Here is a 118,927-nt window from a genome sequence, read left to right on the forward strand (position 1 = left end):
CAAATTAAAACCAGAAAGCTCAAGTGTTCTCAAAGCATCTCAGCTGACCACAGCCCATGCAATTAGTTCCAAGACGTGAAGAAGCTACTTCATTAAAAACCTGACTTAATTTCAACAGTATCTCAAGACACGCAGATGCCAGACCATATGTATTTATCAAACCATTACTTAAAAGCCCTTCCCCAAAACACTTTTGGTGAATGCTTTCTCTCAACTGATTCTACAGGTGGGAGCCGACTTTCAATTTTCAACAGCAATGAAGAGTTTAACAGCACAACTACCCACATCAGAAAATGAACCCCAGCAGTTCTCCTTCAAAGCATTTGCCTTCTTAAAAATCAGATTTAGTGTAATACATCATTTGAAAATATTACATAAATATATCTGCCATCCTTTTGATGTGTAGTATGGGTTTATTTTATCTACTTCAGGAAAAAAAAAAAGAAAATATAGCAGCTATTTGCCAAGTGTGTATATCAGTTTGCCATTCACCAGCTCTCAGCAGAACGTCCACACTCACTAACAGGAACCAGCGGTACCAAAGCTCACGCACTGCAAAGTGAGCATTTCTGCTTCTTCTCAAACTCCATGAAAGCATTCTGCATACCTTCTCCCCCTGGCAAGTGAGCCCCTGGCGATGAAAGGCAAGCCATCCACATTTTTGTGTACGTGGCAGTTTGGGGTTAGTCATTTGCAATACTCGGAGTACTGCACGTAATTGTAAACACTTCCACAACCCAGCTTTGTGCTCGAGCCCACAGCACAAGTCATCACGTATTTAACACTTCCACAGTACCAGAGCAGAAAATTGCATAAGCAAGTTCAGCATTGAAATCACTGCAGGATTAACTAGGAAAAATAAAAGTTAAAAACCATAAATACCTTTAATTACAAGGCTAGTAAGGCAAGTTAGGAAAAAAACAAAAAACAGATTTTGCTTTAGGTGTAAAAGTTGCCTTCAAATACGGAAGTCACTGTGATAGGAAGCACAAGGTCTCAATGGTGAGCTACTAACACTATGGACCTATGCTGTGTTCACTACTAAATTGCTATTTTATACTTTAAAAACTTCATTCACCACCTAGAGAACAATCTGGGGATAGTTCTCTTCTACTAGAAAGCATACTGCTGTCACAGAGGCTCTGCTAGAATTAAGAGACCGGTTTTAAATAAAAACCCTGGCAGTTCTGTATCTGCACTGGAAGCACAAATGGATTATTTTCAACCATGGGTGACCTCAATACACACAAGTTGCACGTAGCAAGAGCCAGAAACGCTTAGCTCCCACTTCAGCACCCAAAAAAAGCTGGCAGGTTAGCAGTAGCAAGCAGCTCCTATTCAAGTGTTTAAGCAGGAAGCACTGGATGCTGAGCTTCTCACATTCTGCCTTGATGACAGGTGTATTTATGCCCGAGAGTAGGAGATTTGCACTGACATGAAGTGTTTCAAAGGTGACTGAATAGTTAGAATCTTCGGATACATGAGAGCTACAGAAAAATAAAGAGACCATTGATTTAAGGAGTGAGCACTCGAAGGATCCAAAAGTTTTTGTTTGAAATAGTGAATTAAATAAAAACTAGATGCCGTTCCAGCACCCAAATAAAATCCTGCTTTTTTAAGATAGCTGTATAGAACTCCATCATTAAGAATTTGCTTTGGAAACAGAGAAATGATCTATAGCATGGCCTTCAGTTAGAACTGATTTCCACCACAGAAATATAGTATAGTAGCGTGTTGAATACCTTCATGCTGATTGTATTAGAGCAAAACTTTAAATTTCTTTCAGTGGGAACAACTTCACATCCAGCATCCTCCAGAACACGCAGGTCTTCCAGACATCCTTGTTTAGGCCTAATAAATTTGATCCAAGAGCAAACATTATTAGGAAGTGTTTTGTACCAGAAACTTAAATTCATAAACAGCTATCATGTATAGATTCCCTATAGAGATTTCTGCTTTTCAGCAAAACCTCCTAACAAGGACTCATTAATATGCTTATCCTTTTGGGAAGAACATGGTTCTTATTTCATCATTTAAGAGACAGCAGCCAGCTACACCAGGTATATGCAAATTATGCAGTAGAGAATTTTTTTTTTTTACTTAAACTCCACCCCTTCTCCCCCCCACCATACAATATGATAAATCTGCACTTTGAGCCGACTTTAAATACAGAATGAACCAGTAATTATCTTGTAAGTGAACCAATGCTAGTTTGTATTCTTCCCTGAATAACACTTTTTTTTTCTGCAGAGGAGGAAAAAGAACTGCTACAGAAACACTGCAACATTCAAACCCTTTAAAACAAAAGGTAGATTATTTAATGCATTAACGATGTTAATCTGAAGATAAATAAATCCACAACAGACTTTTAAGTTTCTTTTGAGATTTCCTTTTTCTTTGCAGAGAATATTTCTGAAATTATACAGTACTGAGAGGGTGTTCTTTTATTTTCTCAATGTCCAGGTGAAAAGCAAAGCTCAGTTCTCTCTGCTCTCTTCATGGAACTCCTCAATGCCCTATTTCAGGCGTGATTCTCTTAAGCTTTTACTTGAAAGCGGAGTGGTGAGCAACATTAATTTCAGGAATAACTGGATGGTTTGGTCCCTGAGTCATCTTCTTGAGAGCCCATACTCTGGAAGAGAAAGAGTTATTTCTTTAGAAACAGGTCTGAAGATTTACCTTTGAGACAGACATTTCTTTGAAGTTAACAGGTATGGAAATTAAGTGGATATGAAATAACATGCACTTCTTTTATTTTAAACATGATGTTTATGCACATTACATTGATGTGTAACTGTTAACACTATGAATACCAACATTCAGTGCAACACACTCACTGCACTCAATTTGTTACAAACTCTTACAAAACGCTAGATCAATTACCTTCTGCACAAACTGAGGGTTCACAGTGATCTCTTGATCCATGGCTTTCAGTCGTTCATCAAGCTCTATACATTTCAGCATCTTAAAAAAAAAAAGACAGCAACATACTAAGCTGACTACTTTGCCCAGCTTGTACAAGATCTCCAAGATATTTCATGGCTGTGCTACACAGAACCAGTAACATTTGCCATCACAAAAGTTCAGTGTGAAAATCTTCTCTGCCCTCATCTCCCCAGCGAAGTGTCATACCGTTTTTTAATCCCTTATTTTGAACCATGTATTCCCAACAATCCTATTTAAGGTCATGGGCTGACAGCCCCATGAGGGTCAACCATCTCAACCTAGAGGCAGGTTATTAACAGCCAGCAGAAGCGATCCTTGAAGTCTGAACCTAAATACCATCTTTCTAATCCAGTCAGTTCGAGGAACTTCACACCACCAACATTAAGCAGTCCTTCTACTAAAATGTCTTAAGGCGTACAGAAGATAACAGGAAAGTCACTGACAGTAATTGGCTATCAACCTAAAACCTTTAAATACTGGTACTGTAAAATGGTAATGATTCATAGCTCTCAATCTCTACGTGTAAGTTACCTACACTGACATCTCCCAGCAGCTTTGTAATTACAGACTATGGTTCTTCAGTAGAAATTCCAAAAGTATTAATATCGTAAAGATTTACCTCCTGATCAATGTTATGAAGCATAGCTGGATTGTTATATTTTTCAGGATTATCGTGGAAACAGACCATACCATCTTTCTGATTAATACTTGCAAAGATTTCACCATCTTCTATCTGAAATAAGAGAGGGTTTAATATCAGGTATCAGTAAGAACAGAATTTCAGATAACTACACCTTGACTCCTTGTGGAATCATCTTTAACTTATCTGCTTTTTATTTCTTAACAACCTCCTGAATACAAAATGATGCACGCCTTATTTTGGGCAGAGAACATCTGACTTTTCTGAGAACAGCCTAAACACCACAACAGACAGACAGTATTTCCTTCAACCTGATAAAGCACAATTCTTCAGCCATTCAGAACGTGCACTGCCAAACCAGATACTTTAAAAGGCTTTCATTGGATCATTTTTTAAATCAGTACAGTTCTGTCAAGTAGCAAGCCTTACCATGTGGAGGACGTATTTTTCTGCTTCTTGGGGCCCCGACAACTGCACTCGACTTGCCATGTCTTGTAATGACAATGTTAAAAACGTCTGAAATTTAGAAAGTACCAAACCATTGAAACTAGATGGAAGAAACTCAGTTCTTACTGCAAAGATAATCTGTTATACTGTACACGTATGCAGACCAAACTGATGGAGTCATTATTCCACTTCTGCAATCCCTCCCGCCCCCGAGTTGTGACCATATCCAACCTCTTCCTCCACCTTTAAACATAAATAAGGTGACTGCCCATGCCTTGAATTTCCTTCAAGAGACGCGTGTAGTGCATTAATTCTGAATTCTCTACTGAAACTAACATCGTTTCACCTTGCCAAAAAATAACTTTGCCCTGATCATCTTTAAGGATTAATCCGATCTCTTCAGCTGAAGGAGCACATCACTACACTGTTTCTGGATTTCCTGTTACTTCAGACACTTCCAAAAGCTGTCCCATTCACTCGTTCTTATCTAATGAAGTAAGATGTGAAGTTCAGGTTTCCTATTTTTGAAAAAGATGGAGGTCATGGGCAGTAGTGCTTACAACTCTTTTTTAACTACGTATTAAATTCTTACAGACTAAGCTCCCCTCATTTACAGTAGAAAAACCACCGACTTAGATCAGGGTATTGCCAGAGGTTTCCATATGGTTTGGAAGCTCCAGTATAAGAAGGAAGCAGATAAGCAGATATATACCTGTAATTTAGATTAAAGAGCCTTCCAGAGCAGTATCCAAAGCCCTCTGATAGACAGATGTATTGAACCGTCTTTTAAATAATGCATAAACAGCCAACAGAACTGGTTTTCTGTATAAAGCATCTTAAAGCCTCGATGCTACTTCACAGACATGAATCTGCTTTAGTTATTTCATTGTGACATTATTATATTATCATTTTGCTCTCATTTGAATAAGATACACTCTTTAAGGAAAACTAAATCGCTCAATTTCTCAGCAAAATAAACAAAAAAACACGTATCTTACCTTGGTTAGCCTCTGAATATTCTTTTTGTAGAGAGATGACAAGCATTGCTTAACCAGCCCCATATTGTTATCCCTTGTGAATGTTTCACTGTGTTTGTTCACCAGACTTCGAAGCTCCGAGGGTTTATTGGTTGAATAAACTTGCGCTAATTCATGATAAGCATTGCTAAGGGGCTGCAATTAGAAAAATGAGAACTCTTCTTAAAGAACATGGTGTTCAACCGGTCTTACAAATTCTATTCACTGCTTCAACATAAGTCAAACAGATATAAAAGTAAATTTAAGTAAGCTCAAGTGCCTCTCAAAATACAGGTGATGCCCATACAAGTCTTCAGGGCAACAACAGATCCTCATACACTCAATCTGTTTTAGTGCAGTGTAGACCTAGCATGCATCATTCAAGGACCTGTGTATGACTTGTCAACTCTAGTTAAGCAGAGCATGAAAAAGAACATTAGTTGACCATCAGATGAAGTATGCTGAACTTAAGATTAGTAGAGTATCAACTATTCACTACTGACCCATTATATTTGTTCTAACCTCTAAGACACTGTCATCCTCGATCCCAGTGAATCCCAGCACGGACAATACAGAACCAGAGGGTGAAGACAGGTACACCTAAATTACTTTAAAATGGCAATTGTTTGACCTTGCATATTGAAGCTAGAAGATTTGGGGATTTTTATTTATTTATTTTCAATTTTGGTCATAAAACAACAAATTCAAACTTTTAAAAGCACATTATTTAGCTAGGACCACAACTGTTTTGACAGCATTTTTGTCTTCTATCCTACACCTATCGGAATGCTTAGTGACTCCAAACTTGAGCCTTTCTGGAAGGTTTAATTCATTACTATAAAGCTGGTGTTTTGGAATAAAAAATTTTACATTTTTTATTTCAGCTGTATGAAGTTGCAGGTTGAACCTTTTTACAACAGTGGCACTGCACATTGAAAGCCACGTAAAACCTGAATCATCTTTGAGTTCTAAAGTAAAAGGTCAGTCAGGGGATGTGTAGTATCAGCAAAGAGAGTACGGATAATTGAGATATGTATTGGATAACTGAGAGTATGGATAACAGAGTCCTGTTCAACCCTACAGCGTGTAAGAGATGTAAAAGTTGCCAGACAATCTTTAGCCATTGTAGACTAGAAAGAAAACAAGAAATTGTACTCTAGCACATTGTGCATTTTGCATGATCTGTAACATTAAACACTACCATCGAATGAGGACAGAAAAATTCTTGCCAACGTGGTTTACAAATTCACCTGCTGTTCTATTATTTGACTGTTTTTGCAAGACTTACCTTAATGAATCTACCAACTATTTGGGAAGTATATTTTGGTAGCTGTTGAACTTTGCCAAGTAGTATCAAAGAAACTAGAATATACTTTTTATATGATTCCAACATAATATGACTGACTGCCATGGCTGGAGTAGTTATTGCCTAAGCGAGAGAAAAAGAAATAAATCAAGTTTAATATACTTACTGGTAGACAGCAGTAGTTATTGTATTAACCATAGCTCAATTCAAAGCTGCATGCAGGAAGGATAGAATGATATATTAAATTCACCTTTGAGTTTTAAAGCTTATCTAACTTCAGTCAAAGGTAATTATCAAAAATGTCCTAAATAAAGTAGTTTGTGTAGAGCTTACTTAAAACACATCAAGTTACAGTGATGCCTGCCTTGCTGCGATACATAAAATCAAATTGAAACTTCTTTGCTTGGGATGCATCTAAACTTGCACTATAGATCACCTGTAGCTACATGTTACAATAAATGATTATACAGTTCCTGTGGAAGCTGGATTTATACTGTAAATTAGTATTTTATTTTATAATTTGAAAAAGGATTTCATAAATATATTACATCATTCCATCTCATATTTAAGCACACTGAAAGAGGCTTGTAGAATAGGGAGAAGGGATTTTGGTTTACTCCAATGCTGTTACTCAACAACTCACCCTTGTCTACAGAAGAAACTGATGCAAAATAACAAAATGCTGAACATTTGACTTTTTTTTTTCCACTGAGTTTTCCCAATTTTGTTATTTTCTTTCACAGAGAAAGTAAAGCAGCAAATACTGTAATAGGCTTGAAGTACAGCTTCCATCATAAAATTAACAAAAGTCTTAGGAAGCAAAACCACTGAGCTTATTTTTCTTTAAAAATACATAATTCTGAGTATCAGCTTTTAAACTGTCTCTATGCCAGCAGTAATAAGCAGCCATCTGAAAAATATTTAGAGTGAGATAAATTTAACATCAACCTTTGAGTTGCATAGTTTTATGGTGTAAGAGTTACTCGGCTGTAAGCGACCTTCTTAAAAGAAAACATTTCTAAAGTCACTTTGTTTGCTACTTTACTTTGTACACTAAAGGGTACCACTTAAGCCAAACCCTTCATGAAACAGCTAATAAAATAAAAACTAACCCAGATCATTTTTTATGTACAGCTGTGATGCACACACATGCAAAAGCAGAGCCAATGTGAATGATGAACAGCAGGATAGATCTACTAACAGAACTGTATCCTAAAGGTTAAGAACAAAAATAATCAGGGCATGCTCGTACTTTATACTAGTACACAGCTTTCTTTTCTACCCTTCATGATAATTCAAAGATAACATGTTAACCTGGTGCTATTACACGTGCCATTTTTGCCTTCTAATTCATCACAATTCAGACTTACCCTTTCAATTTAAAGTTACCTGTTCATAAAAGTAGAGTGCTCTTTCAAAGTTCTTTAGCCCAGTGTATATCATCCCACCATAGTAGTAGTAACATAAAAAGTGCTTTGCATCATATGCCCCATTCTCTTTACAAATATCCATCATGTCCACATCTAGATACGGAAGGGCAGGTTTAAAGCATTTTGCTAACAAACAGAGCTATAAGAAAACAGACCAAGTTTTCATAAATTAGCCATTGCAAATTCTCATCAGGAAGAAGTTAAAAACTACTAAATGAACTTAGTTTCAATAAATCGCACTCCTCCAAGAGCTAAGAAGCAGTGCATGTCAGTAATGGTATAATACAGATTATTCACTGTAAGGTGGCATTTGAAAAAACATTAACACTGATCACAAACTGTTATAAGTTATTTGAAACCTAAAAAAAACTAGACCGACAAAGCTGCTTGCAACTCCAGGCCTTCCACTACTGTGCTGGCAGCACTAAAGATTGCACTGAACATTCCCATCCAACTCTAAATCCCAGGAGCCAAGAACGAGACAGAAGTGCATATCCAGGCCAAAGACACCGAGACAAACATGCCTTTTGTCAAACTTGAGCAAACAGTATCTGGCCATTGCACTCACACTGCCTAAAAGAAGCTGTGCATGACTTTCAGCCCAGAGAGAAAGACTTTCAGAAGTCATGAACAAAACCAAAGAGCTGGGGGCACGCACTGAACATTTAAAACAAGGAGAAAGGTGTTTTGTTTCAGTATATCACATTATTGACTACTGGAAAAGATGAAAAAACCCGCAAACACCCAAACCCACAACTAAAAGCTATTTTTACATTGCAATATGTGCATACGCATTTCCTCAAAGGGTTACAGGCATTCTACAAGCTTTTACTCTCAGAATAAGCCCTTATGTTCCCCTTACCTGGCAGAGATCTGCATGTATTGAGGTCAGCTGGTTTGTGTTCATCTGCATCTTGTCTATGGCTTGTCTGAGAATGCTAATTCCTCGCAGGGGCTGTCAGAAATTACATCTCTTTCAGATAATTTCTCATAGATGGCAGCACATTGGATCTTATGTTGACACTTACAAATGAAAAATAACACTAATTGACAGGTTCCATTAAGTAGTAGTTAACTTGAGGTTCCCTTTTTGTAGGATACTGCAGTCTCTCAGAAAATAAAATTAGTCTTGGCCACACAACTTCTGATAAACTAAGTAACGTCATCAATTCTTCTCCACAAAGACAATCTCGTTGGGAATACATTCATTTGCATTGATAACAAAGCCTTTTCTTGACCCCACAGCACTACCTAAATTCCCACTGAATAAAGAAAGGCAGGGCTCTCACTTTATTTCACTTAGACCACATTTGATCTCCACTTTCATTTCAAGCTAGATTTCACTCAAAATGCCCTCAAAAAGTCAGTATCTTGGCCTTAAAACAAGCGTCCCTAACATTTTAAGGCATTTTGGTAAGAATGTTATATAACAGTGGTGAGAATAACACTGAAGCTAGTATCACTGACTCACCAGTGCTAATAATTTTTGCAGCTCTCTCCTACTCACGCATACATTGTCTGAAGAACACCCTTGGTACTAGTGATTTCCTGGCTCGTGCGTGAGAGCATGTTTCTAGGCAACTCTCCCCAAACTTTTAACATAAGTTTTCCTTAAAGAAATTTTAAAATCTCACTTTAGGTTCATTACCTCTCAGTAGACTTAACACATCAGGAGCTGCACAAAAATATTTAGCATTAAGTGAGTAATGCCCCTTTTAAGAACTTGGTTATGTGGGTAACTTAGTTGTACTAGATGATGCTTGCTCACCTGTTTTCTCTCCACAAGGGCATTTGTTAACTGGTGGCACAGGCCAGCAACTAAACACAGCAAAAACCAAACAAACAGGAAAAAAAGTCAGTGAAACAAGAAAATTAGTAAAGCCAAACTATACCAAAATATATAAGCTTTGAGGTTTTATAGAAAACTCTTTAACTTACAAGTGTCTGTTGCATATCTAATGTGTTCCCCATTGCAAGTGCTGATAAAAAGCTGCACCTGTGAGAATAACGTTTCGAAGTCAGGGATGCTGGGCATAGAAAACTTCACAAACCTAAAACAAGACAAAAGAAAAGTTTAACATTTAAAGCTTTTTGTTTATTAGTCTCCAAATGTTCAGCGCTGTCTCTGCAGATGCACGTAGCTGCTTGCAAGCAAACCCAAAGTGTTTATGACAGATGGCATACGATTTCCCCCGGAGCTGCACAATTCTCAAATGTACCCTTTCAGTGCATACTCCTATTAGGAATCTAGTGTGAATTACAATTTTGAACAAACCATGGCAAACAAAGACCATTTCACCTGGTACAGTGACTACAATCATAATAGAAACAGTAGCTAACAATCAATTTGAATACTAAACCACACAACTTCTCCGGACACTTCACCTATCCTGCAGCCACCTCCTGCTTGAATGTGCTACAGCTTTCTTAACCATTACATTATTAGACTTCTATCTCCTGATAAGAGCTCCTTCTCTTCCCTTTCAGTTTCTCTCCATCTCTGCTGGTTCCTTAGCACCCTGCGGGCTCCAGACTCGCACACTGCTTCTCCTGTAAGACGAGTTATGATTACGCTCATCTGCATGCAATGAGAACTCTAGCTATGCACCCTAGAAATGTCACCAAAAAACAAACAAACCTATTTAATGCTGTTGGAAGGCGTCCAACCCTGCCCTTACTTGAGTTGCTCTGCACTATAACAGGCAGTTCAAGCCTACCTAGATCATGAACTGCCATTCCCCACCAGGGTTACGACCGTCCTTTCCTGTCTCTTCACAAAGTCTTACTTTGCGAGTTTCCCATGCCAGTTTCAACCAGGAACACTTTCCTATATGCTTCACTGATCATCTCTTCAAATAATACATCGTACATCTTCTTTCTTACAGTTACTTTCCTTTCTTCACCTCGGATGCCCTGATTTTTGTGAACTCAAGAACACATTTTTACGAAATGCTAATGAAGTTAATATTAAGTTTAGTATCTCTACGCAAAACAGTCATTTTGCTTCAAAGGGGTAACAGAACGAGTACGTGATTTCTGATCTGCCCTTTAAAAGAGCATTTTAAAATATACCTGCAGACACTTCACTTGTATTTAGGTACAACTGGGAATGACAGTTTGAACTTCACGGCCAAACCTCAGAAAAACAGAACAAAACAAAACACCACCAAAACAAAACCAAACCCCCTCAGTATCAGCAAGGCAATCCAAATAGTATCTTAAACTACAGGCAGCAGCAAGACCCTCAGTGCTGCCTGCAGACAAGTACCAAGAACGATGATAAGAACCCCTGTGTCACTAGGGAAGAAAACCAAAAAACCACGTTGCTTAATGCTCACAGCTTGGCTTACAAATGTCCCGGCAACCAAATTTTAGAAGCCAGGTCTGTATCTTTTTGTTGAACAGGTAGGGAGAAATCCTTACACAGCCATAAGCAAGAGAAATAGACACAGCCTTAAGGAAAACAAACCTTCCACGTCACCTTTTGGCAGTGATGGCATTTTACAGGCTCCATTTTTTTTTCCTATCAAAAACACAAACTGCTGTGACATTTCTTCTAATAAAATGTACATGACCAAAGGAAACTCAGCTCCATGCTAAGAAACGCAGATTGGAAGTATTTATGTCTAGAGGAAAAACGTTTGGTTGGCAATTCAACGTGTTGTCAGAGTTTTGGTACCAGAATAGTTAATAAAAAGGAAGCAACACTTACAAGACAGCAAGAACTCCTAGCGAGTGTTCCTGCACATCCAGGGCACCAAGCACTGTATCCAGGTGGGAGAGGTTTTTTGCTAGCAGTTCTCCACTTTTATTGATCAGCTCACAAAGCTGGGTCATTTGCCCTGAAATACAAAACATCCTTGTCAGACTCCGGTTAGGAAAACACTCATGCATTCCCCTGTTTCATCACACCTTGCTTCCCTCTGTAATCTGAGGAAAAGGCAGCATCACCCAGAGAATTTACCTTTCTGCAGTATGACAAGCACAAGTTTTCAACAAGCGAGGTACCTACGCACAGTAAGTTTTTCCTAAGGTGACAGCGAATTTTCTGGCTCCTGGCACTGCAAAGCGGGGACCTCCCTCTGGCATTATGATGAACTGCTTTCAGAATCTTTTTTCTTTTTTTTTTTTTCCTTCGGAACTACCAGAATTAGAACTAGGTCTTTCTGAGGCACGGTACTGTCTCAGTGCTCAACCCTTGCAGATTGGAGAGAAAAAGCAGAAGTTCTTTCGCCCTTACTAAAGTCTTCATAAACAGAAATAGTGCCCCCATTCATAAAGATTAACACTATTCTCAAATCCCTAGCCTTTTCCTTTGAAAAAATGAAACCTGGGAAGCCTTCGCAATAAAATGTTAATTTTGAAGGAACAGAGGGATCAAAAGGTCTAATGTAGGCCCAGAGCCCGGGAACCCCATAAGCCCACCCCAAAAACAGCCCTCTACATACAAAAAACTCCAGGTGTCAGCATGGAAAGAAACAGGGCTTATAAAACTCCGTGATTTGGTAACGCTACCGAAGCGCTGCAAAACCTTACTTCTGATGCCCTCCTTAACAGAGGAATCCTGCTGCCATCAGCTCGCACCCCCTCTCCCCCTTCCCCCCCCCAAAAAAAAATCACAACCGACCAGCCCCACAGGAGGCCTGACTACACGTCCCTTTATGCCATCTCCTGTGCAGCTGCACGCTGACAGCCAAGGACCAGCACCACCACGAGTACACGTGCTTCTCCTGGAGGCTCACGTGAGCTCCAGCAGCCTGTGGTGCCTGGGTTTACTTTTTGACAGAGAGCATCTACCTGGCTAGTAATTCCATAACAAACGGCTTCCCCTTCAGCCTTCTGCACCTACAAAACCTTATAACAGAAAGTCCCCCAGCTACGCTGAATGCATACAAAGAGCTGTCACCTTCTTCTGTCTGTTACACGCTTGCGTCTTGCGGGTACAAACTGTCTCTTGCACCTGCTATCCCCAGTAAAAGCACTGCGCATTTAATAAGTCAAACCAAAGTATGAGAGAATTTGAGCTCCACCCAAAAGTAACTGCCAGAGAGAAAGCCTGAGGCCACAGAGGGAAGCATCAGTTTTTGATCACTCCCAGGGGATGAAGACCCAACGCGGAGAACACGTTTCAGGGAGCATCAGCACAAGGAGTAGGGAACACCGTGCCCAAGCGCAGGCAAAGTTTGGCAACGAATCTGAGAAGGTCTAAGCGGGGCTACTGAAATGTTCTGTGGGTATTTGGTTCTGGGAACTCTGAGGCTCTCTCAGCCCTGCTCTCACCCTCTCCCACACTAATCCTCAGCGACGCAGACCTTCGGAGCCTCAGAAACGGGAGGACGCGGGACTGCCCTGCCCGTGCCCCCTTTCCCTCCAGGATCCAGCACCCCCAAAGCCCTCAGAGGCGCCCCCCCGGCCCCATGCTCCCCGGTACGGCCTCTCCGAGCCCCCCACTCGCCACAATCACCGGGAAGCCCCGGGGGGGGGGGGGGGGGGGGCACAGCTCATCCCTCCCTAACCCCCCAACCCCCGTCCCCTCCCAGCAGCCCCTCAGAGCCCTCCCGGCGCCTCCCCAGCGGGCGACCGAGGCACAACCGTGACAGGGCCAGGCCCGGGCCCGCCCCCAACCGGCGGAACAGGGCCCGGGGAGGGGGGGGAGGGATGAGGCTCCGCCGGCCGCCACCGCCCCCTCGCGTCGCGTCCCCTCCCCGAGGCCGGTGGGACCCGGTGGGGCCCGCGGGGGCCCGGTGGCCGCGGTCACCTTGGGCCGAGAGCTGCCGCACGCTGTTGACGAACTGCTCCAGCGCCGACGCCATCTTGGCGGCTGGCGGCGCGGCCGCGCGCGCTGCGGGCGGGGCGGGGCCGCCGGTGAGGGGGGGGGGGGGGGGGGGGGGGGGGGAGGAGGAAGATGGAGCGGAGGTGACGCCTCTCCCAGCCAATCGGGTGCCGCCGCGGGCCCCCCGCCCCGCCCGCCGGTGCCGCGCGTCATTTCCGCCGCCTGGGGAGCGGGGGAACCGCTCCCCCCCGCCCGCCGCGGTTGCCGGGGTAACCGGCGGCAGGCCGGAAGCGCCGCCCCCCGGGAGCGAGAGGCCATCTTAGCGCGAGAAGCCGTGACTCAGCAGGGCCGCGGGGTGACGTCACGGTGGCGTCACGATGGCGTCACGCGTGGGGCCTGGGGCTGCTTCAGGGCCCTCCCCTGGGCCTGGACGTGGAAAGCTTTTGCCTGTCGTGAAAGGTGTCTGCGTTCTGTTACTGCACTGTCAGAGAAATAAAGCATGAAGTCCCGTTCCTTGCACTGAATCACAGAATCACCACAGAATCATCACAGAATCATCTCAATTATCACAATTATCACAGAATTATCACAGAATCAAGGTTTTTAAAAGATCTCCAAGATCATCTGGTCCAACCATCCCCCTACCACCAATGTCACCCGCTAAGTCATGTCCCTAAGCACCACGTCCAACCTCTCCTTGAACACCCCCAGGGACGGTGCTGGTTCCTGTGAAGTAAGAATACAGCCTTGAAACTTCACATTTTCCCTCCCAAACTCACATTTATTTTACTGTTAGATGCACCCTGGCTGTCAGGAATTCTGTTCCTGCATTCACTCTCACTTTCAGTATTCACTCCCTGACCTTCACCAAGCCACTTGCTCTCCACAACCCGTTTGCCCTTGACGTGAAACAAGAACAACATACTCCATGGAAAACATTCTGGAACCGAAAGATTAAATATTCTGGATCCGCTAAGTCGTGTCGTTGCTGGCAGCCAAACTCTCTTCCTCCCCAGCTCAGCGGTTGCCTAATGCTGTTAGTCACACTCTCGATGCCTCCCGGCTCTTTAGCAGCTTAAATCCCCAAAGTGCTTTTTGGACCATGGTGATGTCTGGTCCTGTGTCAGAATATTCAGCCCTTTACGCATGCTGTTTCTGTCAGCACTTGGTCGTGACACCTCGAGTCCCTGTCTCCATGGCCACTTTTGTAAATGTTTCCCATCACTGAAGAGTTCTGGGTCCACTGAAGAGCTCTGGGTCCATCTTGTAAACCTCCACACCGCGTGTGTGGACAGAGCTGTCAGATCCAGCGAGGTTTCTGGGCAAACTCTCACCGCTCCCCACGACTTGCTAAAAGGGTGCTATATTTTATACTGCATCTTTGCAGCATAAATCCCCCCGTGGCTTCCACCTGCACCCCTATCACCTCCGTGCACCCCAAGACGTCCACCACACCCGCTGCAGCTACGGACGGACCGGGTGGCAAAGGGGAGGCAGCGGTGGGGGTCTGTAAAGGATTCCAGCCCTGCCTTCACCCCCGGGGACCCCCTTGGGACCCGGTGCCCCGGCGGGGGTCCCCAGCACCCCGGCATCGGGCTCAAGCCCCGGAGCTGTGCCGGGGGCTGCGGGGAAGGCGAGGGAGAGGCCGGGGGAGGCTTAAAGCGGCTCGGAGGCGCGGCCGAGCCCAGCTCCGCAGGGCGCTTGTGCAGCTTTAAGGCGGTGCCGCCGCTCTCCGGGCTCGGCCAGGCACCGGGAAGAGGAACTGGGCTTTTGCACTGCCGGGTCGGGGACGTCCCAGCGCCGGGACCCGGCCCGCGGCTCCCGGGAGCCCCCCCGGCCCCAGACCCGCAGCCGCCTGCTCGGTGCTTGCTGCAAGGGAGGGGATGGGGCGGGGAGGCCCCGGGGCGAGGACGAGCCCCTGCACCCCCTCCGCATCCCCTCCGCACCCCCCTGGCACCCCCTCGCACCCCCTTTGCTCCCCCTCGCATCCCCCCAGCTCTTCCCTATTGCATCTGCCAGGGGACCTGCTTGCAAGGTCTGCTTGCTTGCAGGTTGCGTGCTTGAAATAAAAGTCCCCCCTCTTTCCCCCCCCAGACCCCCCCCCCGCTGTCCGAGCCTCCCTTCCCACCATGATTTTGCTGAGCAGCATCTTGCACCTCCGCCCCCCCCGGCGCTGCGGCCCCTTGGCAGGGCTGGGCAGGGGGCCCGGCCCCGCAGCGGGGTCCCGCAGGGCGCTGCGGGTGCTGGTGGACATGGACGGGGTGCTGGCCGACTTCGAGGGAGGCTTCCTCAAGAAGTTCAGGGCCAGGTACCCCGACAAGCCCTACATTGCCCTGGAGGACCGGAGGGGTTTCTGGGTGTCGGAGCAATACGGGCGCCTGGGACCCGAGCTGAGCGTGAGTCTCTGCATCCCCCGGCTCCGCGCGCGGCTCGTGTTCGCTCTGCGCCCTGCTGCTGCTCCCAGAGCTCCGGCACGAGGCACCCGCTGGCCCCTGGCTTGTGGGTGCAGTGCTCGGAGGGTGGTGGGTGCTGGCCGGAGCTCCCACCCGAATGCAGGCGCAGGTCTGCACGCAGCAGAGCTTCCAGTGGTGCATCTTATCCCAGAAATTCAGCATTTTTAATGCACGTCTGTCTCCTTTCCCTGCATGCATGGATGGAGATGCAAGGAAAGGAGATCTTTCAGAACATCTGTTTGTTTATAAAAGAAGCAAAGTCGCTTAGCTGGATTGTTCTAGCTCTGATTTGGCCATGCTTCATGGGTTGGTTCTATCCCTAGATGGATTTATTTAGTTCCTCAACAGCAATGTACGCGGTGGGACGCAGCAGAGGAGTTGAGAGCTAACCATGCAATTGATGCTTCATGTGAGAGCTTACTGAAAATTAAAAAGAACCTAAGCCCTCACAAGTCTGAAAAATATTGTGATATGTTTTAGTAATTAAAGCCTAGAAGCAGGAGCTCTTTCTGTGTTGTACTTTATCTTTCAACAAAGGACTCAGTGCTGCAGAAAGTCGGTTTCTGCTTCTGCAGGTTTACCATCTCACTTGGAGGTCTGTGGTCTTATCTGAGGCTTGTAATCGCACCAGTTGAAAGGAGTCGCAGCAGATAAAATACTCTTCTTTAGTGGCACAGAGGCTATAAGGAAGGGAGCATGCGTAATGTCCAGGGCTTCCCACTGGCAAAGTCCTTGGTGGCTCGAAGAGCTGAAGGAATGACGTGTCCCTGCTAGCCGGGATTGATGAAAGGGGAATGGAGAACATCCTCCATGCAATAAGGCAGATGCTAAAAGTTGGATGGGGTAATGCATGATACCTTTTTTTTTTTTTCCTGGATGTTAACTACTTTGGGTGTGTTAAATGAACTCATCTTGCTTCAGCCATGGTAAAAACCCCAAAACCTTGGGCTGAACAAGTAAAACTTCTGCAGACCAGCCTCAGGGCAGCCCTGCTTTCAGCCTTGCTTTCAGACCAGGGATAAGGAGCGTAGAAGCTGCTCGGTGGCTGTGGGCACATGGGACATTCCAGTTCCCCTGGTCAAAGAGCACTATCGATCTGCCGAGGAGGCTGGAAAGCAGGACCAGAAGAGTCCAAGCAAATGGAGGACAGCAGCTCAGTAACACAGAGAGCCTGCGAGGATGGGGACTTCTGGATGAGTGGGGAAATCGCTCACAGAGAGAGCTGAGAAGAACATTGAGGTTCACAAGCGGGGTCTGTCCTGTTTGGCACAGGGTGGGATTTCCAGCCTGGGGAATTTTTTTCTCCCTCCTGCCACAGAGAGTTATTCTGGCTCTTTGAGCTAAGCAGGTCTTTTCCTCAAGATGAGCTTAGTTCTTCCCCCATCGAGCTTGATTGCAAAACGCTTTTTGACATAAGTGGAAGCAGAATAGCTACGGAAGTCGTTGCTGTAAGAAAACACTTGAGCACCGTTTGAAGTGCTTTGCTGCATCAGGCCACGTTTCTTAGCTGTCTCTTGTGCAACTACATTCAGTACCTTAGAAATAAAACATCATTGCCCACCGATCTAAGGCAGAGCAACTGGAGTCTGCCTGGCCCTTTGGCAAACTAGTAGGGTGGCTGCTCTTTTCATGCTACCAGGAGGCATTTCTGCTGGCTCTCTTGCACACAATCGGTGCGTTTCTTTTTGAACAGGCATTAAGATGTGTATGAAGAAGTCTTTTTTTTTTTTTTTTTCCTCTGAGCTACTGGTGTTTTCTGCCCCTCAGGCAAAGGAGTGCAATAGTGGGTCTGTTTGGGACAACCTTTTAAGTTAGGTGTGCCTGATCTCACATTACCTGGGATTTTTTGGAGAACTACATGGGTTCGATTCCAGCATGTCGCGTTTAATGCTCTGTGCACAAATATGTAATGGGTTGCCCGTTCTCTTCCCCCAGTGCAGATGTAGTAAGGGCAAAAGATGGTGGGATAGTGTAGATTCCCACTTGTCAGGCAGGATGAGTCTATCTGGCCTGTCCAACCTGTCTGGTTTTGGCTATGAGCTTATTTAAGCACCATGTAAATGCTGCTGAGGCTGCTCTCTCCTACCCTGATGCTCTGCAGGCTCCTCCTTAACTTTGCAATGCAAGGAGGCCAGGAGGGATTGAAAGTTCCTTTGTCCCTATTCCTCCACCCCAAATAAAGCAGCAGAGATGCTCAAAATCAAGGTCAATCCTTCAGGGCAGGGCTCCCACCAAAACCTCCCAGCTGTGGCTGCAGCTGCTTGGCTGCGTTGCAACACCGGGCCACGGCTGCTTCCTCTGTCCACATCCATGTTGCAACGCTCCCAAGCTCTCCTCCCCAAGGGCCCCGTGTCTGCGCAAAATAATTGCTTTTCTTGGTGACTGAGAAGCCATTACCTGTTTGAGGGAGAACAGGGAAGCACAGGAGCTCCGAATGCTGTTCCTTAGAGCTGTGCTGGGACCATTGCAGGCAGCCCCTGGACTCTGTCCTCGTCCCAAGGCTTTGCCCCCTGTGGTCTCTCTTTGCTCAGCTCTCCCTTAGCACCAGAGCAGTGCACCCGGGCTGCAGACCTGGATATTATGTGTTTCAAACCCTTGCCTGGAGTTTCTTGCTCCGTTTGCCCGGGCATCCCCAAGGAAGATTGTCAGCGTTCATCCTGACATATATTTCATCCTATATTACATTGTCTCCTATGAGAGCAGCCCGGCTGCTATTTTAAGTGATCTGATAGAGATAAATAGGGCAGAGAGCGTCTTGAGCTGAACTGCATCACATTGCAGCAGGGGTACCAGGCCACTTCAGCTGGATCCACATGGAAGTTCCCCTCTGGCCACGGACCCGAGGTTTCGTTCGGTTCTGGACAGCCTCTAGAAGAAGGCCCTGTGCAGTAACCGCTCTCTTTCCCCTCACAGGAGAAAGCCATCAGCATCTGGGAATCAAAGAACTTCTTCATCGAGCTGGACCCGCTCCCCGGTGCTGTGGAAGCTGTGAAGCAAATGGCAAATTTGGCAGAGTGAGTAGAAACTTTCCTGTGGTGTTTGGGGACGGACGGGGGAGCAGCAGTGGTGTGCAGGCTGATTTGCCTCCTGGCAGAAGTGCTCAATACAGTGTCAGTACTGAAAATGCCGACCAGCCCGCCGTGCACGGGAGGAAAAAGGGGATTTTGACCCTGAGGGTGGTCACCAAGAGAATCAGCCCCGTGCATCCCCTTCCCTTCAGCTCTCTGCTCCCAGCGAGAGTGGCAAAAAGGAGAACGTGCCTGTGGGTGGGATCCTGTGCGAGGGGGAGCTAACAGCTTGTCACCGTTTCTCTCGTGGCAGCACCGACGTGTTCATCTGCACAAGCCCTATCAAGAAGTACCGCTACTGCCCTTACGAGAAGGTGAGCAGGTCTGAAACCCGGTTCCCCCTCCTGTACCGTGCTGCCCAGTGAAGCCCTCACGTGCCTTGGTCTGCCCAGCTGTAAACCAGCAGCAACATTTCCCCGCCCCACCAGGAATGCTGTTCCCAAGCATCTTCTCGGCCCTCGGCCGAGCTCTGCCACTTGCATGCACGTGGTCTTAATATTTAATCGTGATGCCAGAAGCTGCCTGGGTTTAAAAGAGCTTGTTCTCCAGCAGCATCTGAACCCTTCCCGCTAACAAACCAATTCGGCGGGGTGTCACAGCTCGTGTCGGCAGTGGGGCCGTGCAGTGCCAGGCTGCTGCCACACCTGCAGCCTGCCTCCTCTCACTGCTCCCCCTCGCCTTGCAGTACGCCTGGGTGGAGAAGCACTTTGGCCCCGAGTTTCTCGAGCAGATTGTTCTGACGCGAGATAAGACGGTGGTTTCTGCTGACCTGCTTATAGACGACAGGCCTGACATAACAGGTAAGGGCGCTGTGGGGTGGCAGAAGTGACTGTGTACGGCCCCAAGGGGCAGATGGCATTGGGGGTGATGGATGCTGGTCCCTGTCCGGCTGATGAAGCTCTTGTCAGGGGGTTGTGTCCACATTTGTGAGCAAGATCAAGCTCTGTGCCTCGCAGAGGAGGAATTGGGTGAGCTGACCTCTCTCCTTGCTTTGCAGGGGCCGAGCTGAACCCCAGCTGGGAGCATGTGCTCTTCACAGCCTGCCACAACAGGCACCTGCAGCTGAAGCCCCCCAGCCGCCGGCTGCAGTCCTGGACTGACGACTGGAGGGCCATTCTGGACAGCAAACGGCTGCCGCCCGGCCGGGCCGCCTAAAAACCAGCCTCCCGTGGCCGCTTGGGGCTGCGGCCACCCGCTCGTCGCCCTGCGGAGTCCTGCTGAAGGCTGACACCACGGACAGACAGACAGATGCCGTCCCTAGTGTGGAGAGGAAGAGGAGGGGGAGATGAAGCACCAAGGACCCCAGGAGTGGATCTCAGCCCAGCCAGGGGCATTTACTGCCACATCTGCACCCCCAGCATCACTGTCCTCCTCCGGCATGGCATGGAGTGGCTCTCTGTCCCTCTGGGGCACGGTCACACCCGTGGTGGAGTTGTCCTCCGGCTGGCATGAAGGATCCCCATCCACCCTCGTCCCTGAGGAGCTGCTGCAGCTACGCACAGAGGGGCTTTAGAGCTGCTTTGGGAAGAAGGGAGCAGATGTTTCTTTACACAAGAGGTGCAAGAAACCATGCGGGCTGGCAGAGGTGAGGGGGGTTCTTTACCCTGTCCGAAGGCTTTTCCTCCTTCCCCAGCTCTGGGCACTCACCTCCCAAATTTCTGGGGCTCTTCTCCCACTGCCCATCACTCAGGCCGCTCACCCTGGGCATTGCTCATGCAGCAAGCAGGCAGAGCAGTGCTGGCAGAAGCCCTTTTTGGAAGCCCAGCAGCTTCTGCAGGAGCTCCCGTCTCACCCTCAAGCCAGTGATCTGATGGATTTCAAAGCCAGGGAGGTCTGCACAATGCTGGCTGCACGGTCCGTGCCCCATCTCTCTCCTCATCGTGCCCAAAATCAGCTCGCCAGGAGAGCTCTGGGTGTGCGTCCACCCAGAGGTGGATCCTTCTGGGGATGGATCCTTCCATGCAGAAAGCCTTGGGTGGTGCAAACCACCAGGCTCAGGCAGCGGGACCGTCGATGCTGCCGAGCTGATTGCCTGATTGTCTGGTTTCACCTCGGGGATGCCGGCCGGGGCTGCGAGTGGCCAGCTGGAACAACGGGCACTGAAAAGGGAGCTCTCGGAGCAAGCGGCAGCTCCGGGAGGGACACGTTTAAGAAGAGCTGTGCCTCTTCTTTCCCTGCCTGGCTGGTTCCCACCTCCCTGAGTCTGCACCAGCCCCTGAACTGCACCACAAAGCAGCCGCTGCTGCTTCTCCTGCTGGCCCTGGAGAGGAGATGTCCTTGTCCTGGGGAAGCACTGCACTGGGTGTCCCCAGGCAGAGCCCCGGGGACGTGCAGGGTGCGGCACGGCCATCACTGCAGCTCTCTCAGGGGTGATTCGGGGTATCCAGCAGCACTGCCCACCCCATTTGGGATCGCACCACTATCCCCTGCTGACCTGGACCAAGGACTTGCTGACCACGGGGGTAAAATTCCCCGCTGGGATGTGTGGCATGGGTCAGCCACCCCGTGTGCTGCTCATCAAGCCTTTGGCTTCCCTCTCCTCTCTTCTTTTGGCCCCATCAGCAAAAAAAACAATGTGAGCTGAAAGCCACGCAGCCAACGAACAGCACATTTCAGCAGCAGCAGTTGCCCCACCACGTCTGGGACTCAGAGGGGCTCTCGAAGTCGGTGCTTCTGAATCCGTGCCTTCCCCAGCTGCTGTGGGGCCAGGGGTGAAGCCCGAATTGCCTCAGCTCTTTCTGAAAGCTGCCCCGTCTCTTGGGATGGGGAGGTTGTGTAAAGACCGTGTGGTCCGGGAGTGACGTACCGCAAGGATTTAACTTTTTTTTTTTTTTTATCCTATTTAAACCACTTTGTGCTTCTCCGGGTGCGTGTTTGGGCTGTGTCTGCAGTGCCAGCCACCTGAGGAGCAGCTCTCCGTCCAAGAGCAGCCCTGGCCGGGGCTTTGCACGCAGGGAGCAGGGACAGCGGGTGAGCGCAGGCAGCTGCTGCGGCTGCTGAGCATCACACGTGGCATTGCATGGGCTCCAAGTTCGGCTTGTCCCTCGTGGCACCATTTAAACAAGAGCTGCCCAAGCTCCCCGGGGCCCTTTCCTCGAGCTGAAACTGGAGCAGGCACGTTGCTACGGCTGCCCCAAACCCCACATCTTTTCCCAAAGCTGGGGCGGACCCAGGGGATGCAGCTTTCCAGGTGCAGATCTTTCCCCCTTGGTGCGTTGTGTGATGCCAGAGAGACCAGATGGATTCACACCAAATATACTTGAAAGCAGGGCAGGAGTTTGTCCCTGTATGAGACTCTGCCTGGATGCACAGAAATCCCGCATGGTTGCCGTCCTGTTGGGGCCATGACACGACTTTCCATCACCCAGTGGAGTGGTCCTTTTAGTGCTCGAGCCATTCTGCAGCCAGCTGGGATGCACAGAGCTTTTATTTTTAAACGCACATCTATAAAACAGAGGCTGGCGAGGAGCACTGCAATAAACACCGGGGTTTATTGGCATCCAGCTTCCCAGAAACAGAGTTTGGGCTTTGCAGTTTCCCACCTGTGGCTCTGCCGTCTGCGTGGGGGTGCTGGGGGGGTTTTGCACCTGGGGCTGGGGAGTCCTTGGGGCCAGAAAGCCTGAAACCAGCCCTGCCAGCACAGCAGTGCCATTACACAGAGTCCCCGTGGGCAGAACGAGAACCAAGGGGCAGTTTTAGTGCTGGGAGGGATGCTCCAGGCAGGGAATGGCCTCCTGTGCCCTCCTCCAGGATCAGCGTGGCACAGAGGAAACAAGCACTGACGCTGGGACGAAGCATGGGAATTGTTGTTCTTTTCCCTGTTGTTGTTGTTCCAGTTGTTCTCATTTTTTTGTTTGTTTGTGTTTTTTTCCTGGCAGTAGCTCACTGCCACGTCCAGCTTTAAGGACAGCTTGAATTTCCTCTTCCAGCTCAGACCACTGCATTCGATGGTTGCAAGAACTCCTTAATTTAGCCAGTTCACCGGTAAGCCCAATCCTGCCACAGCTCGGACCCTGCCTAGATGCCACGGCAAGGAAAAATGTGGTACAGCTCGTGCCCGGGATGTGCATTTCTGAGCCCGAGCCCCGATGCTGGGGGTCCGCAGGGAGGATGGGGCATTCACAGCAGGGCTGGGCTGTGTGTTTCCGTGCTCTGCTACGACATCCGTGAGCTGGAGAGGAAATCCTGCTGGAGCTCAGGCACAGCGCGTGTCCCTGGCACTCTCAGGGTTAACCAAAGAGCGTAGATTTGGGGCTTTTCCTCTCTGTTTGGGCTACAAAGAGATGCATGTTCCCATTGCCACGCTGCAAAGGAGACGCACAATAAACTTTTCTGTGCCACAGGCTCAGCCTCTCTCTGCGGGGCGGTGGGCTCCGGGGGTGCAGCTGCCTTTGGGGACCGGGGGCACCCGTGGGCTCTGGTGGGACAGGGGTGCCCAGGGGCACCCATGGGCTCCCGGCCAGCTCGGGCAGCACAGCCCTGACCAGGTATGCACCCCCCAAATGCCACCATGGTCCCAAAAATGTGCCCGGGGGGTGGTTAGGGGAACAAGCACCTCTCTGCCCTTGTGGCTGCGTTTTGGGGCTGCCTGCATGGCGGTGGCACTGGGGACATGTTCCCCGGCAAGGGATGGAGCGAGGTGCAGGGACCTGCAAGCGGCACCTCCCCTGAGCAGGGGGGAGCTGCAGCCCCCTGCCCAGGAGCCTTCGTGCCCTCCCCGCAGGCAGGGGCTGCACCAGAGCCACCCCCACACCCCCAGGAGGTGAATGTGGCCCCGGGACAGAGCAGCACAGGGACGAAAGGATGTCAAAAGCAACGACAGCACCTCGAACATCTAAGCACTGGGGGCTGAACTGGGGCATCACCCAAAATCTGAGGGAATTTCGGCTGGTCCCGGAGCCTGGGCGCAGGGTGTGGGTTCAGGCACCCCCTGTAAGGACGTCACCCCCATTCCAGCCCGTTTCGGCACACTGTGGTCCTGCTTGCAGGACCTGGCAAGGGCACAGCAAGCGATGCTCTCGTCTGCATTATTCCTTAGCTCGCTCTCACGTTGGCCGATGCCCGAAGAACTCGAAGCGGGGGCTGCGGGGCCGGGGTCAGCCCAGCCGTGCCGCGCAGGGGCCAGCCCTGACGCAAGGGCTGCGGGTGGTGTGGGACAAAGCCAGGGCAGGGGACGGAGGGAGGCTGAGTCACCCGAATAACGCAGGCAGGGAGCGAGCGGAGCCAGCGATGGCTCAGCCCCCGGCGGCAGCCGGACGGGGCTTTGCACCTGCAGGGCTGCTGCGCTCCATTTCGGCGTGCGGAGAGGAGCAGGATGGTGCCCGGCATCGCCGCTCGAAGCCAGGGCCTGGAGGCCAGCAGCTGGCATGCGGGACAGGGATCCACGGGATGCAGGAGAAATATCCACTAGAGGGGACTGTGCGATCGCGTGTGGGAGCGCGCAGCCGCCAGGCAGGCCTCGGAGCGGGATCGGGCTCCTCCATGCAGCCCCCTGCTCGTGCCACCCCTGCGGCCCAGCCCTGCAGCCCCCCAGCTGTGGGGAAGGGCCGCGGCAGCCCTTTTGTGCCCTTTTGGCAGCTCGCCCCAGGCCACCCGGGGCGCACGGGGTGCCCAGAAAGGCGCCTGCAGCTGCAGATGTGGGGGAAATGTGCCGACCCCGATGGGCAGCCAAGCCTCCCCACGGCCGCTTGCTCGCTCCCCGCAAGGATGGGGGAGAGATTGGAAGGGTAAAAGCTTAAAAAGCCTGTGGGTCAGAAGAATTGGGGATCTATAGAGTCCATATGGAAAATATCCCTGGAAAAAATTCGTGCTGTGGCCCCTGGCATCCTTCATCGTTGCCGTTCTCCTCCCGCTCCGTGCCTCCCTGCTCAGCTCTGCCCCACTTCCCCCCAGGCCCCTGGCTCTCCCAGGGCTGAGACTTCATCCGAAATCCCACAAAGGGCCGTTACTTCGCTTTTCCTCCCACTCGTCCCAAAACCGGAGCCTGTTTCGGGGGGCAGAGCTGTGGGTGGTGAGGGCTGGGGGAAGCAGGGAGCTTTCTGACAGATTCCTCTCGCCCCCCAGCACCAGGATGCGGTTTCCCTCCTGGCAGGATTTATGGGCTTTGCCTCTCTTTGTACACAAGGACTCGAGTGATGCATTCTCTGGAGAGGAATAAAGCTTCCTGCACCCAGCAGCGCGGGGAGGGCAGATCAGAGCCCGCAGCAATGGCTGCAGCAGCCTGCCCGCGTCCTTCCCGCGGCCATCCTCCTGGCAAAGGCCCCACAAAACGTTTGTGCCTGCACTAACAAACACCCCGTGGAACAGGCTGTGTTGGATGGGAGCCTCCAGCCCTCCTTCCCTCCCTGGGGCTGGGACCCTTGGCTGCCTCCTGCCTCGCTCGCCGTCCCCACCGGCCACCAAACCTGCCGCCAGTGTCCCATGAGAGGCTTTCCCCCGGAGCCCACGGTCCTGGAGCACGTTGAGGCACCGGAGCACCGTGTCCCACCGCTTTCCCCACCAAGACAGGGCACGGGGCTGGGCTCCAGCATCCCTGGCTCATCCCACCCGTGTTCCTGGTGGCTGAAAGGGGTTCAGAAGTGCCCGAGCATTTAGGGTTGTGCGTTCCCAAGGAGCCATGAGCACTTTTGCATCTCTCCCCTCACCTTTGCAGCCCTGCTGGTGACCCCACACCCAGCAAACCCCGGGCACTCAGCTGCTTGCTGCACCGCCCAGCTTTGCAGCGCATCCATCCAACCCGCCGCACGTGCCAGGCAGAGCGTTCCCGGTACAACTCCTGCCCTCGACACGCAGCATTATTTCCCCAAAACCCAGGAGAGCAGCGGCTCGCCACAGCCTGCCCCCCCCGGCAGACCGAGCCGGATTTGTCCTGCTCGGCGGTGGCTGCTTCGTTACCAACTAGCTAATTCTTGCTTCTGCTTCTCTTCAGGCATTTGCAGGAGGGAGGGGAGAACAAAACAGCCCTCGGGGTGAAGTTACCTTATTAATTAACGAGGCTGAGAGCTTTGCAGATATTGCGCGGAAGAAGAGAAAAATCAGGAAAACTGGGCAAAACCAGAAAGGCTCGGGTTCAATTGTCAGACCAATTAACCTAGATCCGTGCCCTCCCTCTGGATGAATAGCTCATTATTATGTAATTGCTTAGGCCCAGCTCCGGGTGGAGGGAAATTAAATTCAGACACTTAACGAGGCAACCCGGTGTGGAGATGGGATGCGGGGGCTGCCCAGGGAAGCCAAAAAAAAAAAGCGAAGCAAGGGCGAGCTGGGACTGGAGAAGTCCGTGGTATCCGGACCATTTGCACCGTCGTGGGTCCAAAATGTGGCTGGGCTGGGATGATTTGGAAAGGCCTGGTGATGGTGTCGAAGGATAATTCCACGTGGGCTTTTTGGTGATGGAAGAGAGCAGGAGGAGGAGGAGAAACAAGCAGGAGGCTCCTGCAGGCTCCTGCACAAGCACGAAGGACATTCGTGCACTTGGGGCTTTGCACCATTGCTGTGGGTGTTTTAACTGCCCCAATCTGGGTGCCTACATGGCCCGTGAGCCCAGTGACCCCAATGAGTGGCTCTGGGTTTTTGAAAATGTTTTTTTTTTGGGCCAGGATAGATTGTGGGGAGTGGGCAGGAGGCTGTGGTTTAGCCAAGCACTCAAGCATCTGCGTAATTGCACTAGCCCTGCTCAGCTCAGCAAGGGGTTTAGGCAAGATAATTGGTGTGCTCGGTCAGGGACAAGGTGCCTTGAGAGCTCTTTTGTCTGAAGAAGGAAAAAAAAAATCCTTGTGAGCCTTATCTGTGACCCTTTTCTCCTTGCCCTGTGTTAGGACTCCTCTGCTTAGAGAGGAGGAAAAACTCCCCCATTAGTGGCTTTCAAATCTATACCTAATAAAAAAGCCACTAACCCCAACAAGTCACTGAGAAAACTGGCTGGTGCCACAGCAGAGCAGGCTTTTCCATCTGCAGGGCTGGTGAGTTTGTATGCAGTGGGAAATTTAAATGCACCGTATGTGAGAAACCTGCAGGCTTCAATATTAGCTCGAGAACAGATAAATGTGCTTTTCTTCCACTCTTGCTAGCTTTAAACTCCCTCATTTCCAGCCCCTCGGCTCAACCCCAAGCGTAGCCCCCATCCTTAGACAAAAGCACCTTGCAGCATGCGTCACAGGGGTACAGCTTGCTGTGGAACACAAAACAGGTATCATTAAAGAAAAAGGCACCGGACACCCTAAATTAATCAATTTTAGCTTTTCCAAGTGCCAGGCATCCTGGCTGCCGTTCCCAGCAGCCCAGCCACTGGCTTCCCTGTGAGCAGCTCCACTTCACTGGCCAGGAAAACAGAGCAGAGCCCCGGGAGTGTCGGAGCCCTTCTCGGGAGCAGAGCTCCATCCCTTCCTTCCCCAGCTCCATCCCTTCCTTCCCCAGCTCCAGCCCTTTCCCAGCTCCTCAGCTTCCTTCGCCCTTAAGCCCGTTCCTGGCAGCTGCTGTGGCTCTTGCTGAGAGAGTTGTGCATCCCGAGACGCCCAAGCTGCCACAGGGCGAACAGAGGCTGGCAAAGGGCGAGAGGAGCCCAAACCGCCCCAGGCTGGCAAACCGCAGAGGCTCCAGCCACACAATGAGTCTTTTGGGAAGCCACAAGCGTTCTGGCTGCTCCGTGAGCCTTTCTTGGCATCCCAGGCACTGCTGCCCTGTGTTTCCAAGCCTGTGCCCAGGGCATGACGCGCAGCTACCAGCACCCTTTGGTGCATCGCTCTCCCAAGCAGCTCCTGGTCCCGAGGGGCTGAAACAGGCCTGAAACAGGCTCAGGATTTTCCTGCAAGCGCCCCAGGATTACATTAAAGAGGATTTAAGCAGATGATCACTTCTCTGCTCTTCCTAGTTGGGAAAATGGGAACCATCGCACCGCGCTGTCCACCAGAGGTAATTAATGTTTGTGAAGCTCTGGAAACTGCTGCATGCACACTGAGTGCTATCAGCACGATTATTGCTGTGCTATTTGTTCCTGCTCCCGTGTTTTCTCTTCCTTGTTCCAAAGGGATTCTCCTCCTCCCTGTGCAGATGTATCAGTGCTGGGAAGAAGAATCAGTGCTTCCAGGTCGGGCATGGCTCTGGCTCTGACTCAGACCCCAGTTTGCCAGCAAAACCCTCTGGCCATGCCAGCACCGTGGGGCTGGGGCTGCCAGCTCCAGGGCAGGAGGAGCGGGGTGGGAGATCGGCATCGTCGTGCCCAGCCACGGGTGAGCTGGTCCTCGTGTCTGCGAAGCCTCCGAGCTCCAGAGGCCTTTGTCCTGCTCAGTGTTTTCAGTGATCTGAGATCCTTTGCTCCATTAACCTCCCCAGGCAGGGCCTTTCTGAACATCCCCACCAACACCTTGTTGATACCAGGTTGGTTTGAAGTGGCAGCTTGCGGCTCAGGTTGGAAAGAAGCTGCCCAGGAGAAAAAAAATGGGGCAGGAACCAAATTGGGGAAGGTGCTGAGCCGGGCACCAGATGTGCTGAAGGGGGGCAGCATCTGAGCTATGCTACGGTGGGGCACCGAGGGCACTTTTGCTGCAGTCGCCTGCACAAACAGCGGAATAACTGGGCTTCAGAGGGGAGGTTTGGCCTTGCACCATCCTTTTTTCCCCCCATAGCAAATGCTCGAGATGAAATGAGACTGAGAAAACTTTTGGGGTGGATGCAGGCAGAGGCTGAGCTGCCGCAGGTAGCCCCGACCCCGGGCCAGAGCGCGTTTGTTTTGCTGAGGTTGTTTGGGCCAAACAACGAGTAGCAGAAACAAACACCTACAGCAAGCGTGCGATAAACATTTTCTGCGTGGTTTGAATTATCTGTGACTTTTGACCCCAGATTAAATGTAGTGTGTAACTGGTGGTTATGCATTGAGTCACCCGAGCAGGCTAATCGCAGGAACCCCCTGTTCTCCAAACAGCCTGCACCCCGCGGGTGCCGACTGCCGGCCGCTCACGTTTTCTATCCGAGGCACCCTGTGGGTTTTGCATCATCCTTTTAATTCAGTACTTACAAAGCATTTTTTTGTCCAGCCGGTATCTCGAGCTCAGAACAAAACAAACCCAGCAGCGCCGTAAGCAGGCAGCCCAAGGCAGCCAGATTCCCCATGAAGTTTTGCCTTGATGCTCAGCCGCTCTGTGACTGCTCCAGTGTCTCGTAAAGGGCTGGGCTCACGCTGCAGCGTTTTGCTCAGCAGGAAAGGTCTCTCCTCTCCATCAGCAATTCTCCTGAAGCGCGAAGAAATAGCCTTTTGACTTCTAGCTCTGCGTGTAATTTGGGTGAAAATGAGCATCGGGCTCGGAAAATGTTAGTGGGAGGTGGTGGGCAGGGAGATGGGCTCGCCATGGGGATGCTGCACAGTCCTGATATCCCCTGGCCATGCAGAAGGACTCGGCACAGCTTCCCCGAATGTGGGGCAGAGCAGGGTGAGGGTCAGAGAATTATAGAATCAGAGAATCACAGAATATCCCGAGGTGGAAGGGACCCACAAGGATCATTGAGTCCATCTCCTGGCTCCACACAGGTTGACCCAAAAATACGGACCATACTACTGAGTGCCACCCGGCACCAGGGTAACCTCAGGCTGTGGGGACAGATGCTGGTTCATTTCAGCAGGAATAAATCACAACTAAACCAACCTCTTTCCTCCTGCAGCAGCTCACTGGGCGGTAAAAGCCCAGTGGGAAGAGCGTGACCCCGGCGCAGGCTGGCCGTGCGTCCCACCGCACTCCCGCAGAGCTGCCCCAGAGGCGTTTCAGCACCAAAGGCTCTTTGTATCGGAGGCCAGCCTCTGTCCCCGACTGTCCCAGGAGGGATGCTGGTGACGCGGGAGGCGGGGGACGCCTCTGCCCCAGGTTCGAGAGGGGACAGCCCTGTCCCAGCTGCCCAGGGGATGGTGGTCCCCAGCGGTCCCCCAGCCAGAGCCAGGTTTGGGGTGACCCCGGTGTCCCAGCACCCTAGCTATCCCCAGCTCCTTGCTGGTTGGAACTGGTGCGGGTATTGGTGCTGAGCTTTCACTTGCTCGGCCAAGGTGGTTCTGCAAGAATACAGAAACGGCTGGAGGGGAAAATCCACGGCTTGGTAAACAGAGCTGAGCAAGGCAGACCTCTCACCCGGGAGGGCAGGGAGGAGGGAAGGGAGCGTGGAGCCGCCCGGGGGCACCCAGGGCTGGATTTCAACACGCAGCAGAAGACAAGGCACTTCTGTTGGGTTGTCTGGGTCCCGAACCTCCCCGCTGCTCCCCGGTGCGGGGGCGGCTGTTTGGTCTGGCCCCAGAGCCCCGCGCTGATAAGCAGGAGCTGAGGAGGAAGCGAGAGGTGGCTGAGTGCTGGGGGGAATGTGTTGGGGTGTGGGGGGCATCCGGGGATGCTTCCCTGTACCCCCAAGCGGGGGAGGGTGATGGTGCAGGGAGCAGAGGTGCCCAGGGCTGTGCAGAAGCACGTTTGGGGTTTATCGGACACCCCAGGGCTGTGCCACGTGGCTGGGAAACGGGGCAGGGGGTGCCAGGAGGGGTGATGGCCCCACGGCCCCATCACCCACACAGAGCTGCCTCTGCTGTGGTATAAGCCCATGTCCCAACTGGCTCCGCTCCGATGGGCTTCCCCCATCGCCTGCACCCACCCATTTCCCTCCCATGCAGCTTCCAGGCATTTTTCGGGTGTCCCAGGCCCTGGATACTCAGTAGCCCCTTATATCCATGGCTCCTCTGCTTTGTTTTAGTGCTCAGCTTCTTTCCCTGAGCACGACACCAGCTCACCCCGTGCTGCCTTCTGCTCACCCGCTGTTCTCCCAGCGGTGCCATCTCCTTCCGCACCCATCCTGGACAGGAGAAGAGGAGCAAAGCTCTCCCAAGACACCAAACCAGAGGCAAATATTTGCGCTTTATCAACTCATACTTGTTCCTCCCGATGAGGGATCAAACATTTGCACCTTGTGGCCCACCCTATGGATACCACCTCGGTCCCCAGGGGACATCTGTCTGCCCCCAGGGTTTTGCTCCCCGTGCTGGGTAGGGTCAGGCCGGGACAGCCGTGCTGTTGGGTCCCTGCCGGCCACGACGGCTCCGTCCCGCTCCACCTCCAGCATAAATCACGTCTGGCCGTAAATCCCCGCCAGCCTTCAGGGACCCGTCCCCGGGGAGGGCCAGGGGTCAGCCGTCAGGCAGCGAAAACAAAGACCTTGTTTTTGGCTGGCGGGGCTGTGATCCGGAGACACAAACAAGAGCTGGCCCTGCGGCACCTCGCTGCGGCACCAAGCCCTCCGGGCCCCGCGGGGCTGGGGCGCAAAGCCTCAGCTTTCGGACGGATCAGGTCCCTGACCTGCCTTGGCACAAGGCACAAGGGACATGGGACAAGGCGTGAGGGACGAGGGGCTCAGCACAAAGCTGGCCAAACACCACGGGACCCACGAATGGCCTCACATCGGCTTCAGTGCCGTGGCACAGACAATACACTTGATTTTCCGAGCGAGCTCCTGAAGTCCCCGCTGCTGAGGTTACCTGGGAGCCTTGCTTTCCTTTTGAACCCCGTGCTTCCCTATCGAGACAGCTGCAGAAAGCCTGAGCCTGTGCTGGCTGCTAGGAATTTGCCTCTCACCAGGATTAATCAGCCCCTGCATATCGCAGGGCAGCTCGAGCGGCTCCCGGGCGTTATCAGTGCCCGCAGCGCTGCTGGGAAGTGCCGGCCAGAGCTCGGCGCAGACGGTGGCTCCCAAACACGGGGACGTGGCAGGGTTCAGGTGATTTCTCATCAGTGGTCGGCTCCACAACCTCCTACGGGAAGGCAGCGGGTTGTTTTCCTACCTGTGGGTGTGGGAGGTTGATAAGGAGGCGGCCGGGAAGCAGCGAGCCGCCTGGGGCTCCTTGGGGCAGGCGGTGGGTGACGGTCAGGTATCCACTGGCTATGGGGGGATGGAGGGATTTGCCTTCTCTTCTTAGAAATACCCCTTTCCATACCAGAGGAAAAAATTCCCCTGTCATCTGTCTGCTGCCCGCCTTGTGGCCACGGTACCCAGCAGTAAACTGGTGCCAGTCCTGTGCTCCCCAGGGACATCATCCAAATTTTGGTGCTTCAGGGCTGCACTGTCCCTAATTCCTGTGACTTGAAGGGCCTCAGGTCCCTGGATAACCCCATTTCCCAGCCCTCTTTTTCCCCGTGTGACGATCATAAGCTGCCAGCCCACCGCCCTCCTCTCCCTGGCTGCATCCCCAAGGTTCAGGGACTGCTCGGAGGGGGGGCACGAGCAAGGTTTGAGGGGTGAGACAAGGCGGGGACCGCATTCCTTGCACGCTGGTGTTCCAGCTGAGTGCCCCCTGATGCCAGGGGCAGCGGGCACGTGTCCCACCAGGCAGCGGCACGGCCGAACTCGCTGAACTCCCCGGGCACGTGAGCCGCGGCCGGAGCTGCCGGCGCTTCCCCCGAAGGCTGTCCCATGGTGGGACCCATTCGGCCCTGCCGCCGGCTGAGATAGGGGAGAGCCTGTCTGCAGCCCTGAGCTGGAGCTCTGCCGCCGAAGGACAAAATGGGGCCGGGACAAGGGTGCAGCGAGGCCGCCCGCTGCGCACGGGGTGCAGCATCACAGCCCCCCCCCCCGGCGGCAGCCGGGCCGCTGCGATGTCCTGGGAACATCCCGAAGGTCCCGTTCCAGCTCCTGAACTGAAAACAAAAGTGCGGCTTGTTCCCGGCCTGTTTTCAAAGCCAGGAAGGTCGGGGCCGCCAGAGCCCTGCCAGGCGCGGTGGCATTGCTGGCTCCGACGCCACTCGGCGTGCATGGGGAGCAGCGCGGGGACCGGCACGTGCCACAGCCCAGGTGTGCTGGGGACACACACGTGGGAACACTTCACCTGCCCCCAAATGCAGCCAGCTCAGGGCGGTGCATGGCAGTGAAGCACCAAGTACCTGGAGGGGCCGGTGCTGCTGACATCCAGGGCTTTCTGCTGGGGTGGGCAGGGGATGAATGCATCAGGTCCATAGGGCAGGAACAGCTCATGGCCCTGCTGTCGGCACATCGGGCTCTGAAACATCCCCTCGGCCCTGTGCCGGGTGCCTGTGTGTGTTGTCACCTGCTCAGCGGAGATTATTAGCAGAGAAAATCGTTGGGCACGGAGACAGGAGCTCAAGGGACAAGGCAGCGACTCTGTCACCTGGAAATCAATCCCAGACATCCGCCCTGGCTCAGCTTCCTCGAGCGCCGCTCGATGTGCCCGTGCCCTCTGTCCTCTCTGCCGGATTCAACCTGGAACAGCCAGAAGGAGAGCAGGGCTGCGCGTGCAAAGCTGTTCACACATCCCGATATCATCAGGGACAGTTCTGCCGTGGACCCCGTGCCTCTCCCTGCCTGCCGTGCCGGGACCACCCTACCCAACTGCCCCAAACCGTCCCTGCGAGCACCCTGCATCCCCAAGGCAGCTTTGCATTCCTGCTGACTCAAGCCGAGAGCGCACTGACATTCGTTTTGACCTTTTGAATCACAAGGATGTTCTGTCCTTCCCAGCCAAGTACAGCCTGGCCACCCCGTGGGTGGATTATAGTGTATATACAGCGGCTGTAAGTACGGATCTGGCACCGGGGAAGCGTGCACGCGCGTGGGCTCGTCTGCCTTCATGTGCATGGGTGCAGCGGTGCTGGGATGAGCATGAGGAGCATCCTCAGTGCCCAGCTTCCCTCCTGGGGTGCCAGGGTGGATGTGGCACAGGGTAGGAAGGAGGGAACGGTGGCAGGAGAGACACCAAGTGGCTGGCTTGGCAGGGGAGCCACAGATGAGCCCTCGAGCAGCCACCCCCTTGCTGCCAGCTCCAAAGGCTGCTCCCAGCTCCCTGAATTTTCCGTCTTCCAGCTAAATTGTGCCTTTTTTTTGAGAGAACATCAAGAACCACAATTAGGATGCAATGTGCAATTAGCCCTAGTGGCTATCAGGGACAGTGCTCTCCCTCCCGGCTCCCCAAAATCCAGCTCTGGGCAGGAGGCTGTTTCAGTACAAGATGTACCCCGACCCCAAAAGCTGGGAGCGGGAGCGAGCTGATAGGAAGGCAGCACACTGCAATTCCCAGAGGTGTTAAATATGGTCACCGACAGAACAGATCGATGGGGCTAAATGAGCATCTTCCTCTCTCGAGCATGGCCCCTGCACACACAAAATCCTATTATGTAGGACAGCAGCCAGGCAATGACCGGGGCCGAGAGCAGGGTGCAGGTTGTACGGCTCATATGGGGCTGGGGGAGCCATCCCCATCACTCTGTCCCTATAAACCCCTTCCCCTTGCCCCAAGCCCCGCTGGAGGCCAGGCTCTGCCACGTGGCTGGCTCCAGCCCAGGCTGTCCCGGCCTGGATCCAGCCACCTTGCAGCCCCATGGCGCCGGGAAGGCTGGCGGCTTTGTGCTCCCAGCCCGGATGCCCTGCTTATCTCTCCCTTCTCTTAGCCTGACACATTTTTTCCTCTCTCTCCTTGCCTAACCAGTCCATAGGACTCTTATCTCAAGCCGTGAACCACCCTTTCCCAAGGCATTTTCAGCAGCATCCTTTGCAAACCCATTTCCAGGGGGTTGTGCATGGCATTAGGGGCTCAAGTGACAACCTGGCAGGAAAGCCTTTTTGCTTTTATGCCACGCTGATGTCTCCAAACCCCTTCCTGAAGCCAAGGCAGGGTGTAAAACAACCCCCTTCTCCTGGCAAATGCTTCCAGGCTTCTCAGGCTTCCTGCAGTTGGCCCTGCCTGGGAGGTGGCTGGTGCCCAGGTCCTGCAGAGCACTTGATGGTGAAGAAACCAATGCCCATTTGGGGTTTCTGCCCTGCAGCTGGTCTGTCTGATGCCCAGGGGGAAGGGGGCTGCTTGCCCCATCCCAGGTGCATGCACATCCATGTGTGTTCACGTATCCCCAGCCCTCTGCATCCCACAGGGTCGCTGTGGTGTCTGGGTGAGGGAAGGGCACTTTGGAGACACGAATCCCCGGGGATTTGGCTGTATTTCATTAAAACGCTGGAAATCCCACATTTGCATGCCCTCGTGTCCAGGCTGCCCTTTGGAAACCATCCCTGGCCCATGCCTTGCTCCGAACCATGCCAGCAATGCAGCGCTCAGCGGGGGCTGCTTGGTGCTGCAGCTTGGTTCAGGGCAGCCAGAGCCAGCCTGATTCAGCCTCTGCTGGCTCAGAGGAGCTGCTTTCCACCCCAGAAATAGCGGCTCGGATGATGCTCTCTGCAGCTGGGGATGACGATGCAAAAACTCGTTATCCAGCAGGAACAATTAGAGCAATTATCCATGCAGGCGCTGCACGATGCCGGAACGGGCCGGCCGGCGGCCAGCTCCCGAGCGCAATCCCCGTGGGGCAGGGGAGCAGTGCCCAGCCCTGCCAGGAGGAAGAGCACACCAAGCAGGAGCACCACGAGAGCCTCCTGCAACACCAGGAGGGGCCATTCTGCATGGGAAGGACAGCCAGGACAAGGGAATTGGTTGTCTGGAAGCCGAATGTCACTCTCTGATGACATTTGTTTGTATTCGGATTAAGGACGGAACAGAAGGTGGTGCTAGGGACCAAGCTGCCTCGCGTGGTGCTCCTGCCTCCCTCCTTGCCAGGCTCCATCATGGGAGAAGTGGGGCTGGGCTCAGCTTTTTCTATTTATCTATTTAGAAATGGGCAGCAGCCGGGGCTGGATCGAGCCCTGGGTACCTGATGGGCACCAACCCCAGCGGCAGCTGCCGAGCAGGGCTGCAGGGCACATTCCTCTGGGGGCAGAAATCAGACTTCTGGCTGAGAAATGCCCATGGGGAAAACGCGTAAAAGGGCGATTTCTCAAATTTCTCAATTCAGAACAAGGAAGGCTTTTTGTTTTTCCCCTTGACATTGTTTAAAAACCTCGTTTCACTGCTGCTAGAAGTAATCCCTGCTCCCTGCCGGCTGCTTGGAGCCAAAATCCCAAACCAATCCCAGGCAGATAAACAACCCCTCCCTGAATAAATCAGAGTGCAGCCAGGCTGGAAGGAAAGCATTAGGGCAGGTTTGGATGTGGCTGGGTACTGGATCACCGGCCGATGCCCAAGGAGTGGCTGGGGAGAGGGGGTGGGAGCTGGAGGAATGTGGGGAGCGAGCTCTGGGGGAATGCGGGGCATTTTCCATTGAAAACTTTATCTCTGGCAAGCGTGCCACCACATCCTGGGCTTGTTTGTCCTGCAAGAGCAGCGAACTTCGCAGGAAAATATAGTTACCTGGTCAGCAAAGCCTGATAGGCTTTGTTTATTAGCGGCTAAATATTAAACCCTCGGCAAACAGGGCTGGGTGATACCCCTCGGGGCCGGGAGTGGGGCTGGGGCTGTGGGGCCACAATACGGTGCTCCACAGGCTGCCAGCCCTGGGTAGCAGCAGGAGGAAGCCTCCCCAAAATGCTGCTCTCAGCACGGCCTCAGAAATGTACCTTTCTCCAGGCAAGGAAAAGGAGCAAGCAAGGTTGTATAAAGATTAAAAGGTTTCTTGCTATGGATGGGGACTTCTCCATCACTGAACCTCCCGGTGCCTTGATTTGCACAGGCAGCGTGTCTCCAACCACGCCAGTGCTGCCCCAGAAACCCACTGCTCCGGCACATCAAACTGCGTCCTTCAAGGCTGCCTGATTCATCTCGCCGAGCCTCTGTAAAATTTGTTTTCAGTAATCAGGCCAGTGATACCAAAACGGTATTTGCAACTGAAGCAAAGGACGGGCCTAAATCTTACATGGTGTCTCTGCAGCAGTGCCAAAACAAAGTCCAAACAAACCCATTTCCTCCCCCCATGTTTTAGGTAACCAAAGAGCAGCATTTTGATCTGCTCAGACTCTTCATGGAATGGCTTTTCCTGCCGCGCTTGAAGGGAACCTGACAAACACATCAACAAAGCCTGACCCACTTTAGCAGAACAAGAACGACACCAAGAAAGGGAGCAGGGATTTCAATCAAGTCCTTAATGCAGTCCTATTAGCACGTCCCTGCTACACAGATCCGGATAAATTGATCCTGACAAGTCTTTTCTCCGAACAGGGCAAGAATTAAAACCTGCACCATGCCAGTGCAGGGCAGTGCTGCCCTGGGACCCACATATCCACGTACACAGGGACGCACACATATATACTGTCCCTCTCCAGCTCCTTTCCAAAGCACGGTGTGTGCAGCTGGGGTGTCAGGAAGCAATCCTTGCCCACGCTGGGTGCTGGGCGCTGCTGCAGGCTCTCGCAGTGTTGCTTCGAGGCTCTGATTGCATGTCGAGAGCTCCAAACGCCGCCGCCTCACGTGTTTGGCGGCACGTGTTTTGCGGCTAACTCATTGTTTGCAAATAACAGCAAGGACACTGCTGAGTCAAGCACGCTGCGGGCGATACCAGCAGGGGCCCAGAGCTGATTTTGCCCAGTGGTACTGGGCACTTTCCTCTTTAGGGGTGGGTTTGACACCCCCAACTCACACTCCAAGTTCTGCGGGGTGAGTTTTGCCCCTTTGCACTTAGTGAAAATTGAGGGTGGGAGGCAGCAAAGCTCAGAGCTGCCTGCACCAGGAGATGGGCCGGGCTGGGGGCTGCGGCCGGTCTGGCTGTGTGTTTTCCTGGATCCATGTTTCTGCGTAGCTGACCTTGTGCAAGAAGCTCTCCGCGCTCTCCTTGCCCACGCGCTGGCTTGGATACCTCCCCCGGGGGGGACTGCAGCCCCGGCAGGCCCCCGCGTTTGCTCAGCGGTGGCGTGGCATCAGCGAACATCACGAGATCGCCGGACACTCCCCGCGCCCTTGGCTCGTCCCCCTTCTCCCCCCCGAATTTTGGTGCACTCAAGCTCTGGCCTTCACGGCCGGGTCAATGCCCTGCGGCTCTGACATCCAACCCGGAGCCACAACCAGCTGGGCTAAGCCTCCTCTGCCTCAAATTTTCCCCACACGCTGGGTTTCCTTGGATGAGGAGGCCACTCTCCTCGAGGGTGGCATCTCCTGGGCCATGGGACGATGGCCTTCTCCCCAGGGCAGCCCCAGGATGGGACATTGCCGAGTTCCCCTGGCAGTGGGTGGCTCTGGTGCTTCAGATGTGTTCGGATGACGCTCAGCTTATGGCCCCCTCATTCCTGGCAGCGTCCCTCAAAGAACCAGGGACACCAGGGCCTGAAATGGGCCCAAATTTCCACCTGATCAAAATTAGGGGGATGCTGGCCAGGAGTTTCTGCAGGCTCGCAGCCACAACCCAGCAAAAAGGGCTAATGTTCTTGTGCTGCTGACCACAGCCACGGGCTGCTTGCCCAGAGGCCGACAGGAGCTGTAACTTCTTATTCTTATCGCCCCGTGCCAGGTGGCCACAACCCTGACAGCACCTCCCTGACTTTGCGCTACAGACTTATCCCACCACAGCAGCTTGGCAGGCCTTTAAATAGAAAATTCGGGTCGACAATGTGGTACCGGGGCAGGATGGAGAGATAAAGTTTGACACAATGATAGCCACGTAGTAAAAAATGATAACAGAGCTGGTGGCGATCGCACTGCGAGCTCCAGATGGACGGCAGAGAGAGAGGGGCCTGGTGAAATGCCAGACCATCCTCATAAAAATGTCAGGTCATTGTAAGGAAACATTGGTGAGAGGCACGGAGCTGCATGGTGCTCTGTTAAATAGCCGGTGGTAAAACTCCCCCAAATTACCTTTGGAAGCAGGCATGAGATGCAATTTGTATAGAAATGACAGGAAAAAAAGAATAATATTAGCATTGCAAAGAAACAGGCAATAAGAGGCTCCAGACAGGCTTTATTTGATCAGCTGTTTTTTAGGATAACAGGTTAACCAAATGTTTGGGCAAGCAATGAGCTTATGTGATAGCTTCAAGATGTGAGAGATCAGATGGTCTGGAGACATCTGCACATTTCAGAACCTGGATGTCCGGCAAGTAAATTATACAAAGAGCACAATCTACATACTGATAAAAAACAGGAAAATCATTTGCAGTTTGGGTTTATTACTAAATCTAAGGGGGAAGTTATTCTTTTCATTCAATGCTAAGAATCTTTGTTCATGCTTTAGCTGCCTCACTAGGAATTTTCAGAGGTTGCTCACTCAAACCTTTCGGCTGAGGATCTGAAAGTGGGTGAAAACCAGACTGAAAATTAGGAAGATCTGCAGAGCAGTGAGAGCTCCATGAGAGAACAGCGGGAGGGCCACACACAGCCCTTCCAGCTGAGATGGAGACCCTGGCAGGATTTTAAAGTGATGTGGAGGGTGAAGATCATGTTGAGGGTGATGTCTACCTATTAGGAACTGCACTACAAGGATGTAACCCAGGCCATCGAAGAGTCACCCTGTGGGGACAAGGGTCTCACAGCCTGGAGCTCTGCAAGGGCAGGTGAAGATTAGGGCTGAGGTCCCCGCAGTCCTCTCCAGGGCTGTGGACACACCAGTCATGGTAGAGGCAAGAGGTTGACACTCAAATTGTGACCACACAGTCTCATCTGATCAATTCACCAGCATGTTTGGTAATGGAGGAGCCAGTGGCACCACTTCCTCACTGCAAAACATCTTCTTTCTCCCCTGAACTTGCCATGAGACATGACAAGTCCCAAAGGATGGGAATGGGTCACCTGGAGGAGCTGGAGGAGCTGTTCCCATGAGAAAGGGAAGGTGCGAGGCAGGGACAGGGCTGAATGCCACCGAGATAAAGCTGCATGTTCCAGCTGCTGTGGGAACACGTGAACCAAAATGGGAACTGAATGGCACAAAGAAATGCTGATTGACAGCGCTGTAGTTGTGTTTGAATGGTATCTGCATGTTGTCACCTACCCTAATGACTGCCTGACTCACCCATCAGAGGCAGGCACCCAGCAGCCTAGCAATTAACCACACTCCTCAATAAAGTCAAGGGGAGAGTTAAACTCAGCACGGTACAGAAGAAAACGACCCCTGTGAGGCCGAATTGAATCTCGCTTTAGAAAAGCCCATAAAACAACGTGCAGAAACGAACCTCTCTGCTCAGCCCCACGCAAAGGACGCAGCATCCCGTACCTCCTGCCTGGCTCAGTCAAGGACCATAAATCCCACCAGCCTTCCCACAGGGATCTGCTCAGCAGGTCCTGGGCTCCCCGGGGCTCCTCGCACATTCCAGCACCGGTGCCCAAGCTGGGATCTATTCCTGACAGTAGGAACAAAGTGAACAATTGCATCTGCTATATTTAGAGCAAGCAGTCAATACTCCACGTGTACAAATGGTTACCAGCATTCTCATTTGATATATAAATAGCCCCTGTTTGCTTTTCAAAAGAAATTGCTTTAAAAAAATAGAAAATTGCCTTCCCAGTCATCCTCAGCCTGTAACTAACTGATGAGCATGGAGGCCTATTTCAAATGAAAAATTATGTATTTTCTCAAAGCCAGTCCAGGAAGCAAAACTCGTGATTATGGCTGGCATTATTATTGCTGCAAACCTGTGTATTGATAGAGTGGTTTAAACATGGCAGCAGCAGTTTGCTGAAGCAAACTCGGAGGACCGTGGTACTGAGGGGCACCATCCCCGACCTCCTGGCTTCCAGGCAGGGCACCCTCTCCAACCACCTCCTTCACCTGCAGGTCAGGCATGTGAGAACCTCATTTCTTTCCCCTCTCCCAGCTTCACTCAGGTCCCAGCCTTGGCACCAGATTTCTGTCTCTGTCCCTCCAGATTCCTCCAGTTTTAAGTCCCAGCTCTCTGCCAACGTTTTTCTTTCCCTCCAGCAGATATACCCAGTGCTTCTTCCCTCACACAGAAAGCCAGCTCATGTGTAGGCATCTATCTGTAAGGTGTTACAAAACAGCTCGTCAGCCACCTCGATGCATTGTCCTCAGTTAGGTTAAAGTTAAACTAAGGACAGCAGTTAATGAAAAAACACGGCAGAAAGCTGAGATCTTATGGACACAACCAAACCCTGCTGGGGTAGAAGAGTGCAATGGTTACTCATTTAACACAGAATAACACAATTCCTCCCGCAAGGATCAGCGGGAAAGGCAGGGATGCACACAGGCTGGGGACACCCCCGATCTGCTGAGGGGCTGTGAGCTGTCCCTGGGGGGTGATCAGTGTGGACTGCGGGGTGTAGCGCTGGGAGAACAGACCCAGACCCTGGCATAGGTTGGGTATTAGGAAGAACTTCTTTACCGAAAGTGTTGTTAGGCATCGGAATGGGCTGCCCAGGGAAGTGGTTGAGTCACCACCCCTGGAAGTCTTTAAATGATGTTTAGATGTTGAGCTTAGCGATACGGTTTAGTGGAGGACTTGCTAGTGTTAGGTCAGAGGTTGGACTATGTAAGCTGCTGTCATTCTGTGACTAGGTGATCTTGGAGGGCTCTTCCAACCTAGGTGATTTTGTGACTCTGCGACAGGCCCGGATCCAGGCTTGGGCACGGGGCCTTGGTGCAAGCCCCAGCGCACGGCCCCAGGCTCAAACCCAGGCCCTGGCGCAGACCCCAGGCTTCGGCCCCAGGCCCCGGCCCCCGGCCCAACTCCAGCCCCAGCCTCCAGCCCCGGCCCCAGGCCCCAGCCGAGCCCGAGCCCCAGCGCAGGCCCGAGCCCCGGCCCATCCCCGGCCGAGCTCCGCCCCGTGCCGTCACTGCGCGGCGCCGCGGCCGCGGGCTGGGGGCCGCCATGGCCTCGGGGGGCGCCGCCGCCCGGGCCCCCGCCGAGGAGCCGCCATCGGCCGAGGCCCCCGCCGAGCAGAAGCCGCCGCCGCCTCCGCCGCCGCCGGCGCAGGAGGAGTTCTCCTTCCTGCCGCTCGTCCACGACATCATCAAATGGTAACGGCGGCCTCCGAGCCTCGGCACGGGCCTCCCCGAGCTTCCCCGGGTTGCCTGCGGGGCGCCGGGCCGGGAGTGCCCCGGGTGGGGAGCGGGGCAGCGGGGTGCCCCCCTGCAGGGATCCTCCTCAGCCTCCCCCCACCCCACCCCCCAGCGTCTCCCCTGCCCTCTGCCTCCTGGCTGGGGCTCTGGGAAGGGTGGCAGGAGCTGGCACAGCCCCAAGCTCCGAGGCACACCCCTACCCGGGCGCTGTTTGGGTCACCGAGGTGGTGCCCAGGTGCACTGCCCGGCGCCAACACCCAGGAGCAGGAGCAGTGCACTCGTGCTGGGTTATTGCTCTGCATAGCCCCGCTGTTTGGCTGATAATGGCCTCAGAAAGTACAGGCAGTCCCGGAGCAGCAGCGCAGTCCGTTCCTGGGGTGTTGTAAAAAACAGGATGGCTTCTGCAGCGTTACGGGTTGAATCGTTCTCTTCCTGGTTCGAGATCGGTGCTTTAGGGGTAAAGGCGTTTGCAAAAGGATCCTGAAAACTGGGGTGGTTTTGGCCTAGGGTAGCCCCATCAGAGATGAGTTCCCAGCAGGACCATGGCACTGCTGTGAACATCCATCCAGGGCCCTCTCTGTGCTCTCACTGGGGCATGGAAAGCACACGTTCCCCTGTTACCAGCTATGGGACCAACTGCCCTTTCCCTGCATGCTTATATGGGGACTGAGGCTGGTTTGTTTCCTGCTGGTGTTTCACTTGTACCAAACCTATCTGAGTGCTGAGAGAGGCTCACCCATAACGACTGCACCGTGAGAGCCGTGGCAAGGAAAGACAAAACCCCCTGCCACACCAGTCCAGATGCAGGGCAGGCGTGAGAACACAAACCCCGGCCTCAGTTTCCCCACTGTGCTGCAGCTCCCCGAGGCTGACCCTGCCTGATCTGTCCAGACCACAGCGGGGAGGTTGAGCCCATTGCCAGCTGCATCCGTGTGCATAAGCAAAGCGGGCAGGAGCCCTGGGCAGAGACCTCCCAGCCTGCTATTTGTCACCGAGCAGGTCGTGGCGACCTGCAGGTGACAGTTCCCAGGATATCCTGTGCCCTGTCCTGCTGAGCCGCCCACTCCCACTACCCCGCTACCTCCACCAGGCTGGCACCTGGCTTTTCCTGGGCGGTGTGAGCAGATACAGCTGTGCTGAGCGGTGCTGCAGGCGCGTAGGGCCGCAGAGCCGAGCGGTGGGATGTGTCGCCTCATGTCCCTGACAGATGGCAGACGTATTATCCTTTAACACTGCCACTAGACTCAGAGCCCAGCCCTGCTGTTTTGACACTGACTCAGCCCTGAAGACACCTCATCACCAAGGTGACTCGGTGTTCAGGAGCGATGATGTATCGTGTAAATTTGCTTACACTCAAGGCCACGTGCTCTTTCCTGTCGTTTGGGTCCCCGAGAAAGTTTTCCCAAGCAGGGCTTGCTGTTATTTTCACCCTTGTACAGACAAATGGCATTGCTTGTGAGGGCCCAGCGCATGGCTCTACCACTAATCGGTTGTGCTGGTGTAACCAGGAGCCCCAGGCGGGATGTGGTGGAGTGATACCAGCGAAGGAATGCTGGGGAAGCCTGTGAGGGGTTTAAAGAGCTCTGTCCTTTAAGGGAGGTCCTAAATGTGCTCCTTCAGCACAGGCTGTGGCTGGACATTGCGTTTAATCCTGGGTTATTGCAGGTGGCTGAATCTCTGCTCTTCCTCTCACCTCTGTCCATGCCCTCAAAGAGAGAGTCGCTTCAGTGTCTTGATCCAGCAGGGAAATCACCCAAAAATTAAAAAAAAAAACAAAGACAAAAACTGAAATAATTATTCCTTGGATCAACCACCTGGACAGACAACCGTCCGTTCTCTAGGTGTAGGTAAGGGAATAAGCCTCGGAGAGTCCTGGACGGCTCTTTTAAAGCCACCCTGCAGCTATCATGGATTAAAGGCAGTGTCAACCCATCCTTCCTCAGACGTGCAACGTGTATGTGTGCCTGTATTTTTCCACTGCCGACCTGACCGTAAATGCCTGCATAATGGGGATACATTATCGTACCAGCTGCAGTTTTATTTAGAAGAGAGTAATGAATATTTTGTTCCGACAGGCTTTTGAAATGAACAGGACCATCTGGTTAAAAGTTTTGCTCTCAGCCATGTCACGATTCCCCAAAGTCATAATCAAGAACCTCTCAGCCCTGGTCATGCCAAGGAGGTTTATTTTTAGGGCTGGCTATTGAACGGGCTCCCAGATTTCAAAGGCCGTTAGAATCCCGCTTTCACTATTAGCAGGCGCCCTGGAAGCGGAGACTTGCTTTCGCCTGGAATCGTAAAACTTCTCGCTGCTGCTAACAAAGCTGAGGCAGATACTAATGAGGGTTTGAGGGCAGACGCTGCCTCAGACAACACTGATCCTTGAAAAGCACAGAGCTGGCTGCAGAAGCAATTGTGCTGCTCTTAAAAAATAAGCTGTCACTTCTCTTTTATTAGGTATACATCCCCAGAGAGTCGTTCTAAAGCTCCAAAGTACCATTTTCTCTGCCATTGGACACTCTCTGATACTTTGGGGAACAATTTCCATTTTCTGCTGTCAAGCTGTTTGACTGCATTGATTTTTTGGATTACTTCAGCAACAGGTCACAGGCGAGCCTGAGATCTTTTTTCATAGGTGCCTACACACAACACACATGCATAATCTTACTGTCCCTAAAGAGAGATACCGAAAAAAAAAAAGAGTGAGAATTTAGCCTATTTTTTGGTAATGTTTTAAAGCTCTAAACCAGCTCCTGACCAGTGGAATGGGACCTAAGGTAACTGCATTGTGTGCTGGAAATTACCAGGAAAACAGTTTGTCTCAGAGGCTACCCAGTCCGTTTATCTATCTGTGGTTATTTTATCGGCAGAGGTGAATTAGGTGTGTGTAGCTGGATACCAGGAGCAAAAGTTTCCCAGTGAATTCCAGTTTAAGCCTTGATTACACTGGAAATGGCAGTCCCCACATCGGGCTGAAGGCACCTTTCCAACAGCAGGCATGAATAGTGTCTCTGTTTTCTCTCCTCTGCAGCATGGACAAGGACAGCCAGGATGTTCACCAGGTGCTGAATGAACTCAAGAACAAGTTCCAGGAGATGAGGAAGCTGATCAGCTCCATGCCCGGCATCAGCGTCAGCCCGGAGCAGCAGCAGCAGCAGCTGCAGAACCTGCGGGAGCAGGTCCGGACCAAAAACGAACTGCTGCAGAAGTACAAGAGCCTTTGCATGTTTGAAATCCCCAAGGAGTAGGAAGGGAGCAGCTCTGCTCGCAGGGTCAGGGGTACTTCTCCTGGCTGAACAGAGAGAAAAAGGTGTCGGAAGTTTACTTTTCTTTCTTACGTGCATTTTTTGTCACATTGCTCTGAAGTCGTGTCTGTGGATCACAGGCATGTGACAGCGAACCAGAACAGTTCTTGTGTGCCTCACATAGGATGATTACGGCGGTGTCTTCGCGTTGATCTGCTGTAGGACTGTGTGCATTTATATATGCATCTCTGGTTTTTCTCTCCATGTGTGAGTTTGTTTTTTTTTTCATTCAAGCAAGCAGGGGGCATTGTGTTTTCTCCTCACTAAAGGTCAAAATACCTGCTGGTTAAGTCGAAAAGGAAAAAGGGGGCATTTTCTGCATTTTTTTTCGCTTCCGAATGGACAAAAGCGGCCAAACATCAAAAGGGAGCATAAGAGGGAAGCACAAGCTGTTTGGCCCTGCTGCTGGAAAGGGTCTCTGGGGCACTTTGCAGTTTGTGTGTATAAAAGAGGAATGATTGCTCTCAGTTAGTTTTGTATGTCCCTCTCTGTTTTTAAACAAGTGGTGGTTGTGTCTGAGATGAGTCAAGTAAAGATTTAGAAACTCCAAACTGCCCCCGTTGTGTATTCACTGAGCGCATGTGGGCTGAGCAGGGGTAGGACTTGGGCGGTACAGAGGAAGTGCGTAGCCTGGGCCCAGCTCCTCTCTCTTAACATCACTTTTTTGGAAGGGGGGTGACTTGGGAAAGCAAAACGGGCTGCCAGGGGAGTGGATTTCAGCGTGCTTTGCGTGTGTTGATCCCCCACATCTGCTTGGGAGAGCACAGCTTGTAGGCAGTACGCTGGGCATCTTACTCCTGAAACAGAAGAAGGGAAAGCAGAATCAAACCAGCAGGTGTAAATGACAACAGCTTTTAGTTGCTCCGTAAGTGACAGAAGTCAGGCTCAACAGGATGGGGCAGTTCTGTATCTTAAGTGCTCCAGGGGCTTCCCACAAGTGCAAATATTCGAGTGGCTTGAACATTTGCCAGTGGCTCGTGGAAAGCTCTCGAATGCGGTATTGTGTTCAGATGGATCCCAGAACTCCCTGTCCTCTGTCCTCCCGCTGCTAGCGGTTACGGTGTCGGGTGACAACCTGGTAAGCAGCACGGCATCTCAACCGACTAACAAATATGTGACGGAACCTTTAATCTCATGGTTCTCCGAGTTACGCTGAAAGAAGGTGCGCGTCAGCAGTGGGGGAGTGAAAAACCAACCAGGGAAGTACAGTATCTGTTGAGAACCAGCATCTGAGGGCCGGTAGCATTCGTGTCCTCAAAAGAAGAGAAGCAAGATCTGTTTGGGTACGATTTTGCTTCCCTAAGCCAAGAGGCAGGTAATTATGCTTGCTGGGAGCTGGGATGGTTGCAACTCACCTGTAGCCTAGAGATTGCTCTGTCCCCACTGGAGTTGCTGTACTAGTAATTTCTTTGGGACGGTGCCAGCGTGTAAACTCTGGGCAAAGTAGAACACCAAGATAAACAAAGCACAATGTACACGCTTTTTATTACCGAAATTACCTTTCTTCCAGCCGTTGCCTGTCCCAGTTCAATAAATTCTTGTGTCCCATGCCTGGACGGAGGTTTCCCTTCTTTTGCCAGTTGCTGTTCCTGAGAAAAAGGGCGTATGAAGAGCTGGAAGAAACAAAGTGTTTTCCAAAGAAATGTCTGGCGCTTAATACAGGAACAAGTTAACTCTGTTAACTCGAATCCAAGTTTTAGACCAAACTGAAGAGGTTTTGTTTGCAATCTCACTCACCCACCTTACTTTTATGGCTTCAGTAGAATTTTTCCTCATTAAAATGTATTAAATGTAAGTCTGTTCTGCAACTTGAGGGCGGAATGGGGTTGCTGAAAATGATCTGAAACAGAAACAGTCTGCTTCTGAGAACCTGAAGCCGGCGAGAGCTCCTCTTCAAAGAGCTTTCACCTTATCCTTTCACTTCCAGCAATGGTTGCTGTGACTTATTATTACCAAGAGATTAAAAACCATCAGATGCAAAGGTGACCTTTCAAGCAAAGTACTTCCTTTACTCATGTTGCAAAATAAAAACAATATCCTGGACGGGGCGCAAATGAATCAGTCTCTGTTGACATCATTAAAGTGTGTTTATTTAACCGGGAAAAGGCATGAAACACAATAAGCTCTTTATAATTAAATGATGTCATTTTCCTTGGTTTCTGCAGTGAATGACATGCCAATGCCCGGTGTGTCATGAAGTTGACAGGATCGCAAATCAGCGTTACCCAGTGAAGTGAGGAAAGAGTTCTGGCTCAGTGACCTGCTTGAGTAACAGCTTGCGTGGCCCCTCGTTACCCTGTGTGGCAAGAAACCGGCTGCTTTCAGAGACAGAAACCTTTGCACTGGGAGTCGGGGAAAATGGTGTAATAAAGGGATTGAGTTGAGAGGCGACTTTTAGCACCTCGGAGCTGGGCTCGGGTCTCGGTTTGACAGGATTTGGTTTTGCTTTGGGGACTGGCAAAGAGAAAAAAGCAGACCCACAAGTGTCATTTGAAAAAGATTTTTTTTTTTATTTTGTAGAAAAAATAAAACATCAAGTTTCACCCATGGTAGAAACACTTGATTTTTTGTTCATGTCAGTGACAAGCAATACCTACATAAAGTGCCTATTATGTTCTCATTAAAAAAACCCTTCCCACTCCCCCCGCCCCCCAAATCTTGCAAATCAGACAAGACAAATGTAAACAAGAGTCAGTTTTTGGTCCATTGGGGCTGTAACTCTGCAATGTCTTTGCAACAGCTTAGGAGTGTCTTCTGCACGTGTCTTGCAAACACAGACAAACACACGACACAGAGCCAGAGTCCGTGCACAGCTTCTCAAGTAATAACGAAACAAAACAAAAACAAACCCAAAGCCCCAAGTGGATTCTCACAGGTCTCTGCCCTCCCTCCTGAGAGCGATGCCCTGGCCCAAGGCTGGGTGTTTTGGGAGGGAAAGAAACACGAGGTCTGCGCCCTCTGGGCTCATCCTCCCTCCTCGCCACCCATCCGCCCTTTCTCCGTCTCTCTTCCCCAGAGGAGGCTGCTCCTGGCACCCCCCTCCTGCCCTCCAAATCCTCCCCAGCCGCATCCCCCTCTCCCAAAATGTGCCCCGGGGGTGGGAGCCGAGGAAAGCCGACCCACGGGAGGAGGGAGGCTGGGGAAGAAGCAAGTCCCTCTGCCCGGGTGGGTGCCTGCCCACCCTCCTGCCTGTCCAAAGTCACTTCAGAACCGAGCCTCTTTCCCCCTCCCTGCCTTCCTTCCTTCTTTCCTTCCTTCCTCCGCGTCTGCGGGGGCTCCTAGCTGATCACGCAGCGGTCCTTCTCCTTGCCGTGCCCGCCGCCGATGGCTTTCTCCCGGATGTACATGAGGTCGCTGTGGACGCTGGGCCGGCGGGCGAAGGGAGCCACGATGCCGTACGCCTCCTCCGCGCCGCCCCGGCCGCCCTCTTTGAGCAGCTTTTTGCCTTTCAGCGCCTTCTTGTGCAGGATGTCGCAGTACTGGACCGAGACCTTGCGGTGCAGGTCGGGGCTCATCTCGCTGGGCAGCTTGGCCATGGCGAAGAGCGCCTGGAACATCTGGTCCAGGCTGCTGTTCTTCTTGGCCGAGATCTCAAAGTAGGCGCATTTCTTGGGGTCTCCCCCCACCAGCTGCTCGATCTCCCGGGGCTGCACCTCCCGGTAAAAGTCCCGGTCGCCCTTGTTGCCGCAGATGACCAGGGGCACCTCTATGTTCTCCTTGGTTTTGTTCTTCAGGCATGACTTGGTCTCCAGGATTTGCTGCTTCAGGCGCTGCACCTCCTCAAAGGAGTCCCGGTTGTCCAGGCTGAACACGAGGATGAACACGTCGCCTGGGGACAAAGCGGGGACGTGAGATGGTTGCGGGGACGGGGACACACACGGAGACCCCCCTGGGAAAGCCATACAGAGACCGGGGAGGGACGGACCGGGCAGCACCCCCTTTGCACCAAACCAAGTTACCCGCTCCGTGCACGCACAAAATCCCACCTCCCTCCTCCCGGGGCTGGAAAACCCATCTCCAAAGCGAGCAATAAACCCCCAAATCCACCGAGAACCTCCCCCCCCCCCCATTTCCTCCCGGCGCTCCCCAGCCAAGTACCTGTGAGGATGGAGAGGCGGCGCATGGCTGGGAAGGGGTGGTTGCCTGACGTGTCCAGGATGTCGAGCTGGTAGACCTCGCCGCGGATGCTGTAGAACTTGCGGTGGAAGTCCTCGATGGTGGGGGTGTACTGCTCCTCGAAGCGGCCGGTGAGGAAGCGCGAGACGATGGCCGTCTTGCCCACCTTGGAGGAGCCCAGGATGACCATGCGGTAGCAGTTCTTGGCGGGGATGCTCAGCTCGGCCTCGCTGGGACACATCTTCTTGATCATCGCTGCCAGTTTCATCGAAGCCGGCGAAGGCGCGGCTGGCGCCGAGAGGACGACGAGGAAGAGGAGGAGGAGGAGGAGGAAGGCGAAGGGGCGCCCGGCTGCTCAGCACCTCTCCCCCTGGCAGGAAAGGGCCGCTGTGAGCTCCGCACGGGCTCCGCCGCCGCGTTATATGGAGGTGGCAGCGACCGCCCCTCGGCGCGTCACGGCCCGGGGCGGCGGCGGCTGAGTCAGCGCCGGCCCCGTCCCCCCCTCCCCGTCCCCCCCCCCCTCCCCGCTCCCGGTGCTGCCCCGGCCGGGATGCTGCGGGAGCCGGGGAGCCGCATCCCGACCCCCCCGTCCCCTTCCCCGGGTCCTGTGCAGCAGATGGAGCCTCCCTCCTACCCCCCCCCCCCCCCCCCCCCACGCAGCGCGGGGCGAATCCCAAAGGGATCTCAAAGTCCCGCTGGGATTGGGGCACTTTTGGGGTGCGGGGGGAGCGGGGTGGTGGTGGCCCGCCGGGGGCTGCAGCCCCGGGAAGGAGGGCTTTGGGTCGGGCTTTGTGGGGAAACCCCAATCCGAACCCAGCCCCAGCCCGACCCCGGCCCCAACACGACCCATCCTCATCCCCAGCCCTACCCCAGCCCCTGCCCCATTCCCAAGATGACCCCAGTCCCAGCCCCATTCCGACCCCAGCCCCATCCTGACCCCAGCCCCATCACCAGCCCTAACAGAGCCTCAGCCCCAGCCCCAGCCCGAACCCAACCCCAGCCCCAACACAGCCCCATCCCTACCCCATCCCCATCTCCAACCCCAAGAAGACTCCATCCCCATCCTGCCCCCATCCCCATCCCCGTCCCTACCCCATTCCCATCCCTACCCCATTCCCATCCCTACCCCATTCCCATCCCTATCCCATTCCCATCTCCATCCCGACCCCATCTCCATCCCGACCCCATCCCCATCCCGACCCCATCCCCATCCCCACCCCATCCCATCCCCACCCCATCCCCATCCCCACCCCATCCCATCCCCACCCCAGCCCCAGCCCCAGCCGCCTGCAGCCCCGGCTGCCCCCACTAGAGCGCGGCCGAGGGCCCCGCCGCCGGCCCGGGCAGCGCAGGCGGCTGCAGCCGGGCAGGGCCGGGGCTGCTGGGCCCGGGGCACGGCCGGGGAGGGGAGGAAAGGATGCTGGCAGGGGGGCGAGGGTGGGCTTGGGGAGGCCGGGGCTCGCTGGAGCCCCACTGCTGCGCGGTGAGCTCGGCGCGATGGATGAACGGGAGATGGGACGCAGGGGAAGCCGAGCTGTCAGCAAGCTGACGAGAAACTTCGACTCAAAGCACCTCTGAGGACCCAGGAGTTAAAAAAAAAAAAAAAAAAAAAAAAGTTGATGCTTAAGCATGGTTCGGAATAGCAGGGACCTCACCTACAACACTGCAAGGGACCTCGGGGTAGAAGACGGGGATTTATGGGGCACGGGGCGTTTCACCAGCACTGCTTCGGAAAAGGATGCTGCTGAGCTTGCCGGCTCCTCTGAGGGTGTTCTCACACCTGGACGTTGATTTTAGCACTCCAGAGAAATGCAGGGGAGCTGCAGGTGCCCGTGGGGTGGGAGGGAGGAGCAGGTACAGCCCCTGGCAGCCCCACCGCCGCCGGCCCCGCAGCAGAAGCCGCAAGGAGACGTCGGGGAGGGAGAGCGGGACGGGTTCTCGTGCTTATCGATCTGTGTGTGAGACAGCACAGAGGCTTAACAGCCGCTTCTAAAGCACAAATGTATCACCCCCAAATAACAAAAAGATCATTTAATTGAAGCAGTTGAAGGAAAACAACGGGAGGAATAGGAAGTACGTACCTCTGGGGGACAGACAAATCAAATACCTTGATTGGAGTTTATTGTTAACCGTACAACTATTAATAGTGCTAGGAGTCAGTAAAAATAGCCTGCTCAAACCTCCTCTTAGGTTAGCAGGCTTCAGCAAATGGAAAATCCATTTGCTTGCTCCAAAAGGCTCTGTGGAGACAGCAGAGGGGCGGCTGCCCGGGCTGGGGCAGGGGGCACGAAGGGGGCTGCTCAGTGGGGACCCCCAGGTGCAAGGAATGGGACCCTGGGGCTGGATGGGCCCCGCAGGGCTTCATCCATCAGCAGAGGACGTGGGCACCATCCGCACCACCGGAGGCTCCTGCAGAGTAACGCAGAGCCCGAGGAGACGAGCATTACGAAGCATTAGTCTCCGTCCCCCAGGATCATCTCGAAATTTGTCTGCTGCTGGAAGCGGAGCACATTTGCCAGGAGCCCGCTGCCTTTGATGGATGATAACGGAGCCAGCTCGCTGCAAGGCAGAGCCTTCCCACGGCTCTGCCTGTTAAAAATCACCACCTATTTCTGACCTGACTGCAAATAGCCTGAGCCCTACGCAGGGGCAGGTAAAACAGCATTTCCCCCCACAGCTGCTGTACAACCTACACGGTTTGACCCCGCCGCTTGTGGGGTGCCTGCTTCTTGCCTGCTTCTGCAGGATGCAGGATGCTCTCTGCTTGCTCACGCGGCTGCTCAGTACAGCCAGAGCCTGGGGCAGGCTGCTGAGCACGAAACCCAGCGATCACAGGCACCTTTTCTGGAACTGAACATCTTCAGCACCGATCAATCCCTAGCTTCTTGCTGTTTCTTTTTTTGCACCCACCCGTGTTCTCCAGCTGCCTGCCGATGAACAAAACCCGCCCGACAGCCACGAGCAAGTCACCGAGGAGAGGAAATTCCCCGAAAGTCGCACAAACATCCCAGCGACAGAACATGCAGCTCCCCAGGGCCCCTCTCGCACAGACTGTGCAAGCAGGAAAATAGAGTTCAGGGCAGCGCCAGCCTCTGCAGACATGTAGGAAGCAAAATGTACCAGAAAGCATGAGCATGCATTGCGCAGCCAAGCCCAGGAAGAGGTGACCTGGAGGGATGCTCGGGAAAGAACAATTACATCAGCACATGGAGCTGGGGGTGGCCTCACCCCAGGGCTGTGCTGGCCTCGGCTCGTGGCTGGATCCTCGGGGTCCACGGGAGGAAAGAGCCCAGAACAGGACAGCCCGTTTGTGCCTTTCCCCGGCACATCCAGCACCCCAGACCCCTCCTGGGCTGCAGAGCAGAGCAGATCTGACATGAGCTCCTTATCTCTGCCAGCAGGACTCCCAATGTCTCCACCAGGGCTTTGCACCCCCCGGCCCAGCGCTCCTGGCTCCCAAATTCCTGCTTTCCCCTCCCAGGACAGGGACCTGTTCCTCAGAGCGGGACCATCTCCCTGTTTTCCCAGCTCCCTGGCCTGCAGCTCGCTCGGAAATAACCGCCGTGGGCTGAGCACTTCCCAGCAGCTGCAGGAGACCAGCGGGGCCGTGCGGGGCTCCAGCTCCTGCCCTGCTGCTCCCCTGGGACGGAGCGAGGAGGCGGGGGGAGCAGCTGGGGAGGGAAGGGAAGGGAGGGCTTTGCTCTCGCTTTTGCTTGTCCCCCTGGGGAAAAGCATCTGATTAAATCGACGCAGAATCCAGGGTTGCTATTAATTCCCTATATTATTAGCTTGTCTCATTTTATTAAATCTCCTTTAAGGCTTCTCAAAAGCAGCCCGTAATTCACAATGTACAATTTTTCCCAGATGAGGTGGGCAGAGGTGGGCCGCTCTGTCGCAGGGCGCCGGGTGCTGCTTTCGTTTGTTTCCTTCCCCCACCCCCTGCTTCTTTCGCCATGGCTTTCATGGCTCTCAATTCCTTTTTTGGGGGATTTGATTAACAGAGAAATAGAAAGCTGGAGACACGTCTCCAATCCCCAGTTCCTTCCGTCACCTGGGCGAGAGCTCTGTGGGAGGCACGGCCGCACGCCACAGCCTCGTGTGCACGGGGCAGCTTTGGCTGTGCCGCGTTCCCCTGACCGTCTGCATCGCTCCCCTTCTCCCATCCTTTAATTTTTGCCCTCGGGAATCGTGTCTGGTTACGGTTATCAGCCCTGCTTCCTGACGTTGCTGGAAAGCCACCCAGGAGGGATTTTGTGCGACAAACTCACCAAAACCCACGGCTGCAGCTTGACACCAGGATCTCGGTGTGGATCTGAAGGTGCCAGGGCTTAGAGAGAAATGCCACCGGTAACTGGACCCAGGCAGCTACAGGCCTGGAATATAGGGCACGGGGGAGATGGGGGCTCGATGACCCCAGTGGATGCGTCGCTACAGATTTCGGGGGGGTTCCCATGGGAATTGCAGCAGCTGCCAGGGCACTGGGGCAAAAATAAAAGGCCTTCGGAAGAGAGCGGAGCCTGAGAGGTGGCAGCGGTCGGAGATGGGCTCGAGCTGGCAGAGGGACGTGCAGCTGGTGCGGTGGGCACAGAGCCCGCAGGTTTTCGGTGTCCTGGTCCCACGCTTGCCCCCGCTGCCCCAAAACCCACCGGGGGTCACTTCTGTCCCAGCTGCAGGCAGGGATGGAGCGGGCGCAGCCGGGTTCAGCCCGGGGCAGGCGAGCAGCTGAGCCCCAACGAGCCGCCCTGGGTAAACAACTGTCCCGCGAACAAAAAGCGGCATGGAAAAAGAAGCACATTCCTCTGCTTTCCTTTTTGCTTTTGGAAATAAGACCCCAGGATGATGCTCACAGCTTGGACAGCTCCGCAGGCTGTCCCAGGGCAGCTTTTTGGTGTGCTAATTAAAGAAAACAGACTCGCAACTTGTCCTCTGGCACAGGGAGGGAGCTGCGTGCGTAAAGCCCCCCCGGTGGAGGTAGGATGGGGCAGGGGCAATCTGGACGCTGTTAACAGCCCGGGAAGGGTGATGTGAGGGGCAGGGTGATGGTGTGCGAGGGCTGCTGCTGCTCCATGCTGTGGGGTCATCCCTGAAGCCTTGAAACACGCCCTGGGATCGGAGGGACCCGAGGGGATCCCAAGAGCTCCCTGCATGGCTCCTGCTGCCGCGAGGCGCCCGCGCGGCTTGGTGGGCCCTGCTCCCACCAGGGTTTTGTTCAGCATCCAGCACTGGCGGTTTTACACCTGGAGTGAGTTTCCATGAGGGCTCTTTACCCGTTGCATTTCTACTTTGGGACAGTCTAAAGCCCAGGGCTGCTTTCCCTGTGCAGCGGAGATAGGGGAGCCTGGTTTATTCCTTCCCCTGTAAGGACACAGCTCATCGTGTCCCCTTCTCTGCACTAGGGGTCCCCGAGGGAGCAGTCAGTGCCCAAACGGCTCCTGCAAGCCCCGCACCGCTGGGCATTCCTGTGCCCAAACCTCAGCTTTGCTTCAGCACCAAATCCCAACCCGTTTGCTGGTGCCAGACAAACCCACGTCCCCCTCCTGTTGAACAGCTCAGCCTCCGCGTCAGGAATCGGTGCAGGAGCACCCTCCCAGAGCCCCCATTTCCCCCGTCCCCTCCCTCTCCGCCCAAACAGCACGACTGCAGACTCAGCAAGCCCCAAGGGGCCGGGCCTGGCAGGACCCCGCAGGGATCGTGACTTCTCCTGCAGCCCCGTGCATCCTGCCAGCTCTGCTGATGCGAGAAGCGCTGCCCGGGTTGCGACGTGTGTTTATTTTCTGTTACTGGCTGACGGTGTTTGTTCTCCGCGTACGGGCCGATGGCCTTTCCTCCCCCAGGTGAAGGAAGTGCAGCTTCGCTGGACGAAAGCAAACACGGGGTAGGGGGGGGGTCACTGCAGAGCGCGGGGCTTTTGGGGCTGCGTCCCTGGCTCTGCCTCTCCCCAGCACCCAGCCGGTGCCGCGGCTGCCTTCAAGGAGAGGACGGCAGGATGCGGCCCCCACGTGCAGCCCAGCGGCCCTGGGCAGAGCATCCCCACAGCGTGGAGCTGGCCCTGGTCCCCCCAAAATATCACATGCAGTTTTATGCCCTCAACAGGACGTGCAAATGCTCACACACGGGTGAAATACATGCGAGGGAGGCATGCAGGGGGCAACGCGGGGAAAAATACCCCGGTGATGTGTGCCGGTGGCACAGCAGCTGCCGGGTCTCTGCTGCCGAAAGGTGACCGGGGGCTGGACGCGGTGACCTGGCTGTCCCTGCCAGGCTGAAGTTGTCATTTAACCAATTTCTCCTTTTTCCCAGTGTTTGCGCTGGAGAAACGTACCGAGCACAGAGGGATGTGTTATCTGCCGCATCTGCGCACAGCCTCGCGCGCTGCTTTGCCCAAGGCTACAAACAAACCCCGCTGCCAAGCTCAAACAACCCAGCGAGCCCCGCGCCGCGTTTCCAAGACACGAGGATTTGGGAACGATCCCGGGCCCACCTTCGCAGGGACCCCGCGTGGTGTTACGGTGCTCCTCTGGAGCCGGGGGGACGACCTGCCCCTGCCGGCACCGGGGCTGCAGCACGGCTTGTCCTTGGGGTCAGGGAGCCCCGGCCAGCGGGGCCATGCCCTGAGGAGCTGGGAGGATGCCTGCAGTCCCGAGGTGCTGGGATGCACGGCCGGGCTGCCCTGGATCTGTCCCTGCCATGCACAAGAACCGCTCTCAGCGCTTTGTCCCTGCGCTGCTCACAAAGGGCCATCGCAGCACATAAATAACCCCGGAGTTGTGGTTTTTTTTTTCTGCTTTGAGGCCTCAGCTTTGGAAGCAGCAGGAGTCTCACAGCCTGCCTCGGAGGCCACGAGCCCATCCCTGTATTAGTGCAGGATCCGGCCCAGCCTCAGCCGGGTGCTGGGGATGGGATGGGGGGAAACAGCCCCAGCCCCCCCAGTGCTCTGTGCTCAGGCTGCGGGTGTCACCTGCACCGCCTGCGTTCATGGAAATGTTAAATAATCGGGGAGGAACCGAGCTTTTTCCCTATAACTGGAGAGGGAGAGTCCCTTAATTCCCCCCTGTCAAATACCATACATGAATAAATAATGGTTCCTCGGGGCTCTGCTCCCCATGGCGCAGCATGGCACATGGTGCTCACTGCCGAGGACGGGTCCCAAACAGAAAGAACCCCCCCAAACACCGCAGAGAGGCAGGCTTGGGGTGTGTAGGTGGGTCTGAACATCACCGTTAAGCTCCTTGGTTTTGCTTTAGGGAATGGAGCAGACGCCTCTGAAACGCCAAATCCCAGCTTCCCAGCAGGCAGAGCCACGTCTGCAGACACGGGACGCGCTCACCCACACCGGCTGCTGCGGGAAGAGCCCCTAAAAAGGGTGATAGAGCCAGCACAGCCCCAAAAAGCTTTGTGAGATGAGAGTGGGAAGGACTGGGTGGGAAGTGGCAGATTCGGGGACGGGGGTCTGCGACACTGCTCCCAGCACAGCTCCAAGCCCCTGTGCTTTTGGGATGGCACAAGCTTGCGAGGAAAGCGGCTGCATCACCGGGGTGTACGGTGACAGACCCACCTGGGGACCTGATCCAGTTTGGGGACAGGAGCTGTGCGAGTGGGGTCCCTCCAGCCTCGCGGCGGGGACAGGGACAGGCGTACGCGCTCCCCAGACCGGCAGCGAGACAGCACAAACACAGCCCTCGCTGTGATCTCGTTAGAGTAATCCTCCCCTAACGAGCACATGCCTCTTTGGTAAATACTGATTTCACCTATCACCAAATCTGAATTTATTTACATCAGTGACTTTGAGCCAGGACTGGCAGCTCTGACATAAATTGTCTGAATAATGCAATGCATCCTCTCCTCGCTGGTTGCTATGGGCACTGGGCTGTTTGAGCCTCTGTCTATAAACATTAACCACGGAGGGGATGTGGAAACTTCGCTAAAAATAAAATACTATACCCAAGTCTTCAAGAGGAAGGTCGCTGAGACAGAAATAAAATAACATAATCCTCGTGTAATGGCTCTGAAGCGGTGAGGCACAGACACGGTGTCCATGAGCCCAGGAAAAAAGAAACCGAGGCTGGTCTGAAAAGAAACCGACACTTTTAATTCCCGTTGAGCAATGCCGGAAGGGTGAATTACAACCATGCACAAGCAAGAGGGAATCGGACCGTTTTGAGAGAAGCGAGGACCCTCTCCGGAGGGGACGGCGCGATGTGGGGACAAGGCACTGTGTCACGACGGGACTGGGAGCAGTCCCACAGCCCATGTCCCCAGCGCCCCGTGGGAGCCTGCAGCCCCCTTCCCTGCGCTGCCGTCCTCTCCTGGGAGCTTTACGCCGCTTTTTTGCCTTTTTTTTTGTTTTTTTTTTTTTGGTCATTTACAGCTTATTTCTCATACTGTTCTGGGAATCTGTAAACATTGAGTGTGGGGCTGGAGCCTCAGCCCTGGGACCTTCCCATTCAGGGCCGGATCCAGCAGCGGGCTCGGGGCAAGCCCAGGCTGTATTTGGTCCCATCTCGCGGGGGCGGAGGGGCAGAGCCCCTTCCCTCCCTCCCTCCCGCCCCTGCAAGGCAGTGAAGAACAGCTGGAAGGCACTGGGTGGTGGGGAAGGGGGGCAGGACCCTGGGGCAAAGCAGGGGATGGATGGGGTTTATCCCTGGGGTGCAGAGAGGGATGGGGCACCGGCATGGCCAGGGACAGGTCTGCTCCTTCTGCGGATACCCGATGGGAACTGCCTCTTCCCTTTGGTCTTCTCTGCTACCAGCTTGGTTTCTCCACGCTGGGACTTCCCCACGGGACAGCTGCCATCTCTCTGCCGTTCCCAGGCAGTGGTTCAGGTAGTGTGTTCACATCTCCGTGCTCTGCAGTCCCCTTTGCAAGCAGCACAGAGATGCTACAGGGCTCTGCACCGGTTGAAAACCGCTCTTGTGGACGGGGAGGTTTCACTGCTCTGGAAAAGAGGGGTTTGGTGTTGGCTTTGCAGCAGTTGCCCCTCTTCCTCACCTGGCAGTGTTTGAGAGCCCCAGGGGCACCAAGCCGTGCCTCTTTGGCAGCGTCTGCTTGCAAAGGTGCTGCGGGGCTACGGAGGATCAGCCCCTCTGAGGTGTCAGCCTGCAGAGCGAGCGACCAGATGAAGCGAGCTGCCCGAAAAGCACCGAGTGGCTGCCCGCTGGCATCGCCGTCCTGAGCAGCCTGCTTCCAGTGCCTTCTGCACAGAGGATCAGCTGCAGCCGGTGCTCCTGTGTGCTCAGAGCTCGCTCACAAAAGGCCCCCGGTGCCTCCATCGCTCTTCTGCTCGCCCTCGGCTCTGGAGCTGGGTTGCTTTGTACCCTGCAGATCTTCAATAATTGGTGCGGGAGGAGAGGTCGGGAGGCCCTGGGGACCTTGTAACAGGACTCTCCAGCTCCCACGGGCTGAGCAAGGAGGTGCTCATACTGTTCCTCTGATTGCTTCCAATACTGCAAGGTGGTCAGTTGGCTCATTAGGGGTTGCTGGGCTAATTAGTAGGATACATCTCGGTAGGAAAAGTGGGCAAATCGGACAGCGTGGGGAGCGCAAAGGCACGCTGCGCCGAGGTATCCAAGACACTGCTTAAAAAAGGCAAAGAGACAAGAGGCTGTTAAGGACATCGCTGGTGCTGCAGCAGCCTTGCTGGGGCAGAGGCTAAGGGGCTAAGCTCTCAAACCGCCAGCAGGCAGAGGTAAGGGAGGATTTCAGGGTGGTATTTAACCCCAGGGAAAGGAGCCTGGGCAGTAACGTGTGCATGCAGCAGGCCCACGATTTTGCAGAAGCCTTTGGCTCAACAAACGAGCCAGGGCCGAGTTTCTGCAGTGAGCTGGTGTGAGCACACCTGCAGAAATGCGCCCAGCCGTGGCACAGAGCAAGGATGCCCAATTTCCCTGCAGTGCTGCAGGGCACACACGTCCTCGTGCAACACCCCGACCACTCGTTGGAGCACCTGCCATGGCCTGTAGCTGCTTTTTTTCCGCCTGGTTTAGATCAAGCCTGGAGCCTCAAAACTCCCCAGCAGTGCTCCCTTGCGCTGACTCCCAAGTACGTGATCAAAACAGTTTGGGGGCTGCTGGTCGGGTGCCAGGAGGCGGACACAAAGGCTGCTGTGTGAAGCCCTCCCACACGGGTTTGTGCGGAGGTTTGAGGCTCAACACTCCTGAGAAGCTTAGGAAGGGCTCTGGGGAGCAGGGGAGGCAGGGCTGGGCAGGTGGGCAGCGCTCCTGTCCCCATCCAGTGAGCCCGGAGGTGGGGGCACCCGGCAGAGCAGCCCCTCCGGAGCCCCACTCACTGAACAGAACATATGTGATCAGCAAACGTACCCGTCGTTACTTGTTCTTTGCTCCCTTCTGTTTTTGCCGGTAGATTTCTTCTGTGAAAGGCCTGTGGTTGGGGGACGGGAATGTGGGGAGAGAGGGGGCAGGGACACAAGAGAGGGGCAAGAGAAGGGGGGAAGGTGAAATGAAGAGTGCTGGGAGCTCTGGGGTGACCTCTGCTCCTGCCTCGCCTCTGGGCCCAGAAGCTGTGCCCCCACCCTCCTCCTCCGCTGAAAAGACAGAAGCCCTTGTGCTGCTGAAGTGTAACCAGTACTTCTGGGAATGGTTCTGAGCTGCTTCAGCCAGGGCTGCCTGGCTATTGTGGCGTAAAATATCAGAGAAGCCCACCCGAGGAACCACAAAATGCAAGTTCTTCTTGTAGGGTCTCTTCAGATGCCACAATGAGTCCTCGTACTGCCTTCCTTAGTGCTTTTGTGTAGACAGAATCAGGCATCCAAATGAGAAAAATCTCGTTTTGATAAAAATAAACAAACGCGCAAATGTTCCTAGAACTCAGCACATAGTTTCAGAAAGGAATCTGCCCATTATCAAAACAACTGGAAAACAATCCTCTGTTTTCCTTCTTCCCCGCCGAATGAATTGGAAAAAAAACATCTCTGCTTCTGCAGTTCCCCGAAACCTTGGGAGCTAAAGCTGGTAGAAATAATTAGAAGCTCTCCACTTTTGCAGAGCTACTCACCCCTCATAGAGCACTGCAATTGTGTAGGAAATTGCCACTACAGCTGTCAGCAAAAGGCCAGCTGGGCTCGCATGCCTGTTTTGAAAGAGAAGGAGAAGATCAGGTGAGTACATGGGCTTATGCAAGACCTGTTTTAGAAAGTGAAATGAGACATTAGGCTCCATGAGAGCACTCGCTGGCTCATTAAACAGAAGTGAACAAAAGGTGGTGGTTTTTTTTTTTGTACTTAATGTTAACTGTCTTAGACAGATGTTACTTGGCAAAGCCTCTTCCCCAGCCTACTCCGGCAACTTCTTTTAAGTCTGATCCCCGCATGTCTCCGTTAAGAGAGCTCCTGCTTTGATGCTAAGTCCTGAGATTAGGAGGCTGTTTAATAGCTGAGCAGCTGCTTACGTACGGCCGTGGCGCCGAGCCAGCCCGCTGCAAGGGAGATGCCTGATGTGCCCAGAAATACGGGCCACCCGGGGTGCAGGAGACACCTGGCAGGCAGAGCAGTGCATGGCACCACACACAGCGAAATGGTGGCCCTCAGAGGGTCCTGTGTGGTCCCCAGGGCCCAGCTGAATGACCCTCACTGAGAGGGTCCCCAGGCGCAGCATGGGGGCCGATGCTACCACCACACTGCGCTGCAGAGGTGCTCGAGGATCACAGATGCAACAGGGGCTGCTCTTCCTTTTAGCAACAGGTCCAAAAAATCAGGATTAAAATCACCCCATCACCACGCTAAGGAGAGAGGTGAGCGGAGGCTGCAAACCTGCACTGACCATGTTGGGGTCAATTCTTCGATGCTTGGCCTGAAAGCATCGGGGGGCGAGGGGCAGAAGGTAGTGAAGGCAGCCGGGTCCTTGCCAAGGCAACGGGATCTCGGCAGTCTCCAAACCAGCTGCCAACACCACAAATTCCCCCACAAGGTCCCAGCCTCATCTCTGCAGCGAGAAACGTGGCTGTGGCCAGTTCCTCACTTAGCATCAGCCCCCCAAAGCATCCTGTCTGCATCCCATGCTTCCAGCCACCGTCTGCAGGTGTTGCCATTAATTAGGACGCTGCTGATTGCCTTTAATTGCTGGTTGCAGCTCTGTGAAGGGGACAAGAGCTGGCTGTCAGCAATAAAATGTACTTAGCTGGTCTCTGGTGAGGATAAACATCTTGCTAGCCTCGTGCAAGGGGGCCAGCCCTGTTGGGAAAAAATGCCTTCAGAGCAGAGCCTGAAGCACCTGAACCCTGCAGCTCCTGGAGAGGTGCACAAGCTTTTCACCCTTTCCACTGTTTTTTTCACCGTTTCACCGTTTCCATTTTGCTTTTTTTCCTCATTAGGATACACGGGGCAACTTCTTCGTCTCCCCACCCCCTGCTATTGCATGCTTAGTCATGTCTCCTCCTTGATTTGTATCAGAGAGAACAAATTTGCATGATTGTTTGTTGACAGCAAGACCTCTAATTGCATCATTTGGCTGCGGTGCCAGCTCTGATTTACACAGCCTGTTGCCATGAGTTAAAACACCTCCCCTACCACCGATACACAGAGCTGTCTCGAAACAACCGATGCTCCATTTGTCTTGTGGGAGAAATGAGGCTGCTCGGCTCGGGCAATGAGAAGCATTTGTGTGTTTCTCCTCTCTTACGAGCCCGACCTACTTATTGGGCTCATTTTGTAGCAGGGTCAGTGATGAGTCAGCCAGGTAGGTTTTGTGGTTTTTTTTTGTGGTCCTGGTAGCAGCTGAGGACTTTTTTTGATAGGAAATCTGTCTGCCCCCCAACCCTTGCTGCAGCTCCCCATTGCTGTGGGGTTTTTGCAAGAGCGATGTGCGTGGGCTCGTGTTTTTCCCCACCAGCACCGCTGGTCCTGGACGTGCTGCTTTGCTCCTGCCTCACGTTTGCTGCTCGCAGCCCTTTCCTCCCCAAACTCCCCTTTTTGTGCTGAGCAGCAGAGGAGCCTTGTCCCCGTGCATCCCCCTTGGGCACAGCAAGGAGCTCCGACAGCCCCGAGCCCCTCCACTCGCCGCGTGCACGAAGGGGTCGAAGCGCCGCCCGCAGCGCGTTTGGCAGATGTGTTTATTTTGACTGTGGAGCTGCCATTAGTCAAGCCCGGGATATTTGCAATATCCTGGAAGGGAGAAAATAGCGGCTCCGGCCCCAAAGTATGTTCTTAACGTCGGAGTCCTAATCGCAGGCTGTCTGGGGCGCTGCCAAGCTCGCTTACATTATGCGGTATGTGCCCTTACAGCTGAAAATGAATCAATCCCCCGGGCCCCAGTGCCACGATATGGAGCATGATACATCACTGAGGGGGGTGAAATACGTTCTACATTTCAGGCCATGTCCAAAGCCCGTCAGCAGACGCATTCCTCCTGTACCAACAGCTCAGCTGCAGCATCCCTCCCGCCGCCGGGATGTTAGCTCTGGCCCCTCCGCGGGCAGACACCCAACATCTTAAAGCCCTGCGACTCCAGCGAGATCTCAGAAGAGCCCTAGGAACCCCCAGAAAAACACAGAAATCCAAGCTGAGAACAGGGGGAAGGCAAACAGCCACAAACACAGTGGGAAGGGTTGCGCTGAGCTTCCCCAGGGCCAGGCGGGTGGTGTCCTGGTGCCACTTTGCACAGCTCCAGCAATTTGTCAACAGCAATTATTTGTCACGCCTTGCTGCCCTTTATGGGAGCAGTCTTTTAACAAGAAAAAGAGGCAATCGCACTGTTGTCTTGAGCCGCTTCAAGCTGCTTTTGCCTGGCACTGTGTTGGAAGACCAAGCAAAGTGCACTCAGTGCGAGGCTGCTCTGTCGCGGGGGCGAAGAAGGGATTTCTGCAGCACAAACAGCTCGAGGGGGCTCAGCAGAGGTTCCAGGAAATTGTTTGATGCTGATTGTAAAAAAAAAATAAAAATCTTATAAACTCCTTCTGGTCAAATTCCTCCTTCAGGTATGTCACACTGGGTGGCTGCTCTTTGGCTGTGGTGTGGCGTAGGGGGGGGTCCTGCCCCGCTGTCCCCACGCTGTCACCCCCGTGTCCAGCCCTGCTGCCAGCCTCTGTGGTGGCCACGGGCAGCGAGGGCGCGCTGCCGGCTCTCGGGCTCCATTTCCCAAGGTTTGGACCCAATCCAGCTGCCGTGGGTCTGCAAGGAAGGCGAACGGCCTTGTGCAGCAATGCCTGACGGCTGCGGAGGGGGGGATTTCAAAGTGCAGAGGGAACATGAGCAAGGCTCAGCGGAGCCATCAGCTTGGCTTATTACCAGGGGCCAGAAAGTGCTGCGCTGCTGCAGATGTGGCTGAAAAGGGGACCATAAAGTGACAAAGGATTTTATTTTTCTGCAGAAAGAGAAGAGAGGTGGGTCCACTCGGAAGTGCCCATGCAAAATATGTAGAGATAAAGACCTGTAATGCTCTATGGGCTCCCAAGGTAAGGCAGCCAGTGTTTTTTTCTCCTGGGCAAATAAATAAAATGTGATATTAAATGAAAACCACATAAAACTTAATACACAGAATAGAGTATATTGCTCATTTACTGCTAAATTACAGCCTATTCATTTCCTCCTAAGCAGGCTATTAAGCTGTGTTGTATCACATGAGGAGTGTTTCGGAAGTGTTATCGCCATGCAGTGGGGGAAAGGGTGTGTTGGCTTGTTTTGTTTTTTTCAGAGGTAATTACAGGGTCACACTGATCCCTGGTATCAGTGCCCTGCCCCTGCTGAGTGACACCCAGCATGAATTCGGCCCTGACTGTTGATTTTTCCATGTGCAGAGCCTGCCAAGGACCCCGTTCGGCGGCAGAGCATTTGCTGATGTTTCCTCTCCCCAGCACTTGGCCGTTATTTATTTTTCTACCATTAATGCGGCAAGTCTTTTATGACAGCAGAAGATCTCGCAAGCACAAAAATAGTCGGGAAGCGAGAAGCCAGGGCACGTTGTGCTTTCCCTGCCATTTTACTCCCCGGCCATTTTACTGCTGACTTGCCATCACCAACAGTTTCCTTGGCCCATGGTCCAAGCCAGCACCTTACACCCTTCCCGGCAGTGCCTGCCCCGTAGCGCACAGACCCCACATTTACCCCATAGCGCTGCTGGCGGGGGGCACATACTCACATGAGGGACCAGCCCAGGTAGATGGCCGTGCTGCCCCAGTACATGGGATTATCCAGGATGCTGAAGGGGAAGCTGGTGACTTTTGCCTCCATCAGGATGCCGAAGTAATCACCTGCAGGGCAAGCAGAGGGTTTCTCGTTAGGCTCTACGAAAGCAGGAGTTTTGGGGGCTCGGGGGGCTCGGCACGCGGTGCCCTCCATGGGGCATCCCTGCTGGGGAGGCAGAGCAAAGGAAAATGAAGGCAAATGAAGGGTTTTGCTGCTGACTTTCAGGCTCAGAAAGCTGCAGTAAATAGGCTGGCTGTTTACTCCGTGTCTATCAGCTTTTCCGGGAATGGCTCTTTGCCCACGAGGAAGGTTTGTGCAGTGCAGCGAGGCTACGGCAGCTACATTCCTCCCCAGGACACAGCTCTCGCGGTCCCACCTGGCTGATTCTGCTTTCCCATTTGAAAATTGCCCCTCTAAAGTCACTTGACAAGGAAGCAAGTGCATAGGTTCAAAGCCATTTAATGGGGAAATAAGCCCAGAGCACTGTAATGGTGTTTCGAGATGCTACAATCAAGACCGCTACCACCAAATGCCCTCTTTCAGTGCCACCCTTATCTCGTGGCTCAGACAATTTCTCAGAATTTCAGAAAATAGCACCTCTGCCTACAAAACACTCAATTATCGGCATGATGATGATGATGATATGAGATGATTGTCATCCGTAATGAGGAAAGCTTTCAGAACTGTCAGCATTCAACCTTCCTATCTAGCACGGAGTCATCTTTCGGTGTTCCTGAAGGGTGCCTGGATAAAATGACAAGTGAGGAGATGTGCAGCTCGTGAACGGCATTTCAGGGGGGCAAAGGAGCTGGGATGCAGAGCCCTGCCTCCTGTTGGTCTTAAAATGAGAAGACCACAAAGCCCAGCAAGGGTTTTGCTCCGTGTCCACAGCACAACCCAGCAGTGCAGGTCCATCAGCCCAGGACCCAGCGCTGTGCTCCCAGCGATGCCACCAGCCCGTTCCCTGACCTTGGGCATGTCTCCTCCCAGTTCCATTGTGCACCATAATATCGGTATTTCTCATAGCGCAGTGGGGGCGAGGATTAATGTATGGTGAGAAAGCGCTTGGAAATCCAGATAAAGCACATTATGGGAGTGCAAAGTATTCAAGGTTATTATTATTACCTGGATCGCCGAGTAATTTCTTTGACCTCACGTGGTGCAAAAACATTTCTTCCCAAGGATAAACAGCGCCTGCCCAATTATACAGTGCTTTTGGGCTTTAACTACAGGCCACTAAGTGAGATAATTGCCTGGTATTTATACTATATGTTCTCACAGTTACTTGGCAATGCATCTCTGAGATTGTTCTGGCAGAAAGCACCCCCCAAGCGCAGCCGTTGCTGTGCTTTCTTGTGTGTCAAAATGCTTCATTATCCCTGCCCGCCCTCGCCTCGGGGCTGAACACCTCGCGCCCCAAATGACGCTGGCACCGGGGAGGTTTGCACAAAGGGAACGCAACCGGCAGAGAGGATCTGCAAGGCTTTCATGGCCAGGCAGGTGCTAAGGGAAGGGACTGGGCATCAGCCTCAGCCTGGGCATCTCCTGCGCCTCCATCAAGCCCTCAAAACAGGAATCAGCCCCTTGTCAGGCCAAGGGACTTTGGGATCTAATTTGGGTGTATTTTTTGGCTGGAGGTTGGTATAAGCACCTTGCCCCAAAGGGCAGATGCTGCTCTGGGTGTTGTTTTCGATCATGGCAGCAGAAAGCCGTGCGATGCACCCCGTTAAGCTTCCCATGGCCTCCTGAGCACAGCCCAGCCTGAAGTGCCTCCACTGCCCCTCTTCAGAGCCGCCGGGTCCACAATAACCCACTAAAAGAGTTTGGTCGGGTTTGGTTCACTTGAGATGTTGGTCAGCACTGCAAGGAACCGCGTGTGGGCGCGGACGGATGGGCTCGGACAGGCAGAGCTGCCTCTTGGGTGCCCCCAGCCTCCGGGAAGTCAAGCTCTCGTTCTTGCCTTTGTCAGAAAATCGGGCAAACGGCCCTGAACTGAATTCCAGCAAGCGCACGGCGCTTTCCGAATCGGCACGCTGGCGCCGGCAGGGTGGGAGCGGGGTCCTGCAGGGGAGAAGGCAGCCGGGGCTGTCAAGGCAAGGGGCCGCATCCAGCCGCTGCAAACAGAGGGTGGGACTGGCACTGGGGGCAATGGGGTGGCACAGAAAGGCTTGTGGCAGAAGGGTGGCTCCTGTGAACCATTTAGCCTGCATTTAAGAGACAAAGTGCCACGCTCTGGAGCTTAAACTTGTTAAAGAGGGGTCTCCTGGGCAGCCTTGATGCAGTCTCAGTGTCCTGCCTGGTGCAGCCCTCATTGCTTTAGGAAAACTGGAAAGGAAAGGGTCAAATGCTGTCCCAGCAAGTTTGTTAAGTGCTCAGGCATTTCAGGCTCTCTAAACTTCTCTGAAGCTCAACCGGCTGTGAGAAGCAGCTGGATGATGCAATGACACTCCTTGCCAAAGAAGCACAGTCCTCTGCCACCCGCGACCAGAAGTGCCCGCACTGCCTGGGGACCCTGCTCCCACCGCAGCCCCAGGACACCAGCTGGGCATGCAAGGGGACGGTGCTCAAGCCATGTGAGACCCCTGAGCCCTGCAGACCCCTTGTATCCTCTGCTGCCAGTAGGAACCACGCTGAACATCGTTCTCAGCTAAGAGTTTGGGGGCTCGCTGGAGCCGAACGCCAGCTTTCGTTCCCAGGATGGATGCTCCCGGCACCTCCCGCCCCGCAAGCGCTGCGGTGGCTCGGCTCTGCCCTGCCGGCCCCGTCACGTTCCGGCTGGCAACGCTGGCCCTGCTCCCTGCTGCGTCACGCCAGGCTCCGCACGAGCCATTGTGCGGGCCGGAGCAGCAGTGCCCGATGTGGGCCACCACCGCCCGCCTCCTCCCTTCCCTGGGGGGCACCGCCAGCCGTGCCAAAATAGAGGGGGCCGGGGCCACGCTCCCTGCTTACGCCGAGCCTGACTCACTCGTTTGCTTTTCCCCAGCGGTTCAAGCCCAGTGGGTCCTCGTGGTCGGCTGAATCAGGCTTTACGTAAACAGCCCCGGAGCTGGCCGGGCTTCAGGAGCGCTCAACCAGCTCCGGCCGGTGGGTGCTCCTGCGCTCGGCCTCCCCGGACACGTCTCCACGCACAGCATCGCCCCCGGGGGCTGCGGGCGAGCTGGGAGGGAGCCACAGCCTGGTGGCTGGGTCCAGGGGTGCAGCACGGGGCCAGGAGCACCAACGGTGAGAGCCCACGATCAGGAGTGCTGGGCTCTCTTTCTGGCGGCAGGATCTTGGCCAACCCAACGTGTTTCTTCGCGACTCCACTTGAAACCAGGAAGGCTTATTACCTCCCTCTCCTCTTCCTGGAGACGCTGCAGGAGCTAATTGAATTTGGTTTGTAAAGCACTTACAAAAGCACAGCCTAAATGCGGTGTCAAAGCCGGGGCTGTGATTATTCCAGCCAGCAGGAGCTGCCCCTTTCCTTCGATATTTATTGTTCCCATCTCTATTTTATTTTTATGAATTCCACACATACTGGCGTATTTCTAAAGTCAACAATGCTAATAGAATTACTCTCTAAATGTGAAAGCAGGCACAGTGGAAAATGCCTTTTGCCAGAAAGTGGCAGATAAAAGGATCTGTCAACGGATGTCAGGTTTATTGCAGAGGTGAAGAGCAAATGAGATCTTGCCTGAACGCGTGTCAGGCGGCTGGGGGCTCAGTGCAGGGCGCCTGGATGGCTCATACCTCTCCTTTCTCCTCTTCCTCCTCCTCCTCCTCCTGCTCCCCACCATGTGGTGGCTGTGCAGGTGCTGGCCTGCTCACGAGCTCTGCCCTTGGGCTGCTCTTTCTGTAGGACATTTGACCTCCGAAATAATTAGCTGATTTCTAAAATTTCAGGCTCGACACCGGAGGTGATTAGGCTGGCTGTGTAACATCACTGCACGATCAGCTCCGTGCAAGGTAACAGCATGGCTACATCACGCTTTGGTATCACACAGCCGAGAACAAACCTAACAGCTCCCCGGAGAAAAGGAAGAAGAAATTCATACGGGGCTCTGCCCAACCAAGAGACCCCTGGGAGGACTCAATGAACTTTCAGGTTCGGCCGTCGAATTTTTCGCGCTTACCTAGGAAAGTCCCGGTGAATCCCAGTGCTAAGAAGCTGGAGATGACAAACAAGGTCCCTACAGCCAAGACGACCAAGCCTGAGTAATAGGCCCAGTGGCTGTCCAAGCCCTCCAGCTTCGGCTGGCTCTTCATGGCTTCTGTGAAGCTGTCAGAGAGACAACAAGGGCTGTTAATAGCGGCGACTCACTGTTAACGTCACCCCCCTCTGGGAGATGCAGAGCTTTGGGAGAGGATGCTGCTGAGGAAGACACTTCTCAGGGGCCCTTTGACATTTCTCAGGGTCCCCTTTTCCAATGGGAGAAGCAAGCAGCCAAAGGCTGGTGAACAGCCAGGGCTTGACCTGGGGCACTTATTTTAACTCGCAACCCTTCGTGGAAATGTCCTGGAAATGTCAACCCCACCGAACTGCAATATGATGCAAAAAATATATATATAAAATGCACAAAGATGCCCTCGCAAACGCTGGAGGCTGTGATGCCTCAGCACGGGACCTGGAGGACTGGGGAACAATCCGCTGGGTTATCTCATGCTCCCACCCCCGTTCCTCTCCACCAAAATATTGTGCAGCTTTCATGCGCTTGCCACGTGCCCAGGAGTGATTCACGGCTGAGGCCTGACAGTCAGGGGGAGGACTGGAGAAGCGAAAGGAAAATACTGGATACACGCATCGTCAAGCGCGAGCCGCGCTTCTCGGCTCCAGGCTCAGGCAGGCATTTCGGGTCTGACCTTCCAAATGCTTGTTTGTGAGCGTAATATCTGTGACCCCCCTATCCTGGGCCACCCGAACTTTGCCCAGGAGCAGGGCTTGGCAGGCCTGGCGCCTCGCATAGCTCCAGTGAGAGTGGATGGCTCCAAACAAGATAACGCCGTGATTCAGAAATGCCCGTTAATAACAGCGAGATGAGATAACAGCCCCACGGAGCTGCGTGCAGCGCCTCTCCACATGCCGCTGACACACGAGGTAGGAAACTCGGAGCTTTTTTTTTTTTTTTAATGAGCACGCTGGAGGCTGAAATTCAAGCGGATTAACAGCACTCCTGCGCCCCTGGCCATCGCTGCCTGCCTTTTGCTCCTCGTGCTCCCAGGCCTTCGCGTGGAACAGACCCAGCGGTTTCAGGGCTGCCAGCTTGTGTGATGTTATCTGCGGTGTTTGGGAGGCTTTTTTCCTAATGTCCAGCTCTGCAAGTCTTGCAAATCCCTTGGTTTTCTTTGCTGCCTGAGTTGAAGCTGAGTCCTGCCAGGCCGGCTTACAGAGCCAGGGCTGCAAAGCACCTTGCGAAGGCTCAAGGCCGGCTGGCAAGGCACTCGCCAAGCAAAGCCCAGGATGATACTTAAACCTTACGGTGCACAGACCTGGCTGATACCTCTTGTTTTCCTTGGAGCTCATTCCTACCAGGTTTTCTACTCTCTGGGAGCTTTTAGGCCCCCACAGCAAGCCGTTTCATCCTTCAGCATGGACTAGAGCAAAGAAGCAAAAAACAGAATAAAGGTATTGTGGTGGGGAGGGAGCTGGAAGGAGCCTCGGCGAGCTCCTCCATGACCCAGCACGCCTCCCTCTGCTCGCCAGGTTCATCCTGGTTTCGTTTAAAATCAGTGCTGATGGGAAGACACAATCCAGCAGCCTCACAACCCTTCACATTGCATCCCTGATATTTATTTTTAAATGATATAAGCGACCCCTCTGAGGAAGCCCAAACCTGCGTCCCTGCTGCCAGCACTGCCTGGATTTGGATGGGAAGCCATTTCCCTGCGGGGATACTCCCCTGGCAAAAAGATGTGCAGGTACAGCGTGGTGCTCAGAGGCTGCTTTTTGCTCGGGATTAACGCTATCTTGCATCCTTGAAGCTCCCCTATCCTATGCTCGTGACCTGCCTCGGCCTCGGAGTATGAGAAGAACAAACGTGGCTTCGAGAGCGTGACCTGGCCGACTGCAAAAGTAGCTGCGGAGGTTTTGCAACCAGCACATGACGCCGTTTGCTTTGGCAAAGCCGTCTCCCCTGCTCCAGATGATGCCATCCTCCCTTTTCATGGGTGGCAGGCCTGCAGGAGCTGCCCTCAGCAGTATGTCCTGCTTAGTCCCCTGCTGTTCGGCTTGCAGCTAGGGAGGGAGGTGTTTGTGCAGAGATAATGGGCTGCCTTGCCCTCCAGTGCTGTTTCCTACCTTCCTAAACACGCTGTCTATTTGCATTAAACATGATGCGCGCTGGAGTTTTCAGGACTGGCAAATAAACCTTTTAAGCATTTATGATGCTGGGCCACGATGAGCAGCATGGAGCCGCCAGAAAATGCAGTGATTGTGGCATCCGTGCCTGCTCCTGGTGGCAGGGGAGCCCCCCGGGGCTGCAGCTCACCCTCCTGGCAGGGGGAGGACGAGGCAGGGGCTGTCCCCGTCGCGTGGCACGAGTCCTGCGGCCACCCATCATCACACCAGTCCCTTTCTCCATGTGCCTCTGAGTCACGATCGTCACAGCGTTTATTTCTGGCTGTGCTGCAAGGCAGCGTCCCGGCTCGGCACCCGAGAGGACGCCGCTTGCAGCCAGGCTTTGTCCCGGTACCTGGAAACGCTTTTGTGCGTCGAGCGGAGCGACTGCCGTGGGGAGGAGCTGCCCTCTTCCCAGGCAGGGACGGATGGGCTGTGACCTACTTTAATCGCATCCCCGGCTGCTGTCACGAGGATGCCTGTGATCGTGGGGCAGAGGGGGCCTGGGGGGTGCCCCCCAGCTTTGGAGAATGGGAAACAAGGCTTCCCCCAGCATCTCCCCACGCGTACCCGCCGGTTTGCCAGCACAAACACCAGCGGCACCCGCTCCCTGCCCCTGCCAAAAAGCCCAAATCCACCAGCTCTGGCCCAAGTGGCAGATTTGGATGATTCCCCGAGGGGTGCAAGCCACTTGCGGGCTGCACAGCCGCCAGGTCAGCGGGGTTTGCCCCAAGATGCCGAGGCAACCGGCACTGTTCTGCCCATCCTTCCCAAAACAAAGGGCGCTGGCTCAGGCACTCAGCTGTTGCTGCGCAGGCGGTGCCGCGTGGTGGGAATAAACCACATGAACCGGAAAAGCACGCTGGAAATGGCCCCGCAGCGTGGGGATGGAGGTGTCATACAGCTGGAAGTGGTTTTAACCCGCGGTGTGCTCAGCACCGGGGGCAAGGGGAATCTGCAGCGGGTACCGGGAGCACCGCTCCTCCTGCGGGGATGCGGAGGAGACCCGTGGTCAGGTTTGCACAAACAGGAGCTTATATTGCAAAAACAGAAAGCTAACCAAACCTGCAGCCCAAATACAGCCCCAAAAGCCACACGGAGCACAAAGCAAGCCTGGAAATGCTGTATTGAGAGAGGAGCTGAGCTTTTCAGGTCTCTGGGCCTCTCTCGGCGGCACACAGCGACCACATTTTGTAACCCCTTTCCCACAAAGCAGGGCAAAGACCTCATCGAGCAAACTGGGCTGCTGCTGCAGCGCTCCCTTCGCCTGATCCCCAAAATCAGCCTGGAAACTGGGCAAGTGCAACTGGGGCAGAAGCGGGCCGGGGGCCGGCAGGCAGCGGGAAGCAGCAGCGGCGCAGGCGGCTGCGCGGCATGTCCCCGTCCCCATGCTGGAGGCTTTGTTCCTCCTGGCAAAAGCAGGCAGCAGGAGGAAAACGGTCCAGCGGTGGCCAGCAGCAAGCACCGCTGCCTGCACGCCGCAACAAAAGACCTCGCTCGTTAAAAAAAGGGAAATAAAGCCTAAAACCATCCCGCCGATACCACCAGCAATTGTTAGCCCGGTCATCATCTTCACAGCTTCTTTCGCCAATAATGACTTTGCCTTTCTGCCAGCGCCAGGGTGGGTGTTATTTAGGTCAGCTGGGGGCTGGAGCAGCTTCTCTCCCTGCCCGGCAGCGGCTCCGTCGGGGGCACGAGGTGCTTTGGTCCACCCGGAGCTTTTCCCAGCCACGCTCAGCCTGCTGGCAGCACAGGTCGGAGGGGACATGGGCTGCTGCAGGCCACGCTCAGTTCCCATCATGAGCATGGTCACTTCTGCACAAAACATGCCGTGGCAGGTAGATCGATGCCGGTTACAACACAATTGTTCTTGACACCAGATCCAGGAAGTAAACAAGCTGAGCGTAAAAGCAGCACGCTACTGAATGACACCCGGCCCCTTCCCGGTGCCAAATCTGGTCCCAGGGTGGGTTCTTTCTGTTGCAAAGGTGCTGCCCTTGGCTCTGCCTCTGCAGAGCGCGCTTGGACCAAAGGCACCACAACCCAGACACCCTGAGGGCCTCGCTTTGCATCTGCCAAATCCCCCTTTTGGCACACATAACACGGGTGGTGCCGTTACAGCTCAGACAAACGCCCCAAGGCCCCGAAGGTGGGAAGTCTGTAAGCTCCCTAGGTACAGAACCACCTGTACGTATCTGCTCTGAGACGGGGAGTTTGCAAGAGCATGCAAATGGGAGCAAGGGAGGGCTCCAAAGGCAGCTCCCCTGGCTTATTGTATAGTCAGAGCAGCGGAAGATGTCAACAAGGTGGCTAATGCCAGACAGAGACACGGGATGGAAATGTACAGGAGGATATAGGTGGTCATGTCCCGTGTCACACGGTAACAGCCATAAACACAGTGCAGGTAGGTAGTGCAAAAGTTCAGGAGTTGTTTTCCCTGATAAGAGCCCCGGTGATGGAAGTTCCCTGCTTCTTGCTGAAAGAACACGATTGTCATGAAAATCATCGCTGCACCAAAGCAATTAAGGATGCTTGCCTCGTGCGGTTGACTAAGCAGGTCCCCTCTGGTCACAGGTCACTCTGCATTGCTTCTCAGAAACACGCTGAGGCTGATAACGAAGCTCAGGGCTGGGAAGCACCTAATTGCTTAATAAGCACGGAATATTCCTTTTCTTACAACCAAAGTATCCCTTTGGATGGAAAATTGCCTGAGACCATCGCAGCATCGGCCTGGGGACAAGACCGAGGAAGGGCAGGCGTTGGAGCTTGCAGCCCAGATGCCAACCTGCAAAGTTTGTCTGCTCTTCCCTCCCTGCCTACCTCCACCCTTGGCTTGGAGCCTGCCAAAAATACTGATGAAGCACCAGTGAAGAGGAAGCGGGTTTTTAAAAACAAAGGAGACGTCCCGTGGGCTCCCCAAGCGCTCCCTGGCAGCCCCTGCCCACAAAAACAAGCCCCCAGAGCATGCAGAGAGGAGTTTGAAAGGCTGGGTCACAGCACTGGCGGTGGAGGGATGCCCTGGGGCCACTTTTTTGCTCGCTCTCGGCAGCTCGCATGCCCTGTGCTAGCAGCCACCGTGCACAGCCCAAGTGTGAGATGCAGCTCACTCTGCACGGCTGGATCGGAGAAGCAGGAAATCTGCTTCCATCAATGCAGCCGAGCAGAAGCGACTCGGAAAAAGAAGATTAAAGGGGAAAGTGAAAGGAGAGCAGGAGAGCTGTGCCCCTCCTGGTGAAAGCAGCCCCGCGATGGCAGTGCCCGTGTCGGAGGATCCGCGGGTGCATCTCTGGGCAGCTGGAGCCCAGTTTGGGGCTGGCTGCTGCCTTCATGTGAGAGCAGTGGGCAGGATCACGCCTTCCCAAACAGCACGGCCTCTCCTGGCTGGGGCCATGGAGGGCTCAAGGAGCTGGGGATGGAGCCTGAAACCATCCCGTGGCTCCCAGGGGAAGGACTTGCCTTGCTTGAATAGCCTGGGGTGCAGTGCTGGGACAGGTCAGGCCTCCTTGACCCTCCCCATCGGTGCCTCACCGTGATCCGGCGAGCGCCGCTGCCCCAGGAGCTCAGCAGGACCCCTGGGAGCTGGGATCATCCCCCCATCAGCTGTGTTTTTAATTAAAGGCCGGACCCAAGGCTTTGCACTGCTTCCCAGACAACAAGCAGCTGTGTCATCCGTGCCTGAGACTGCCGAGACATTCCCCAGCGAAATCCAAGCATGCCGTGTCACTGAGACACGGGCAGAGCGCACACATGCCCCCCGCACCGCCTGCACTCAATGATGGCCACATTCACTGCAAGCTTTCTTGGGGTTTCTGCAACAAGAAGCAGCGGTGACAAACGCAGAAGGGCAAGGGCAGGTCTCGGTGTCATTTCCAGGAAGGCAGAGCTCTTAAATACATGTGCAAATTCCAACCTGAGATCTCCGTGCCTGGGAAATTACCCGGAGTAATAAACAACCCATTAGCTCTGACCCTGGCATAATTGAATCTGGAAATTTAGTAGAGAGCCTGCCTCTCCTCACAGCGTTGAAGATAAAGCCTATCAGATCGCAGATAAATTGCTGGCATTGAGGAAATCTTCTGCACTAAACCTCTCTGCTGCACTCAGAACGTCAGAGGACGTATTCCCATGGTGTAGGGCGCATCACTCACACAACACTATTAGTACGGGTAGTGTTTAAACAGATCGCAGATAAGAGTTCGAAGAGGCTGCTCGCTAAGTGCACAGATAATCCTACTCTTCTGCACAGGAAACGGGGGCTTCTTAAAAACAGGCTTCATCTTGTTTATTGTTTTCATGAGAAAATGAAAAGATTCTGCTTTTGGGTAAGATCCGTGCTGTGCCAACAGCCTTCCTGCCACACGACTGCACGCAGGGCAGGGGAAACTGCCCCAAGAGTGGGGCAAGAAATGCTGATGCTGATGGTTTGCTCTCCTGGCCACAGCCACCTTGTTGCATCCCTCTGCCTGACTGGGGTGTTCCAAACCCCGGAATAAATCTGCTGGCTGAAGGGATCCAGGTAAAACCAACACGCCGGGGCTGGATTCAGCCCTGCAGAGCACACAGCCCTCGTCCCCGTGCCCTGCGGGGGCACCTCTTTGGGTTTCCATAGAGCAGAAGAGTTGGATCCTTACCAGTGGCTCCGCACGCAGTTGAGCATCAGGATAACAGTGCCCAGGCAGTAACAGGCGGTGTGTGGAGAGCCGCAGACCCGGCTGAGCGCTCGCGTTTTGTGCTCCCATCTCGCCACCTGAAGAGACAACAGAAAAGGAAAGGGGTGGTTGGAGGCGCCAGGTTGGAGGTGCTCAGCGAGGCTGAGGCTGCCCCGGGGCCACCGAAGCCAACGGGCTCGTGTGATGCAGCCTGGTATTGCTCTCCTGCAAGGATGGAAAACAGATTCCAGAGCAGGGGATGGACCGCAGGCCCCCCCAGCTCTGATTTTCCAGGTGCTGTGACCTGCACCCAGCCACGCAGACCCTACCAGGCAGGGGCAACCCCTCCCAGCCCTCTTCCAGAAAAATCTGCAGCGCTCCCCCCAGCTCCCTCCAGGTAAGACCTGCCAGCTTGGCACAGATCACTGCATCCCTTGGACGTGCTGAGCCAGCTGGCCTTCGTCAGCACTCAGCAATTTCAGCCATTAAGGACTCGCCTGAGCTCCTCACCCATCTCCCAGCACCACGCACGCTGTTCGGCGACGGCCCCGGCCCCTCGCACACCAGCAGCATCTCCAGGGAGGTGTCAGCATCCCTGCCAGCGCGCTTCCCTCTGGCTGCAGTGTTAAGCCCCAGGTTTTACAGAGCAGCAGAAGCTGACGGCCCCCCGCCCCAAATGCAGCTGAAGAGGTGCCCCCTCGCCCTGGGAGGCTGCTGCATGCGGGTGGCTGGATCTGCTCCCCAAATCCGCAGCTCTGGACCCACCCGAGTCACCCCATCCATGACCCTTGCTCCCAACCCGATCAAAATCCCTACAGCCGGTATGTTTTCTACCTTTCCACATCCCCCAGCAAGCTGCAGCTGGATTTATCGCCTCTTTTAGGTTTCAGGCACCAAGCTGGGACCCTCCGCATGGCTTGGATCAGCCCCCACATTCCAGCCTGGCCAAGCGCACCCAGGCAATGAGGCGAGAGGTGGGAGCCAGGGGAACGTTTCAACATCAATTTGCTCCTCAGACACGGCCGGCTCTTCATTAGCTTCAAACACACTCCACTCCCTCGCACGGAGCCTGGGCAGCTTTGGGGGGCACCAGCAACCCGGCTATTCATCCCTTCTGAGTGCATTTGGTAATTTATTGGCTGCGTTTAAGCAGCGAGCAGGGAAGGGCGGCTTTGCAGGTACCGCTCTCTTCCCAGGCTGATGCAGACGCACAAAGCGCCGGTGGCGGAGGGGGGACAGCCGCCTTCGGGAGGGGGGCGAGATGAAAACCTCCGATAAGCAGGGCGCCGATTTCGCATGCTGAGAGCTGATTCAATTAGTTATGCAATGATTGCTCCGAAATTACAAATCCACTCATGACAGAGAGAGCTGCTTCACTGCCTTTTCCTGGCTGGTATAAATAGTTTGTATTCTAAATTGAATTTAAAACACCGTGCGTCATGCTGCTGCTAAAACGGGAGCTGCTGTTTGAGCGCTCCGAGAGGGGAAAAAGAAATGTAGGGTGAGTTACCACCTTCGGAAAGTAAAAGAAGTGACCACACAGGTGACTGAGTCACAGCCAAAAAACACGGCCGTGTGCCGGCTATCTCTGCGAGCCTCCTAATTCCCTGGAAATTATTCTGACGGCGTTCGCTCCTGGCTCGCTCCGGGAGCTCGGCAAAGCATCTCAGCCGGTGGCAGAGCTGAGGCTGAAGGCCTCCAGGAGCCACCCAGGTGGCCTCGTAATTACCCTCACCGCTACGAACGCTCGTCTGGGCAGCGAGAGAGCAAGATGGGGCAGAAGGAAGGAGCGTGTTTCGGAGCCCTTCGGGGCACCAGCTGGCTCCGTGCCGCTCCCGGTGCAGCCAAGCTCGTGCTGCATCGTGCAAACTCCCGGCTGGGAGCAAAACACCAACTTGTATTTGGCTGTTGCAGCCTCCAGATAGGACCCAGGACTCTTTTTCCAGGCACGCCACGAGCCCACGCATGAGTCACCAGCAGCAAAGCTGAGCGAGAGCTTGCGTGGAGCCTTCCCTGGGGGCTCCTGCCAGGCCCCGCACTGGTATTTCGGCTTCCGAACAATTAATTTGTTCCGGTTCTGGTTCTATTCCTCGAGCAGCTAATTAGTTCTGGCTCGGTTCTACTTTTCTAATTTTAGTCATCTGCTCGCTAATATTAGCTCTCGTTCGACCTACGGCTACGCAGCTGGCTTCATGGTTTTATGAAACCATCAGCCGACGTGTTTTTATTTACTGCGCGGTGGACGCAAGATGATTTTGGCACCCTCCGTGGCTGCAGCTATTCCTGGCACGGTGCTTGCTCGCCGGCCAAGGCCGGCAGCCCTCATTCCCACCACCGTGCCCAGGCTGCCCAAGTGAGCACGGCATTGGGATGGGGAGCCCCACGCCACGCTGTGCATCGCGGTGAGCGAGGGAAGGCAGTGCTTGTAGTTTTCCGACCTCCTGGTTTCGAAATGGAGCAACACAAAGCTTCCCGACTTACCCGAGGGTCAAAGCAATAGAAAAAATTTAAGGCTCTTTCTCCAAAGCCCCGTGCTTTCACTTTAGGAAAACTCGCTGGTGGCTGTAAGCAGTTTTTGAATGTTTCCCCCATTGCTCGTTATCGAAATAAATCAGCATGCGGATGTGGCTGCAAAGCCGGGCGTGCTCCTGGGCCCTGTGTTCTGCATTTGGCAGGCTGCAGCTCCCAGGGCATCGCTCCCCCTCTGCATAACGCGGGGCTGCCTTCTCTGAACACGAACCGAGCCATCTCCCCAACCTCTTGGGCAAGTGCGTAAAGAAAACTGAAAGCACCGGCACGCATCCCCCGTGGCCGCCCTGCTACGAAGAAGGAAATGTTCTGAGCTCTCTGTTCTTTTTTTTGGGGTGGGTAAACCTTCCCGAGCCACCTTGAGACGCGCCACAAATAGCCATTGGAAAAGCAATTTCATCTCACGAGCTTGCCTCCGCCGCTGATCAACGGGAAATGCTCTTCACAGCTTTGTGTGCACGGCAGACCATATCCTCTCATTAATATTTAGTATTTGTTTCAAGGAAATTGATTTTTTTTTTTTTTTTGTCTGCCATCGAAGGAAGCTGGCTTTTGAACGTGCTACATTTTAATTTGCTCAACCCCAGCTTTGAAACGGAGACTTTGATCTGTTTTGCATGACTCCATTTCTATTTCTGGCTTGCCCCAGAGGTAGGGAACGAAACCAGACACCCCAAAGGCTCGCTGTCACATCTCGATGCTAATCAGCTGGGCGATGTCCTCACGCTGCCCCATTGCCTTAGCACCACAACACCGGGTGGGCACTACTGAATTTAGGCACGCGGCGTGCCTGGCGGGCTGGGATGGATTAGCAGCCTTCTTTCACAAAGGGAAACTGAGGCACTGGAGGGCCGAGGTGTGCAGCTGCTTCCCAGCTCTCTGGGTTTGGGGTGGTGAGGCTGTGCCCACATCCTGGGAAATCCCAGACCCGTTGCCCACTCGGGGAGATGCTCTGCCCGCTTCTGGGGATGCTCCTGCCCTGGCCAAGCATAAAAACAGTGAGTGCAGATGTCTGAGCTGGACGTAAGATGATAGTAGATAGGATATGTTGTCCCTATTGTACCTGTCTCACAGTATTAAGGGTTTCATCCCACCATGTAAGGACAACGAAACAGCCCACTGAGGGACATAAAACTCAAACATTTCATGAAAAGCCTAGAGGAAGAATAATCAGTTCCCCGGAGCATCCATGCACCCCAGTACCAAGACAATGCGTGTGCATAGAGTGAGCCCTGGATGTGTGGGCAATTCAAACTCAAAAACCTTAAGACAAGAATGACCTAAGAAATTTTTTTAGCTTTCCCCTTCAGCCTGATCTCTCCCGGGCCAACATCCCATGGATGCTGGGCTCCACGCTGCTGCTGGGTTAGGAAAGACCCCGATGCGAGCTTTGAGGGCTCCGTGCGAACATCTCCTGCAGCGGGAGGCATGCCCCTGCCAGCTCACAATGCCACGAGACTGTAGGAAATCTGACAGTCCCCTTACTGCTCCTCCAGAGACCAGGGGCACCAAATCGTTCCCTTGCTATGAAAAATCAATTTTCTCATTCCGGATCCCTGAAATCCTTCATTAAAGCAGCATGACATTCTCCGCTCTCTGCCAGCACTTGGGTACCAGAAAATGACCTTGCTTGCAGCTATTGCATTTATCTAACAGACAGGGAGAAAAGAGATATGCCTGAGCAGAGCACCCAAACTCTGACTAAGGCACTCAAAGGAGTTACGTGAGAGTGAGGAGGACGCGACAACGCGGGGCAGAAATAACTGAGCGGGCTGAAAGCACACGGACACCCACCGCGGGGCTGGGAGCCCCAGGGTTGGCTGACCTTTCCAAATGCCAAGCAGCCGGCGTTTCTGGCTGTCCCAAGTGATGGCAGAGGAAATGAGGGTGGCCTGCCTGACCTTATCCCTCCTAACAAACCGTGTGTGAGCCGGCAGTGCTTGGGGTGGGTTTATTGGGCAGCGCTGGTTGAGCACTGGGGCCAGGCTGAGAGCTCCAACGTGGGCTCCTGCGGCTGCTCGAGGCATGTGTCCTGCAGCTCCTAGGGGACAAAACCCCTGCTTTTCCAGGAGACTGCAAACCTTGGCAGAGAAACGAGGAGGGAAGCTGCAGTGCTGATCCTGGGGAGCGTCGTGCCATCTTCCACGTGTGGTATTTCAGCCACGGGGCTGCTGTTCCCCTTTCCAAACGTGGCTGAGGATGCTGCGTGCCCGTGCGCAGCCCCATCCGAAATGCCCACCCCGGCACCGGGCACGGCAGAGGCTTTCCGAAGGCATGTGCTGCAACGCCCCGGGGACCGGCGTGCCACCAGCAGCAAGAACATGATTAGCGGGAGCTCTGGGCAGCGAAGGCAGGAGAAAAAGAACAGAACAAACCACGTTTTAATTTGTACAAGCTGGTAATTATAGTTGCTATCTGTCTGAAATCTCTATTGAGTTTATTTAAATATGTTCTCCATGAAGGCCATTCAGACAGGAATTATCAAGGTGTTGCAGCAGAGGAGATAATGCCATGCAGTTTTCAACAGATCAAGGGCTGATTAGGAGGAATTAATTAGCTGCTTAAACAGCCCTTGACTCGCTGCAGCGATTAGCCGTCCCCTCCCCTCAGTCACGTTCCTCGTGCAGCCACGGCGGCGACACGAAGCGCCCGCCAGCAGAACCGCCGGCCTCACAGTGCCGATGAGCCAAGGATGTTTTTCCTCTCCCGGTTTTTATCAGGCTGGTCCTTCATCATCCTCCATCCACCGCCTCTCACCTGCTACGAGCCACCAGTTCTCAGCTGGGCTCCGCCTCCGGCATCGCTCAGCAGCCTCAGTGCCCCGTGCCGCCGCAGCACTGCCTGCCTCCCTCTGCTGAGCTGTCCTCGGCCGGACCTTTTCCAGAGGCAGGAGGAGAAGCTGGTGCTCAGCCACGAGAGCCCTTTCTACCCCATGGACACAGGCTGCCAGCTCCTGGCAGCGCCCCAGAGGGCTCAGCTTTGCTTAATTGCTTCCTCCTGCAGCCGTGGCTCTGGAGCATCTGATCCAGAGAGCGAGTTATTGCTCTGAAGGCTTCTCAACTCGCCGGCATTCAATTACGGAAAGCCATGAGATGGTAATGGAGCCCGAAAGCTTTTTAGCAAATGATTAAAGCCCTGCAAAGTTCCCCCACTAAGTACTGGAGCAGCAGCTTCCAGTTCATGCAATTAAAACGCTGCAGTGATATTAGAAGAGACAGGCACCATACTAAGAGTTTCATGTAAGCTGTAAGGCAACATAAGCCAGAGACTTGGCTTGTAAATGCTTTTTTTTTGGTAACACACCAAGAGATGTGATGTAGGTGCTTTCAATGACAAGGGCTCTGCAGCCCTGGGACCGCCAGGATCAGAGAAGACCCGCAGTGGGGGCACAGAGGGCTTCCTACCACCCCGTCCCCAAAGGGCATCCATCTCAGGGCTCAGGTCACAGCCTGGGGGTTTTGGGCACCCCAAGCCCTGACACGTGTCCTGGGAGAGGAGGACGGGGGGCCGCCCTGGGAGGCTACACCCGTCATTTTTCTTACTTTCCCCTTTCCCCATCTGTACGATGGCAATAACAGCTGTGGGCGAGGCGCAGCCGAGTGGAAAGGCTTAGCGGGTCCGCGTCTGCCAGAGCTCCGAAAGGAAGACGTCGGTTCGACTCAAGAAGACTTTTCCATTGCCTTCCACGAGCTCTGGGTGTGGGGTTTTTGTTGTTTGTTCCAGCCAAAAGAAACAACAGCGGGGTTTAGGAAAAAAGTCTGCGGTATGCAGGCTGGCTGCACAAAGAGGCGGCGGTGTGGGAACAGCCAGCTGGAGCAGCACGGCTGCACGCACAGGTGACGGAGAGCTCCGCGAGGACACAGGCACACGTTTGCAGGCTCTGGCTGTGGAAAGTGAGAGCATCCAGGGGCTAAAGGAGAGAAATGTGTACAAGGGAAAAGGAGGTCGAGCTTCTCCCCAAAGCCCAGGGGCGGGTTTTGTCCTGTCCGTAAGGCATCTGCCGGTGCAGCCCCGGTGGCGTGGGGTGCTTGGTGGGACCGGGGACGGCTCCTCTCCGGCAGCACAGGGCACGGCAGAGCTGCAGCACTCAGCTGTGCCAGCGTGAGAAACCCATCGCCAAAACGGGGGAGTCAAGAGGGGGAAATTAGAGCTGAAGTGCTCCTTCTAGTGATTCCTGCCTGAAGAAGCCGTTGCGCCGCAGACGAGGGGTCAATTGGACCCAGTCTGAGGGCTTTGACACGGGGGGAAGAGCAAAGTGACTACACTTATTGAGAAGTAGAAAGATGAATGCAGAAGAAACCCAGCCTGTCTAAACCACGGAAGAGTTTCGCCTAAGAAAAATAAACCCACATCCTTCCCAAGGGAAAGTAACTGGACTGAAATGGCACAGGTCACCTCAGCGAACGGCCTTGAGGTGGGGAAACAAAACAAGCCGGCAGGTAAACAGATAAGGGTTTCATAAGGACTGGGTACGCTTTACCTCAAAGCCATCCCTTGAGATTACCTCCACACGAGTCTTTACCTTGAATCCACTCATGATAAACAGCTAGATAATAAATTTCATTTCTCTAATAGTGTTTATGGGATTTGTCAAAGTACCATCTCATTAGCCGCCTGCAATAAAAACAAGCCCCTGCTTAGCGTACGCCGCGGCAGCCTAGGCCCGCAAATGTTCCGTGAGCAATATCCTTTCCTCTTCAATAAAAACAAAACCGACACGGAATACGGGCCGCATTTGCCAGCAATTTCCAACACAAAATCTGAACGGCTTCTCCTCAAGGCAAGGAGCTCATGATTTATGGCCGAAGGGCTGGAAGCTGAAGGCAGGTGATTTCGCGTAACCGAGGCCGCGCTGCGTGAATTCATCCTGGCAGCAGGAACCCTCGCAAGCAGCTCCCCAGGACCGGCCAGGGGAAGGACGATGCTCTGCAGCCGCAGGGATCGCACGGCCCTAACAGGCTCTCCCGGCCAACAAACCCCGTGGAAAAAGTCTTTAGGAAATAATGACTTCTCCAGAGCGCAGCACGGGCTGTGGGAGGCCCCTTCCAGCCCGTCTGGGATGGGGTGTGGATGGCCCAGCATTGGGAGGGATGCAGGGGGATGCGTGCCTGATGCAGTAATGCATCCTAATAAAACATCCTCCTGAGAGCAGGGAAGGCAGAGGCTGCACCTACACGAGTATCTGGGGCTATGCCAGAGCCCACAAGGATGGCAATTGCTGCTGGATGAGCGGCTCGTGCGCAGGACATGAAGCATTTTCCCCAGGGGGGATTCTGCACATTTTATTTTTGTCATCTTCCGTGCTCAGATGACTTGGCCCCCACCCTGCTTCCCATCGCACACAGTCCAACCGAACCCAGCCAGAAAGCAGCACGTCTCTTACTTTCATACATTCTTTGAAGCTCGGAGCGTTTTCCCCGAGCAGCACAGCCCTGGCTTTGCTCGTGCAGTCTGCAGAGCAAAAGATTGCCTTCCCAATCCACCTGGAAGTGAAGGTGCGTGTCAGTCCCTTGCTGGTTTAACTGTTCGGCCCTTCTCACGTCCTGTACTCGCTTGTTTTGTATTTTTCTTCTGTTGCTCATGCTCACGCAGCACTAAATAAGCAAAGCTGGGGAAAGTGCCTGAAGTGCTGTGCACGCAGCCGCTGCCCTGAACCCGGCCGTCTACCCAGAAGACCCATTTTCAAATAAAGCAATCCAACAATAGCACTGACGATGTTTGAACTGGCACCAATACATAAAGACGGGCGCTCTGCTGCACCACGCTGTCAGCGAGCGCTCGGTACAAATGCCACGTTAGAAGACAGCAAACGTCTCTCTTTTTTAAGACTTCCCTTCTATTTTTGCACCTCCACTCTGCTGCGTTCTTTCCAAATCAGGCCCTGGATCCCAGCTGATCCACAGGGCCGAGGTCGAGTCCCTCTGAAGGCGCTGCAGGCTTCAGTGCCTTGGGTTTGGTCTGAGATAGGGGCATAAAGCTTTCTGTCTTTGTCACAAAGCTCCTCTCTGCTTTCCAAAGCTTCCCATTATTGCTGCAAACCTGCAGCTTCAACCACGATCGCAGCTGTAAATAAGTCCAGCCTGATCAAAAAACAGCTATTCTAGCCGGAATAAAAACGGACAGACTTCAGCAAATGCATCCAGAAATATCCTTTACCGAACCAAGACAAGCCTTTCCCGGTTCCAGGTAAAAAGAGATTGAGGTCACCCAATGACTCCAACATTTCTTGCAGCTCCTGATTAATTGCAAAGACGCTGCCATAGAGCTACCCTGGAGGTGTTAGCTAATGCACGTGGCTCTTTGCTCTCCCCTGTGACCCACTGCAAGCAGAAGCATCTCAGGATGCAAACACATCGGCGCACAGACACAGCCCCACGTGCTGCCTGGGCTCTTCTGTTTGCTGTTTTCAGGCCCGGGCATCGTCTTTGCAGTTTGCTCTCGTTAATAAGCTTGCTTGGATTCCAGCTCAGCCCGGCTCATTACCCACCCTGTTGAATCCGACACTAATTCAGGATCACTCCTATCGCTCCAAATAAATAATAAAATTGCCTCCACGCAGGGGTTGTTTTCTTCCTCTCTCCCCCTAATGCAGGTCTGGTAGCATCTCGTGTATCTGCTAATGAAGTCCATTATAGCCAGAGTTTCTCAGCAAGTAAAAATTACAATCATTAGCCAGTGACTGACGAGAGACAGAAACACCATTTCTGCCCAGGCTCGCAATAACAGTACGCCGAGTACGCGTCCCAGCGAGTCGAGCCTTGCTCTCCCGGCATACGGTACCCAATGTTCTTCATTAGCACCGCTCTTTTTAATGGAGCAAGGCAGCGTCCTGCGGCAGGTCGCAATTACACGCAACAATTAATTCAGGGAGAAACAATGACGGCCATCGCAGAGGCACATTTTGCAGCAGGGTTGCCAAAAGGTGAAATGGGAGAGGATCGGGAACATTTTAAAGCCACAAAACCAATACAAGCGGGGGCACGGTAGAGGAGACATGACTGGCTTCCTTGTGAGCCACTTTGTAATTTTTGCTTTAAATGGTAAAGAAATGTAATGATTATTATTTTTTGGTTATAATACCGTAATGGCCAGGACCTGCAGTCTCAGACCAGGACTTCTTGTCCCATTTACACACAGCACACAAAGCTGGTCTGCTTCTCCCACAGCTGTAGCCACTCTCCTGCTGCCCTTTTGTGAAATTAGGGTTTAATTCCCTGGAATAAGCCTGCTAATAAGGACTCCCAACACACCCATCCTTCTGGACAGCATGTACCCGCTCATCGCTCTCCCAGAGGCTCTGACGGGAGGGAGGGAGGAGGGGGGGGGGGAAGAATAAATATGCCTGGCAGAGCACAAAACGCCGCAGAAACCTAACACCCCTTCACAGAGTAGTGAGACTTCGCTGGAAGAGAGGTACTCGGTGCTCCGGCCGCGCTCTGCGGAGCGCAGCCTCCGGCCGAGGGCCTCCGGGCCTCCCGGGGCCGAGCGTCTCACGTTCCCTGCTCCGTGTTAAGCCTCCCCTGGGAACATCTCCCCACGGCGCCGAGGACACGCATGTTTGTGATGCTGCTGGCGTCCCCGCGGCCAACAATAGAGAGGGACACTTCGATCTTTATGTAACGCGGGCGGCCGCGCGCTCCGTTCCCCTTGTCCTCGGGGAGGGGACGTTCGCACCGCCCGGCACAACACGCAGGGCCCTGGCCCAGGAAAGCCTTTTTTTGATGTTTTGGGAAGAGGATGTAGCCTCTTCCCAATGGACTTCCCTTTTTTTTTTTAATCCAGTGCTTCCACTTTGCCCAGGCTCCAAAGGAGCCAGAACAGTGCAGGTCTTACCGGGCACATGGCACTGCTTATTAGACCAATGTGTGAGTGAAATAAAGTGAAATAAAGCTCGTACTAACCACCTAAAGGGCTAAATACAATAACCAACCCCCTCGGGATTGCTGCTGTTATAACTGGGGCTCCTGTGGGTGCTTACAGGAGGCCCCAGCTGCCCCCACATGCCCCTAGGCTCAATGCAAGGAACATAACCCGAAAGCCAAGGGAACCATCAGTGCCCCCCAGCCCTGCGATGTGCACTACAGGGGAGCTCCTCCTCTGTTTTTTGAAGCCTCAAAGCCCAGCACTGCGACATGCAAGCCCTGCATATCATGCCCAGCCTGGTTGGAGTCGCCCACTCCACACATCTGTACCGGAGCACAGGTCTCAGACAGGACCCAGGACCCCCGCGCACCCGCACAGCGCACCCTTGCAACAAGGCTGCACCAGGGACCTGCGCTCCTGCTGGTCTCTGCTGATGGCTACAGGCAGGAAAATAATGTTCCTCAATTGGGCAATGCATTTATTTTGGCTTCCGAGTACATCAATCTCTGGAAAAATGATTGCACGCCACAGTCTTGAAATGAAACTAATTCATTTCAGCTCTCCAGCCTTGGGAATCAAATGAGTAACTCCACAGTCATTAAAACAACGTCCTGCTAAAAACAAACAGGAAAGGGCACTTAGTAGGAATGCTTCGCAGTTACAAATACTGTATCTCAGCTGAGGTCATTCGGTTTTTAGTACGAACAGCCACGCGTGCCCCAAGGTGCTGTGATCTGGGATTACTCCAGGCCTGTTACGCACGCACACGTAGCCGTGCTCCCCACGGCAATGGGAGGTGCAGGAGACATTTCGACGGGTCTGGTGCTTGGCACACCTCGTAGTTTCCCTCTCACCACCGTGAGCATATAGAGTTTTATTATTTCACATGGACCCTTGTAGAAAACTTTGGCTCTCCACCTCAGTGCGATCTGAAATTCAAGACCAATCTGGAATACCAGAGAGCTGGAAAGAAACCAACTTCCCAGTGCAATGCACGCACAGGTGGAAGGGATTTTTCCCAGCTCAAAATCCCCAGTGGGACTTTACAGATTGAGCGTCTGGTGTTGGACTCACCACAAAAAACACAGCTCTGGGGGATGAGGCAGGAATAGAAACATCAGGACCATGTGGGGCGATTTTGGGTCCCTTGTCTCTTCACTCGTGGGGAGGAGGAAGCTAAATTTGGTCCTTCTAAAAGGGGTATTTCTATGGCAAGGGGGAGGCTCCATCCGGAGGTGGTCATGGATAGCACCAGGCAGAGCTGATGCTGGATGAAGAGCAGGAGGTGAGAAAAGCAGGCAGAGTACTGTACAGGATCATAAAAGCTGCGTGGACTTTTTCCTTCCCTGAAAACGTCTTTGTGCTTTTATGGCGAGGAGCCGCTACAATTACAGCTCCTTTTTATAAGCGAGGCCCAAGGCAGATAATGAAGAAACCTCCCACCGCACAAAGGCGGCGGCGAAGGTGTTCTACAAGCCCTGATGGTCAGGCTTTCCCGCAACGGCTGAATGCAGAGAAAATTGCTAAAGCCCATCTCTATTTCACCCACTTGAGGCTCACAGCCTGCTTTTTCTTCCCAAAAGTGCCAAAAAGGATCACACCGAAGTGCACGTGCCCACGCAGACTGCGAGTGAAAGCCCTTCAGCCAGCCAGACGCTGCTCGCACGCCCCGACCTGCAGAACGAGCCCGGCACTGAATCATCTGCTCTGGAGGAGTAAAATGGGGAACAAAAAAGGGTTTGCAGGGAGAAAAAGAAAAAAAAACACAACAAGATATTGTTAAATCTGGACAACTGGGTAATGCACCGAGGAGGTTCGTGATTGCGACGGTACATGGGAAAATCGAGAGCTCCCGACAGCCTTCCTCTGCCTCACCCCCAAATTCGCTGGGAGACGGGGGGAGTTTAACAAAGCCGCACACAGCTGTGCAAGCCTGGGGCTGCCAGCTTTTCTGGCATGGAAATTCTTAATTTTCAAGGTGAGTTGCCTCTCTTTCCTTGCACGTGAGCAGACAGGGAGGATGGCTTAGCAGGGAAAAGGAAAACCAGCCAGTGGCTCGCTGGGTAGGGCCATTTCATCCCACTTTGCAGCGGGATGAAATCCCCTCTGAAATGAACGCCCCGTGCTCTGGCCAGCCTGCAAGGTGCTCTGCTGCTCCCATCCCTCAACCAAAAGCACCGCCCGGCAGGCTCTGTAGCCACAGCTCATGTCCTCTATTAACGTCATCTGTCAGCTCCAAAAACTGACTGCTTGTCCCCAGCCAGGGGGGTCAAAACTCTGCAAGGACGCCTTAGAGAGGGGCAGGGAAGGGAGCCCAGGCAGGCAGCACCGGGAGGAGTGCAGATATTTGTCGAACTGAGACGAGGCTCCCAATATTTACCAGGAACTGGTGCCCAGTTAACGCTGTGGTCGAGCTGCCCAGTTTCACCCATGAGAACAGGGATGTTGGATTCCTCTGCCAAGTGCCACTTCCAGCTCCTTATGCCACAGGGGATAAAATATGGTTCAAAAGGAAAATGAGGGCTTTACTTCATGAGTTACTAAGCTACTTCACCACCCATTTCCTACTGCCACGGGAGCAACTGGAGATCAGTGTCCCCTCTGAGCTCATCAAGGGGGAAGGAAAACCAGAGATAAGAAGGGTGCATTTCCGCGGGGGTGCTAACCCTAAACCCAAAGCCTGGCTGACCCCCACGCCCCAGCAGACTGCATGTCTCTGCCTTTCTTCGTCAAAGCAGCCTATTTTGGGAGATGCTGTCTTTCTGGGAATTGGGCAGGCTTCTGCTAAACAGGCTGCCCCGAGGCACAGCCGGAAAACAGCGAGCTCGATCCGTGACCGTGGCAGAAACACGCCTGGAAAGAAGCCCGTGCAAAATCCCAAGGACAGCCCATGTCCCAGTGCAGGCTCGGGGCTCCATAGACCCCAGCCCCAAAACTGGGCACGAACACTGCAAAGCTCCGGGCTGCCCCGGAGGCCTCGCTGCCTTCCACGCCTCCTGGGCTGGGTAGATAAATCCACCACCGCTTTCTTTTTGGCTTTGTCCCGTGGGATGTAGGTGGTGATGGGAGAACGTGTCTTGCTGCAGTATGCAGGACAGGGATGGAGGGGCAGAGAGGAAAGGCCTCTCCCAGCTCCTAGGGTCTATAAATAATCCTCTGCCGCACAATGAATTGGGACTCTTAGCTTAAATGTATTTTTTCATCTTTTGTGCGTGTGCTGACTTACTCCAGCAGGGCTGCCAGCATCCCGCAGTTTATTTTTAAAACGCTAAACAAGAAAAGTCCGGTATGTGCAACAACCCCTGGGTTCCTAGAGAAGCATTTGGCAAAAGCTAAGAAAAGAGGGCTGCTTTCCAGGCCACTTTGGCCATGATTCACAGGGAACTATGAGGTGAGAGACAAGATCCTGACGTCAGTTCAGAGAAATGCTGAGCGGGCATGGTGTACCCAAGGTAGATCCTAAATTCCTGCGTGGAAATCGTTCAGGTGCCCAAGCATGGGCTGGTACCGGTGCACGGTGGCTGCTCGAGTGACTTCCCCTACCTGGCAAGGCTGGGCTCCACGCTCCCCTTCTGCAGCAGGCAGCTCAGCCTGCGAGGATATAATAAAGACACTGCACGGCTTTTTGAGGAGGAATGAGGTTAAAACACCTGGCTGGGAGGCTGCGGGGGAGAGGGAAGCGGTGCTGGGATGGAGGACGCGGCTCCCCCGCCAGGTGATGTAGCTCCTAATTGTGCCGCTCCAGCCGGCAGGCCGGAGGATGTGACCCAGTTTGGGCGCCTGTTATGTGGCTCGCAGCGGTGCTGACACGCTGCAAACGCTAAATTTAGCAGCCAGGCAGGTGCAGAGTTATGGTGCAGAGGACGGGGGACTCACAACAGGACGAGTCCCGGGGCGTTCATTACGAGAACGGCCGGGGGAAATCGATCCCAACGCGATTACAGCACTGCTCCGAAGCCATCGCCGCCCGAGTGGGAAGCATTACCCAGTCACTCGGAATAAAATTGCCACTAAATGCTGTTTGAGGGAGAAAAAAAAAAAAAAAAAAAAGCAAATCCTCGCTGTTTCTCAGGCATTGTAGGAAATGAAAACGGCTATTGCCGCCTGGTAGAGAGTCCAATTATGAATAATGTGGATTCTGTCCCTGCACAAAGGATGAAAGGGAACAGAGCTGGTGGTGACATTTTAAGACCGGAGATGTAAGAATGAAGCTGAGCCTCGTCGTGAGCCCAGCTCTACCCCAGCAAAGAGCTGCTTTCTGCAGTCAATTGCCTTGCAGCGTGGCTCGAAGCCCCGCTATTGATCTGGCATCTGCTATAAGCAGATAACCATTGTCACTGTGCCACGGCTTCTACGACGGGATCTAAAAGCACTTTCCAGAAGACGTCCGAGGGCTGTTTTCCTGCTCTTACCCACAGCTGCACGCAGGCAGAGGTTTTATTCAGGGAGATCACGAAACTCTTGCAGATTTGCAGAATTTTCAGGCCCAAAGAGAGCATTAAATCACCCGCCCCAGCTTGCTCACCTACCCAATCCTTCAAACCTCAGCCACCCGCCCTGCACCGAATGCTCGAGCTGTGTGCCGCCGAAGCCGAGCAGAGCCCCCCTCCACCAGCAGCCCCCAAAGCCCTCGCCCTGCTGCTGGCTGCCGGCCATTTCATACGCTGCAATTTCCTTCCCCCAGCCAGGTACTAACGCACCGCAATCAAGCCACCTCTCAATCTCCCCCTTCTGCAAGACAAGCAGCGAGAGCCGCTGAAATCCCTCAGCATAAGGCGTTTTTCTCCTGCCCCCAGAAGGTTTGCGAGTTCTGCTCCCGGAGGTTTCAATCCTGACAGCTCCCAGCAGCAGGGAGAGGATTTAGGCAGGCACCTTCCTCCGAATTTAGCGAGAAGTGGTCAGGGGGAGGTGAAATTGGGCTGCCGGCGTCTGCAAACTCCCCCTCCGCCCCACTCAAGCGCTTCTTATCCACTTGGCAGCTCTCTCTAGTCTCCAAAGAAGGAGAAAAGGAAGGGAAATTAAAAATAAACGAACCAAGAGATACACATCCATCAGGAGCCAGGCGTTGTCAGCCCAGGTCCCTGTGCAACTACTTCTTTAATCAAAACCTCATGCAGTTTAAGCACTTGACAGAAATTCTAGAACAGAGATCTTGTTACCCTGAACAGGAAAACCTGCAACCTTGAAGAATAAAATCACATTTGCCTGATGGGGTCTATTTTCTTTATAAATCATGCTAAATTATGCCAATCCCATTCCTAACCTTGACACCTGAGGTTTCGCCCTGCGGATTCCTGCGCGATGCACGGGTATTTCGAGGGGGGTCACCAGAGGTGAGGAGACGAGCACGCTCCTGCGCGGCAGCTGAGGATGTGCCATGTCTAATTCAGGCTGTGACGCCAGCCAAAAAAACTTTTAAGAGGCTCAAATCAAGAGAAGGATTGCTGATGGATGTGCTCCCTACTTCAACCTGTTTGCGTGGTGGTGGACGTCAGCCTCCTTGGCTCCTGGCTATGCCGCTTGCCTGCTTGCTGTTGAGACAGTATCAGAAACCACCCGGCTTTCTAGAAACTCCCCATATGCCAAGGCTCGGAGAGCTCTTTAAAGCCTCCAGCACGCAGGTTATCTGCCTCTCCTGCCTTGGAAATGTTTGTCCCCGAGGAGCTGTTATTTAATATCTTCCTTAGTTACCAACGGAAGGGAAATTTCGCCCATCGTCCCGCGGCTTTCCAAACACAGATGGGATTTATTGAAGTTTCTGCCTCCCCGACCTCGTTAAAGTTTTATGGCACGGCTCCAGCGACACGCCTCCTCCTCGCCAGGTGCCCCTCAACAGCCCCACCAGGGCTCAGGTCTCCTGGCTGCTCTCAACATCCTCGGGCAGTTCGAGCAATTTTCCTCCTGGAACAGCTCCGCCGCTGCCTTTCGGGGCCTCACGGGCACTCTGCCTCACGTGGGAGCGTGGCACCCAGCAGCTCCTTTCATAACAGCCCCAGCGGGTGGGGAAGCAGAGGCAGCACGAGGAGGAGAGGAAAAAAGAGGTGAATAGTGCAGGAACATGTCCAAGCCGTGCCGTGGATAACATAAGCTGGGGGCCACCCGGGGATGAGCTGGGTTTTAATTGGCACCGACGGGGGGGAGGGAGAGGAGGGGGTGTGAGCCCTGGGTTCGGTGGGGAAGTGCAGCAGGAGACCCCAGGGGCATATGCACGGTACCCCCCAGAACATGCCTGCAGGGAGGAGGGTAAGAATTTGGAGTCCTGTGGTCTTTTTGGGAAGACTTTCCCCCCCTGTGGAAAGAAGGAGCATCAGCCCAGCCCAGCTCGAGCCCTGCAAACTGCTCCTCTTCAGCTCTGCTCCTCTAAACTGCTCTCTTAAGCGAAGTACACCACTCGACCCAACGAGCGCTAGGGTTTTCTCGGGAGCCACGCTATTCCACAGCCTCCGTAGTTCTTGCTTCATCTCCAAACACTGCAGTTTTGTCCAAAAGAAACACGCCGGGCGCTTAGCGGGGCAAACTCCCCGTGACCGCAGGGCAGCCAGTGCTTGCTACCCTGAGGCCCTGAGATGCCTGTGCAGTGCCCGAGCCCCCGCCGAGGCAGGGTTTCCCCACCACGTATTTATTCAGAGGCGCTAAGCAGCAAGAACAACCCGGCGCCAAGCTTTGCAAGAGGCAGACCTGGCCAGAGTTCAGCAGAAAGAGGGAATTAAGACACTCAACTAAATCAGTGCGTCCCCACCTGATTTCTACCCAAATCGGGAATTTCACGCACAGGAGGTGTTTTGAGCAGGGTCCCACATTGCTTAGTAAGCACAGAGAGCAGAGGGTGCCTGGCACTGCCCAGAAACCCTTCTTTACACTAAGGCTCTTGCAAGCCCAGACAAAGTAATTCAGATGCAGAGACGAGCTCAGCTGCTGAGAAAGAACTCAAAGAGCAAAAAGACAAAGGGAGCCTGTGTAGGGATGCAGAGAAAGAAAGAAGAGCTGCTGGCTCGGTGCAGGCAGGGGACAGCAATCAGACAGACAGGCTAGGGAAAATTCAGGGATGGCTGGAGCCACTCTTGCTAAGATGCAGCCGACAGTGGGGGCTTGCACAGGGCTACAGGTCCCCCAGCACCCCTGCAACAGCCTTCGAGCAGTGCCTGGTGCGAGCCAGAGCCTGGAAGGGCCTGAAAATGTCAGAGAGATGCCGGGGGACCGGGAAGCGCAAGCGTGTGGATGGAGGCACATGGACTGAGAGAGGCACCTGGCCCTCTGCAGCTGAGAAACGTCCAGTGCCACGCTCGCCTCCCCAGAGCTTCCCATCAGCACGCCAGCTCAGGCTGCCCACTGCAAACCCATGCCGAGATGCCTTCTGCTCCCCGCACGACTTGCTTGCAGTGCCACCTGCCGCCAACGGCAATGCTCTTCAGACACTCAGAGGGGACAGCAGCAACCCACAGCAATGAACTTCCTGCTGTTACATCAGCTTTCCCTGTCCTTTAACAGCAGCCAAACTCTTGATCCAAAAAGCAGCGCTATTTCCCAAGCTGCAGGCATCCCGCGAGTCGCAGGCAGAGCAGCAGACGCCAATAAAGGACTTTTTTCTTTCCCTTTTATGCAGCTTCTCGCTGGAGCCCGTCTCTTCCCCCAGAGACCACATCCTGAATCTTCTTGTTCATTGCTTCTTTATGCTAAACGATGACTCCACAGTTGAAATAATGTGGCGTATTCTAGCTCGCATTTCAGACACCGTGAGACTTTTTAATAACGAGTTGCATGAAAAATTAGGGAGGCTGCAGCAAAGAACTCCGACAGAGGTTTCCACAGTGACTCACGGCTAGGAGAGCCTCGCTTTTCCAAAGCCCAGCGTGAGACGATCTCAAGAGCCCCCGCGCTCGGAGAGAGCCGAGTCCTCCCCCTCTGGAAAAACAAGGCCTTTTTAAGGAGACTTCCCCAGGGTGAGAAGCGCTGTGGGGAGCTTTGGCAGGCGGCTTCTGGAATCTTGGCTGCGCTGACATCCCGTTTCCATGAGTGCTTGCAGGGAGAAGGCTTCGTCCCCAGACCTCAGCTGCGCTGCAGAGGACGCTGCGGGAACTCGTGCTCCCCGTCCTGGGCTCCCCACCTGGCGCGTTGGCTCTGCAGTGCTCGCCCAGCAGCCACGGTTCTCGCTGCTCTTGCAGGGAGGTGGCAAACCGCAGTGATAACGGGCAGAGAAAGCTCTTGCAGCCTCAGCTCCTGAAGCGCTATGGCGCCCAGCAGCAATACAGCACCCACAGAAACAGCGAGCGTCACCTGTGCCCAGGTACCCTACCCACGCTTCGGGCTGGCTCGCTGCCACCTCTGCAGCTCTTCGCCAGTCTTCGCAGCGTGATGGAGGGGGGAATATCTTCAGGTTAACTTTTTTGGCTGACTGGTTTTGTTTCCTGCATCCGCACAACCGCCTGCCGACGAACTTCGAGGAGAAGCAGCGGGCAACGCGCCCAGTGCATCCCCCAGGGTAGGGGGTGACCAGTGCCCGGCTGCTGGGGCAGGAGATGCAGCAGGAGGTAGCTGAAGGATGGGTTTGACTGCTCTGCCCCCTCTCCTGAGCTCGGTTCCTAATCCCTTCTGCATCCTGCGCTGGCTCCTATCTTCCTGTCCTCTGCCACATCTGTCACAGCCACCGCTGCCCCCAGGAGACAGCACAGCTCCCTGCTCGCCCACTTCTAGTGCCTGCTACCTGGGCACAGCTCTCCCCACCCAGCCCAGCAGACTTCCCCAGAGGTGGTTTCTGCTCTGGCCTTCTGTTCCCAGAGCAATAAACACCACCACCAGTGGGGAGGATTACAGGGCTCCTGCAGGAGAGATGATTTAGAGGTAAGGGGCTGCTCAGCGCAGCCCAAAGGGGATCCAGCCCCATGTCAGCCAGCAAAGGAGAGCTCAAAACAATTGTGTGGCCGGTGCGCAAGCGGCTCTTACCACGTTCCAGAAGAAAGGGTTGAAGGCGATAGAGAGGATGGCTGCAATGAAGCCGGAGTCAGTCATGTCCACGTAGCCGAAGAGCTGCGCCATGGCTGTAACATCCACCTGGGGGGAGAGAGGCAGTTACCGGGGGCGTGGGTTCCTGTGGGGGCACCGAGCCTCATACCCGAAGGGGGTGTCTTCGTCCCAAACCAAGCGCCCTGCAGGAGCGGGTGATTCTTTCAACGTCCCCAAGCAATGCATCGTTAAATCTTGCTATGCCAGGGTACAAAGCCAAAAAAAGGGGTGGGGGCTCCCCCAAACTGGCTCCCCCCATGCCTCAGGGAGCCCCGTGTCTGCAGCAGTGCCCAGAAGGACCCGGGCGCTGTGAGGACCTGCCGCTGCGAGGATGGGCACCAGCACTACAGGGCAGCAGGGAAACCCTGCGTGCTTCTGAGCTGCAGGGAAGGGGGCACCGCTTCACGGCCTCCCCAGGGCCAGAGGGCTGTCCCCGGGGCTCTGCTCTGCACGGACACCCCGAGCCCGGCACCGTGCAGCCTCCTACTCGCCTTCCATTGCACAAGACCGATGCCAACCCGCAGCACAGTGTGCACGGATGCATTTGCATCATTAGCAGCTGCAAAAGACTTTCCTGTCTTATGTAACAACAACAAAAGAAAACCCTGAAAGCTTGCTGGTTTTCCTCCTTTTTTCCTTTCTGTTTTTCCCCCTATTTCCTTTTAAGAGACATTTTTTTCCCAGGACTGCTCCCTGTCAGCGTTTTTACGTGCAGTAAGCCATGCTGCTTCCCCATCCCTCCCCCTCTCCTTGCAGCGGTATGTGGATGAAAAACAGCCAGCGCCTGCTTTTTTTTTTTGCCAAAAAACTTTGAAAACAAAAGACAAAATAGCCCAGCCCGAGCCTTTCCCTCACTTGAATCAAAACCAAGACAACATTGAGACGTGGAAGGATTTTGCTTCCCAAACACAGCTGTGTTTGCGAGTCCTTCGATGCTAGGGGACGGGAAGGGCTGGAAAAGGCAGCGGCTTGACCTCTCCTATCCAGAAGAGAAGCTCCTGCGGGCTCCTTCCAAGGAACTGGAGCAGTGACAGCAGTCACGGAGAGGGCCTGCTCAGCCTGGTGTCCCCTCACGGCCGAACAACCGCCCAGAGGACGAAGTGCGAGAGCAAAGGTTGAATCGCTACGGGCAGGCGGGGGGATCCTCGCACGGGCTTGCCCCCAGCCCTTAGACCACCACTGAGTGCCCCAGGGGAGAGCATCAAATGAAGGGGAGAGCCCCCAGGGCCTCTCCTCACCCTGTCCCCATTCCTCCTGTCACCCCCATGCAGCCCTTCGCCAACCGACCTTGTCCCTTCAAGCCGAGCGCTGCCAAGCCGTAACCTGGGCACCGAGAGAGCTGCCAGCACCGGGGCCGAACTGTCCGGTCCTGCTTCAATGGCAAACCCACGGGACCAGGACAGCTTCTTTCCTCTTGTTTCATACGGCGCTGAGCACACCGCCAGCACGGGCTGAACAAAAGCTTCTTGACCTACTAACTCCTGGCTGGCAACATCGTTAACATCGCACTCACCTTCTTTTCTCTCCTCCTGAACAACCAAATTCGCTGCTGCCAGCGGGAAGCAGATTGGCCTGTGCCTGGCGTGTGCTTTTCGGGATAAAAGGGGAGCCCATTAGGATGAGCTGTCTCTGCAAGCTGCTGAGACAACCACGTAATGAGCACAGAACATTCAACTTTGCCCCCTCCTCCCTGACAGGTGATAAATAACCGCATCTCGGAGGAGCTCCTGGTGGCAAACGCTGCTTGCTCGGATGCTGCTCGGCCCCAAAATTAGGGTGGATGAGAGCTGCACGGCCACCCGGGTCTGGTGGTGGCATCAGGAGGGGTTTGCCCCTCTAGGCGCTGTAAGGATGTGGCCCTCGCCACGCAGCTGGGGCATGAAATCGTGTCTTGAGTGGCGATTAGGGCCGGGAAGGGAGACGGGAAGCACCTCAAGCACCGTGCACGCACGGTGCCGAGCATCCCTGCAGATTTCCAAGAATCTGCTCCACCTGCAGCCCCAGCCTGGGGGTTTACCACCCATACAAACATCCCTGCTCAGAGGTGGCACAGGGCAGCGACACAGGGCAGCGACGCGATCCCAGGGCTGCTCAGCAGCCCCGCAGCCTTCACCCTCGCGTTCCTCGCACGCTGGGCACCGCGCGGGCCAGCGCGTTGGCAGCACCGGCACAACGGCAGCGTGGCAGCGAGGACGCGGGGCACCCGGCCACGGTGACCTCGCCGCCAGCCGCTGCCTTCCCAGCCCCGACGAGGCCAGCAGGACCCCAAACCCTCCAGCGCCGTGCCTCGTACAAACATCCCGACACCCAGAGCGGGCACGGCCACATCCCACCCCCCACCCCCCCCCCCCTTGGCATGGCCAAAACCCCCCGAACCCCACACCGGGGGCAGCGCGGCGAGCCGGGCCGGGAAGGGCGGGGGGCACAGCGGGTATCATCCCCCTCAGGGACCCCCGCAGCCCCTCTGCAACCCCATCCGGCCCTCGTCCCGGTACCTGCCCGTAGTCCAGGCCGCCCAGCCCGCTGCAGCAATCCCTCGGCCACCACCGCGGCCCGCCCGCGGGGCCCCGCTCGTCGCCGGGGCCGGGCCGCAGGGCCATGACCGGGGCGGGGGGGTGGAGGGGGGCGGGGGGGGGGGGGCCGCGGCTCTTTCCCCCCTTCCCCTTCCCCACCACCACCACCACCACCACCAGCAGCACGCCGAGCACACGCGGCGGCGGTGCCGGGAAGTGTAGTCCGCCCTCGGCAGCCACCGGGAGGACTACAGGGCCCAGAGGACGCCGCGGACGGGCGGGGAGGGAGAGGCCTCCGGGGCCGGGGCATGGCCGCCGTGTCCCCCCCACCCCCACACACACACACACAACACCGGGGAAGCACCCACCGAGCTCGGCGCCTCCGTCGCGGGGCTCCCGGCGTGTTGTCCGGCTGCCGAGGGGGGGAGGCCGGAGCTGGAGGCTGCTGGACTTCGCCCCGGTGAAGCAAGCGAGGGGAAGAAGAAGAGGGGGGGGAGAACGGGGGGGGGGGGGGGGATGGAGGAGAGCGGCACCGCCTGCAGCCCCCCGGCGTGAGGGGGGCGGTGGGTTTGGCCCCCGTGGGTTTCAGGGGGCTGCAGTGCCGGTGGAGCACGGGGATGGGGTCGGTGGTGAGGCACGGAGGGGGTTGGGGGGGGGAATGGGGGGCTCTGAGGCCCCCGGGGTGTCAGGGAGCGGTGGGGGCCGCAGTGGGGCTCCACGGGACCCTCAGAGCCCTTCGGGGCCAAACATATGGAGAGGGCACGGGCAAAGCGTGGGGCTTGGAAAAGAGCACGAGGGTTGTGCTGTGTTCCACAACGGGTCAGTGTTTGGGGCCAGAAACACCTCCCGTGGGTTTCTGGTACAGAAATTGCTGCCGGAATCGCTGCGTGCCCGCTATTGCTCATCCCAGGGCAAAATTTCAACCCGCCAGGTCTGGATGTATTTTACGGATGATTCACTGTGCCCTGTTCCCTTCAGCAGGTGGTACTATTTTTAATGATTGCGATTATTATTACTGGCGTTATCTCTTTTCTGCTCTCCTCTCTGAGATGTTTCGGGTTGGTGCAGCTGGTGGGAATCGGTCCTGTGTGTGGGAGTTCAGGGAGGATCATCCCTGCGGACCTCAGAGGATCTCTGCATGGACCTTCCAGTTTGACAGACCTTCATTTGAGAAGAAATACATTTGTTTCAAAAAGGAGTTAGACAGGAAGGGAGTGTTACGAGTGGGCTGCAAGTGTCCCTTCCAGAGATCTCTCAGAAGCGGTGGTGGGGAAGGGGATGGGACGTGCGCATGTGCCTGGACAGGCACCGAAAACATGCATGAGTGATGGCTCACGTGCAGCCCTCGCTGGCAAAACACCACCCTTTGAGGTTGTGCTTGAAAGATGCTGGGAAGCCCAGTGACGACTCGGCTCAGTGGGAAACCAGGTTTCTTTAACTCTGCTCATCCAAATCACTCTCTGCATCCTCATTTCCCTGCCTGCAGGACCAGCTCCTGCACTCTGGGTGCTTGCACGAGGCTGGATCCCATCCTGTCCGGGCCCTACGAACGCAGTCACAGTACAAATTGCAGCGGTGGCTGGTTTGGGGTGAGGTGCACGCGAAAGCACTGTGGGTGGGAGCAGCGTTCCCCGAACGGATTATCTCCAGCTGCTTCCGGCCTCTTCTCCCTCGCGCTGGATAATTTTGCTGCGTTGAGTGTGTAATTATCGCCTCTGCCATCTCCCAGGCTGGAGCGCAGGAGGATGTTTATTTTGCAAGTCCTGCCAGCTGGGTCCTTGGGGCAGAGGGGAGGGTGAAGGGGACGCAGTGGGGAGAGCAATGAGGGCAGTGTTCAGACAGGAGGAAATGTCTCCCTGGGGAGGGATTTAACAGGGAGGAAAGTTCTCCAAATGGACCTCTGTGCTGCAAGGGGAGGATGTCCCTGTGCTCTCAGCGTGGCTAGCTGGGAGACGACAACGACACCGAGGCGGGCTGGGAGGATAATAAAGCTTTTGGGGGGAAACACGGGGCAAGAGCTGAAATCTCTGACTCTGAGTTTCTTTTTAAACCTTTTGGGGGAAACATGGGGCAAGAGCTGAAATCCCTGGGAAGGAGCTGAGATTCCACATTCAGGAGAGGAAATGGGGGAGGAAAATGTAAAACCATGGGAAATGAGCTGAGAAAAAAGAGCTGGACCTGAAGTGAAGAGGAGCTGAGTAATAAAGCTTCTGAGGGGGAAACACGGGGCAGGAGCTGAAATCACTGACTCTGAGTTTCTTTTCAAATTGTTGGGGAAAAACATGGGGCAGGAACTGAAATCACTGGGTAGGAGCTAAAAATCGTCATTCATGGGGGAGAGCTGGGTTGTCACAAACGTACCCATCCTGTCACCCCACTCTGGGGGGCACCCTGCACTTCAGGGGAGGGGGGCTGCATTTGGGGCAGGGGAACAGCAGGGCCCCCACGCTGCTCCCACTGCCAAATCCCCTGTTGAGGGGATGTTTTCCCCCATACGAAGGAAGGGGGTGTTTGCAGCAGCAGGGCCCCTCCACGCACCGGCCTCTGTCCTGCCTCTCGGAAATATCCTGGCAGCTGTGCAGGAGACAAAGAGGGCTTTCTGCAGGGCTGGATCTTCTTTGTGTCCCCATCCCTCCCCTTCTCCCCGTGGTGTGCCTTTTATCCAGCGCTCTGTTTCCGAGCGCTGAGCTAAGGAAGAGCGCACTGCCCTCTGCGTTCCCAAGTCCCTTCTCAGCTGGAACCCTCCCAGCGGCCTTTTAAATCCCATCACAGCCCCGAGGGGTCACCCTCGATGAATGTGGACTTGCAGAATGCCTGCGTGGGCAGAGAGCACTTAAAGTCCTCAGTGAGAGGGCGCGAGGAGCTGCCCTGCTGGAGGGAGGAGCGATGGTGCATGGGGTTTGTGCAGCCGCCGTGGCTTCTGCAGGCTTCTGCTGCAGCTGCACCGGGGGGCTCTGTGCCTTTGCCACGCTGACTGCCTGCAGGTCAGCAATGTGTGTGTGCAGCAGTCAGGTGAAGGATGCTCGCTGTCAGGTTTAGCGGGATGCTGTGGCTCGGCAAGCTGCAGTTTGGCTCAGGAGCATTTCAGAGTCCCTGAGCGCAAGGAGACGGTGGGACTCCCAGGGCAGGGAGTGCCGTCAGGTGGCTTTCCTTTGGAAATGGGGCACTGGAAAACACCAGCCAAGAGCACAGGGTAACTTCGACTCCTTAGAAGCCCAGGATAAAGTTTCCAGGCCAAATGATTGATTTCCATGCTGAGAAAAAGGAAAAAAAAAAAAGGCGCCCACAGCTTTCACGCTCCCAGGTGACTCGTTGCCCCCCCTTGAGAAGCAGGACAAGCCCATGAGCTCCTCTGCTTGCCCTGCAGCCCTTACAGTCCCCTTCTTTCCCATCTCTCCAGCCAAATGAACCAGAATCGATGTTCATCCCTAGCGAGCTTTGGCCACTAGTGTGGTCACAAGGAAGAGCTGCTTCTGCTGGCAACAGGGGCTCCTCCTGTCCGATCCCACAACCCGCCTGGTGCCACCCAGCCGTGTCCCTCGTTGACAGAGGTCCCATGGGAGCAGCGTGGCTCTGGGGCCTCTTTCCCCAATACTTTGTGTCCCTTCCCCGAGGGCTGTGTCATGGCCCACAGGTTCAAACCTTCCGCGAAATGAAGCTGACCCCTACGGGCTTAACCCTTGCAAATCTGCGAGGGTATTGGACCGACGGGTCATGCAGATCAAAGACGGAGCATCAAAACATGCCGTAAACAAACAGGGCTGCATTGCAAGGCCCGGCAGAAACAAATAGTGCTGGAACACAGAGCTGAAACCTTGGGCAGGCCAGGCAGCCCCGGGATTGCAGCTGCTCCTGTCCTCCATCAGATAACGTGTTGTCACCAGCAGTGTAATGCTGCAATCCAGACCTGCAATCCTGGTGGAAATCCTCTAGTGTTTGTGCTGGAGGTTAGCTCTATTTATATTCTGATGAATGATTTACTCGAGTAATTGGCACACAGCTCCCCTATTACAGATCATAAAGAATTAATCACAAGATTTTTCAATACTCCCCTATTAATTTTATTAGGCTTGATTGAATGTGGCGGACTGGGAACATACGGCATGCGGGTCAGACGCTGCTCCCACTTACACCCCAGTTAATGCTGGGGACTCGCACGGATCGTGAGCCCAGTAAATCTGGAGCATCAGCTGCTGCCTTGCCTCTGCCTGCTCCGACTGCTCCGTGCCTCCCCGTGAAAGCCCAGGGAGGCAGAGGGGCCCTGATCAGCTCCGCATACCCAAATTCTCCAAAAGCTTGAAATGCTCCGACTGAAAGCTGGGCTGGGGTGGGCACTCTGTGCTTCCAGCTCTGCTGCGCGTCGGCGTGAGCCAGAAACCGGAGCCAAGTGTTTGGGAGCTTGAAATCTGCCCCCGGAGCAGTTGTTGAACATCGGCCCCGGGAGGAGAGCTCCCGCAAAGGGGATGCATGGCGGTGCGGGGGGCTTGTTGCCACTGCAAGCTGAAGATGCCCGTGCTGGCAGCGGGGCAGATTGCCAGGCATCTCCTCCCTGGTAGGAGCCGGCACGGAGCCACCGCTGGGCGGTCGTGCTGGGAGGGGGCGCAGCGATGGCACGCAGCGACGGTTGCCCGCGGGAGAGGTTTATTGAAAGAAAAAAATCACCAGCGAGAAGTCCCGACACCCGTAGGAGCAGCGTGACGCATCCCTGCCCCGAGCCAGCAGCGTAACACAATTCCCTGGAGAAGAAAAATCTTCTCCACGTCCCCGCAGAGAACCAGGGAAAACCTCCAAAATCTTCACATCAAAGGCTCGCAGTCCTTCGAGTCCTTCCCCTGCTTTTTCGCCCGTGGGTGTTTTCGTCGTGCTGGCTCGTGCGGTGCCCGGTGGGTGCGAGTCGTGATGCAGGGGAGGGGATGGCATGGGGCTCCGGTCCAGCTCGTGGGCAGCGCTCACCTCCTGGTGAAGCAATTCCTGCTGGGCTCCCAGTAACTACACGATTACCTCAGTGGGTATTTACACGGGGAAATGGGAACTTCGGGGGTAGATGGAGCTGCTCGCCTAAAGCACGGCTTCTCCCGAACCAGGTTTGCAGAGTGACCGGTCTGGCACAGCGACAGCCCGCGTCCCCATCTGCTGTCTTGAGCAGCTGTGCTGAAGGGCACTGGGACGTTCCTGCCAGCAGCTCTTGGCAGGAGCCAGCGAGGAAACCTCCCCACGGGGAGAGCTGAGCCGGGCAGGGCGAATCGGAGAGGCAGCGGAGGACAGAGCAGGATCCGTCCTTCCTGCAGGCAAAGGGGAACAGCACCGCCCCCCTTGCCTTTACCGTGAAAACATTTTGCGTCCACAAGGTCCTGGCTCGGGAGCGCAGCAGGCGAGACCCGCACAAGGGTCTTGTCAAGCTTTGGCGTGCCATGATTGCCTGGGGCTGCGTCTTTGCCTGTTTTCTGCCTCCAGCCAGCTCTCTGAGGCCTCACCGTGTCCTTGCTTCTGGGCAGAGAGCCCCCACGAGCCCCCAGGGTGCTGGGAACCCCCAGCCCAGCCCAGCTAAGCCATACGAGGGAGCTGGGCACTGGGAAGAGCCGGCGCACGAAGCGCAGCCTATTTCCAGGGGCTCCCTGCCCCTCGGAGCCAAGCAACGTGGGATGGAGCCCTCCAAACGGCGGTCAGAGGGGCAGAGCTCGGCAGAGTCAACATTTGGGGAAGGATTCGCCGCAGCTTCCCCGCTCCCCGAGGCCGCCTTCATCACCGGCGTGTCTCTAACGAAGCGGAGGCTTTGCTTTCTGGGATCAATGAATCCGCCGCTCGTGACCTGTCTGCTAAGTGGGAAATCAGCTCTCTCCCTCCCCGAACTCGTCTGAGCTCGGCTCCCAGAGCAGGCTGTGTCCCCGAGGCACTCCGTGTCGCTTAATTGCAAACCTCGGGTCTGATTAGGGAGCAGCAGCACCCGCGCCGCTGCAGCCGGGGAGAGCGGAGGCTGCTCACCCCGCAGCAGCAAGGAGATTTTGGGGCTTTGGGGGCAGAAATCCCCCCGAGCTTTCTCTTCTCCTAAATGCCCTGATCCTGCACAGCCGGCTGCAGGGTTTATTGCCACTCTGCTCTCCCCCTAAGCCCTAAATCCCCCAAACCGTTTAAGTCCCTCCAAAGTCCCTTCCGCGGGGAATAATGCTTTAAGGCAAGCTGGCTTCCCGAAGCAGGAGGCAGCTGCAAAGGTCACTGAAGCCACGTCACCTGGCCACAAACACGTCCCACACCACAGGTACCCCGTTTCCCTTTGGGTCCGTCCCCATGCAGCAGCTCGGGGGGAGCAGGGCAGCTTTCCCTGTGCCTCCAAGTGACTCCGTGCACCCCCAGCACCTTTTCCCGTATGGTGCATGAATCTGAGGCTGAACCAGCCTCCGAGAAACTCCTCCAGGCATCTTCAGCCCAGGGGTGCTGCGTTGCTCCAGACACACCTGGTGTGTTATTAGGGTGACCCCATTAGCCGAGCAGGCAGGTGTCGGAGCCGAGCTGCCTAATGGTCCCCGCAGCAGGGGTGATGGAGGACACGCTGCGTCACCTCTCGTCCCCCCCAAGCAGCCCTGCTCTCAGACGTGGCACCCAGGAGTGCCGAGGAGGGCAAAAAACCCTCATCCAGGACTCAGCAGGGGGACAAAGCCGGTGGGGGGGATGCTTCATGCTGCGTGCGACAGCCCCCGCAGCAGGCACCCAGCGCCACGGAGAGCCAGGCTCAGAGCCTGGTGGGGCCATCAGCCCTTCCCCAAATAGTCCCTAAAAGCTGCGTGGGTGTTGTGCCACCCAGGGCTTAAAGCACCGCAGGCCCCCCGGGAAGGGAGACGTGCAGATCTGGGACAGGAATGTGCTCGTGGGGGCGAGGGATGAGGCTCCCACTGGGGCAGGCAGGTTTATCCCCAGGAAGCACAAAGTTGGCTATAAATACCTCCTCGGAGCATCGCTCCCCCTCCTCTTTGATGTTGTGCTGCTATTTACTTCAAACCCGCTCCCACCGCCGTTATTTTTATCTTCTCTCCTCTCCCCTCCGTTTCACAGCTGTTTACGAGCTGCACTGCAGAAACGTCTCAGAAGGGAGGCGGGGAGAAGCTTGGGGACCCCAGGACAGCAGAAACCCCATGGCCAGCCACCTCCCCTGCCCTGTCGTGGCTCCATCCCAGCAGGAGGAGAAGGACAAAATCTCTGCCTCGTGGGGGTCCCCACGTGCTTGCTCTGGGGCCAGAGGCTGATGGACGGGGGTGAGCTGAGAAACTCGGAGCTGAAACCGTGCTCACAATGCACCCACGGCTGGTTGGGATCCAAAGGGATTGTAAATTACCTGGGGGCTCAGCCTGCAGGGATCTGCATGGTTTTGCGTCCCGTCCCTTGCAATTACACCGCTTTTGCAGACCAGCCCTGGTTTATCCCGTGCTCTCTCTGATTTTAAGGCACTCCAGGAGCTGCAGCTCACCAGGTGCCCCCCGCCCCCCCAGCCCAGCAGCCCTGCCGTGGTGCTCGCTCACGCTTCTGCTCCAAATACATCCAAGAAAATGCTGGCAGGATTTGTGGTGGCCAGACGCAGAGAGTGCCGCTAGGAGCACGCAGCCCCCTGGACGCCGGGTTTAGCAGCAGTTACACACCTCGAACCGCAGAGGGGCTGGAGGGGCCACCAGGAGCAAGGGCAGGCTTTTAAAGAGGATTTCTCCTCCCAGAGGCAGACCTCTCTGCAGCATCGCTGCCTGCTTTGCCTCGATGCTGCTCTTGTGCCCTGCTGGTGCTGGGCAAGGCAGCTCCTCGGCTCCAGGCACCGCGCTCGCCCCCGCTGGGCTCTGCCGCCAGCAGCAGCAGGTGTAGGAGCCCAGCAGAGCCCTTCCCCACTTTCTCCCCGGTGCATCCCAAGGGCTTTTTACTCCACTTTCCTCTAACCTTCAGCCAGAAGCTTTGCTCAGCTGGGACAAACCGGTCCTGCTTGAGCACAGACCGGCACGGAGCGCTGCAGCTGTGCCAGCTCCCCCAGACATCCCCAAACTGGTGCCTGGTCACAAGACAGCCGGTCCCTGGAGGACCCATGTGGCAGGTGACCATAAGCATCCTTCACCCACAGGGGACAGGGCTAATAGGGTGCCCTGCCGCTCTTCAGCCACCTGCATTTATTGCCTTTGCAAGAAATTGGGTAGCTCTGCGCTGCCAAACCCCTGCCAGACCCCGAGAAAACCAGGCAAGCGGTTCAGAAATCAATGAAGGTGGAAAAACCGTGAGCAGACAGGCACAGACGAGCTTAATTCCCTTAAATGAATTAAAAATGCATTGCCCCTCACTGCCGGGAGTCCCGGCAGCAGAGGCAGGGAATGCTGTGAGCACCAGCACCATGCCACCCCCTCCTTACCCTGCCAAAACCCTGTCCCCAGGGAGCCCTGCCACCCCCTGCAGGGGCGCCCCGGGAGGGGGGACACTGCTGGGTGCCAGCTCAGGAGCCTTCAGGGAAAAGAAGCTGCTGCAGTTGACCTTTCAGTTCTCTTCCATAACCTTTTTGGCAAGATGAAGGGTAAACGAGCACAAAATGGTCTGTGTTGTCGAAAACAGGGCCTGAAACAAAAGGTCTGGGTTTTCTCCCCCCCCACTAAACCAAAGCCCCTAAAGCAGACCAGGAGGTACTTAACCACCTTGTTTAAGGTTTAAGGCATTTAATCCCCTTGTCTCTACAGACGAGAGGCCCCTCAGGCTGTCCCTGTTCCCTCTGCTGCCTGTCTCTCCTTTTTCACACACCTGGAGAAGCCAGAAACTGCCTGGAAGCACCGAAACCCAAAGGTCCCCTTTGCCAGGACCCTTTTTAATTTTTTTTTTTCCCCAGATCCCTGTAAAGGGGAGATCAGCCTTGGCTGGAAGGGCTCGACACGCAGCAGTGCCGTCTGTCGGGGCGGATGTTTTGTGTGTGTTGATGCTGGTGGGGAGCCACGCTCACCCCTGGGGCCCCGTTTGGACATCGGCAGCTGGGTGAGAAATCGGAGTCCAAAGGGCAGGGAGGGAAGGAGGAGAGGCTGGAGCCCTCCTGCAGAACGGGACGGACCCCTTAGCCAGACCAAGTGGGGGCTGGCAACGAGGAGGCTTCTCCAGTGGATGGGTTTAGCGGGGGCTGCAGCGAATTCTTCGGCGTGGGGAAAACTTTTAAGTCCCGATGGGCTGCTCTTCTCCAAGGTCTGCTCCAGCCCAGACGGGCAGGCGGCCAGGGAAGCCTCCTGGCCGGGATTGCGCAGGAGGTCATGGCCGTCCCTGCGGGCTCCGCAAGCCGGAGACGGCGAGGAATGATGCCGGGCGGTGGGAAACGGCGCGCAGGGGCGGCTGGTGGCTCCATGCCAGGGCACGGGGACCCTCTTTGGGGGCACCCACTGCCGAGGATGCTGTGATGGGAAGCAGCCGCCCTGGGCTGGGAAAGCCCTGGGTCGTCGCTGCCTCCTCGCCAGCAGAGCCCCGCTGTGGGCATTGCCCTGGTTTCCAAGCCCAGGCTGAAAGCAGCCGCCTTGACTCCTCGATGGTGCCCAACGGCGCCGTGCTGGGCTGCAAACAGTTTGTTTTCGCCCTCTCCATCGTATTGCAGCACAATGGGGCAACCCGAGGAGCGCGCAAAGTGCCAGGCACAGACCCCGTGGGCGCAGCATCCGTGGGTGCAGCAGATGCAGGGATAGGGCACGAGGCTGCAGCTGCCCAGCTGGGGAAGAACTTCTTGGGGTTTCCTTATCGGCCCCAAATCCAGCCCGGTGGGGTGCTGGTGCAGGGAAGCTGCCTGCAATCCATCACCTCCCTGACCGCCGTGTTGAGAGGAAAATGGGCTCGGGGGCACGCAGGACGGGTTTAGGGCGCGCTCTCTCTGCTTGGCTAAAATGACATTAATTAAGCCCCTTGCAGCGTGCAAAAGCTATTCCTACAGGGCAGACAATTAACCTTGAAACTTGGCTTTTAGTGCTTGGAGGGGAGCAAATTTTTCATCCTGTTATTTCCCTGTGCTATTAAGCTAATCCTAGAGACCGCGAGGGAGAAACAACATCACGCGCTCGCCGCCCTCAGCCGTGCTGGGTGAAGCGTGCAGCCCCGCTCCTCGCCTGGCCAGCACGGTTTGCTTTTCACCAGGACCTCCAACAGCATGAGTGTGTTGGCCAAGTGGTGTGACACTGCGAGGCCATGGGACTGCGTGCCTATTATGGCCAGAAGTAAATCCAGCCCTGTCCGAGCACGCGGGACACGGTGTGTCCCCAGCTCTCCAAGGCTGCAGCGTCGCACCCCAGCGCCGCACCGAGCTGCCGGCAGCTTGGTTTTCCTGGAGGAGGAAGGGAAGGAAGGGGGAGGTGAGGAATGGGGGAAATTCGGCCAGAGAAGGTCATGGGCTGGGTTCCCCAGCCCCCCTCTTGCACAACAGAGCTGATGGCAGCACCAATCCTGCCTTCAGCACGGGGCTGCACTGCAGAGGCGAGGGGAAAGGGAGGATGGATCCATGAAGCCCCACCACGGGCTGCTGTTCAGGCACGCCAGCACATGATGCAACATGTTTAAGCACTGACTTAAAAAAAAAAAAAGGAAAAAAAGAAAAAGCACCAACAACCTGAGGACATCTGCTACGAGATGCAGAGGGCAGAAGCCAAGGGGAATGGACCCCCCTGCGCATTAGCAGAGATGCTCTTTGCACTCCTGTTGGGTGCTCCTCTCCTCCTGGGGCAGAGGCAGCTGCCCAGGGGAGGTCTCGAGGGTCTTCAGGATGGGGGAAATGGGTGAAAGGCCTTGGTGAAGGAAGTGGGAGCGTGCGCTGGGGGTGCAACACCAGGAAAACTCAACACTGGACACGTGCCCAAGCCAAGCAGTGAGTTGCAAGCAAAATGCACGCGGGGTGCTGAGCAGTAGGTGATTGATTTAGCGAATGCAAATCATTTCCCCGTGGCTGTAATTAATCTCAATTAATACTTAGGCAGGAAAGCCTTTTTCCCTGTGGTCAATCTTAGGTTAAAACCTCCTTTTCCCCACCAGAAAGCTGCTCCTGTTCGGCTGCGAGGGGAGCAGTGGAAGGGAAGGGCCAGTCCCATGGGTCCCCCACCTCCAGGGATGAGGGTAGAAAATCCTGGTGATGCCTCCACCAGGGAGCAAGGGAAGATGCTCAGGACACGATGCTCCTAGCGGTAACAGTGCCATAAGGGAATAACCCAGCCCTGGCCTTTGGCTGTACCTGGATGTGATGGGAGAAGCTGCGCCCTGAGGGACCCAGCTGGGTGCCGGGGCGATGCAGCAGGAGCCTTCCCCCCAAAAAAGCCATGGAGCAGCCCACGGTGTTGAGACTGCCACCGAGACGAGCGAGGCACAGGCGGAAAGGCTGCCAAGCCAGCCGCGAGACAGGTTTTCCCCACGGGAAGTTTAATTCCATCCTGCTCGCTGGGCTGGCGTTATCTGCGGCAGGCAAAGCCTCCTGCACACAGCCGCCTTCCAGGTGCTCCTTCAACCATTCAGCCTCCAGCCCAGGGACGGATTCAGCCCTCCTCCCACCCGCAGGACCTGCAAATCTTCCCCCTGACCCTGGGCGAGCACAGCCCGGGCTGCTCAGCCCCTGCTGCCAGGCTCAGCACCCTGCCACAGCAGCCAGCCCCCACCTGCGAGCCCAGCTTGCTCTGCTAATTGCCTGGCCTTGAAATCAGAGCACGGAGGGCTACAGCAGCTCCTCGAGGAGCCATTTTGTAGGGGGGTGCCGCTGCGAAGTGCTGCTTCCCTGAAATGGCCCGTTTTTAAGTGCTTTCCTTGTTTCTTGAGGGGGTGGTGCGTTATGGGGGATGGAGAAGGCGACGGAAGGGAGAGCTGCGCCGTAAAAGCCGGTCTGCTGCTAAATCTGCTGGAAGAAAAAAAATGATGCTGCAAAGTGCTGCTGTGGTCGTTTAGTCATTTGTCAGCCTGGCTGAGGGGTGAGTGGTGCTGCCTGTGTGGTTTTTCTCCACTTGCGTGCCTGGAGAAGGGCTCACGGAGCACCGTGAGCCACACCGTGCCCCCGGCGTGTGCGGGGCTGGAGGAAGGGCCAGGGAAAGGAGGCTGAGAGAGCCCCGCCAGGAGTTTTTTCCTTTTTCTGGGGGACTTTTTTGGCATGTCTGCCTCATCCTCCCATCTGCGGTGTGATGCTTGGCTCCTCTGCTTCTCCAGGGTTCCTGCGGAGGCAAATTCAGCTCCTGCTGCCTCGCAGCTTCTGCCTCCCCGAGAAGCGTGTCCATGAGCGACGCTTCCACAGCAGCTCCATCGCTTCTTGCAGCTAGCTCTCGTGTGTGGCTTTTTTTAAAAAAAATTGAGTAGGTGCCTGGGGTAGCAGATGGGACCGGCTTTCTCCTGCCTGCTGTAAATCAGGGAGGAAGCTTTTAGGTTCCCCTGCTTGGGGAGCGGAGCCGGGGAGCTGCAGCCGGCTGTCCCCGCTAATCGCCACCTCGCTCTCCCCACCAGGAGAAGACAAAGCGACCCGCTGCGCCCGTTCCGCAGAAGTGGCAGGGCCCTAATGGGATTGCTAAATCACGGAGGTACTTGGGAGCGTCCTCCTGCCGGCGTAAATCAGCCCCGCTGAAATCAGCTGCCTGCCGCTGATTTACGCCGGGGAAGGGGGGAGATGCTGGATGGCTCCTCCGAGCAGCCCTGGCCCCGGAGCGGTGGCAGGTGGCCACAAATCGTCCGGCAGCGAGGGAAATAACTCAGCAGCCCTAGCTGGGGCACGGCAGCTGGGAAATGAAGGAGATGTGTAAAGCCAGTGGGGGTTAGGGGTGGCAGGAGAGACTGGGTTTCAGAATTCACTGGTCCTCAGCTTCCCAGCTCTGCTAGAGGCTGGGTTTCTCCAGGATTTATTTATTTATTTTTTTGGATGGGGGAGTTAGCCACCAGCTGGGGCTGTGCATTTTTGGTGCTCACAGCTGCAATCCAGTGGTGACAGGGCTGGAGCCACCGCGTCCTTGTGTGTTGCTGGCCCCAGCCTGGGGAGAAGTTCCCTGCAGGTGCCATTTACCCCTCTGGGCGACTGTGGGGTCGAGGTGAGTATAACAGGCTGCAGGACGGGCTGAGGGAGCAGCCACAGCTCGGTGCTCCCCAGGGCTGAGCCCTGGTGTTGTGCCAAGGACAACGCCTGGGAGGAAGCGGGGGCTGCCCTTGGTCACGCTGCCCCTCTTTGATCACTGGTGCTGGGCTGAGTCGGGGGCTTCCACCACAACCCCCCTGCTGGGCACTGAATTTTGTTCCCCCACCCTGTGCTGCAGGAACAGCCGTGTTTCCCCCAAGCCCCAACGCGCTTCCATAGCGTGGGCACGCTGCGTGCTCGCAGGCATGGTCAGGATGCGGCTCCCAGGACTCGTTTCTATCCCCGTGCTGCTTTACAGCACCGCAAATCACCACGGCGGGATGCCAGCCCGTGGAAATACCTGCGGCAGGCAGGTATAAGCGGCGTGTTTTCATCCCCGGACGCTGCTCAGTGCGTGGGGAGTCGAGCTCAGCAGACGGTGCCAAGAGCTGCCAGCCGCTTGCTGTGCTCCTGGTATCGATCTGGTGTGACCCCGGGCAGGGCTCGGCCTGGCACCCATGGCCGTGTCGGAGGAGATAACACCCAGCACGCTGCCTGCAGCCAGACTTTTACGGGCAGGGGGCTTTCCTGGCCCCCTGGCCATGCTGCAGCCCCAGAGCAGGCTGCATCTCCCTGCCCCTGCCTGCAGCCCCTGGGCGCTGCTGCCCCAAAGCCGGGCAGAGGCTGCCACTTAGTGTCGGGAAGGGAGCACGGCTGCTGCAGCACCCTGTGCTGCAGGCCAGGAGCCCATGGCTGGGGACTGGCCTCGCCTGGGGGGGTCCCAGCACCCCAAAGCTGCGGTTTGGGTGGCCCCAGCTCCAGCCGTACCTGCCCCGGCTGCACAGCGCGGTGCGGCGTGCTGGGCTATGATGGGATGTGCTGGGCTGTGGCATCAGAGACTGGCAGAGCTGCTGGCAAGCAGGAGTGCAGGCGATGCAGGACGGGTCAGCAAGCGGCAGGCTGGGGTTTGTGGATGACATTGTCATGGTGGTGGCAGAGGGTTAAAAGACACAGGGCCGTGAGGAAAGGTGAATAACCCCCTTCATCCAACAGCAAACCCTGTCCCACCCCCAGCCAGCCACTCACCCAGCTCCTGGGGGCTCCCAGCGGCTGGGGCAGAGCTCCCCATCCCTCGGCCTCTTGGGGAAACTGAGGCAGGGAGCAGCAGGGCAGGGCCGGGCAGCCCAGCACCGCTCTGCGCTCCCCCTGCCCCGAGCACTCCTGCTCCTTCCCCTCCTTACGGCCGCGATTCCCTGGAGACCGCAGTGGCAGCGCGTCCTTCCCCCGCGATGCTATATTAGCTTAATAGCATTTTTCCACTCCATTTGAGAGGGGAATTTACAATGATCTCTGATTAGGACTGCCTTGTCAGCGCCATACGTCTGCCACTCGGGCCAGCCAGCCGGGCCCACCCTGCCCTGCTTCGGCTCGGGGCTGTGGGGGCAAGCTGGCCTCCTCCTGCCCACCACTGTGCAAAAACCTCCAGCTCCCCATGCCCCATTTGTGCTTGCTAAAGGACTTGGGATTGGGAGGCAAGCTGTGCCCCTGCCTCTTTTTGGCTACCCAACTTGCCCCGGTGATGCTCGCAGAGGTGGCCAAGGACTTTGCAACCCTTGCTCGTGGTTCTGCTTGCAAATCCCGCTTGTCCTGCTTGTAAGTGCTGCTCGGGGTCTTGATTGCAAACCCTGCTCAGGGTCGTGCTTGCACGCCCAGCTCACAGCCCAGCCCGCAGCCCCCGTGCAGGAGGCAGAGCCCCCGCTCCCAAACCAGCCCAGGCAGCCCCGGCCCCTCTCCTCGCCCGGTGCTGCCTCTGCTCTTCCTTCGCCTCTGCCACAGATGGGTCTGGGATCACTTACTAATTAGTGTGACCTGCTCATTAAAGCTCATTATCTGCCAGTGTGAACTTGGACAGGGTTGTGTGGGCTTGGCGGGGGATCAAAACCTTCCTCCTTTCCAACTGCGTCTCGCTCACCTCCCCCTGCTCCGGGAGCAGCCCCGTGGCCGTGCCAGGAGCCTGGGGGATGCCCTGCAGAAGGAGAAGGATCCCACCTCACCCCGCTGCCCCCTGCCCATGCCGGGGCTGGGTCTCTGGGCTGCACCCACGCTGTGCTGGAGCAGGAAAGTGCCTGGGTTCAATGTCTTCAGTTGGAGGCTGGGGAAACGCAGAGGTAAATGGCTGGATGAAAGAAAAGAGAAAGCAGAGCAAAAAGAAATAGGGCACAAGTGGTTGGGAACGGCGTGGGCTGGTTGCTCTTACGGTGATGGCCCTGGGTGATGCCCCAGCCCTGGCACAGAGCCGGTAGCAGTGGGGAAATGCCAGGAGGCAGCTGCAGTGGCTGCAGCCCCCAGCTGGCTTCTTCTCCATGTGCTGCGCTGTCAGAGGGACAGGTCCACAGGGGGACGGACGGGGCCCTCACTTCATGCCACGGGGTCCAGCCCTGGGTATCTTGCACCTATGAGCAAAAGTCTTTGCAGGCTGGGAAAATCAACCCCAGATGCAGCCTGGTTTTATAACAGCCAGCAGCATAAGAGAGGGAGCCCTGACTTTCCCACTGCCTCCTCCTTTTTCCCAAAGCTGTCCTTCCCCGGGGAGTCACCAGGTCTGGCTTTCATTAGTGAAAGAGCGTGTTTTGGTGAATGGCTCTTGTCAATATTGATTAAACTCCATTTTCCCCTGTGCGCAGAAATCCTCCTGCGGTCCCTTCAGCGCTACCATCCTAAAATAACCCAGTAACAAGACCCGGCTTAAGCCTTCCTTCCCCCTCCGAAAATCCGCCCTGGGGTGAAACCCCCCTCCTAACTGCTCCTTTGTTCCCCTATCGCGCGGAGCCACCCAGTATCGAGGCAAAAATCCACCAGGCAGTGGAAAGCAGCTGGTCGAAGTTCAAGCCAAACAGCCTCAGCTCGCGCGAGCCAAGGCTTTAGCACGGGCCAAGCTGGGAAGGCTGCGCCTGCATCATTAACAAAATCCCCGGCAAATGCTCCCGGTGGCACCCAACCAGCTCTCCGGGGCCGCAGATTGTGCCCAAGAGTGTATTCTTCCCCAGCTCCTCCTTTGCCAGGGTGCCTTTCACGGCAGACATCAGCGTGCCTGCATCCCCCGCTGGCTGGGATTAACTGCCTCTTTTATTGCTGCCAATTACTGGCAGCAGAGCTGCCGCGGGGATGGGGAGCGCGAGCCGGGTTGCCACCTTCCCGGCCCTAATGACGTGGGGCTGCGCAGGCTGCAGCCGCAGCTCAGCTCCCTGCGGGTGAGAAGGGGGGAAATCGGCCCCCCACCCTGCTTTCCTGCGCCCCCATCCTTTGCACCTTGCTGCTGGAGGCTTGTAGGGTCCCCGTTTCAAGCGGTGTTGAGGGGGACGGTGTCTCCTCCCGGCTCATCCATGGGTTGGGATCTGGGGGCGCATCCGTGGCGACCTGGAGACCCCCCTGCGCGCACGGGAGCGGGGGCAGCGCGGGGCTGCAGGCGGCAGACCACACTCAGCTGCTGGTGAATGCTCTGAGATTTCACGCTGCGAGAGGAATGAGCAGATAATAGGATTTGCTGTCTCTTCAAAGGGCGCGCGAGCCAGCCCCAGTGCTGAGCAGCGCCCCGGGAAGAGCTGCGGGGCAGACCCCACAGCCGCAGCGGGGATGCTCCGAGCTGTGGAGGTGATGCCGGGGCGTGCTGCAGGCCCCGGGGTGTGTGCGTGGGGTCCCCCTGCGTGGATGTAGACCAGGGGCCGAGTCCTGCAAGGGCACGAGGCTGGTGGGCACGGTGCTGTGCAGCCAAGCCAGCACCATGGGGTTTTCCGCTGCCATTTCGGAGCTGAAGGGGGACGTGAAAGGCCGGCGATGCCACGCCAGGAGCAAAACAAAATGCCCCCACCTCCACCAGCCACCCCGATGTGGTGATTTGTGCCACGAAGAGCTGCCAAAGCACACCCAGGGCTCTCCCCTTCATGCTTGCAACAGCCAGGGCACGCGCACATCGCCACGCCGAAGGCACGGAGGGCTCACACCTCCCCTTGTGCACGCACACAGCCCGGGGCACAGCACCCACCCCTGGCACCCCTCGGACCCCAACCTGCCCGCGGGGGGAGCCGAGGAACCGTCAGGAGGCTCCTTTGAAGAGCTCCCCCCATCCCCGCATCCCTGCTCCATTTCTCCTCGGATGGCTTATCAGCAGTGACTTTCCCGACAGCAATCGATAGAAAACATTTTATCGCCTTCCCAGGCGGCAGGATCCTTGGAGTGGCTCTGATTTCTGTTTCTATGGTGACATCTTCCGGGCTTATGAAAGATCTTGCCTTTCTTGGTTGTTGTTGGGTGGTGGAGATGGTGTGTGTGGGGGGGAGCCGGTGCTGCGTTTTGTGTTGTTGTAGGTTTTCCCTTTTTTTTTTTTTTTTTCCGTTTTGTTTTTGCAATGCCTTTTTTTTTTTTAAATATATATACCTCATTCTTGGCGTAACGAGGAAGCCACGAGCCAGACAAACACGATGCCCGCAGCCAGCTCGCAGCGCTGCTGCTCGCTGGGAGGGGCCCCGGGGCAGCTTTCATCGCCGAAACGTGCTGCGGCCTCGCAAACCTCCTGGGGCTCGAGCACATGTCGGCATGGCCGGGGCTGCCCCCTCTTCCCCTCATCCCTGTCCCTCTTCCTCCGGGCTTCCCCTGCCAGGCCTGAAAAAAGCCGCTCGGCCTCACAGCAGGGGTGGCCTCGAGCACCAGTGGCTGCTCGGGGCTCTTTGTAGCACTGCCTATTTTGCTCCTCAGCGCTGCTCCCTCCTCTTTCCCTTCCCTTTCTTCCTCCCATCGCCTGGATGGAGGAGGATGAGGATGGAGGAGGATGAAGAGGGTGTTTGCCACCCTGCCCTGCTGTCAGAGGGGCTGCGGGGGTCTTGGGACACGACCAAAGAGGTGAGGGGGGGGACCCAAGGGTCTTGGCTTCTGCAAATGGCCTGGTGTTTGTGCTGTTACCGGCACTTGAGGATCTGCCTAATTAATTCCTGCACCATTCCCTCCATTAGGGCTGACTTTGCCCCACGGATGGCGCTGCCTCTTGCTTCCTGCCCCTGCCAGAGCATCCCGTGAGCTCTGGCTGGAAGATGGATGGGCACCGGCTGCTCCGAGTCCCTGCACGGGGATGCTTTTAGGAAATTAGCCCCCAGCTCCTCAGCCCTCACAGGCTGGGAAGCACCAAACCAGCACTGCCGTGCCAAGGGAGCAGATATCCAGGGTGGACCCATCCCAGGCTCCCCAAAATCCTGGTTGCATTTGACACGCAGCAACCCGGAGAGGTCGAGCAATGCGAGGGGACCAACAACACCTCCCTGCGTGACAGCGGCCACCTCGCACCACCCGGGGACGTGTCACGAGGGCTGGCACAAGGGCAGGCACCGGCGCTGAGCAGCTGGGAGGGCTGAGGTTTTGCTGACGGCTTCAGTGCAGGCTGCCAGAGGTGGGTTTGAAAGGCATTGTCGGCTTGGCAGTGCTCTGCCCGCACCTTTCCCGTAACGATCGAGCTGCACCGCTCTGTTTAGTTAATGCGTCTCGGTGGCGCATCCTTCTGCCTGCCCAAAAATAAATACATGAAATAAAAGAGAGGTTTCCATATCATGGTTGGTTTTTTTTTTTTTTTTTTTTTTTTCGTGATGGGAAACTCCAAAGCTCAGAAAGTTGGAGCTACGTCCTGGCGCTAAGTAAGAGCAAGGGGATTACTCCTCGCATCGGGCACAGACCCAAAGCACTTAAAAGCGAGGACAGGAATGGCTAATGTGGGCCTGCCATCACCTTGCCCAGCAACAAGAAACGCGCCGCCGGTGACACTGATCAAAAACCTGCATATTTCATCTCAACGCAATGCCCTTATCTTTGACCCAAAATAAAAATTCCTCCTTGCTCAGCGATCTCCAAACACAAAATTATCTGCGTGTGCATTAATGCCACGTATCAATCAACTTCAGATGCAAATCCGCTAAGCGTTCATCCTTAATTTTACCATAAAAGGATCGTTCCATGCCAGGCACCTCGCTCGCCATCATTCCAGGGAACGATCAGCAAATCCTCTCCTGGCCATTGACAAATACTTGGATCCTCAGCTCCTCCTAATGGGAACAAGCTGGCCAGTTCCTGAGAAAGGGCAAAGCGCGGGGGCCACAAAGGAGAGCTGCACGTCCTCTCCTCGCCCCCGGCTCGCAGCCTGCCTCTGAGAAACGCCCTCGGATCTGGAAGCCGGGGGAAGGCGAGTGCTGATATTTTGGGATTTGGTTGGGAGCGCTGCAATGGGACGAAACCCTCTCAGTGTCCCCGTGGTGGTGGCAGGGAGCAGCAGCATTTTTGTCTGCCCTGCAGTGCCTGCAGCCCTTTGCCCCTGGCAGCAGTGCTCCCTGACGGGAAGCCCGTTTGCTAGGAGGAGCTGAGGGTAATTAGGGATCTGCAGCGCTGGGCGCATTCGGCAAGGCTTTTTCTTGCTTTTTAAAGAAACTGGGGGTGGGGGGGGGTGTTAGTGGTAAAAGGCGCTGTGCAAGCGAAAGGAAAACACCAGGGAGTGCTTCTTGGAACTGCCAAGCACCAGACCACGTGAGATGTCTTTCCAGGTTACGGCGAGGAGCTCCCTGCTGCAGGGCACTGGCAAGAGCGCGGACAGACGGACAGACAGAGCTCTGAGAAGGGATGAGATGAGTATCTGTGTATCTGTAAGAGCTCTGGAGAAGCAAAAAGCCCCGGGCGTGTGCCATGCTGCAGCCAAGGAGCGAGCGAGCCCCCTTGGTGCCCGTCCCATCGCCGGCACACGCGGCTCAGCCGCCGGATGCTGCGTTTGACCCATTCCCATCCTGATCCGTGCTGGCAGCTCCTCGGTCCCGCTCGGAGCCCAGGACCAGAGCCCGGCAGCGTCACACCACGGGCCCAGCTGAATTTCCGCCCCGTGCACGAGGAACAATGGCCCGTGTGTCCCTCGGAGGCTCCTCCCGCCGGGCCGCAGCCGCCCTCCGAACACGCGCCCCGTTGTTGGGCTTGGCGGGGACGCGTTGGAGCTGCAGGTATTTCCTGCCGTCCGCCTCCATCCGTGCCCCGCCGGCCCCGTGGGGACACGCCGCTCCAGCCCCGACAGCAACCTGGGACCCCCAGGGACCTGACGCCCCCCGGGGACATCGCAGAGGTTGCCGTGCCCTGGCAGGCAGGTGACCCTGCTCTAGAGGGACGCCAGCAGCCAGCAGCTCAGCACCCCCCCCCCCCCCCCCCCCCGCTATGCACATCCTGCTGGAAAAGATTTCCCTTCTGCGGTTCCAAGTCCCAGCTGAAATGAGGCTAAAAAACGTGCAAAACGCTGTTTTCTCTTCGTTTCCTTTGTGCGTTTCACAGCATGTTCTGCAAACAGGGCACTTCCTCATAGTTTTGCTTTGGCTCTCGTGTTCAGGAATAAGAGAGGCTTTTATTTTAATAGGAGAACGGGATTACAAATTAGCAGCTGGGCTGAAAGAGCCCAGGAGCTCCCTGTTAAAATACCTGCACGAGCTGCTGTGGCCGAACCCGGGTGCCAGTGCCGGGGGCCACAAGCACGGCGGGGTGCTGGGTGCCACCCCGCTTGGTGCAGGGCGGGTGCCGGTGGCTGGCGGCCCCTCTGCGACACAAACAGTTAACCAGCTGCAACCGCTACCCAGAAAGGGCTTATACCAGACACCTGACGGAGAGGAAAATACCAAGTAAGCACTAGGCAGCAGTGCTGCCTGCAGCCAGTTTTCCTCACTTAATGTGTTTCCTGCACTCATCCCCCTCCCTGACCCCAGCTCCTCCTCGGAGCACGTTCAGCCCCAGCCGCACGGCTGGTGACCGGCCAAGGCGAGTGGGAGCGGTGCCATCTTGTCCCTCCCCTTGGCGTGGTGGCCACGGCTCCTGCCATGGCTGCCGCAGCCCCCAGCTCCTCCCTGGGGGTCCCCGTGCTGCTCGGGGCAGGGTGCACGAACCCTCTCCAGCAAGCGGGTGAGCGCCCCGTGGCATGGTGGTGCTCAGCGCACCTCTGGGGCTGCTATGGGGTGCTTGGGAGGGTGTCAGAAGTGCCACCTCCGTGCTCTTGTGAAGGATGTGTTCCAGATCAGATGCAGAAGCAGATCCAGATGAGGAGCTGAATGCCACTTGGAGCGCAGATCCAGACGTGGATCCAAATCCTGATCCAAATCCTGATCCAAACCCAGACCCTGATCCAAGTGCAGATCCGCGTGTTGCCCAACCCTCATCCAAACGTGGATCCAAACCCAGGCACAGACCCAGCTCCAAATCCAGATCTAAACCTTGCTGCAGGATCTGGTGTTTGGTCCCTGGTGCCCAGTGCACTCCCCCCTCCTGTGCCTGGCACCAGTCCCCGCTGCACACAGCCCAGTAAGTGCTACCCAGTACCCATACCCGCCATGCTGCATTGGGTCCCCAGCACCCAGGATCCAGTGCATGCGGCCCAGTATCTGGAGCATAACGGCCAGTACTGCGTGCCTGGTGTATGATATCCGGTGTGTGTTTGGCAATACCCAGTGCCCATCGCATGCAGCGTGCAGCCGGGGATACCCCGTGAGTGGTGCACGGCTGGTGATGCGTGGTGCATGGTGCCCAGCACACGGTGCGCAGCTGATG

General features: G+C 55.2%; 5 protein-coding genes across 12 annotated transcripts; 2 read left to right on the plus strand and 3 right to left on the minus strand.

Annotated features, from left to right (window-relative positions):
* Positions 1 to 2,300: 2,300 nt before the first annotated feature.
* Positions 2,301 to 13,743, minus strand: COPS3 (COP9 signalosome subunit 3). Its single transcript, XM_040574899.1, has 12 exons — positions 13,544 to 13,743; positions 11,498 to 11,627; positions 9,724 to 9,836; positions 9,554 to 9,603; positions 8,648 to 8,740; positions 7,745 to 7,924; positions 6,338 to 6,478; positions 5,032 to 5,205; positions 4,016 to 4,102; positions 3,566 to 3,679; positions 2,884 to 2,964; positions 2,301 to 2,632 (listed from the first exon to the last, which is right to left on the minus strand). The coding sequence occupies exons 1-12, from the start codon at positions 13,596 to 13,598 to the stop codon at positions 2,579 to 2,581; spliced, it is 1,272 nt and encodes a 423-aa protein (XP_040430833.1). The 5' UTR covers positions 13,599 to 13,743; the 3' UTR covers positions 2,301 to 2,578.
* Positions 13,744 to 14,262: 519 nt separating this feature from the next.
* NT5M (5',3'-nucleotidase, mitochondrial) lies at positions 14,263 to 23,421 on the plus strand. Its single transcript, XM_040574800.1, has 5 exons — positions 14,263 to 15,954; positions 18,925 to 19,025; positions 19,333 to 19,393; positions 19,765 to 19,879; positions 20,077 to 23,421. The coding sequence occupies exons 1-5, from the start codon at positions 15,688 to 15,690 to the stop codon at positions 20,232 to 20,234; spliced, it is 702 nt and encodes a 233-aa protein (XP_040430734.1). The 5' UTR covers positions 14,263 to 15,687; the 3' UTR covers positions 20,235 to 23,421.
* Positions 23,422 to 41,646: 18,225 nt separating this feature from the next.
* On the plus strand, positions 41,647 to 45,719 carry MED9 (mediator complex subunit 9). Its single transcript, XM_040574780.1, has 2 exons — positions 41,647 to 41,821; positions 44,895 to 45,719. Exons 1-2 carry the CDS (start codon positions 41,673 to 41,675, stop codon positions 45,109 to 45,111), a joined length of 366 nt encoding a protein of 121 aa, XP_040430714.1. The 5' UTR covers positions 41,647 to 41,672; the 3' UTR covers positions 45,112 to 45,719.
* A 1,935-nt stretch (positions 45,720 to 47,654) lies between these two features.
* RASD1 (ras related dexamethasone induced 1) lies at positions 47,655 to 49,675 on the minus strand. The gene is made up of 2 exons (XM_040574779.1): positions 49,267 to 49,675; positions 47,655 to 48,997 (listed from the first exon to the last, which is right to left on the minus strand). Exons 1-2 carry the CDS (start codon positions 49,550 to 49,552, stop codon positions 48,447 to 48,449), a joined length of 837 nt encoding a protein of 278 aa, XP_040430713.1. The 5' UTR covers positions 49,553 to 49,675; the 3' UTR covers positions 47,655 to 48,446.
* An 8,519-nt stretch (positions 49,676 to 58,194) lies between these two features.
* On the minus strand, positions 58,195 to 97,750 carry PEMT (phosphatidylethanolamine N-methyltransferase). Of its 8 annotated transcripts, none has more exons than XM_040574578.1 (9): positions 97,271 to 97,506; positions 96,285 to 96,359; positions 94,712 to 94,819; positions 75,362 to 75,477; positions 68,530 to 68,675; positions 64,371 to 64,482; positions 60,295 to 60,369; positions 59,601 to 59,661; positions 58,195 to 58,859 (listed from the first exon to the last, which is right to left on the minus strand). In XM_040574578.1, the coding sequence occupies exons 3-8, from the start codon at positions 94,802 to 94,804 to the stop codon at positions 59,607 to 59,609; spliced, it is 597 nt and encodes a 198-aa protein (XP_040430512.1). In that variant the 5' UTR covers positions 94,805 to 94,819; positions 96,285 to 96,359; positions 97,271 to 97,506; the 3' UTR covers positions 58,195 to 58,859; positions 59,601 to 59,606. The 8 variants fall into 8 exon arrangements, with proteins under 8 accessions (XP_040430512.1, XP_040430513.1, XP_040430515.1 ...); XM_040574579.1 differs by having other exon boundaries at positions 58,195 to 58,856; positions 97,271 to 97,505; XM_040574581.1 differs by having other exon boundaries at positions 97,267 to 97,480.
* Positions 97,751 to 118,927: the final 21,177 nt, after the last annotated feature.

This window comes from Cygnus olor, chromosome 15 (genome assembly GCF_009769625.2).
Source record: "Cygnus olor isolate bCygOlo1 chromosome 15, bCygOlo1.pri.v2, whole genome shotgun sequence".
NCBI lineage: Eukaryota > Metazoa > Chordata > Aves > Anseriformes > Anatidae > Cygnus > Cygnus olor.

What these genes read in the sequence shown, in the direction of transcription:
- COPS3 (XM_040574899.1), bottom strand. Translation starts at nt 13,598, where the DNA reads ATGGCGTCGGCGCTGGAGCAGTTCGTCAACAGCGTGCGGCAGCTCTCG. An exon ending in AAAAATACGTCCTCCACATG is followed by an intron (nt 3,680 to 4,015) that starts GTAAGGCTTGCT and finishes CTCTTATTTCAG; the next exon opens with ATAGAAGATGGTGAAATCTT. An exon ending in ACCCTCAGTTTGTGCAGAAG is followed by an intron (nt 2,633 to 2,883) that starts GTAATTGATCTA and finishes TTTCTCTTCCAG; the next exon opens with AGTATGGGCTCTCAAGAAGA.
- NT5M (XM_040574800.1), top strand. Translation starts at nt 15,688, where the DNA reads ATGATTTTGCTGAGCAGCATCTTGCACCTCCGCCCCCCCCGGCGCTGC. An exon ending in CAAATGGCAAATTTGGCAGA is followed by an intron (nt 19,026 to 19,332) that starts GTGAGTAGAAAC and finishes CTCTCGTGGCAG; the next exon opens with CACCGACGTGTTCATCTGCA. An exon ending in CGACAGGCCTGACATAACAG is followed by an intron (nt 19,880 to 20,076) that starts GTAAGGGCGCTG and finishes CTTGCTTTGCAG; the next exon opens with GGGCCGAGCTGAACCCCAGC.
- MED9 (XM_040574780.1), top strand. Translation starts at nt 41,673, where the DNA reads ATGGCCTCGGGGGGCGCCGCCGCCCGGGCCCCCGCCGAGGAGCCGCCA. An exon ending in GTCCACGACATCATCAAATG is followed by an intron (nt 41,822 to 44,894) that starts GTAACGGCGGCC and finishes TCTCCTCTGCAG; the next exon opens with CATGGACAAGGACAGCCAGG.
- RASD1 (XM_040574779.1), bottom strand. Translation starts at nt 49,552, where the DNA reads ATGAAACTGGCAGCGATGATCAAGAAGATGTGTCCCAGCGAGGCCGAG. An exon ending in CCGCCTCTCCATCCTCACAG is followed by an intron (nt 48,998 to 49,266) that starts GTACTTGGCTGG and finishes CTTTGTCCCCAG; the next exon opens with GCGACGTGTTCATCCTCGTG.
- PEMT (XM_040574581.1), bottom strand. Translation starts at nt 97,371, where the DNA reads ATGGCCCTGCGGCCCGGCCCCGGCGACGAGCGGGGCCCCGCGGGCGGG. An exon ending in GCGGCCTGGACTACGGGCAG is followed by an intron (nt 96,360 to 97,266) that starts GTACCGGGACGA and finishes TATCCCGAAAAG; the next exon opens with CACACGCCAGGCACAGGCCA. An exon ending in AACTGCGTGCGGAGCCACTG is followed by an intron (nt 68,676 to 75,361) that starts GTAAGGATCCAA and finishes TCTCTCTGACAG; the next exon opens with CTTCACAGAAGCCATGAAGA.